At 61.3% G+C, this 122,480-nt stretch overlaps 2 protein-coding genes across 3 annotated transcripts; one reads left to right on the plus strand and one right to left on the minus strand.

Moving 5' to 3' along the window:
* Positions 1 to 35,407: 35,407 nt before the first annotated feature.
* On the plus strand, positions 35,408 to 59,161 carry TOLLIP (toll interacting protein). 2 transcript variants are annotated; one of them, XM_012769550.3, is made up of 6 exons: positions 35,408 to 35,617; positions 46,659 to 46,808; positions 47,691 to 47,873; positions 48,922 to 49,077; positions 50,134 to 50,224; positions 56,397 to 59,161. In XM_012769550.3, exons 1-6 carry the CDS (start codon positions 35,585 to 35,587, stop codon positions 56,609 to 56,611), a joined length of 828 nt encoding a protein of 275 aa, XP_012625004.1. In that variant the 5' UTR covers positions 35,408 to 35,584; the 3' UTR covers positions 56,612 to 59,161. The 2 variants fall into 2 exon arrangements, with proteins under 2 accessions (XP_012625004.1, XP_012625003.1); XM_012769549.3 differs by lacking the exon at positions 35,408 to 35,617 and adding an exon at positions 35,780 to 35,942.
* Positions 59,162 to 64,686: 5,525 nt separating this feature from the next.
* On the minus strand, positions 64,687 to 100,373 carry MUC5B (mucin 5B, oligomeric mucus/gel-forming). The gene is made up of 48 exons (XM_076001348.1): positions 100,022 to 100,373; positions 99,585 to 99,653; positions 98,912 to 99,173; positions 98,666 to 98,780; positions 98,444 to 98,534; positions 98,233 to 98,339; positions 97,514 to 97,715; positions 97,056 to 97,184; positions 96,615 to 96,732; positions 96,401 to 96,539; positions 96,046 to 96,156; positions 95,769 to 95,838; positions 95,376 to 95,513; positions 94,987 to 95,151; positions 94,648 to 94,742; positions 93,723 to 93,849; positions 93,228 to 93,483; positions 92,889 to 92,944; positions 92,553 to 92,653; positions 92,145 to 92,296; positions 91,717 to 91,855; positions 91,523 to 91,633; positions 90,669 to 90,848; positions 90,066 to 90,305; positions 87,931 to 88,087; positions 87,444 to 87,572; positions 87,132 to 87,276; positions 87,000 to 87,043; positions 86,720 to 86,917; positions 72,457 to 84,981; positions 72,048 to 72,229; positions 71,672 to 71,843; positions 70,494 to 70,753; positions 70,080 to 70,266; positions 69,730 to 69,955; positions 69,447 to 69,625; positions 69,311 to 69,380; positions 68,932 to 69,032; positions 68,583 to 68,614; positions 68,153 to 68,333; positions 67,755 to 67,862; positions 67,629 to 67,666; positions 67,218 to 67,334; positions 66,863 to 66,949; positions 66,624 to 66,746; positions 66,261 to 66,306; positions 65,967 to 66,075; positions 64,687 to 65,363 (listed from the first exon to the last, which is right to left on the minus strand). The coding sequence occupies exons 1-48, from the start codon at positions 100,371 to 100,373 to the stop codon at positions 65,162 to 65,164; spliced, it is 19,143 nt and encodes a 6,380-aa protein (XP_075857463.1). The 3' UTR covers positions 64,687 to 65,161.
* Positions 100,374 to 122,480: the final 22,107 nt, after the last annotated feature.

Consider the following 122,480-nt stretch of genomic DNA (forward strand, 5'->3'; position numbering starts at 1 on the left):
CCGCCGAGCCGAGCCGAGCCGAGCCGAGCCGCGCCGAGCCCGAGCGAGCGCAGCCGGCCGCAGCGGCGGCGCCAAGTGGTGCCCGCAGCGGCCAATCAGCGGCGCGGGCCAATCAGCGCGGCCCGCGTGCGCCGCCCCGCCCGCCGTGGGCGCTGCGGGAAACGCCGCTCGGAGCGGCGGCGCGGACCCGGCACCTCCCGCCCGCGGCCCGCCACGCCCGGCCCCGCCCGGCCGCCCCGCTCCGCCGCCGCGCGGCCCGCCCTCGAGGCGCGTCCCGGGACCCCGCAGGCAGCCGCCGTGGGGAGGGGTGCAGCGGCTGCCGCCCGGGTTTCCCCTGCAGGCCGCGACCCCGGTTTCAGGAGGAGTTTCCCGCGCTCGCAGGGTGGGGGAACCGCACGCAGGGTGGGGGTGCTGCACGCAGGGTGGGGGTGCAGGGGAGCTGCACGCAGGGTGGGGGTGCTGCGCACAGGGTGAGGGGGTGCTGCACGCAGGGTGGGGGTGCAGGGGAGCCGCACGCAGGGTGGAAGTGCTGCGTGCAGGGCAGCCGCACGCAGGGTGGGGGGGTGCGGGGGTGCGGGGGTGCTGCACCCAGGGTGGAGGTGCTGCATGCAGCGTGGGGGAGCGGGGGTGCCTGTGCAGGAGGGAGAGTTGCAGGCAGGGTGGAGGTGTGGGGGTGCCGCAGACAGGGTGAAGGTGCGGGGGTGCCCGCGCTGGAGGGCGAGCTGCACGCAGGGTGGGGGCGCGGGGTGCCGCACGCAGGGTGTGGATGCTGCACGGGGACCGTGTCCGAGCCGTGACCTTGCGGCTCCCAAGGCTGTGCCCCGGACGCGGTCCTCCGCCTCCGCGCCGTTGCCACAGGAGAGAGGGAGGCATTTCCTGGGTGTGCAAGGGTGACCTGCACAGAGAGGTCAAGGAATTCACACAGGGTCACCCAGCAGCCACTGCGCACTCCCCCAGGCCCTTGCTGCAGACCCTTGTCCCTGAGTTTGCACAGTTGGCTGGGTGTGCACCCGGCACCCAAGGTCCGGAAAAGCATCTGGAAGGTCTAAAGACATCAGGCTGGTCACACAGGCAGCCAGACACGCAGGGACCCTCTTGTTTTCAGGGAACACTCATGTTTCCTTAAGCGGATGCCGCAGGAGGTGGAGGGAGGGGATAGGGAGGGCTGGGCAGAACCCTGCAGACTGGGAGTCCTGACCCACGTGGCCACAGGGAGTTCTGTTCGCCAGTGTGGTGTCCGGTCCACGGCAAGTTCCTGGGTGTTCAAGTGCCACCTGTGGGCTCTCTGCAGGGTGCTCCCACTGTCCAGGGCCAGCCTCACCCCTGGCCCTGCCGTACCCTGGGAAGAGGCTGTGAACTTGGAACTGTGGGTGCTCTTCCAGCCAGGGAGGGGGCCAGCCCTCAAGCAACTGTCCCCCGCACTGCCCTGGCATGTCCTTGCCTTGCTCAGTTCTAGGCCCTCAGAGGACAGGCAGTGCCAGCCAGGGCCTGCGGTGGGGGGGGGGCTGGTGGCAGGAGGCAGGCACCCGCAGAGGGTCGGCCCCGAGGCTCCAGCTGGCGTGAGTGGGGCCAGTGGTCATTTCTATCTGACTTTAAAGAACATTTGGGGCCGGGCGCAGTGGCTCACGCCTGTAATCCTAACACTCCGGGAGGCCAAGGTGGGTGGATCACTCAAGGTCAGGAGTTTGAGACCAGCCTGAGCAAGAGCGAGACCCCGTCTCTACTATAAATAGAAAGAAATTAGCCAAATAACTAAGACTAGAAAAAATTAGCTGGGCGCTGGGGTGTGTGCCTGTAGTCCCAGCTGCTCAGGAGGCTGAGGCAGGAGGATCGCTTGAGCCCAGGAGTTGGAGGTTGCTGTGAGCGAGGCTGATGCCGCGGCACTCTAGCCCAGGCAACAGAGTGAGACTCTGTCTCAAAGAAAAGAAAATTGTCACTGCCAGCCTCGCCCTGGGGCCAGCTCCCTGGCTGAACCACCTCTCCAGTGTTTGCTGCCGGAATTCTCCAACTCAACACATCTCCCCTGCCCCGTCCTCTTGCAGCCCATTGTGGGAGGCCAGGCCTGGTGTGGGGCTGCCCGAGGGCTGTACTGGGTGGGGGGCTCCCAAGCTTTCCGTCCCTCTTGGTCAGTAGCAACACAGGGACAAGAAGACCTGTTCCCCCAGTTAGAAAAGGGGCCTGCTGGGGCCCAGAGACCTTGCTGGTGGATTCTACCAAGAACTTAGGGGGGAAAAGACACCCACAGGACACCAGCACTTTCAGAACACCAAGGGGAGGCCACTTCCCAACTGTGTGTGTGAAACCGTCACAACCCTGGTACTGAATCCAGACAAGGACATGGCAAGGAGAGAGAAAGTCCACTGTCTCTCGTGCTCGGAGACACAAAAAGCCCTAACAAAATATCAGCAAATGGGTTCCCATAACATAGGAAAAGAATTCATGCCCTGAGGCTTATTCGGTAGACTCAAAGTTGGGTTGGCTTAACGTTTCGAAATCAAACAAAAACCACACACTTATTTGGATAGATTCGGAAAAAGCAGTAGACAAAATGTAACACCCATCCCTGATAAATACTCTAAGTAAAACCAGGAATGGAGGGGAGGGGAGCTCTCTCCAGCTGGGGAAGGGAACCGGAAGTTTTTTCTTTTTTTTGAGACAGATTCTCACTATGTTTCCCGGGCTAGAGTGCCGTGGCGTCAGCCTAGCTCACAGCAACCTCCAACTCCTGGGCTCAAGCGATCCTCCTGCCTCAGCCTCCCGAGTAGCTGGGACCACAGGCACGTGCCACCGTGCCTGGCTAATTTTTTCTCTATATTTTTAGTTGTCCAGCTCATTTCTTTCTATTTATAGTAGAGACGGGGTCTCCCTCTTGCCCAGGCTGGTTTCAAACTCCTGACCTTGAGTGATCCACCTGCCTTGGCCTCCCAGAGTGCTGGGATGACAGATGTGAGCCACCGCGCCCGGCCCAGAAGCTTTTAGTTAGGGCAGGAATGAAGCGAGATTGTCCGGTTGTCACTTCCGTCCAGCCTTGTGCTGGAGGGTGCAGCCAGTGTAACGGGGCGGGAGCAAAAGTTCCGCCAACCAGAAGGGAAAATGTTAAGTGATCTTGATTTAAACATGACATTCTTGTCTGCTGTAAATCCTAAGCGACAAGACGCTACTAAACTAACAAGCGAGTTTGCCAACACCACAAGATACAAAGCCAAAGTCAATTCCGTTTCTGTGTACTAACGATGAACGGTTAGAAAATAGAAATTGTAGGAACAATACCATGGACACATAGAATCAAAAAGCGTGAAATAACTACCGTGTTTCCCCGAAAATAAGACAGGGTCTTATATTTATTTTTCCTCAAGAAGACACCCTAGGGCTTGTTTTCAGGGGATGCGTTGTTTTATTTAAGTAGGGTTCAACGATCTACATTTATTCAAATAGAGTTAAGTCGTCTTCTTCTGGAACATCATCATCACTCTCCAAACCCCGAATTCCATCCTGAATTTCTTGCGACTCTATTTCCTTTAGAACCATCCCTCAGGCCCCAGTCTCTCATGTTGAGCAATAGAGCAATAGGCAGATGAGAAGGGCTGCTCGTGTTCTTGACCACTCAGTGACGAAATTCATGGGTTGTGCAGATGCGCTGCGTAGCCACGCCCATCACTAGGGCTTATTTTCGGGGTGGGGCTTCTATTGCGGAAATGCTTAGAAATCCTGCTAGGGGGCTTATTTTATAGGTAGGTCTTATTTTGGGGGAAACACGGTAGGAGTAAATTTAACAACATTTGCATGAGACTTGTTCACAGAAAACTGAAAAATCCCACTGAGGGACTCAGGACGGCCCAAGTGGATGGAGAGTCCTGGCCTGTTCGTGGGCTCCAAGACTCTGTGTCAGGATGTCGGTCCTCTCTAGATGGAGGGACAGAGTGGGTGCAGTTTCAGTCAGAACCACAACTGGCTTAAATAAAAATAAAAATCTTTTTTAGAAATTGACAAGATGATTCTAAAATGTATAAAGAAATACGAAGGACCTAGAAAAGCCCACACGATTATAAAGAGAAAGAACAAAATCAGGAGACACGCTGCCTGACTTCAAGTCTTATTACAAATCCACAGCAGTCAAGACACTGTGCTGTTGGCTTAAAGGTAAACATTAGGACCGGGCGCGGTGGGTCACGCCTGTAATGCCAGCTCTCTGGGAGGCCGAGGCGGGAGGATCGCTCGAGGTCAGGAGTTCGAAACCAGCCTGAGCAAGAGCGAGGCCCCGTCTCTACTAAAAGTAAAAAGAAATTAATTGGCCAACTAAAAATATATAGAAAAAATTAGCCAGGCATGGTGTCGCGTGCCTGTAGTCCCAGCTACTCGGGAGGCTGAGGCAGGAGGATCGCTTGAGCCCAGGAGTTTGAGCTGTGAGCTAGGCTGACACCATGGCACTCTAGCCCAGGCAACACAGTGAGACTGTCTAAAAAAAAAAAAAAACCAACTCTCACCGCTCAATAACAAGAAGATAACGCAACAAAAAATTAGGCAAAACCCTTCAAACAGGAAGATACTTGGCTGGCAAATAAGCACATAAAAAAAATGTTCGACATGATTAGTAACAAGATGCTACCACAGTCTCATTGGAACTATGGAAATTTCTAGACTGACACCTCCACATGCTGGGAGAGCTTGCAGCGCCCGGAACACTTGTGCATTGCAGACAAGAATGCAAACGGCACGGCCACTTGGGGAGCCAGTGAGTTTCTCGTACAGGAAAACACACACTTAACCAATCAACCCAACAATAAATACCATGCATAGGTATGTTCCCAAGAAATGAAAACTTACGTGCACACAAAACTTGTACACAAACGTTCATAGCAGCTTTATGTGAAATAGCCGAAAATCGGGACCAACCCGGTTGCCCTTTGCCAGTGGCTGAACAGACACGCCTTGGTACATCCACACGTGGAAAACCACTCGTGCCGAGGGGAAGCGTCCGGCCTGCTGTATGACTGCATTTACGTGACCTTGCGGAAGGGGCGAGGCTGCAGCCCCAGAAGGCAGGTGCAGGCCGCCAGGTGCGGGGGCGAGGTTGGCAAAGGAAACCTTCAGGGGGCAGAAATGCTCTATGCCGCGTGGTGGGCGTCCAACCCTGTCATTCTTCTCCTCAAATCAGCACACGTGAAACTGTAACGAGCCCCACGCCGCTTGGCCAGTGGCTCAGGCAGGGAGAGGAAGCCACGTTCCCTATCGGTTTCCCATGTCTGTGAGCGTCCCGGCGTGGCACCCACCTCCGGTCCACGCCAGCCCGTGGTGGGAGCTGGTGGCCGTGGATACAGGGGGTGGGGGTCTCTCTGATGCCGTGGCCTCGGCCCCGGCCCCACTCTGCCTTTGGGTCCCAGGGCACGGTAGGGCCCTGGTGTCCCCGCCTCTTCCTCCCCCCATCCCGTTCTCTGACCTTGGCCGCATGTTCCAAGGGGTTGTGGTTCCAGAGCAGGTTGTGCGTCAGTGGCCCCAGACCCCAGAGGCAGGGGCAGGCATGGGGTCTCCCCCAGGGTCCCCCGAGTGGTCCCGGCCAGGCTGGCGGGAAGCAGAGAGGTGAGTTCCTGCTCTCCCCAGCCTGGGGCTCCCGGGGCCCCTCCCAGGGCAGGGGTGGGAGCCAGGACTCCACAGAGCCAGAGCCAGGCAGAGCCCTGTGAGCCGCAGCACCGCTCTGGCAGGGAGGGGCCCTCGTGGGTCTGGGGGCCGGCAGCCGCCACTCCAAGATGCAGAGTCAGAGGATCATGCTGGAGGTGGGAGAAAGCAAGTGGCTGCTGGCCCTGGTGGGGCCTTGTGGGGAGCCGCCTTGGGGGGGGGGGCAGGATGGGGGCCCAGGAATCCCCCTAGAGCAGCTGGCAGGGCCCAGAGGCACAGGGCCGGGTTCCCCCACCCAGTCCCTCTTCCCCTCCCCCAGTGGGGGTGTTTTGGCAACACCCTGTTTTCCGTTCCCGGTCTCCGTGGTGGGGTCCACCGGCTGCAGCCAGCTGAAGAAAGCAGGGTGACAGGTGAGGATGGAGTTAGCATCCTTGCCTCGAAGAAAGGAAACCAGGACCCGCCGGCCTAGTGCCGGGAAGCCGACAGCTGCAGGTCGGTCCTGCCTGGCCCCGGCTCTCTGATGAGTCGGGGACCCGGGTCCAAAACCTCCAGGTCCCGGTCGGGAAGGAGTGAAGTCCACACGCAGGGTCTGCACCCCACACAACGGCCCCTAGACAGGCTCTGCTTCCCTTCTTCCACCAGCGGGCCCCCTGGTGTCCTGGGGGCTCTTGACGCCCACGTGTCTGAGCCCGGGGTCCACCAGGCACCAGATCACGTGTCTCTCCCTGTGCCAGGTCGCTGGTCCCCCCAGTGCCCTGAACAACCCGAACCTCGCCACCCCCTCGGGTGGCCGGGATCGAACACCGTCTTCCTCTGCTCTTTGGAGCGAGGGGAGACACCTTCCCGCGGGCGTGGGCAGGCGCGTGGAGACGCCGTGTGGGCGTCTCGCTTCAGTCGGAACCACAAGGGGACCCGGTTCCGTGGTGGGTGCGGCCACAGAGGGAAGAGAGCCACGCGCTGCTTCTGCCTCCATGAGCTCGCTGAGATCTCTCGAGTCGGTCATGTGGCTTTTGGAAAATCCCACTGACACGGTGTATGGCATTAATCGGTGTTTGGGGTCAAAGTCAGCCTTGCCCTCGGGGTAAATCCCAGGAACGGGTCATGGTGTAGGGTCCTTTCTGACGTCGCTGGATTCCATCTGCTGGTGTTTGGTTGAGTTTCGTGTCTCTGCTCACAGGGGACGCGGAATGGCCTGCCCCTTTCTCATCCTGTGATGTCCTGGCCCGGTTTGGGGTCTGGGTGGTGTCCGGAGCTGTCCCTCCCTTGGGTGTCTTGCACGCGTGTGAAGACACATGCGTGATCCGTTCTTCCGTGCTCAGTGGGACTCCGTGAAGCACCTGGGCCAGGGTTCGTCCTTGTAGGAAGTTTTTTTTTTAATTTTTTGAGACAGAGTCTCACTCTGTTTCCCGGGCTAGAGTGCCGTGGCGTCAGCCTAGCTCACAGCAACCTCAAACTCCTGGGCTCAAGCGATCCTCCTGCCTCGGCCTCCCGAGTAGCTGGAACCACAGGCGTGCACCACCGTGCCAGGCTAATTGTTTCTCTGTATATTTTTTAGTTGTCCCGATAATTTATTGCTATTTTTAGTGCCGTGATGTCAGCCTAGCTCGCAGCAACCTCCAACTCCTGGGCTCAAGGGATCCTCCTGCCTCAGCCTCCCAAGTAGCTGGGACTACAGGCACTCGCCACCATGCCCGACTAATTTTTTCTAGTTTTAGTTGTTTGGCTAATTTCTATTTATAGTAGAGATGGGGTCCCCCTCTTGCTCAGGCTGGTCTTGAACTCCTGAGCTCAAGCAATCCTCTTGCCTTGGCCTCCCAAAGTGCTAGGATTACAGGTGTGAGCCATCGAGCCTGGCCTATTATTATTATTTTCAGAGATAGAGTCTCACTCTGTCGCCCAGCCTGGAGAGCAGTGGTGCCATCACAGCTCACTGCAGCCTCCAACTTCCAGGCTCAGGTGACCCTCCCACCTCGGCCTCCCAAATTTTGGGGATTACAGGCGTGAGCCACTGCGCCCATCTTAGCCATTTTTAGAGTCACAGTTCAGTGGTATTAGGGACATTCACGTGGTTGTGCAGCAATCACCACCACCTATCTCCGGAATGTTCTCATCCTCCCAAATGGCAGCTGTGTCCCCATTCCCTCCCCAAGCTCCTGTCACCCCCATTCTCCTTTCTGTCTCTGTAGATTTGACCACTCTCGGGGCCTTGAATCGCACAGTATTTTTCCTTTTTTGGCTGGCTTATTTCACTGAGTATAATGTCCTTAGGGATCATTCATGTTGTAGCCTGTATCAGGATTTCCTTCCTTTTTAAGCCTGAATAATATTCCATGTGACGGTTAGACCACGTCTTGTTTATCCCTCATTTGCTAGTGTCCATACTGCAAAGGCCCCGGCAGCCAGTGGTGGGGCTTCTCTTTGCTTCCAGAGTCAGCTGGAGAATTGCCCCGAGGTGGTGCAGGCCCTGGGATCTCGGGGGAAGCTCCCGGCCAGGCCAGGCCAGGCCAGGCCAGGCCAGGAGAGCAGGTCTCAGGACCTTGGTCTCAGTGCCCTGGTGTTCCTGAGCTTCCAGATCTTAGGCTCTAAATTTCTCAAAGTTTGTGTAAGCATAAAAATTCCCTGAGATGGATCTCTTTCTACCCAAAATACCTAGAGTGACTTCAGTGTTCCTGATCAACCAACCCCTGGAAACTTCCCTGGTACCAGTGATGCTTCTGAGAAAGCAGACCCTCGATGATCGGAATCTGGGTTAGTTATCAGACAGATAAGGTTGAGTCCCTTGTCACCAGCAACCTTATGAGCAGTGAAAAGTAGGATGCAGATGGTCCGTGAATAGAGTTACTGATAAAATTATCACCTGTAATTGTCTGGGATGAAATGCCTATTGAAACTATGGTTTTTAGAAACCAAGGGGCTCTTGCAACAGAACATTAGGCCATGAATGATGAACATGAAGATGTGGCATGGGATGGCTGCTTCTGACCACCCTGGGGGAGCTGACAAAGAAAATTACAAGATGTGGCCTTAAGTGCTCAGCAGCTCAAGGCATGGCCAGAGAACCAGAGCCTTTCTATGGTTCCATGGCTGTCCTGAAAAAACATTTCTGCCTGCACCCTCAACTTCCTCAACCACAATCTGAGCCACTCACGCTGGCCCCACCTCAGGGCCCTGGGGTGGCCGAACCCTTCTCACTAAGAAGGAAACACGAGTGTGGGGACAGCAAGGCTGAGCCTCGGGGTGAGGTGGGGCCTCTCGAGACAGCCTGGCTCCAGAGGACCCACTGAGCCACGCCCAGGCGCCAGAGAAACCGTGGGATGTGACACACACCAGGGTGAGCCACCAATTACCAAATTAGCGGTAATCTGCTACACAGCAATAGAGTACTGATATGTGGAGTAAGAGTTTACTAGAGCAGGAAGACATGATCCCATGTCCAGGCGAGGCGGAAGTGGAGGCCAGGACGGGAGGGCGGCAGCGTCAAAAGAAGCTCAGGGCAAGTGGCGGGAGGACCCAGCACAGGGCCATGCTGGGAGGGGTGGCTGAGGGCTGGGGTGGGCGTCTGCAGGGGCTGCTGCCTCTTCGCAGCTCTGACTCTGGGTGTTCTGACAATGGCCTGGAGCCGCCAAGCATAACCAGGTCGGCAATGGGGATGTGGGGACAGCTGGAAGGAGCCAGCACCTCTGTGTCTGTCTCTTGCTGCCTGTGCCCACCATGGCTTGAGGACACAGTGATTTACATGCCCCAGAGAGTGGACAATGAGGACCCAAGGAGATATCTGTACAGCAATGTCCACAGCAGCCCACACGCCCCCCACCAACGGATGACGGGCAAACGAAACATGGTCCCTCTGTGCCACGGAATATCACTCACCCTTACAAAGGAGTGAAATCCTGACTCAGGTTGCAACGTGGAGGGACCTCGAGGACATTGTGCTCAGTGAAACAAGCCGGACACAGAAGGACAGACACCTCGATTCCACTCACACGTGTGCCCACCAAGTCCCCTAGCAGAGTCAAACCCACAGAGGTGGGGAGGGGACGGGGGCCCCAGGGCTGGGCGGGGGGACAGGGAGTTAGTGTTTCATGGGGACAGAGCTTCAGTCTGCGAAGAGGAGGAATTTCTGCAGCTGGGCGGTGGTGATGGTCGTACACTGCTTAATCCCGCCAAACTGCGCACTTAAAAACGATTAGATGGTAAATTCTATGTTGTGTTTATTTTACGGCACTAGAAAAATAACACAGTGGCTGTCTGTTTTCATTCACCTCCCGAATCTCCGGCCAGTTCCTCCTCTAGCCAACTACGCCAGGAAATAGGGGTTCTGGGGGCGGCAGGGGTTCCGGCCTGAGACAGCCCGGATCAGCACCGGGAGCTGGACTTTGCCCCAGGAGCGGGAGCTGGCCGGGTTCATCTCCAGCTGGGGCTGCCTCTGGTGCCTGGCTGTTCGGAGAGCTGGCGTGGCTTGGGCTGGGAGTCGGCTCTGGCCCTGCCTCCCTCTCCCCACCTGCCAGACTTTGGGCCAGTCGCACGACGTCGTTCCTGTCTCTCACCTGTAGATGAAGGTGAGGACAGGTCACCTCACAAGGTTCCCGAGAGAATGAAAGGAGCTACTACCTGCAAAGTGCTTCAGAAACACCTGTTACTACTAAAGGACATATAACTGCCAGTGCTTATTAACACCCCCAAATCCGTGGGATGCAGCTTACACAGTATTGGGGGAAATGTTAAGCTGGGAATGTCTGTGTTGGAGAAGAGGGAAGATCTCAAGTCGGTACTTAGTACTTTAGCACTCAGCCTAAAGTACTAAAGTACTAAGCACGAGTACTAAGCCAGACCAGCAAGAACAAGCTGCACTCAAAGCAAGCACAGGGAGAGAAACAGTAACGGCCAGCGTGGAAGCCAATGAACCACAGAACAGAAAATAAATAGAAAAATCGGTGGACCTGAAAGCTGGCGGCTCTGTGAAAAGATTAAGGAAACAACCACCTTTGGCTGCAGGTGGAGAACAAGAGAAGGCACCATTGCCCCGAAGTGTCTCCCCCAGGGGAGGTTCAGGAAGCCGAAGTCGAGGGTCTGACCCAAGGGACACACAGACCACAGAGAAAGCCGGGGCTGCTTTTCCGAAGGGGAACCTGGAAGTTCCAGCATTTAAAGGCAACAGTTAAAAAAAAAAAAAAAAAAGTTGGGGCGGGGAGTGAGACAATGGCTACGTCCTGGAAAACCCACGTTTTACCTGGGACGAGGTGGATGTTAGCAGAGAAATGGCAGCGAAGGAAGAGTTGGCGGCGCAGGTGTCCAGAGCGGGCGGAGGGACGTCTGGCCCTGTCGTCCGGGGTCTGCACCTGGGCAGAGGAGCTCCTGCTTCCTTGCCAGCGTGGAGTGCGGTGGGCCGAGGTGTGGGAGCCGTAGGCCCAAAGGGATGCACTGCGTTTCCTCCTTAGCGGGAAGCCGGGGAGGCACTTCCCTGTGCACACCTGCGGGCCCGTCCTCCACAGGTGCGGGCCAGCACCTGCCTTTCTGTGCGAAGACTTGCGGGGGGGGGTCCTGAGATTTTTTATTTTTTTTTTTTGAGACAGAGTCTCACTCTGTTGCCCAGGCTAGAGTGAGTGCCGTGGCATCAGCCTAGCTCACAGCAACCTCAAACTCCTGGGCTCAGGTGATCCTCCTGCCTCAGCCTCCCGAGTAGCTGGGACTACAGGCATGTGCCACCATGCCCGGCTAACTTTTTCTATAGATATTTTTAGTTAATCCAGCTAATTTCTTTCAATTTTTTAGTAGAGTCAGGGTCTAGCTCTTACTCAGGCTGGAGAGATTTTTTTTTTTTCCCCAGAAGAAATGACTAAAATCAAGAATGTAAGAAAGGTCATCACTACCAAACTTACAGAAATTAAGAGGATTATCAGGGATACCACGGACAACTTCACGCCCAGGATTAGACAATTTTGATGAAGCAGAAAGACTCTTAGAAAGGCACAAATCCCTAAAACTGACTGAAGAAGACATAAAAAAAAAATCTGAGTAGACGTGCAACAAGTAACAAAGCTGGGTCAGTGATTAAAAAATCTCCCATGAAGAAGGCCGGGTACAGTGGCTCACCCCTATAATCCCAGCACTCTGGGAGGCCGAGGCGGGAGGATCCCTCAAGGTCAGGAGTTCTAAACCAGCTCTAGCAAGAGTGAGACCCTCTCTACTAAAAATAGAAAGAAATTAATTGGCCAACTAAAAATATATATAGAAAAAATTAGCCGGGCATGGTGGCGCATGCCTATAGCCCCAGCTACTCAGGAGGCTGAGGCAGGAGGATCGCTTGAGCCCAGGAGTTTGAGGTTGCTGTGAGCTAGGCTGACGCCATGGCACTCACTCTAGCCTGGGCAACAGAGTGAGACTCTGTCTCAAAAAAAAAAAAAAAAAAATCTCCGGCAGAGAAAAGCCCAGGCCTGATGGCTTTCCCAGGTGGATTCTAGAAGCAATGCCGCTTCCTACACGCCTGTGGGAGGCAGAGGAGGAAGTAACTGCCCAACTCACCCTTGGAGGCCTATACCGCCCTGCACAAAGTAGCTCCTGACAGTCCGCTGTTCCCACCACCCAGAACTTGCAGTCTCTGATCTGCACCCCGAGGTTCCCACGGGAAAGTGCGCGTGGGCCGTCCTGCGCCCCCTTTCCCACGTGCCGTGCCGGGAGCACCCCGTAATCACGGCTGTGTTTGCCGTCCCCGTTTGGGGGGGTGCCCCCAGGGGTCCCCACAGACCAGCATCGCCTCTTCTGTGCTCTTTCCCATGGCCCCTTGCCCCCTCCCGCCTGTGGCTCTCGGAATTTTTCGGAGACGGCCGGGCTGCAGCGCACAGCCGCGCACGGGCGCGTCCCGACCTCAGGTTCTCCTTCAGGGCGAGGCGGGGCCAGAAGTGACCATGAGCATTTGGGGGGGGTCGTATTAGTTCCGTCTGCGATGACAAAATACCCTGATGAGCGGCTTAGCCAGCAGAGGGAGCTGGGTGTCTGAGACCCGGTGGCCAGCACGTGGGGTTTGGTGAAGGTGCTTTTCTCCGGCGTGGCGCAGACACGGGCTTCCCGAGGAGTCCTCACACGGCTGGAGGGAGAGGCCACGTGTCTCTCCTTACACAGCCAATAATCCCAGCGTGGCCCAGCCTCACGACCCAACCCACCCTAATTACCTCCCAAAGGCCAAGCCTCCCAACGCCACCACGTGGGAGTTCTGGGGGGACACAAACATCTGGTCCACAACCGCAGCTTAGTCAGGTCGGACCAAGCTTCCCTCGGGAGAGGTTGCACCGGACATGCGTTACCCACAGCGGTGAGAGCACTGTGCTCCCACCCCCCACAGAGCACGTCACCACATTTGCTATCTTTTTGAGACACGGTCTCACTATGTTGCCCAGGCTGGAGTGCAGTGGCATCAGCCTAGCTCACAGCAACCTCAAACTCCTGGGCTTAAGTGATCCTCCTGCCTCAGCCTCCCGAGTAGCTGGGACTACAGGTGCACGCCACCATGCTTGGATAATTTTTTCTATTTTTAGTAGAGACGGGGTCTCGCTCTTGCTCAGGCCGGTCTCCAACTCCTGGCCTCAAGCGATCCTCCCGCCTCGGCCTCCCAGAGTGCTGGGAATTACAGGCGTGAGCCACCCCGCCCGGCCCGTGGTCACACTTTTTACCCGTTACTAATTTGATCAGTGAGAAGTGGGATCTGGGTGTTATTTCAATTTGCATTTCTCCAGCTATAAGTAGGCTTAAATTATTTTTATATGTTCTAGGGCCATTTTTACATCGTGTGTGTGTGAGTTGTCTTTTGTTTTAAGAGCGAAGTCTTCCCATATTGTCCCGGCTGCCTCAGCCCAGGAGAGACCGGGACCACCAGCACCACCACGCCTGCCTCTCCCTGTTTTTCTAGAGATTTCCTGTCTCTTTAGCCCTCGATGTCTAAGAGCTCTTTGCATGTTAAGTGTATCAGTCCTTGTCTCTGGCATATTTTATAAATATTTTCTTCTAGCCAGCTGTTCTTTTGACTTTGTTTATGGTTTTATTTTTTACTTTGAAATTTTAAAATATTATATAGTCACATTTATCATTCATTTCTTTTATTGCCTCTGGATTCTGACTCCTAGTTAGAAAACCTCTCTCTGTGCTGCGTTTAAGAAGGTTCACTGTTTCTTTCTGCAACTGTAAGCTTTTTTGTTTTTGTTTTTGTTTTGAGACAGAGTCTCACTTTGTCGCCCAGGCTAGAGTGAGTGCTGTGGCAGCAGCCTAGCTCACAGCAACCTCAAACTCCTGCGCTCAAGTGATCCTCCTGCCTCAGCCTCCCGAGTAGCCCGGACTACAGGCATGCGCCACCATGCCCGGCTAATTTTTTCTATATATATTAGTTGGGCAATTAATTTCTTTCTATTTATAGTAGAGACGAGTCTCACTCTTGCTCAGGCTGGTCTCGAACTCCTGACCTCGAGCAATCCGCCTGCCTCAGCCTCCCAGAGTGCTAGGATTACAGGCGTGAACCACCGTGCCCGGCCTGTAAGGCTTTAATGTTTGCATTCAGGCCCCTCCTCTGCTTGGAGTTTGGTCTCAGGTACACTGAGGGACATGGATCTAAAGGTCTCTCCAGGTGGCCACAGGATCATCCCAACACCCCACCTTTGTCCCCACGACTCTAGAACTGCCTTTGGCATGGACCAGTTTCCCCACAGCTTCGCCTGCCGGGTGTCTACCCCTACACGCACCAGCGCCGAGCAGTTTGGGGTTAAGGAGGATTTTGGGGGGCTTCCATGTCTCCCAGGTCCAGTCCCTGCTCAAAGTTCCTTCCAGCACATTCCCAGCTCTTCTTACACTGAGCTTTTCCGTAAGAATTTCACGCTCCGCCCCCGGACTCCGTGGATCAGCGCGCGGGGTCCCGGCTGGGACGCACTGGATTGGCCAGCTGCTCAGGAAGCTGGGAATGCCCGCTGCGCTGGGTCTACCCGTGTGCCCTTCAGCGCGTTTTGAGGTTGTCCCCAGACAGGTTTCGGCGGACGTTTCTCAAAGCCGTGCGCTCTGACATCTTCTGGGGGGCTGAGGCCAATCCTGCAAGTTCTGGCGTGCGTAAAAAAGATTTTTTTTTTTTCCACCGGAAAGCGTGAGGCTGGGCTTCGGATGGTAGCAGGGCGCACGGACCCTCCTCTCCACAGGGTCCCTGGGTGGCTTTTTGCGAGACGCCTGCGAAGGGGTAGCCGCTGCCCAGCCGCGCCCACGGGAGGCACCGCCAGCTCCGCCGTGCGCGCAGGAAGGGCCACTGCGCCACAGCGGTGCCGGGCGGCGTGACCGCAGGACAAGCCGCTGCAAAACCGCCGACTTCAGAGGGGTCAAAGGGCGAACGACACACACCCAGGAACTTGCAGACACTGCACCCCCCGCCCCCAGAGCAGGCGGCCTGAGCAAGGCACCAGCGTTGCTCGAAACGTCACAGAACACAGGAGACAGTCATGGAATCGTCTCAATACAGCAGGACAAACGTGACAAAATCCAACATTCGTTCATGATTTAAAAAAAAAAAATTAAAAAAAGCCAGTGAACCGTGAACACGGGGAAGCCCTCAGTCTGCAGCGTGGGTGAGTCAGAGGCTGCCGCGCTGGGCCCTCGTGGGGCTGCCGGAAGGGGGATGGTGCGCCCACGTGGTGTGATCTGCAACCGGCCACCCGACCCACGACCTCGGACCGTGGTGACCCCCCCCCTTGGAGATGGGAGCTCTGCGGATGTGATCGCACTCAGTCCCCAGGGTGGACCCCGATCCAGCACAGCCCGCGGGCGGGCGTGCCAGGAGGTTTGGACGAGACGTGCGTGGAGGGAAGGCGCGGCCGGCCGCTTGCTCGCTGGGGACAGAGGCCTCTCGAGGAGCCGCCAGCGCCGCCCCTGCAAACCAGTCCGCGGGGCCAGCTGTCGCCTGGGGAGGGGCCGCGACGTCCTGGGGGCTGATGGATGCGCCACAGCGCTAATGTGCTCCGTGCCCTGCACCGCACGTTTGAAAATGGTTAAAACCGGCCAGGCGCGGGGCCTCACGCCTGTCATCCTAGCACTCTGGGAGACCAAGGCGGGAGGATCGCTCGAGGTCAGGAGTTTGAAACCAGCCTGAGCAAGAGCGAGACCCTGTCTCTACTAAAAATAGAAAGAAAGAAATTAATTGGCTAGCTAAAAATGTATAGAAAAAATTAGCGGGGCACGGTGGTGCATGCCTGTAGTCCCAGCTACTCGGGAGGCTGAGGCAGGAGGATCGCTTGAGCTCAGGAGTTTGAGGTTGCTGTGAGCTAGGCTGACTCCATGGCACTCTAGCCCGGGCAACAGAGTGAGACTCTGCCTAAAAAAAAAAAAAAAAAAAAAAAACAGAAACAGAAAAAACGGTTAAAACAGTAAATATTTTCACTGCGCATTTTATACCACAATAAAGAATTCCCATCTGGGCTGGGCGGGGTGGCTCATGCCTGTAATCCAAGCACTCTGGGAGGCCGAGGCTGGCGGATTGCTCGAGGTCAGGAGTTCAAAACCAGCCTGAGCAAGAGCCAGACCCCGTCTCTACTATAAATAGAAAGAAATTAATTGGCCAACTAATATATCTATAGAAAAAATTAGCCAGGCGTGGTGGCGCATGCCTGTAGTCCCAGCTACTCAGGAGGCTGAGGTAGGAGGATCGCCTGAGCCCAGGAGTTTGAGGCTGCTGTGAGCTAGGCTGACGCCACGTGCCCGGGCAACAGAGTGAGACTCTGTCTCAAAAAAAAAAAATTATAACTCCCATCTGAAAACCAGGTGTTTCCACGTCCTCCGCGCAGCCCTGGAGACAGGGTTTGGGAACCGCCACTCACGACCGCGCGCGGCACACAGACGCCCCCACACTCGAACCCAGAGAGAGGCGCGGGAGGACATGGCGGTGAGAACCATGGCATTTTTGGAGACTCTAACGATGAGCACTAAAAACGGAGACGTGAAATGGAGACACTAAAAATGTGCTGTATTTATGGACCAAGACACCGAATGCGCGAGGGTGTCAGTTCTCCCCAATGTGCAGCCCACGTGCGCGAGCGGCGTCAGCGCCCGGCCTCCCCGGGGTGCGCGAGCGGACTGGGGGGCGACAGGCCCGGGAGGAGCCCTGGCGAGGCTGTGGGGCTCCCGGCCGCGGGGCCTCCCCCACCCCGGCCCGGCGTCCCGCCCGCGTGCAGGGCTTCCCGGCCTCCCACGTGCGCGCGGACACGGGCCTCGCTCCTCGCCCGGCGAGCTGCGGTTTCCGCCCGGCGGGACTCTGCGCCCGCGTTTTATTTAGGCAAGTGTAAAAACGGCGCTGTCTGCCTCCATGTGGGCTCGGAACGCGCGATCCCGAGCACGGGGAGCCGCCGCCGCCGGCTCGCGGGGGAGGGCCGTGGAGCGCGGACGGCGCCTGCGCACTCGGACGCTGTCCGGGCTGGCGGTGACGTCGCCGCTGCGAAAGGGATCTCGTGGGACGTCTGTGTTCCCGCGCGATGTCGTCCCGGGGTTTCTTCTGTTCCGCTCTTTTTTCTTGGGTGTGTGTGTGTGTGTCTGTGTGTGACTGTGCATGGCCGTGTGAGTGTGTATTTCTAGGTGCGTGTCAGGGTGTGTGTGTCTGTGTGTGTATTTCTAGGTACATGTCAGCTGTGTGTGTGTGTGACTGTGCATGGCTGTGTGAGTGTGCGTGTCAGGGTGTGTGTCTGTGTGTGTATTTCTAGGTGCATGTCAGCTGTGTGTGTGTGTGTGTGTGACTATTTCTAGGTGCGTGTTGGGGGTGTGTGTCTATGTGTGTGTGACTGTGCATGGCTGTGTGAGTGTGCGTGTCAGGGTGTGTGTCTGTGTGTGTATTTCTAGGTGCATGTCAGCTGTGTGTGTGTGTGTGTGACTATTTCTAGGTGCGTGTTGGGGGTGTGTGTCTATGTGTGTGTGACTGTGCATGGCTGTGTGAGTGTGCGTGTCAGGGTGTGTGTCTGTGTGTGTATTTCCAGGTACTTGTCAGCTGTGTGTGTGTGTGTGTGTGTGACTATTTCTAGGTGCGTGTTGGGGGTGTGTGTCCATGTGTGTGTGACTGTGCATGGCTGTGTGAGTGTGCATGTCAGGGTGTGTGTCTGTGTGTGTATTTCCAGGTACTTGTCAGCTGTGTGTGTGTGTGTGTGTGTGTGTGTGTGTGTGTGACTATTTCTAGGTGCGTGTTGGGGGTGTGTGTCCATGTGTGTGTGACTGTGCATGGCTGTGTGTGTGTGTTTCTAGGTGCGTGTGTGGAGGTGTATCTTTGTGTGTGTGTGTGTGTGTTTGTGCATGGCTGTATTTCTAGGTGCTTGTCAGGGGTGTGTGTCTGTGTGTGTGCATGACTGTGTGTGTATTTCTAGGTGCGTGTGGGGTGTGTGTGTCTGTGTTTGTGCATGGCTGTGTGAGTGTGTATTTCTAGGTGCGTGTCAGGGTGTGTGTGTCTCTGTGTGTGTATTTCTAGGTACATGTCAGCTGTGTGTGTGTGTGTGTGTGTGTGACTATTTCTAGGTGCGTGTTGGGGGTGTGTGTCCGTGTGTGTGTGACTGTGCATGGCTGTGTGTGTGTGTTTCTAGGTGCGTGTGGGGGGGTGTATCTTTGTGGGTGTGTTTGTGCATGGCTGTGTGTATTTCTAGGTGCTTGTCAGGGGTGTGTGTCTGTGTGTGTGTCTGTATGGCTGTGTGTGTATTTCTAGGTGCATGTGTGTGTTTGTGCATGACTGTGTGTGTATGTATTTCTAGGTGCATGTGGGGTGTGTGTGTATTTCCAGGTGCATGTGGCGGAGTGTATCTTTGTGTGTGTGTGTGTTTGTGTATGGCTGTGTGTGTGTATTTCTAGGTGTGTGTCAGGGGGTGTGTGTGTTTGTGCATGGCTGTGTGTATTTCTAGGTGCTTGTGTGTGTGTGTGTCTGTGTGTGTTTGTGCATGGCTGTGTGTGTATTTCTAGGTGCATGTGGGTGTGTGTGTGTCTGTGTGTGTGCGTGGCTGTGTGTGTATTTCTAGGTGCTTGTGGGGGGTGTGTGTGTGTCTGTGTTTGTGCATGGCTGTATTTCTAGGTGCTTGTGGTGTGTGTGTGTGTCTGTGTTTGTGCACAGCTGTGTGTGTCCGTGTGTGGGCTGCTTGGCGGCTCAGGCACACCCGCTCTGGTCCCGGGCGTGGGCCGTGCTCCAGCTGCTGCTGTCCCAGCAAGTGTGTGCCGCGGGGATGGCTGGGCCTGCCCCATCCCATCTCCCGGGTGGTGGTGGTGGGTGGACGGGCTGGGCCACGTCTTCCTGGTCACGGCTCAGTCTGTTTTCCACCTCTCCCGGGTCCCGTTAGGAGGTCAGCGCCTCCAGGGCAGGGTCCTTGTCTGTCCCCGGCTGTCCCCAAATATATTGGCATGAAGCAGTGAAAGCATGAATCCGTTTTGTCCCATATTACCTAGAAAATGATCAGTTCCATCAAGATTTTTGAGTTTATTGGTACAAATGTGTAAACGTGTCTTTAACTTTTTAAAACGCCTTTGGTGTCCTTATTCCCTTTCCTCTTTCCTACAGCTGTTGGCGATTTTGTCTTCTCTACTTATTTATTTTCTACTTACCTTGATCAAATTCGATCTTCTCAAAGCTCAGCTTGGGCTTCACTGAGCAAGCTCACTTTTTAATTTTCTCTTTTTAGTTTTCATTTTGCTTTTTCCTCCACTTTGCTCTTCCTTATTCTTGCCTAATTGTTCTGTTTTTAATCTTGTTTTATAATAAAAGCCTTTCCATTGCCCTCAGAGCTCCCTTTGGCTACTTCGTGGGGCTACATTTCCAAACAGCTGTGATCCAAGTTTTCATTTCTAGTAATGAAATGAATGAAATAGCCAGAGAGTCACTTAGACAGGTATGTTTTTTTAATGTCAAGGGTACCGTCTCCCCCAATTGAGCGGCTGCACGTGACCCCTCCCCAACACCCACCTCTGTGCAAACACGAGGTGGGCACGGAGGGGGAGCAGGCTCCCAGCCAGCTCTTGGGGACGGAGGGCGCTGGCCACTGTCCCCTCCACGGGGCTGGACCCCACGCCGGGCGATGACCCACCTCCCACACGGGCCTGCCCCTGCCTAGACCCGACCCGCAGGAGGGACGCGCCTTCCTCTGGGCGTGGCCAGGTGCTCACTGCACACGTGGTGAGGGTCACAATCGTGACCCCCACCCCCCGGGGCCCTTCCTTCCCTCCGTCTGTGCACACACGAATTCCACCTCTCGGCCTCTGGGTCCGCTGAGGGCCGGCTGTGCCCGTGGGGTTTCCCTGGAGGATTTTCACAGACACAGAATTCCAGGTTGGTGTCTTTTTTCCCCCTCAACACTTTATTTTTTAAATTTATTTCATCATATTATGGAGGTACAAATATTGTTAGGGTTACAAATATTGCCCCTGCCCCCCCTCCCTCCCCCCACTGTGTCCAATCCCCTGGTGGTGTGCATCACACACAGGTTATGGAAGCATACACCCCTTTCCTCCTCCCCCCCTCCCGCCTGCCCACCACCCGGTAAAAAGTTTTGTTTTGATTTTTTTTTTTTGACATTTTGGTTATATTGTATATCTTTGCCTCTCCCTAAGAAGGGTTAGAGTTATGCCCTTCCCTTCCAAAATACTCACCACCTCCCTAAGATTGGGTCCCCCCACCTCCTGAATCCCTGGTGAGCATTGCCACCATTTGAAAACCATTGTTTTAATCAGTCAGCACCAATTTGATGGTGAGTAGATGTATTACTTATTTGAGACAGAGTCTTGCTTTTGTTGCCCAGGCTACAGTGAGTGCCGTGGCGTCAGCCTAGCTCACAGCAACCTCAAACTCCTGGGCTCAAGCGATCCTGCTGCCTCAATCCTCAATCCTCATTGCTCAAGCAATCCTCCTGTAGTCCCCCTAAGTAGCTGGGACTACAGGCATGCGCCACCATGCCCAGCTAGTTTTTTCTATATATATATATTAGTTGGCCAATTAATTTCTTTGTATTTATAGTAGAGACGGGGTCTCGTTCTTGCTCACACTGGTCTCGAACTCCTGACCTCGAGCAGTCTGCCCGCCTCGGCTTCCCAGAGTGCTAGGATTACAGGCGTGAGCCACCGCGCCCGGCCTCCCTCAACACTTTAAATGTTTTACCCTCTTCCTCCTTGCCTGGCTTCTGAGGATAAGCCAGGAGTGATTGTTACCTTAGCTCCTCTGTAGGAAAAGCATTTCATTCCTCTGGCTTCTTCCAAGATTTTCCCCCTTATCTTTGATTTCCTGCAGTCTGAACATGACATGCCTAGGTTTAGTCTTGCAGCTGTTCTTTTTGCCGGGAGGGGGATTTACCCCACTGGTGTTCCCTGATTTTCCTGAGTCTGTGGTTTGGTGTCTGGCGTTGGTTTGGGGAAGTTCTCAGGCGTGGTTGCTCCTGTTCCTGTCTCTCTTTCTTCTCCTTCTGGTACACCTATCACAGATGTCCACATCTCTGTAGTTGTTCCACAGTTCTCAGATGTTCTGGTCTGTTCTTTTTTTTTTTTTTTTTTGAGACAGAGTCTCGCTTTGTTGTCCAGGCTAGAGGGAGTGCCGTGGCGTCAGCCTAGCTCACAGCAACCTCAAACTCCTGGGCTCAAGCAATCCTGCTGCCTCAGCCTCCCGAGTACCTGGGACTACAGGCATGCACCACCATGCCCAGCTAATTTTTTCTATATGTTACAGGATTTTTACCTCTAGCATTTCTTTGGGGTTCTTTCTTTGAATCTCCCTGCCCACACTTTCCACCTGTTCTTGCATGCCGTCTACTTTTCCCATTAGTGCTCTTAGCATATTAATCCTAGTTGTTTTAGATTAGTGGTCCGACAATGCCAACATTCCTACCATATCTGGGTTTGGTTCTTTTTTTTTAAATTTCTTATTAATTAATTTTTTTCAGCATATTATGGGGGTACAAATGTTAAGGTTACATATATTGCCCTTGCCCCCCTCCCCCCTCGAGTCAGAATTTCAAGCGTGTCCATCCCCCAATTGGTGCGCATCACACTGATTATATATGTATATACCGATCCCGCCCCACCTGCCCGACACCCGATAGATGTTATATCTATATGTCCACTTAGGTGTTGATCCGTTAATACCCATTTGCTGGTGAGTACACGTGGTGCTTGTTTTTTCCATTCTTGGGACACGTCACTTAGTAGAATGGGTTCCAGCTCTATCCAGGAAAATACAAGAGGTGCTAGATCACCCATTGTTTCTTAGAGCTGAGTAGTACTCCATGGTATACAAGTACCACATTTTATTAATCCACTCATGTGTTGATGGGCACTTGGGTTGTTTCCACAGCTTTGCAATTGTGAATTGTGCGGCTTGGGTTGGGTTCTGGTGTTTGCTCATCCGTCTCTTCAAGTGATGCTTTTTGGCTTCTAGTACGCCTTGTACTTTTTGGTTGTGGGTGGACAATGTGGTGGGTAGAAGGAACTGTGGCAAACAGGCCTTCAGTGACATGGTGGTGACTTGTGGGGGAGGGGAGCCCGCCACAGCCCCGAGGTTGGGTCTTGGCACCTCTGTGCCTCCCGTCTGTGAGCTTCACCGCACTTCTGAGCTGTGTACTTTTTCTTTCTCCTTTTTTTTTTTTTGAGAAAGAGTCTTGCTCCTTTGCCCCGGCTAGAGTACCGTGGCGTCAGCCTAGCTCACAGCTACCTCAAACTCCTGGGCTCCAGTGATCCTCCTGCCTCAGCCTCCCAAACAGCTGGGACTACAGGCGCGCACCACCACGCCCGGCTAATTTTTCTCTATATTTTTAGTTGACCGACTAATTTCTTTCTATTTTTAGTAGAGACGGGGTCTTGCTCTTGCTGAGGCTGGTTTCTAACTTCTGACTTTGAGCCATCTGCCCGCGGGTCTCGAACTCCTGACCTCGAGCCGTCCTCCCGTGTCGGCCTCCCATAGTGCTAGGATTACAGGCGTGAGCCACTGCGCCCTGCCTCATGATACAATCCTTAATAATTCTTCCGTAGAGGGGGATGACCAGGCTGAGGGTGAAGCTGTGGTCCGCAGAGCGGCAGTGGTCGTACTGGCCACCGGGGTGGGGGTACGTTTGCCCACTCGGACGGTATTCACACGTGTCTGCAGAATGGTCGTGTTTGTGCGTCGATGCGTGAGGGCCGCAGAGTGGCCTTGTAGGGTGTGAATGTTCGGGGAACTTGCTTGTGTTTAGCAGACAGGAAGGAGCGCCAGGCCAGCGCCCAGCAGCGCGTAAGCCTGGCGAGTGTGGCCTTCCCACGCCTTTCTCCGACGGAGAGTCGGAAAGCCTTTGCGGAGACTTTGCGGGGATTTCTTGTCCGCATCCACATCGGGGCAGAGGTGCCCAAGGAGCTCGGCAGAGAAAAAGGAGAACGGGAAATGGGCAGCGGGGTAGGGAGCTGTGACTGCCGACCCCTGCCTCGTCCCGACACAGAAATGGAGAATTCAGCAGGTGTATTCTCTGCCTGTGTTCACTGTCGCCCCGGCAGAGCGTGTTGGAGCCAATGCCTCGGTTCTCGTTGCGGGCGGTGAGATGTCTTAGTTGACATAAACTTGTGAAACACAGGAGTGGGCCGGGCGCGGTGGCTCACGCCTGTCATCTTAGCACTCTGGGGGGCCGAGGCGGGCGGATTGCTCAAGGTCAGGAGTTCGAAACCTGCCTGAGTAAGAGCGAGACCCCCATCTCTACTAAAAATAGAAAGAAATTAATTGATCAACTAGAAATATATAGAAAAAATTAGCCGGGCACGGTGGTGCGTGCCTGTAATCCTAGCTACTCGGGAGGCTGAGGTAGGAGGATCACTGGAGCCCAGGAGTCTGAGGTTGCTGTGAGCAAGGCTGATGCCACGGCACTCTAGTCTGGGCAACAGAGTGAAACTCTGTCTAAAAAAAAAAAAAAAAGAAAAGAAAAGAAAAAGAAACACAGGAGTGGATGGCACCTTGTGTTCTCTGTGCCAGGACAACAAGGCTTTTTGACCAGAACAAAGACAGTATAAGTAAAAGACACTAGAAAGGGACTAAGAAGGTCATTCCATTCTGATAAAGGGATCAATTCAGCAAAGGACGTGGCAATTCGTAGCAGGTGTGCCAAACACGGCAGCACCCAGACACACGGAGCACGCGTTAGATCTAACAGGAGGGGCCGGGCATGGTGGCCCGTGCCTGTAGTCTCAGCACTCTGGAGGCTGAGGCAGGAGGATTGCTTGAGCTCAGGAGTTCGAGACCAGCCTAAGCAAAAGCGAGACCCCCATCTCTACTTAAAACAGAAAATATTAGCCACACAACTAAAAATGAAACAAACAATCAGCCAGGCATGGTGGCGCATGCCTGTAGTCCCAGCTACTCGGGAGGCTGAGGCGGGAGGATCGCTTGAGCCCAGGAGTCTGAGGTTGCTGTGAACTAGGCTTACACCACGGCACTCTAGCCCAGGCAACAGAGCAAGACGCTGTCTCAAAAAAAAAAAAAAAAAAAAAAACAAGATCTAAAGGGAGGGACAGACTCCAACGCAGTCACATTTGAGGACACCCCATTCATAGCATTAGACGGACCATCTGGAGAGAAAATTAACCAAGTAACATTGGATTTTAACTCATCCATAGAGCAAATGGACCTAACAGACATTTCCAGAACATTTCATTCAACAGCTACAGAACACGCACTCCTTCTTGTCAGCCCATTCTCAGGGACAGAGGCCATGTCAGGACACAAAACAAGTCTCAGTAAATTTGTAAAAATCAAGATCCTATCAAGCATCTTCTCAGACCAAATGGAATAAAACTGGAAACCAAACGAGAGGGAGGAACTTTGGAAACCGTACAAATACAAGGAAATTAAACAATGTGATCCTTAACAGCCACTGGGCCAAGGAAGACATTAAAAGGGAAATTAATAAATGCATTAAAACAAATGGAAATTGAAACGCAACATACCAAAACCTAAGGCGTTTAGCAGAAGCAGTGCTGAGAGGGAATTTTATAGCAATGAATGCCTACACCAAAAAACGGAAAGATTTCAAACAAACCATCTAACAGTGCACCTCAAGAAACTAGAAAAGCAACAACAAGCCAAACCTCGATTTAGTAGAAGGAAGGAAATAATAAAGATCATGGCAGAACTAAATGAAATAGAGACAAAAAGTACAAAGAATAAAAGACACAAAAAGGTTTTTGAAAAAATAAGCATAACTGATAAATCGTTTGCTGGACTAGCCAAGAAAAAAGAGAGAGCACTGAAAGGAACAGCATCAGAAATGAGAAAGGAGACAATTACACCTGACACCACCGAACAAAAGACCACGTGAGGCCGGCAGGAAAATCTGCACACTGACAGTGAAACCTAGGGGAAGAGGCACCTTGCTGGACACGTACAACCCGCCAAGACTGAACCGGAAGAAAATGAAAACTTGAACAGAACAGCAACAGGTCATGAGCTTGAATCCGTAATAAAAAGACTCCTCGTGAAGAAAAGTCCGGGGCCAGATGGCTTCACTGCCAAACTCTACCGAATTTTCAAAGAAGAACTAACACCAATTCTCTCAAACTATTCCAAAAGAAATGAAGAGGAGGCCGGGTGTGGCGGCTCACGCCTGTAATCCTAGCACTCTGGGAGGCGGAGGCGGGAGGATCGCTCAAGGTCAGGAGTTCGAAACCAGCCTGAGCAAGAGCGAGACCCCCTGTCTCTACTAAAAATGGAAAGAAATTAATTGATCAACTAAAAATATATAGAAAAACTTAGCCGGGCACGGTGGTGCATGCCTGTAGGCCAGCTACTCGGGAGGCTGAGGCAGGAGGATCGCTTGAGCCCGGGAGTTTGAGGTTGCTGTGAGCGAGGCTGACGCCACAGCACTCTAGCCTGGACAACAGAGTGAGACTCTGTCTCAAAAAAAAAAAGGAAAGGAAGAAAGAAAGAAATGAAGAGGAGTATGAAATTCTTCCTGACTCGTTCTATGAGGCCAGCATCAACCGGATACGAAAACCAGGCAAAGATGCAACAACAACAAAAACAAAACGGCAGGCCAATGCCCCTGCTGAACACAGATGCAAAACTCCCCAACAAAAATACTGGCAATGCATATGCAACAGCACAAGGCAAAGGGAATGCGCCGTGATCCTGATCGAGTGGGACGCACCCCAGGATGCAGCGCTGGTGCCGTGTACACGGGTCCATCAATGTCTTGCGTCACATCGACAGAACGCAGGACGAAATCACGCGATCCTCTCGATAGATGCAGAAAAAGCATCCGATAAAAGTCGACGTCACTTCATGATAAAAGCTCTGAACAAACTGGGCATAGAGGGAACACCCCTCCACATAGTAAAGGCCGTGGACGACAAGCCCACAGCTCACATCGTCCTGAACGGGGAAACGCCGGAAGCCTTTCCTCTAAGACCCGAACCAAGACGAGGATGCCCTCTCTCACCGCTCCTGTTCAGCAGAGCCCTGCAAGTCCTGGCCACAGCCATCAGGCAAGAGAAAGAAATAAAAGGCACCCAAACTGGAAATGAAGGAGTCAAACCGTCCCTGATTGAAGATGATATGGTGTGACACCCAGACAAACCTAAAGGCTCCACCAAAAAAAACCCACAAAACAAACTCTTATCTGATAAATAAATTTGGTAAAATTCCAGGATGCGAGATCAATATACAAAAATCAGTTTGTTTCTAAACACCAATAATGGAACAGCTGAGAAAGGAATCAAGAAGACAATTCCATTTAGAATAGCCACACACACAAAAAAAATTAAAATGTCTAGGAATAAATGTAACCAAGGAGGTGAAAGATCTCTACAAGGAAAACTACAAAACGCAGATGAAAGAAATTGAAGAGGACGCAAACAAATCGAAAGACATCATGGATTGGAAGAATTAACATTGTTAAAATGACCGTAAATGCCCACAGCAATCTATAGATTCAATGCAATATCTATCAAAATACCACTATCATTTTTCACAGAAATAGAAAAACAATCCTAAAATTTTTTTTTTTTTTTTTTTTTTTTTTTTTGAGACAGAGTCTCGCTTTGTTGCCCAGGCTAGAGTGAGTGCCGTGGCGTCAGCCTAGCTCACAGCAACCTCAAACTCCTGGGCTCAAGTGATCCTTCTGCCTCAGCCTCCCGGGTAGCTGGGACTACAGGCATGCACCACCATGCCCGGCTAATTTTTTTATATATATATCAGTTGGCCAATTAATTTCTTTCTATTTATAGTAGAGACGGGGTCTCGCTCTTGCTCAGGCTGGTTTTGAACTCCTGACCTTGAGCAATCCGCCCGCCTCGGCCTCCCAAGAGCTAGGATTACAGGCGTGAGCCACAGCGCCCGGCCAATCCTAAAATTTGTATGGAACAAAGAAAGAGCCCGAATAGCCAAAGCAATGCCATGCAAAAAGAACAAATGTGGAGGCATCACACTACCTGACTTCAAACTATATTATTTTTATATATATATATATATATATATATATATATATATATATATATATAAAATAAAGGGCACAGTCACCAAAACAGTGTGGCATTGGTATAAAAAGAAACACACAGAACAATGGGACAGAATAGAGAACCGAGAAATAAATCCACACACACACACACACACACACACACACACAGTCAACTGATTTTCGATAAAAGTGCCAAGAATACACAGTGGGGAAAGGACACCCTCTTCAATAAATGGTGCTAGGCCGGGCGCGGTGGCTCACACCTGTAATCCTAGCACTTTGGGAGGCCGAGGCAGGCCGATTGCTCAAGGTCAGGAGTTCGAAACCAGCCTGAGCGAGACCCCGTCTCTACCAAAAATAGAAAGAAATTAATTGACCAACTAAAAATATATACACAAAAAATTAGCCGGGCATGGGGGTGCATGCCTGTAGTCCCAGCTACTCGGGAGGCTGAGGCAGAAGGATCGCTGAGCCCCGGAGATTGAGGTTGCTGTGAGCCAGGCTGACGCCACAGCACTCACTCTAGCCTGGGCAACAAAGTGAGACTCTGTCTCAAAAAAAAAAAAAAAAAAATGGTGCTGAGGAAATTAGATATCCATATGCAGAGGAATGAAACTAGAGAGACAGGGCATCTCTCACCATATACAAAAGTCAAATCAAGATAGATTAAAGACTTAACTGTAAGACCCCAAACTATAAAACTACTAGAAGAAAACCTAGGGAAAAAACTCAGGACATTGGTCTAGGCAAACTGTGCCCTTATAATATATATTTAATGGCTAAGACTTCAAAAGCACAGACAACAAAAACAAAAATAGACAAATCATTACATTAAACTGAAAAGCTTCTGCACAGTGAAGGAAACAGTCAACAGAGTGAAGAGACAACCTGTTGGATGGGACGAAATGTTTGCAAGCTACTCCTCTGACAAGGGACTAATATCCAGAATATGCAAGGAACTCAAACAACTCAACAGTAGAAATACAAATAATCCCATTAAAAAGTTGGCAAAGGACGTGAACAGACATTTCTCAAAAGAAGACACACAGGCCGGGCGCGGTGGCTCACGCCTGTAATCCTAGCACTCTGGGAGGCCGAGGCGGGCGGATTGCTGGAGGTCAGGAGTTCGAAACCAGCCTGAGCAAGAGCAAGACCCCGTCTCTACTATAAATAGAAAGATTAATTGGCCAACTAATATATATAGAAAAAATCAGCCGGGCATGGTGGCACATGCCTGTAGTCCCAGCTACTCGGGAGGCTGAGGCAGGAGGATTGCTTGAGCCCAGGAGTCTGAGGTTGCTGTGAGCTAGGCTGACGCCACGGCACTCACTCTAGCCTGGGCAACAGAGCGAGACTCTGTCTCAAAAATAAATAAATAAATAAATAAAATAAAAAAGAAGACACACAAATGGCCACCGGGCACATGAAAAAAATGCTCAGGATCACTAATGATCAGAGAAATGCAAATCAAAACCACAATGAGATTATCGTTTTACACACAACCCCCCACCCCCTTAGAGTGGCTGTTAGCAAAAAGACAAAAGATAACAGATGCCCGTGAGGGTGTGGAGGAAAAGGAACACTTACACACTGTTGGTGGGAATGTAAATTAGCACAGCCCTTACGGAAAACAGCATGGAGACTCCTCAAGAATTTGAAAGCGGATCTACAAATTGCTACTATCCAGCAGTCCCACCCCTGGGTATTTCTCCAAAGGAAAAGAAGTCAGAATGTCAAAGGGAAACCGCACGGCCCTGTTTACTGCAGCACATCCACAATGGCAAAGACACGGAATCCACCTGAGTGTCCACCAGTGGGCAAATGGATGAGGAGCATGTGGTGGACACACACAATGGAATACTATTCAGCCATGAAAAAAGAACAAAGTCCTGTCATCTGCAGCAACATGGATGGAATCAGGGGTCCATTATGGTAAATGAAATAAGCCAGGCACAGAAAGACAAATGTTGCATTTCTCGCTCTGGTGTGGGAGCTAAAAAAGTTGATCTAACGGTGGTGGAGAGCAGAATGGTGGTTACCAGAGGCTGGGAAGGGTGTGCGATTGGGGTGGAGGGTGACGAGAGGTTGGTTAACTGCCATAAACATATAGTAAGAGAGAAGGACTAGGTTCCAGTGTTTGGGGTGGCTACAGTGAGCAGGCAGGAGAGGACCTGAGTTATTCCTGGCACGTAGACATGATGGACACTCAAGATGATGGACACCCCAGATATCCTGACCTGGTCATTACAAGGCTGTGCATGTAACAAAATGTCACAGGTACCCCTAACTGTGTAGAATACTATGTACCGCGTTTCCCCGAAAATAAGCCCTAACCGTAAAATAAGCCCTAGCAGGATTTCTAAGCATTGGCGCCCATAGAAGCCCTACCCCGAAAATAAGACCTAGTGACAGGCGTGGCTACGCAGGGCATCTGCACAACCCATGCATTTTGTCGCGGAGCGGGAAAGAAGACGAGCAGCCCTTCTCATCTGCCCCTTGAGAGCTTTATGGCTCGACATGAGAGATCGGGGCCGATGGTTCTAAAGGAAACAAAGTCGCAAGAAATTCAGGATGAATTTGGGGTTTGGAGAGTTATAATGATGTTCCAGAAGAAGACAATTTAACTCTATTTGACTAAATGTAGATTGTTGTACTGTACTTAAAAAAAAAAATAACACATCCGCTGAAAATAAGCCCTAGGGTGTCTTCTTGAGGAAAAATAACTGTAAGACCCTGCCTTATTTTTGGGGAAACAGGGTATCGATAAACAATGAAAACAGACAGTGGATGCTGAGGGGCAAAGCGTGAACTGTTTTTTTGTTTTTTCCCATTTGCTCCCCTGTGCCCACATCCGCCCTGCAGCTGTGCCCGATTGCAAAATCACGCCCCATTTTCCCTCCTCTAAAGAGTGGGTCCATTTCCTCACCCCTTGAACCTGGGCTGGCCAGGGACCTGCTCTGGCCACGTGACATTAGCAGATGAGACAGGAGGGGACATCTGAATACACGTCGGGGCTCGACCTCCTGCTGCTTCTGGAACCCTGGTGGCATCTCGAGAGACTCGGGGCGTGGTTACCACGTCAGGGGACACACGTGGCCCGCTGATCTCACAGCCACAGGCCAGGGCCAGGCACGCAAGTGAGGCTCTCCGGGACCTGCCAGACTCCAGTTAATCTACCAGACTGACTGAAGACTTATGTGCGAGGCTATCGGACATGAACCCGGCCCAAACCAGACCAGAACTGCCCAGAACTGTGATCACGTAAATGCTTGTTGTTGCAAGGCACCAAATTTCGGGGCGGCCAGCCACGCAGAAGAGAGGACTGAGGCACCACCACCTTTCCAGGCTGGGGCGCCAGGGGAGGGTTGGGGGGAGGCTGCCTCCTGCAGACCACGCCGCCTGGGCTCCTTCTCCGTGTCCCTCACCGGGATCGGCTGATACAAGGCACTGGCAGGTGATCGGAGGTGGCACAGGAGACCAGGACGTTCCGGTGTCTCTTTCCCTGGCTTGCCAGGTCTCCAGTTGGGCAGTGGTCGTGCTCCTGGCTAAGGCTCTTGCCAGACATCCGCCTCTCACTGGGCTGCCTCGTGATGCCCTCAGGCTGGGAGGTGGACGTGCCTGCTGTGTCCGTCCTTGGACGCTTCGCCAGGCCGGCTGTCCCGTTAGTGCTGCCGTCCCCTTGCAGATAACCATTTGTGAAGACATCCATAGCGGCCGGGCGCGGTGGCTCACGCCTGTGATCCTAGCACTCTGAGAGGCCAAGGCGGGCGGATCGCTCAAAGTCAGGAGTTCAAAACCAGCCTGAGCAAGAAGCGAGACCCCGTCTCTACTATAAATAGAGAGAAATTAATTGGCCAACTAAAAACATATAGAAAAAACTAGCCGGGTGTGGTGGTACATGCCTGTAGTCCCAGCTACTCGGGAGGCTGAGGCAGGAGGATCACTTGAGCCTAGGAGTGTGAGGTTGCTGTGAGCTAGGCTGACGCCACAGCACTCTAGTCCGGGCAACAGAGTGAGACTCGGTCTCAAAAAAAGAAAAAAAAAAGACATCTGTAGTAACAGTGACATTTAACATGTCACACCCTGGGTGATACAACTCTCAATTGAATTTTGAGTCCCCTTGTGAAATCCCCATTTCTAGTCCTTTCTCTGTAGAGTCTTTTGGGTGTTTCCATGCAGGTAATTTGATAAATTACATCATTTAAACGGTTTCTTCCTTTGTCTAGTGTTTTGATATTTCTTCTTGTAAATTTGTAAAGCCTAAATTTAGACTAACCCTGTTGTACACGTAGAAAATGTTTTAGTTTCATCATTAACTTTTCGTTGAGATAAGACCTACATACACCCAAAACAGCAGATCCTGAGTCAACAGTCAAGCGTGTTTTTTTGAAGCTTACGCATTAGTGTAACCACCCCTCCATCCAGACCTACGATCTTCCTGCAGGCCCAGAGTTCCCTCCTGGTCCCCTAGTCCATCTGCCCTCCCTCCAACACACAGATGACCGCCGTTCTGATCTGTGTCACTATATATTTTTTTGGAGACAGAGTCTCACTGTGTTGTCCAGGCTAGAGTGAGTGCCGTGGCGTCAGCCTAGCCCAGGGCACCGGCACCGCACTCGCCGCGCGTGGACAGACACGGTGCCGGGGACTGAGCTGGAGGAGAGACTGGAACCCAGACCCCAAGACGTGGTCTTGGAGACCCCGGGAAGAAAGCGTCTCCAGCGGGAGTGGCCGTCAGTTCTGGGGCAGTGGATGGGGATGAGGATAGAGAACGGATGGGGATGAGGATAGAGAACGACCCGAGAACCCACCTCGCCAGCTTCTCCACGGAATGGGGGTGGGGGACAGGTGCCGGAATGGGGGTGGGGGACAGGTGCCGGGGTGGGGAGGGGAGGAGTCGGGGTGGAGCTGGCGGGGAGGCACTGGAAGGGAGGAGAAGGAAGAGGGGGAGGGGGGAGGGACGGGGGAGGGGAGGGACAGGGAGAGGGGGAGGGAGGGAGAGCAGGTAAGGAGGGGAGGAGAGGAGGAGGGGAGGGGAAGGAGGAGAGGGGGAGGTGGGAGGGACAGGGGAGGGAGGTAAGGAGGGGAGGAGAGGAGGAGGGGAGGGGAAGGAGGAGAGGGGGAGGTGGGAGGGACAAGGGAGGGGAGGTAAGGAGGGGAGGAGAAGAAGAGGGGAGGGGAAGGAGGAGAGGGGGAGGTGGGAGGGGAGGTAAGGAGGGGAGGCGAGGAGGAGGGGAGGGGAAGGAGGAGAGGGGGAGGTGGGAGGGAGGGAGAGGAGGTAAGGAGGGGAGGAGAAGAGGAGGGGAAGGGGAAGGAGGAGAGGGGAGGTGGGAGGGACAGGGGAGGAGAGGTAAGGAGGGGAGGAGAAGAGGAGGGGAGGGGAAGGAGGAGAGGGGAGGTGGGAGGGACAGGGGAGGGGAGGTAAGGAGGGGAGGAGAAGAGGAGGGGAGGGGAAGGAGGAGAGGGGAGGTGGGAGGGACAGGGGAGGGGAGGTAAGGAGGGGAGGAGAAGAGGAGGGGAGGGGAAGGAGGAGAGGGGAGGTGGGAGGGACAGGGGAGGGGAGGTAAGGAGGGGAGGAGAAGAGGAGGGGAGGGGAAGGAGGAGAGGGGAGGTGGGAGGGACAGGGGAGGGGAGGTAAGGAGGGGAGGAGAAGAGGAGGGGAGGGGAAGGAGGAGAGGGGAGGTGGGAGGGACAGGGGAGGGGAGGTAAGGAGGGGAGGAGAAGAGGAGGGGAGGGGAAGGAGGAGAGGGGAGGTGGGAGGGACAGGGGAGGGGAGGTAAGGAGGGGAGGAGAAGAGGAGGGGAGGAGAAGAGGAGGGGAGGGGAAGGAGGAGAGGGGAGGTGGGAGGGACAGGGGAGGAGAGGTAAGGAGGGGAGGAGAAGAGGAGGGGAGGGGAAGGAGGAGAGGGGAGGTGGGAGGGACAGGGGAGGAGAGGTAAGGAAGGGAGGAGAAGAGGAGGGGAGGGGAAGGAGGAGAGGGGAGGTGGGAGGGACAGGGGAGGGGAGGTAAGGAGGGGAGGAGAAGAGGAGGGGAGGGGAAGGAGGAGAGGGGAGGTGGGAGGGACAGGGAGGGGAGGTAAGGAGGGGAGGAGAAGAGGAGGGGAGGGGAAGGAGGAGAGGGGAGGTGGGAGGGACAGGGGAGGGGAGGTAAGGAGGGGAGGAGAAGAGGAGGGGAGGAGAAGAGGAGGGGAGGGGAAGGAGGAGAGGGGAGGTGGGAGGGACAGGGGAGGAGAGGTAAGGAGGGGAGGAGAAGAGGAGGGGAGGGGAAGGAGGAGAGGGGAGGTGGGAGGGACAGGGGAGGAGAGGTAAGGAAGGGAGGAGAAGAGGAGGGGAGGGGAAGGAGGAGAGGGGAGGTGGGAGGGACAGGGGAGGGGAGGTAAGGAGGGGAGGAGAAGAGGAGGGGAGGGGAAGGAGGAGAGGGGAGGTGGGAGGGACAGGGAGGGGAGGTAAGGAGGGGAGGAGAAGAGGAGGGGAGGGGAAGGAGGAGAGGGGAGGTGGGAGGGACAGGGGAGGAGAGGTAAGGAGGGGAGGAGAAGAGGAGGGGAGGGGAAGGAGGAGAGGGGAGGTGGGAGGGACAGGGGAGGGGAGGTAAGGAGGGGAGGAGAAGAGGAGGGGAGGAGAAGAGGAGGGGAGGGGAAGGAGGAGAGGGGGAGGTGGGAGGGACAGGGGAGGGGAGGTAAGGAGGGGAGGAGAAGAGGAGGGGAGGGGAAGGAGGAGAGGGGAGGTGGGAGGGACAGGGGAGGGGAGGTAAGGAGGGGAGGAGAAGAGGAGGGGAGGGGAAGGAGGAGAGGGGAGGTGGGAGGGACAGGGAGGGGAGGTAAGGAGGGGAGGAGAAGAGGAGGGGAGGGGAAGGAGGAGAGGGGAGGTGGGAGGGACAGGGGAGGAGAGGTAAGGAGGGGAGGAGAAGAGGAGGGGAGGGGAAGGAGGAGAGGGGAGGTGGGAGGGACAGGGGAGGGGAGGTAAGGAGGGGAGGAGAAGAGGAGGGGAGGAGAAGAGGAGGGGAGGGGAAGGAGGAGAGGGGAGGTGGGAGGGACAGGGGAGGAGAGGTAAGGAGGGGAGGAGAAGAGGAGGGGAGGGGAAGGAGGAGAGGGGAGGTGGGAGGGACAGGGGAGGGGAGGTAAGGAGGGGAGGAGAAGAGGAGGGGAGGAGAAGAGGAGGGGAGGGGAAGGAGGAGAGGGGAGGTGGGAGGGACAGGGGAGGAGAGGTAAGGAGGGGAGGAGAAGAGGAGGGGAGGGGAAGGAGGAGAGGGGAGGTGGGAGGGACAGGGGAGGGGAGGTAAGGAGGGGAGGAGAAGAGGAGGGGAGGGGAAGGAGGAGAGGGGAGGTGGGAGGGACAGGGGAGGAGAGGTAAGGAAGGGAGGAGAAGAGGAGGGGAGGGGAAGGAGGAGAGGGGAGGTGGGAGGGACAGGGGAGGAGAGGTAAGGAGGGGAGGAGAAGAGGAGGGGAGGGGAAGGAGGAGAGGGGAGGTGGGAGGGACAGGGGAGGAGAGGTAAGGAGGGGAGGAGAAGAGGAGGGGAGGGGAAGGAGGAGAGGGGAGGTGGGAGGGACAGGGGAGGGGAGGTAAGGAGGGGAGGAGAAGAGGAGGGGAGGAGAAGAGGAGGGGAGGGGAAGGAGGAGAGGGAGAGGTGGGAGGGACAGGGGAGGGGAGGTAAGGAGGGGAGGAGAGGAGGAGGAGAGGGGAGGTGGGAGGGACAGGGGAGGGGAGGTAAGGAGGGGAGGAGAAGAGGAGGGGAGGGGAAGGAGGAGAGGGGGAGGTGGGAGGGACAGGGGAGGGGAGGTAAGGAGGGGAGGAGAAGAGGAGGGGAGGGGAAGGAGGAGAGGGGAGGTGGGAGGGACAGGGGAGGGGAGGTAAGGAGGGGAGGAGAAGAGGAGGGGAGGGGAAGGAGGAGAGGGGAGGTGGGAGGGACAGGGGAGGGGAGGTAAGGAGGGGAGGAGAAGAGGAGGGGAGGGGAAGGAGGAGAGGGGAGGTGGGAGGGACAGGGGAGGGGAGGTAAGGAGGGGAGGAGAGGAGGAGGGAGGGGCGGGCAGGCTACTCGCAGCCCGACCCCGTCCAGCCCGCACGGTTCGCCCCTGCACCCTGACTGCTATGTAACAAAGTGAACAAAGACGCGCTCCCGCCGAAGGATTCACGGTAGACAAAGGGCCTGACTCGCACCTCCGCGCCTCGGAACCGAGCCCAGGGCCCAGTCCGGACCGTCCCCACAGCGCAGGCGCAGGGTGGCTGAGCCTGGGCATGCGCAGACGCACACGGCGGGAGCCATTTCGCGGGGCCGCCGGGCTCCAGCAGAGAGCGACTGCGCAGGCGCCCTCTCGGGGGCGGGGCCCTGCTCGAGCCAGCAGCACGCGTGCGCGAGGGAACCGGAAGGGGCGGTGCCGGGCGTGGCGCCTGCGCAGTGGGCGGAGTCGGGGGCGGAGCGCGGTGGCCGTCAGCTGACTGTGGCGGCGGCGGCCTCGCGGTGACGACCGTTGGCGTCGCAGGCTCCCGCGGGGCGTGAGGGCTCGTCTGGCCTCTCTCGGGTCGGCGGGGCGCGGGGGCGGCCGCAGCACCATGGCGACCACTGTCAGCACTCAGCGCGGTCCGGTGAGCCCTCCGGGCGAGGTCGGGCGGGGGCGGCGACCTGTGGCGGCGACGGCGGCGGCAGGCGGGGCCTTGGGCCGGCTCCTTCCCGCGGCCGCGGCGGCTAGCGCTGGGGTGGCGGGCCTGGCGGACGTGAGCGGCGCTGGGCCAGGCTCGGGCTCCCTCCCGCCTCGGGGCAGAGCGGGGGGGAGGCCGTCCTGAGAGACAGGGCCCAGGCCCCGGGTGGGCCCCCAGATGGAGGAGCGCACACCTTAAAGACCCCTGGATGGAGGAGGCCCCCTGCGTCCTGGGTGGGCCCCCAGGTGGAGGCGGATCCTCTGGGCCCCGGGTGAGTCCTCCAGGTGGCGGAGGATCCCCTGCGCCCCGGGTGGGCCCCCTGGATGGAAGGGGGGTCTCCTGCGCCCCGAGTGGGCCCCCAGGTACAGGAGGATCCCTTGCGCCCTGGGTGGGCCCGCTGGATGGAAGGGGGGTCTCCTGCGCCCCGAGTGGGCCCCCAGGTGCAGGAGGATCCCCTTCGGCCCGGGTGAGTCCGCCAGGTGGAGGAGGGTCCTCTGGGCCCTGGTGAGTCCGCCAAGTGGAGGAGGATCCCCTGATGGAGGGGGCCCCACATCCTAGTCCATCCCATATAAGGAGGCAGTTCCCTCTTTCTCACACAGAGCCAGGGCAATAATGATCAGCTTTTGAGCCCAGCTGTGTCCCCGGTTAGTGGCCACTGTTCAGAGCCTCAGTTTCTTCATTTGCAAATGAGAGGATAGCAGCCAAGAACTTGAAAGAGTCCTACCATCTTCGAGTTTCTCCTTCTGAGTGTTGCCTCTCACACTTCTGTAGCGTCACTGTGCAGGAGAGCTGGTGTAGACTGACTCTGGACCGGCTCCTGGCCTCAGTGGCCTACTTGCTCGCTGAGACTGGGCTGGGGCAGATTGTCACTGTAGTGAAGTGGTTCACGATGTTATCAACAGCGGTTCACAACGAGCCGTAGGTGACATGATACTGCTGTGTCCCTTTAGTCGGGAAGTCCATTCCTGAACATGGTTGAAGTACTATGGTTACAAGGGCTTTCCTCACCCTTAAAACCGCATATTGACAAGTCTTGGTGGTGTTTTTCCTGATGAGAGGAGAATTCTTGGCATAAAACGATTTTTCTGAGATTAAAATGCACCCCATGTTTTGTTAGAAGCCCCGTTGTGCACAGATAGTTTTTCTGAGGCTCACCAGACTCATGTCTGGTCACACCGAAGTGTGGAGACTTGGCCGCTTCGTGCTGGTGGTTGCGGCTCCACCTTTAGTCCAGCAGCATGAACTACAGCAGCTGGATAGTGTCAGCACTTTCTCTCTTCCACCCAACTGGCTGACCGAGATTAGATGCAGGGGATCCCACAGGCTCCCATCTTTGTCCCCTTCTGGAGAGCAGTGGCACAGCGGCCAGGCAGATGGCCTCTTCCTCCTCATGTGATCTGGGAGGTGTCCTTCACCTCCTGGGAACCCACCCTCATCTGGAACCTGACCAGGCTGTGGGACTGAGTTTGAATTCCTGTGATGTCGAGCACAAGCTGAGCAGACAGTACCAGTTAGGTCTTCCTGTCACTGAGCGAAACGGTCACCCGACACCATGACAACGTGCAGTTTACACTGCCATGGGTGATTGGGCATGTCAGATAATGTTCAAGCATGTAGGGTCTGTGGTGTAGTGTACTGACATTTGTCAGACTTTCCATGTGGCGTTTCGTGGGCTGTGTTCTGGGTATAACTTAGCCGGACGTTACGGCATGTGTGGACAAGTGTTTTAGGGGAGCCCCGTGGACCTGTAAACAAGCAGCCACACTGGCTCTGGATCAGGGCTGTCAGGGGCTCCAAGAAGGTGTTGTCAGTGACCAGGGCCCAAGTACCTTTTGGAGTACCTGTGACTTTTTCAGCCAGCATTACTGACCACGATATTTAGGGCTAGTTCCTATAGCCCTATATAGGCTAGTTGCTATAGCCCTGTGTAGGCTAGTTCCTGCCATCAGGATCTTGTAGGATAGCAGAGGAAGCAGGACAGCACAGGTACACCATGTGGTGACAGTCGCCATCAGATCTGTGGTCTTAACCCAGTGTTAGGTGCTGAGACAGTTTGTCATGGGTGGCGTGACCTGGGCTGGACGCAGGGTGAGGGAGTAATACCTAACCTGAACCTGAAGGAGGAACAGAGGTGGGGGAGGCAGGGAAGGGGACATGTTGAAAGCAGAAGCAGGCAGGGTCCGAAGATGGAGGGGAGAGGAGGGAGGTTGGGTGCCCTGGGCTGCATGCAGAGGGCTGGACTTGGCCCTGGTGGCGATCTGGTCCGCACACCCTGCCTGCAATGTGTTGCCTGGCGCACGCCCTGTACAGTACCCTCCTTCCCTGGCCTGCTTCCCCGTGGATCAGCTTGTACTCGGAGAGACTGCTGGCCAGGTACTGGAGTGGAGTGCAACTGTCACTTTCTCAGAGTGTGCTGACATGATGCTTGTTTTGTCACTCCTTTTCTGTGGCCTCGTGGAGCCGTGGTGGTACAGGATCAACAGGGTGCTGGGCTTTCAAGCCCCAAGCAGCCGTGACATGGCCAGTGCTGACAGAGGTGCTGTTGGGTAAGCGCTAGGCCTGGCAGGCAGTGCCGCTGAGTGTCCGCCCCTGGCAGGGCTGAGCTGGCCCAGGGTCCTGGGTCTGGACTGGGGCTTGGGGCAGCTGTGACTGTGGGCTGGCCGTTGCCTCCCACTAGTGCTGAGGGTGACAACAAGTCTGTGGGCTGTGAAGGAGCAGAGGGCCCTCTCACGGGGGCCTGGGAGTGGGGTGTGGAGAGGGCAGGGTAAAACCAGCTGGATTGTTCTGAAAGAAATTTTCGATTTTTCCCTCCAGAGCTGATGTGATTCTCACTTTCAGGAGATGCAGTGTTTGTATCTTCAGGATAGCGTTTTTCCTAGAATAGCCATGAAGGGATGCCACAACCCTATGCTGTGTTTGTATCACTTTTGAAAAATGCCAGTATTTGGCATTACTCTTTCTACCCATTCCACCATACCCGGTCCCTACATGGAGTAATGTGTGGGCCCTGCCTTCCATGTGAGAGCTCGGGGGCCTTTCAGGAGACTGCCTGAAACCACAGTGGTGCCTGCCAGCCGGGAGGCACAGCCCGGGACAGGGACAGGGGCAGGGCAGCATTTTCGGCAGTCCTCCCTCGTGGGTGTGTCGATGCCAGGTGAGTTCAGGCTGATCCTGACTCCTTGTCCTGCTGATGCAGATGCCAGTGACCAGCAGGTCCCGGTGGAGGCAGCCTGGCCCTGCCTGTTCATGGCTTCTCCCTTGGGGGCCGTTCTGCCCTGCTAGTCACCCTTCACTTCCTTGATAGTTGTGGCTGAATCAGTGGCTTCATGAGGGGTGGCAGAGGGCAGCTTTTGAATTTAATCATTTGTTCCGCATTTAACCGGGACTGTCCGTAGAGACAAGCTTTCCCACCAGCTGGTGCTGCCTGGTTGTGCAGAGATGCCCCAAGGAAGGAAGGGCAGGCGAGATGCTTGATCTTCCCTCTAACTTCCCGTCATCAGAGGACGGAACCGGTTTTCTTTTTAGGTTTGTGTTGGCCTTCGGTTTTTCAAGTATCATGAAGAACCTACGATTTCCATATATCCTCTGTGTCTCCTTCCTCTGCTCACTCACGTAGACTGGCCCTCAGGTGGGTGGACTTCGGTGGGCGCACTTGGCCTGGGTCCTGAGTGCAAGGCGTGGTGCTGCCGGCTGGTCACTACTCCTTTATGCTGGGTCCCTGGGAACGTTTGCTCTGGATTCTTTCGGCCAGGTCAGTAGTGAGCACAAGTTTAGAATCGCTGCCTCTTCCTGTGCATCAGAACTTTGTCACTGTGTGGGGACCCAGCGGTGTTCTGGAAAGAATGAAAGCCATTCCCCTTTGTTCTGACACTAGTGTGGCGGCTTTAGCTTTCTTTTAAAGAACACCTGCCTAATTTTTTTTTCCATTCTTTATCTTTACATTTTTCTAAATGTTTATATTTAAGATAGGTGTGTCATCTACAGCATGTAGCTGGACTCTTAAAAAGTGAAACCTACAGGTCTGGGCCTTTCGATGGGAACATACTACATAGTTTCTAGTTACAGACTTCTGCACGTCTGCACATACATATGTGCTTATTTTTTAACCATTGCTTTTGTGCTTTTATTTGTCCTACTTGTTTCTTTTTCTCTGTTTGCCTTATTTCTGACTTACTAAAGATAATGTTTTAGAATTCAATTGTTTATTCTCTACTGACTTGGAAAATATGTAGTGTATTTCTGTTCTCTTAGGAGTTGCCGCAGACGTTTTAATACGCAGACTTAGCAGGTTCCGTCCGAAGTGAATCGTATTTGCTGTCCCCTGACCGATACAGAGCCCTCAGCCGCACCCCGGGTCGCCCCTGCCGGCTGAGGTGCCGTGTGTTGTGTGCGGCTCCTGCTGTGCAGCCACCGGAGAGTGACCTTGTTCAGCCGCAGCGTGTGTGGATTCACGCACGTTTGCTGCTCTGTTCTTACTGCGTCTGGCGTTTCAGACCTTCCGCTGGGATCCTTGTTTTTGCCTCCGGGTCATCTTTTAGGGTGGAAAACTCATTTTCTTTGGTGAAAAACCTAGTTTTTGCTTGTAACTGGCTTCCCTCCCTTTCCTGAAAGGCACTTTTACGATGCGTGGCACCCTTGGCCCGGTTGCTTTTCCGCCCTGCACAGACGCTCCTTTCTCCTCTTCTGTGCTTCCTGCCCCGTCTCCTCGCTGGGTCCTCAGCGCTGCTTCTGGCCTGTCTGCCAGGCTGCGGCTTTTCGTCACCTTCCCCTGAACTCTTCGTTGAGATTTTAGTGGTGATTTTAACGGTGGTGATGGCTCTCCAACTGGGGCCGATTGCCTATCCTCCCTGGCCCCAGTGTCACCCCTTAGCGAGCCCTTCGGGGCTGTGTGTGGGCGAGTTGGTGCTGCGCAGTGCGTGATGTGTGGGAAGTGCCGTGAACTGGAGCGCTGCTGGTCCTTCCCATTCCTCGGGAGACTCGGCTGCTGCTCCTGGCTGGTCCCGCCTGGAAGTTCTGCTCGTGCCGTTTGCATCTCTGTTCTTGGTGTCAGCACCAGTCGTGTGCTGGAGTTGGGGTGCAGGGCGGTTGTGTGGTTGCTGAGGACCACAGGAGGGGCCACTGTGCCAGCCGTAGGTGGAAGACCCCCAGGGCTGGGAACCGGGAGACTGTGGAGGAGGTTTGAGGGGGCTGGTAGTGGCTGCTGTCCTGTTTAGAAAGCCCCACAGTGAGCTCCCAGCCCCCGAGAACTGCCCCAGCAGTGGGCACAGGAGGCAGCAAACCCTCCCTTATGGCTCAGTCTCCGCTTGGCTCCGACAGGGTGTGCTGCTGCCCTCGGCCGGCTTCTCCTCCCCTCTTCTGTCCATGCTCAGTCCCTCCGGGGTCTCACTTGTGTCCCCCCCACCAACGACAGTGGCTCTGTCTCCTCCCGCCTCTTTCCTGAAGTCCAGACACACACGGCCAGCAGCTCCTTGATGTCTCCCTCGGAGTGGGCTGAATGCTGCAGGTGGGCAGGTCCTCCTCCCCACCCACCTGTCTCCCATCCCCTGTGGCAGCAGCTCCTTCCTTCACGTAGCTCAGGCCAGGAGCCTTGAGACGACCTTGTCTCTGTGTCCGCCAGGCAGAGCATGTCCAGGGTCGCAGTCTCCTGTGGCCCCTGCTCAGCCACGTCACTGCCACCTTCGCTGGTTGGGTCTCTCGTTGTATGGGCTGGCCTTCGCTTACACCTGCAGTCAGGTGCCCAGCCCCCCTGCCCTCACCTGCCTGGCTCCTGACCTCCCATCACTCCTGGTCTCTGGTCCTCCATCCCCTTGACCTCCTGTTCCCCTCCCTCACTCCTCCGTTCCAGCCATGCCACCTCCCTGCTATCCCGTGACCCACCAGACAGGCTCCCGGTTGGGCCTGCTGTGCAAGCATTTCCCAACCCTGAGTCACTCTCCCAGGGCCTGCGGGGCTGACACCTTGTCACTCAGGTCCTGCCCAGGTGGCACTTCTTACTCAGGCCGCCGCTGCCCTGGGCAGAGTACAGCGCTGCCACTGCCTGACTGCCACTGCCTGACGTGGCCTCACAGGTGTATATAGCACTTACTGCCTTTGACACGTGGTTTGATTTACTGATATGTCTGCGTGTCTTCTCATTAAATGTGAGTGCCATAAGAGCAGCGATTTCCCCCAGCTCTTGCTGTGGAAGTCTCCAGCACACAGTGGCATTGGCAGGCGACGTCTGCGTGTCTTCTCTCATTAAATTCGAGTGCGACAAGAGCAGCGATTTCCCCCAGCTCTTGCTGTGGAAGTCTCTGGCACACAGTGGCATTGGCAGGCATCTGCAGGCACCTGGGCTTTGACGCCAGCACCTTGCTAGGCCTGCCTTGTCACACCCTGTCCGTCTCTGGTACTCTGCCCCCCCTGGGCCTGTTGCTTGGCTGGTTTTTGTTTTGTTTGAATGAGGATAGGGTTCTGTCTTCACTCCTGGTGCTTGGGATGTGAGGCTGTGTGCCGTGGAATTCCTGGTGGGGGACTGCATTTAAAGTCTCTTGTTCTTTGGTCAACTTTTATATTCTAAACTTTGGGGACTGTGCTCTGTCATTTTATCTTTCAGCTCTCTTCAACACACACGCGTTAATTTTAGCACTGTGGCCTTCCAGTCTTCCTCACACAAAGTTCTCGTGTATACGTAGAGACCTAGGCAGGGTTGGGGGGTCACCCAGCATCGTGGTCTGGAGGTGCCTGTCGTGTCTGCGTTGCCAAGAGGGAGGGCGGGTGACTGAAGGGGAGAGAGAGCTGAGCTTCCCAAAGCCCCATGGCAGGAAGGTAAGTAGAGGCCGGCTCCTGAGGGGAACGGGGTACCGGGCGACTGTCCACACTGGTGGGGGAGCGAGAGGGCCAGGCACTCTGGGCCCGGGTGGCGGGATGGCTCTGGACCTGCCGAGTGCACACCTGTGCGATCTGCTTGTTCGCTCAGGGGTTGTTTATGGAACGCGTCGTGGGCCTGGAGGCCGTGGTGGAGCTCGAGGGCAGGCGCCTGATGGAGGTGGGTTTCGGGTGGTGGGGGCTGCAGGGTCAGAGACGGGTCCAGCCTCCTGGTGCTGCTGCTGTGAGGGGAGAAGGTGACAGCCAGCAGCTGATGGCCGAGGAGCTCCAGGACGTGATTTTGTGGTTGCTTTTTGCTGCTAACTGGGGAGATGTTACTCTTGGGTAAGCATGAGCGACCCCGCGCACTGAGGAAGAGGGCGGTCGCTGCTGCCTGGTCCTCGAGGAGGTGAGGGGTCTGGGTGGCAGGGCAGAGCTTTCCGCTGGAAACTCACTACTGGCAGGAATATGCACAGCGGGCGCTTAAACGGCGTTCAGCTTGGGAGTGACCACACGCAGTACATGAATAGGGAAGAATAATTAAGACTCTATTTCTGTGCCAAAACTAAAATTTGGACTTGAAGGGAAATTATTTTAAATAGAAGTGAATTTTGCAAATCTCTTCTTTCATGATGGAAAAGGTCACTGTGCTGGGGCAGGACTGGCCCCAGCTAGGAGGGTGGGTGTCGGTTGGAGCTTTCATTGTGATCGTCTCTGGGAGCCCTACGTGGAGTGGAAGAACCAGTGATTCTAGTAAATACTAAGTTACATTTTCGAACTGTGTCTAAATAGACTAATATTTATAAAAGCAGCTTTTGTGTTAAGAGAAGTTAAAACCCAGAGAGCTGCATGTCTTTTTTTCCCTAATGTATTTCATGTATGTGGTAAAAAAAATTGTTTTTTAAAATAACTGTCAGAATGTAAAAGTATAAATAAATTAAAACTAAAGCTTCCCTGCCTCCCTCCCCCTGAGGTCCATTCTTGGAAATTCTTCCAGAATTTTTGTACACAAACCTCCTTTCGGTTTTACACAGTGGGTGGCGCCTCACCTCCCTCTGCCTCCAGCACTGGGGTCCCCGTGGGTGAGGCACAGGAGAGCCTTGCTGCTCCCCGCGGCTGCGCGGCTCCGGAGGGCCCGCGCCGGGCCGGCAGAGCAGAGTCTGGCCAGCAGCCAGCACCCCACACTTGCAGGCCGTCGGGTCTTCACGCAGGCGTTGAACGTTATCTGTTGCTGTCGAACTCAGTGTGTCCATGTTACACAGTTAAGTAAATCATATTAAAAACAGGACCTGTTATGTATCAATATTAAGCATTTTTATTTCTATATTCCCAAGGCTTTGAATCAGGATAAAACACATATTTTCAAGTGACCCTTCAAACGTTTTCTCTAAATAACACAACAAAAATGAATTTTAGGACTATCTCTGAATTTTAAAAATACATTAAAAAGTGCGTGTTTATTGGTGGCTGCAGGCTCATCCCTGAAATGACGCGGTTCACTGTGGCTCCTGGACTCCCGTAGCTTTGACACGCTCACTCGCTTTGCTGGTGGTGGTGCCGAGAAGGCCTGGAAGGCTCCGCTGAGAGTGCGGCGGGGCCGCAGCAGCCCCAGAGAACTACTGCAGCTTCTCTCTCCTGTCTCTGTCTCTAGGTTAAATTGAAATTTCTTCTAATACATTTTGAATTCTGTAATAATTTTATGTTTCATAGAGGAGTTTCCAAGATGGCACAGAGTCCCTGTGTGTCCCTCAGCCGTTTCCCCGTTGGCGTTCCCGTCACCACGAGTGGCTCCCACCTGGACTCTGACCCGGGCACCGGCCGTGGACTCCGGGTTTCAGTTGGGTTTCTCGCTCTCCGTCCCGTCCCAGGCCCTCCCGGCCTGTCTCGCCACCTCCTCTTTGAGACGTCTCCTCCACCTGGGGCTCCCTGTTTTGGGCCCGTGACCGTCTGAGGAGCACCAGTCGGGGATTTTGTCGAATGTCCCTCAGCGGGAGTGTGGGTTTTGGGGAAGAAGACCCCCGGGGTGAGGTGTCCTCCACGTGGTCCCGTCTCGGGCGGGGTGTCCGTGGGACTCGCTCCGTGGTGTTGGCGTTGGTCCCTGGCTGCGCTGGTGTCCGCCTGCCCTCTCCACAGCAAGCCCACTCTCCTCCCCCGTCACATTCCGCTCGCACTCTTAATTTATGTTGTTAAAACCCGTCGTGTTTGAAATTTTTGGGTTAAATCCTTGTTTAAGAATAACACTAGATCATTTGACCTCCGATATAGTTTAATTTTCTCCCATGAAAAACCGATCCCACTGTCTAGAGTGAAAACCTGGGTAGATGTGGCGGCAGGGGGCCAGCTCTAGATGTCGCTCCCGAGGATGGACTGGAAGGACCCCTGACCCCGTCAATGACCCCGACGGCCCACACCCTGTTCCTGGCCGCTTCCCTCTTCTGCTGGCAGAGGGGACATGGGGACACGTGCTTGCCCGTCTGTCTGCAGGGTGTGGTTCTGTCCCTGCCATGTCCCTAGAGCTGCTGTGGGGTATGAGCAGGCAGCTGTTTCTCAGATATATGCTTCAGAGTTTCGCTGGGAACGCTAATCCCAAGAACTTGTCACCCGAGTCTGTTTCTGCAGGACACTCCGTTGTGGTGAGCAGGCAGAGCTCGTGATACCCGGAGGGGCCGTGCCAGGCCCTGCGGGATGGGGGGTAGTGTTGCTCTGGGGCCAGTGTCCCGGCAAGAGTTCTGGGCTGTGAACCCTGGGGAGGTGGGGGAAGGGTCTTTGCCCTGGTGTTTCCGTGCGCTGACAGGAACAGGTGCTTGGTGTCTGTGCCATGGGGCCCTCGGGGCTATTCCAGGGCTTGGTGGAAACCTGCGCAACACGCCTCTGGAGGGGCTGGCCCAGGAGAGGCGGCCTGAGCCTCCACCTGGCAACCGCGGTCCTCACAGGGGCCTGCTGCTTCCCAGCAGGAACTGTTCATCAGGTCCTCCTGGCCCAGCCGGTGCCGGAGGCGTGAGGTGCAGGGGTGAGCTGCCGAACCCACCTGGGACGCTCCGCCGACTGGGCAGAGATGGGGTCACGCATGGGGAAGGGCGACCTTTTAGGACAGGATAGGACAGGACGGTGGGAACAGCACGCTGGCTGCTCAGGCGGGTGCGGAGGTGGTGTGTCCCACGAGAGTCCCTGGCCTTGGCGTCTGAGAGCATGTGGAGCTGCCCAGGCCTCTTCCTTCGGTCCCGTTGCTTCTGGAGCTCCAATGGGGTCGGGTGTTCTCCAGGCCCTAGACCCTTCCAAGGACCTTTAAAATGAAAGGTGACCAGAGCACAATGGGTACGGAGCTCAACAAATTGCAGAACATTCTGGAACCCTGCCTGGCACCGTGCCATTGGGAGCCCACATCCCAGGCAGGTGCAGGGTCTGATCTGTGCAGCAGGCAGTCAGGGTGCTGCAGGAGCCTGGGCGTCCCCAGGGCTCCCTGCCACGGCTTTCAGCAAGTGCACTGTCCCAGACGTGTGTGTGACACGCTCTGGTTTCCATCGGGTCTCTGAGGGGCCTGTCTCCCCCGCCCGCAGCCCGGCCCTCTCTCACCAGGGCTGGTGCACTGGCGCACGGGGCGGGGGCACCTGCAGAACGCAGACTGGGGAGGTCTTTCAAGGGTTTCGTTTTAGATCTATTTACTTGTTTTCTTTTAGGGAATTTCTGAATTTGAACTGTTTGATGTAGAAATGTTTGAGGTATATTGGCAGAGGGTTTTCCAATTAATGTTAGGTTCAAGGTTCAGATTTCATCTTGTTCAGTTGTTTGACCACGTGACTTGCTGTCTGCTGGCCCCAGTTGTGGCAGCGCAGGAGAGAAGGGTCAGGGACGCTGGCCATGGAGCGCGTGAGACCTTTGAAAAGGGCCAGGTCGCTACCTGACAGGCCGCCTTTGGGATGAGAACCTGTCTTTAGTTGGATCCCCCGGGGGCTCTGGCCCGCGCACAGTGAGGACTCGCACCTGCGCTGCGCAGCCTGGGCTGGCCCCACGGCCTCGGGGCCCTCACATCACGGAGGGAGAAACAGGCTGAGACGTCCACCGCAGCTGGGTCAGGAAGCGGTTGGAGCGGGCCGGGCTCTCCCGCTCTGCACCCTGCTGACGCCGCCTTCCCCGCCCGCAGGTGTACATCGGGGAGCTGCCGCAGGACTTCCTGCGCATCACGCCCACGCAGCAGCAGCAGCAGATCCAGCTGGACGCGCAGGCCGCCCAGCAGCTGCAGTACGGAGGGGCGGTGGGCGCCGTGGGCCGCCTCAACGTCACCGTGGTGCAGGTGGGTGTCCCTCCCTCCTTCCTGCCAGGGCGGCGGGGGTATGGGAGGATTTCGGCGTTTAGGCCTCATTTCCTACGTGGACAAACGGAACTTTTTCTGAGTCCAGCTTTTCTTGAAATGTGTCTGATGTTGAAAAATGATATGTGTGAAAAATATTGATCACTCCAGGCTCTGACAAGAATAATTAAAATCACGATAGTGACTTGGGGGCCTCCCGGCCACCTCCTGCAGGGGCCTGGTAACCGCAGGCCGAGTGCCAGGGCTGGCCGGGCCTTGGTGATGGCGTTGGCACTGCCCACCCTCTGGCCGCTCCCGTTCTCTCGTGAGCCTGAGAGCCCGCCGTGGCAGCCAGCCTGCACCCTGCACACACCCACCTGGCCTTCTGCGGTGATGGGAAACGTCCGTCTCCTGACCTGGGGCCTCGGCCTGTGGTCTCCTCTCCTCTCTGAGTGGAGCCGCTTCCCTCAGCTGCTGGGCCACATGTGGTGCCCCGTCCACCTCTCCTGCCTTCTGCCTCCGATGGGGTGCCAAGGGGGCCTGTCCTCCACCTTCCCCCCATCTTTGCCCACATGCCCAGGTTTGATGGCCCTGCAGCCCTGCGGGTATGAACACCGTGTGCACTGGCTCTGGCCTGAGCCAGCCACTCAGCTCTACCCCAGATTCCCAGGTGCAGACTCCCTGGGCACCCAGCGGGCCCGTCAGACTCCTTTTGCCGCAATGGAGCTCTCGTGTCCGCCCCAAAATCCCCTGCTCAGCAGTGGCAGTTCCACCTTCTGGAAACCAAAGCCCTTGAGCGGCTTGAGGACACCGTAGCCCAGGCGGGCGCTCGTGTTCCTTTCTGGGGGTTAGTGCCTCCTGTTCCTGACGTTGGCTTCCTTTCAGGCGAAGTTGGCCAAGAATTACGGCATGACCCGCATGGACCCCTACTGCCGACTGCGCCTGGGCTACGCGGTGTACGAGACGCCCACGGCCCACAACGGTGCCAAGAACCCTCGCTGGAATAAGGTCATCCACTGCACTGTGCCTCCGGGCGTGGACTCCTTCTACCTCGAGATCTTCGATGAGGTGAGGGACGCCCACTGCCGCAGAGGCCACCCGTGGGGTCGGAATAGGTCCCTGCAGTCTGTGTAGGCTGCCAGCCACCTGTGAGGTGGCCCCCACCTGGCACTCTAGTGGGCAGGAGACAGGGTCCTGCTTTCCCCTGAGGGATTTGGAAAGGATAGCGCCCAGCTCCTTCCGCAGCCTCGCATGTGGGATGCCACCAGGATGACACACAGGACCCTCTGGGGACAGAGTATGGACCTGTGTCCCACCAGCAGCACCACCAGGTGGTCACTGCTCGCCAGAGCCTGAGTCCCAAGTGTGTGCGGCTGCATTGCTGGCCGTGAGTGTTCTTGGTGGCCGAGTCTCAGTAGCCACTGGTAGTGTCCCCTGAGCGTCCTGAGCCGCGTTGGTGGCTGTGCGCTGCAGCGTTCAGGGGGCTCCTGAGGAAGAGCTGGAAGTGCAGATGGACGCAGCGAGCCTCTTGTGCAGCTGGTCAGCACCTCGTGCCTGGAGCACTGCCCGAGAGCCGGAGGGGGCGTGGGGCAGCCGGGCCAGCAGGTGGCACGGCCTGTGCCCCTGCCCTGCCCTTCTGGTTCCTCCCCTCGGTCCTCAAGGATCAGGAGTGTGGGGAGCGTGGGGTTGGTGTGGGCAGCAGGGCAGGTCCTCCTGCTTTCCGTCTGTGCCCACCCTGCTTTGGGGCTGGCATAGGGGGCGGCCAGAGGATTAGGGGTCGGGCCCCAGGGTGAAGAAGGAGCAGCTGGTGTCCTTGAACCACGACTGGACGAGGACAACAGCGGGGGCTCTGTCCTCAGGGCCAGCCCTGCCCATCCTGGTGGTCGGAAGGCAGGGAAGCCCCTTCACCATTCACTACCACCATCGATGCCCTCACTAGCTCAGCCCTGGAGGTGTCTGGGGGTCTCGTTAATGGGGAACTGGTGGGGGGGCCATTCTGGGACGAGCGGGAGACTGAGGGGTCCTGGATGGAGGGGTGGTGGGAAGGCAGAGCTCCTGCTTCGGGGACGGGGCGTGGGTTGGGACGTAGCAGACACCTTCCCTATTGTCTCTGCAGCGCGCCTTCTCCATGGACGACCGCATCGCCTGGACCCACGTCACCATCCCCGAGTCCCTGAAGCAGGAGGGCGCGGTGGAGGACAAGTGGTACTGCCTGAGCGGGAGGCAGGGCGACGACAAGGAGGGCATGATCAACCTCGTCATGTCGTACTCGGTGAGCCTCGGCCTCGGGCGGGTGGTTGGGACGCTGGTCATGTCCCTGAGACGGCCGCCCTTTGAGGCGGTCCCACTTCAGGTATACTTGGCTGCCCCCCCTCCCCCCCGCCGCCCTTGGGTGGGGCTGTGTCGCCTGCCAGGGCCAAGATGCAGGTGGCCACCGCGTGCCTGCTATTCTGGGCTCTGTGCCAGGCGGGCCCCTCCCCACAGGGCCGCTACTGGCCTCACAGTGGCCCAGCGTCTCCTCGGGGACACATGAGGGCTGCTGCCTTCTGGCCTGTAAATCGGAGGCCGTGCCGTGCCGGGCAGGGGCAGCTTCTATGAGTCTGTCCTTGGGCCCCTACAGCTCCCGGGGGATCAGGGAGCAGGTTAGGGGAACTGGTACCACGTCCTTTGTATCACCTAGGAGTTTTTTTAAAAATTAGTGTTATTTTAATTTTTTACTGTAAAACATTTCAAGCAAATACGGCAGTCGAGAGGTGTATGAGCGGCCTGTGTGTGCCGGCGGCCCGTCCAGTGGCAGCTCCCGCGTGCAGGCTGCTGCCTCCGGCTCCCTGTGCAGTGGGGCAAGGTCTCGTGCTGCGCTGGCCTGGAGCGCGGCCGCGTGATTGGCGATGCCGTGATGTTCTAGAACATATCCCGGATGTGAGTGCAATCCCTCAAGAATGCCGTTACGCACCTTTAATAGACTCTTTTATATGATTACAAAACATTGTTACACTCAAGCAGCGCACTTGCAGTTAACCTTTTTTGGACTGAGGTCTGAGATTGTTGTGAGTGACGCAAGTGCTGACGTGTCTCACCAGGCAGACCCTGAGGACTGCACTCGGAGGCGCTTCCTCACTCCATGTGCGCTTGGTCATGCCCGGGCTCTGGCAGCACCTTCCAGCCCAGGTCCCCGAGCTCAGGGCGGGTGGGCGCCGAGGCGAGCGGCCGGGCGTCTGTGCAGGGGCTCTGCGCTCCCAGGCCCCATGTCCGGCTCACGGCTGGGATGGCAGTGGTGCAGCTGGGTGACAAGGCTTTGACGTGTGGCGTGTTCTTCCATGTGTTTCAGTTGCTGCCGGCCACCATGGTGATGCCGCCCCAGCCGGTGGTGCTGATGCCGACCGTGTACCAGCAGGGTGTCGGCTACGTGCCCATCGCAGGTGGGTCCCGCCCCTGCAGGGGCAGGGTCGGGAGGAGGGGAGGGACTCAGCCGCAGCGCAGGCGTTCGGTGCAGCTTAGCACCGAGTGCATACCCTGACATTTCAGAAAGGTCTTTGTAAAAGCAGGGGAGGCTGGTGTGACGTTTGAATGTTTTATACGTGTGTGGAAAGCAGAGTCTGTTTTCTTGGACTGTTGGCACACGCAACGTGAGCTGAGATTTTCCGAGCTGTAGAAATGTGATTTCTGGGCATCGATCGTGGAGCCCAAGCTCTGCGCTGGAAGGCCCTGTTCCCGTCAGGCGGAGCAGACTGCTGCTCACGTCGGTTGTGCGTGTGTGTCTGCCTGTCTGAGCTGGCAGTCTGTGCTCACAGCCCAGCGGGAGTGGCTTTTCACGTGGTTGCATTTTCAGACCCCACGTCAGCTCCGGGCTGACCCGCACTGTGGCCATGGCAGCAGCAGGCACTTCCCTGGCCCTACCACTAATAGCCATAGCAGCCACAGCGGTGGGCCACATGTTGACCAGCAGGCCCCTGGGAGAAGAGACACTTGGGGTGAGCCTGTGGTCACCCGGGTCTCTGCCTGAGACAGTCTCTGCGTGGGTGTGGGGAGCCGGAGTGGGCCAGGCGCAGCAGGGGGCACTCTGTCCAAGGCGGTGGGGGCCGGAGTCTCTGCCAGGGTGCGGGGAGCCAGAGTGGGACAGGTGCAGCAGGGGGCCCTCTGTCCGAGGCAGTGGGGGCCAGAGTCTCTGCCTGGGTGCGGGGAGCCAGAGTGGGACAGGCGCAGCAGGGGGCCCTCTGTCCGAGGCAGTAGGGGCTGGAGGCCAGGCTGTGGCAGTGGCTGGGTCACGGGCTGGGCGTTGGAGACGTGTGTGTGGTGAAGCCCCAGCTGCTCGAGCTCTGGGGTGGCTGTGGGGTAGGGCAGGACGGGTCAGCCAAGCAGCATGGATGCTGGAGTCTGGCCCAGACGAGTGGAGAGGCCTCATCAACACCCTGTCACACCAGTGTCCAGTGGGGACGTGGGGGCCACCTCTGGAGTCGGAACCTCACCCTAGACCCACTGTGACGGGCCTGGAACCCAGCCCAGGCGGAGGGAGGAGACGGGCTTGGCGAGCTCTGTGCTGTCCGCCTGTGAGGATGCACCTGGGGACCAGCAGCCTCCACTCTTCAGGGGACAGTGCGGACTCGCGAGCGTCTGCTGTTGCGCGGTGGCCTCTGTGGAGTCTGGAGTCCGTTAGCAGCCAGGGTCCGGCAGAGACCGGCACGTGTACCCACAGTTGGGGACAGACCAGCTGATAGAAAGTGACTCAGGATGACCCAGAGCGTTAAAGTGGCTATACCGTGTTCGAAGAGTCAAAGGAGGCATCTGACCAAACGCAAAGAAAGCGTTTCCATTGCAGCAGAGAAGTTTAAACAATGAAAGAACCAAGGGCCCTTGCTGAGCTGTGACGTGCGGTGACCGGGGTTGTGCCGTCTCCCCGGAGCTGCCCTGCGGTGCTGGGGTCCTTCCCGCGGAGGCCCTCTGAGGTCAGCCGCAGCAGCGCTGCTCGGACGGGCTCGTGACATCAGGCAGCCCCCAGCCCCTGAGGCCCGATCCAGGTGGAGCTGCCGCAGCGCCGCGCCCCGAGGGCTCTGGGGGGCTCTGCCTCGTCTTGGCAGTGCTGGGCCGGGCCATCCTGCCAGGTGGCCGCAGGGCTCCAGCTCTGACCTCTGACACGGCTGCCTGCGTCCCACACCTTCTCTCCTGTGTGCGTGAGGGTCCTCTTAGGACACGGTCAGCGGACGGGGGCCCACCTTGCTTTGTCTCGGCCTCACTCTGCCTTGGTTCCATCTGCAGAGAATGCGTTTGCAAGTGAGGTCTCAGGTGGGCGCTGGGTTAGGAAGTGGCACCTTCTCCGGACACGGCTCCATCCACCACAGGCACCTGTACCGGGTGGAAAGTCAGCTTTCAAATCAGATGGAAAATACACGGACCTGTTTAATCTTTTTCTCCTCTTTCTCTTTCACTCTCTCTATAAGTACCTGTTTATTTTAGGAAAGGCTGGACGAGACTTCGAAATGCCCTTTTGATGTCCATTTTTAAGTTTTGAAACAGTCTCATAGAAAAGCTGCATAGGAGATAAAAATGTTTTGCTGGGACCTTTGGGAATTCTTGCTCACCGGGCGCCCCCTGCGCCCCATCCTGGAGCACATGTCCCCCCTCCCTGCGAGCCAGATCACCCTGCCCGGGACGGCCGTCCAAATCCGCACGATGTTGGCGCAGTGGCACCGTCAGCTGCGCAGACCCGTCTGGGTGTTGCTGGGTGGCAGCCGCCAGGTCCCTGTTGTCCTCTGTGGCCGTGTCCCCTCCGCCTGGAGCAGGCCCCGCCTCGCTCGGGAGCACTCGGGCTGGGGATCCGGCAGGGCTCTGCTGTCCACCCCAGTCCGGAGGTGTCCCTTGTCCATGCCCACAGCAGGCTCCGTCCCGCTGCTCTGCGGGGAAGCGCTGCTTTTCTTGCCCCTCGCAACAACCGATTGGCGTCTGGTGCAGGAGACACTTCAGGACCCCGCAGGTATCCTGCTTCCTTCCAGACCCCCTGGCAGTGCGGGCTCTCGGCTTCCTGTTTTATCCCACAGGTTGTCATCTGTTCTGATGTTTGTTTATCACTCAATTACCAAGGTTCGGCCAGAGGGAGCCCCTCTGGCACCGCGGGAGCCCGGGCTCACCTGTGGTCTCCTGGCTCAACCCTGGAACTAGCCGTTTCTTGCAGGAAACAGGGCCCCGGCACTAGAGAATTGCTTCATTATCTGAGCAGTGTTTGTCGTGAGTGTTAGCAAAGCACCCACTTCACTGAACGATGGCCTCGTTTCCCCTCTGACACAATTCCCGAGTGTGTGCAGTGGCAGCGCCGCCCTCCCGGAAGCATCCCGCAGACGCGCCAGGGAGGGTGTGGTCGGCAGGGACCGTGTGGAGACTGGCCAATGCGGCTTTTCCCGTCAGGGAGGTCGGAGGCGGTGAGAGCGGTGGACTTGAACTAGGGATTTTTTCTCTCAAAAGCTGAATCTCAAAGTGCAGGTTTCCTGAAGCATTTTGTTCCTCACCTGCCTTCTTGAAAATACAGTGCTCTAACTTTCCCTGAGTCACCTCATGCTGTGTTTCAAGCTGTGGAGCCCTGAGCTTGCGCTTCCTCCGCTGCTCTGCTGCACGGCGCGGTGGGCTGTGCGGGGTGCGTGCGTGGGAACGGGCTGTTGGCGAGTGCGGGTGGCGTCCTGCAGGAGGAGGGTAGGGTGAGCCGCCGGGCACGGCCGGGGTGGCACAGGGACTCAGGGCTCACCACGTGCTTGGTGGACGCGGTCCCCACGGGACACACGCTGAAGGCCGAGGGCCGCGAGCTGGCTGTGCCCTCAGAGAACCGTCCTCTGCTGAGTCAGAGACAGAGTCCCCCGCCAGGGTGACTGGCGAGTGCGCCAGCGCGTCTCCCAGCTTCCCCTCTGCTTCTCCCAGAAGTGGGGAGAGATGAAACGTGGCCGCACGAGGGAATGAGGTCAGGACAGAAAACACCAGCACATGTCAAAGCTGCCAAGCCATGAACCGTGGCTTGGAGAGAGAGGGTGAGTTAGGGCTGTTTAAAATGAAGGATCATCTTGATGGCTGAAGTCATTAGGTTTTAGCAGATTTCACATGATTAGTTGATGGGCATCATAAGGTTATAGCAGGGTTTTTAACCTTAGAGAAACATCTGAGCACGAAGCGTCTGAAGAGCGTGTGACTCCATGAGGCTGTGGCTCTGCGCTGGGAACTGCAGCGGGAAAGGGAGAGGCCAGCTTGGCGAAGGTCAGGTGCCGCTGGCTTCCAAGCGCTGTCCAAGGGGCCGGCTGTCCCTGGGCTGAGGAGGGACGCCTGGGCTGCAGCCACCGCCAGGCCGGGGTTGCTTTGGTTGCCCCCAGCGTGGCTGTCCTGGAGGAGGCTGTGAGCCTCGGGGGGGAGCAGCGCTGTGCCTGTGGGTCACATGGAAGAGCCACGCGTCCCGCCTGTGCGTGCTGGGTGAGGGAGGGAGCAGCGAGTCTGCCCTGGGGGAGCCTCGGCAGCCCCTCTGGGCCTCGAGGACGTCTGAGGCTGAGCTGGCACCTGCGTGTCAGTGGCCGGAACAGCACAAGGCAGTGGAAGGCGCGGCGACGGAAGGGCCTGGCCACTTGCCATCCATCCTGGGGGAAGAGTCGCCCCATCCGGTTTTCCTGACCCTGTGAATTGCTGCTCTGCGTCCTGTCTGCAGTGTGAGAGCTGACGGAAGGCGTGGGTTCCCACGGCTCACGGCCTGGCCGCGGGGACACCGGCGTGCTTGTGCTCGCTGGTGTGCGGTTGCCGCCGTGGCTGAGCTTCAGCGTCTCCCTCGGGCCGTGCGCCCCCCCCCCCCCCCCCCCCCCGTCCCTTGGCCGTGGTCTCTGTGCGCGGCCCCTCAGTTCTGTGGAGCTGGCCCGGCGGCAGCGCCGACATCCTAGCAGATGGAAAGCAAAGCCGCACTCTCGGACGCGCTGCCCTCGTGTGGTCGGGACAGAGAGGACTGCGGAGCACGTCCGCGTGGCGGCATAGCCAGCGCCCCGGAGTGTCTGTCCCCCACCAGCTGTGGCCCGCGTGGCGGCCGGTCCCCTGCTGACCCGGGTGCTATGCCTGCTCTGCGTGCCGTGGCCTTCGCGCACGGGCGCTCTGTGGATGGCAGGTTACGCACTTTGGTTTCCCGGGCGACGTACTGTCTGAGCGTCGAGAACCCGAGTGTGACAATGTGTGCCCACCACGGTCCCCATGGCGTGAGCGTCCTCGAGCTGTCTCCTGCCACAGGAGGGGACGTGGCTTTTCTGTGTGCAACACGTCTGCCCTGTAAGTGCGTGTGCCAGGCAGGGCCAGGGCTGCCACGGGGGTCTGGGCTCTGCTCTGCCCAGTCCCTGGGGACTTTGGGGTCCACCAAGGCTCTGGAGCTCCTTGTCCTGTGTTCCCGAAAGCGTCCCCAGCCAGCCCCAGCCCGCCACACTCATAGCTGTCTCAGGATGGCGGGGACAACACACGTGTCAGGTGTGACGGAAAGTGCTTTGCCTGGGAGGGGTTGGGGACGGTGCCCCATCCGGGCTGCGTGGTGTGAGCAGGATGTGCTGGGGCTCGCGTGAGCCCTGCTCCTCGCTCCCACTGCGCTCCTGCAGCCAAGCTCAGCCCGTTCCAGCGCCTCTTAGGGCCTTGTTGCCAATTCGATTTAGGCCAGTGTTAAAGATAGAGTTCTGCCTTCACAGCCTTTCAGATTTAGAAACAAAAAACAATTATGTCCTAAAATTATCACTCCAGCTCTCCTGGGGGCCTGTTGGGAAGAGCGTGCTTTTGAAGGTGAGAGCCTGAATGACTTGTCAGGCTTCTGTGACTTGTTGGCGTCAAGGCAGGACTCTGTGATGTGTGAGTCCTCAGCCTGGCCGCCACCTCCTTCGCTCAGGCCTGTCTCGGGCAGCGGTGCCAGGAGGGAGATTCTTCCTTGCTGCCCCTGTGCTGCCCTGAGTCACTGTCCTGGTCTGCTCTCCGCGCCTCACGGCGAGGCCGGGAGCCACCCCTGCCACCGCCTGCCTCGAGTTTTTGTGAGCATTTCCCCAGGTGGTTTTGTTGAGACGTGTGTTGTGTTCATCGTGGACGTGGGTGCAGCTTCACGGAGGTGTTTTGTGCCAGCCGGGGCCTGTCTTTCCCACCAGTGACGGTTACGTGACACATTGCCAGTCTGCGGTGCGTGCTTTGGTGTCTGCCGAAGGAAGAGCAGGTGTTGGGGGCAAGCACAGTGTGTGGCTCTTGCTCAGGCGGACGGTGGCTTCAGTCAGTGACGTCTCGGGCCAGCCCACGGGGTCTTGGATCCAGACGGCTGGGCACCTGGGTTCACCCTGGCCTGACCCAGTGACTGTATTGTCACAAAACAGGCGCGAGTGAGAGTTGAGTGAAGTGCATTTTCATGTGCGCTGGAGCATGCATCCCCGCCCGCCCCGTTCTCTCCGCGAGAGCCTGGGCTGGGTTCAGGTCACCAGTTTCACGGTGTCTCGCAGGTTCCGTGTCTCGGGGGAGCTAAGGTGGCGTCTCCTGCGAGGCTGCCAGTAGCAGGCGCTGCCTGTTTCCGTTAGCACCGCGCTGTGGTGAGACTCTGCGTTTTCACCAGACTCGATCTTCTGCTTCCAGGAATGCCCGCCGTGTGCAGCCCTGGCATGGTGCCCGTGGCGGTGCCGCCGCCAGCCGTGAGCGCCCAGCCGCGCTGCAGCGAGGAGGACCTGAAAGCCATCCAGGACATGTTCCCCAACATGGACAGGGATGTGATCCGGTCCGTGCTGGAGGCCCAGCGGGGGAACAGGGACGCCGCCATCAACTCGCTGCTGCAGATGGGCGAGGAGTCCTAGACCTGCCGCCGCCTGCCACCTGCTGCCAAAGGCGCTCTGGACTTGCCAACCCAGGGGTTCCCCAGGGAACACCGTCCCCACAAGATCCCAGTGAAAGACCCCGTAGCCCCCTGGACCTCTGTGTCACCCGTCCACCCTGCCTGGGATGCTGTGGGTTCGGCCCTGGAGGGCGGGTGTCTCCCCTGCTCTGGTGTTGGAGGCGGGGCGGGGCTGTGGCGCTTGGCGCAACTTCCTTTCCTGTCGCTTGGGGGCGGAGTCTCCCCTTCTCCCGCTGTTCAGGGAAACGTTCTTGTTGTAGGAAGTGGCTGGCCCCCCAGGGTGTGGAGCTTGCTGCCCCCTTCCCACCCCATCCACAGCATTTAGTTATTCGGCTTAGTTGAGGTAGACCTGTTATTTGAGGCACACAGATCCATCCACACTGACTCGGAATTATTTTTAGAGCTGCCAAGATGACACTCACGTCCTTCCTGGGCGCTGTTTACCTGGGCCCCGCCCGCATCTGGTCCGGGCGACCTGGGCCAGGGCAGCCTCCTGCCAGCAGCCGCAGGACCCGCCTCTCCCGGCTTGCCTCGCCCGTGTGCCGCCCTGGGAACTCGGGACGCGCACAGGCCAGACGGCCCCGAGGCCGGGCGTGCTCACCCGCCTGTCTCCCCTGCCCTGCTCCTGCCGCCCCGGGGTGTCCTCCCTCTTCCGCAGAGCCGAGGTTCGGGTGGCAGGTCGCCGACGCGCCTGCTGCGTGTCTGCCAAAGGGCCTGGCTCTGCCGCTGACGGCCGCACAGGCGCCTGGCGTCGTGGGTCCGTCCGGGAGAGGAGTGGAATCTGGCGAATGTCAGCACGCTGAGACCTTTCAGGGCCTGCAGGTGCCCTGCCTGCCCCTGACCACCCGTCACCACGCGTGGCATCTTGGGTTGCAGGACAGTGGGTGACACCTGGCTGTGAAAATCAGAAATCTGAGAAATTTATCAAAAGTGATGAATGCACTTTAAATAATACTCACACCATTGAACCCGTGTGCATTGTTCATGTCTGCGATGTCGCTGGTTCGCATTAACCTGCAGCTGCTGGTGTTTCTCTCCCGTGTCTGCTCCAGCCAGTGGGCGTCAGCCTGCTGCTCAGACGGAAGGCGGACGCTGGCCCTCGGGGTTCTGCAGAGGACGTAGGATGAGGAAGTTGGTACTCGAGGGTCCGTCTTTTCCCCCCAAATTAGAGGTTTTTAGTGTCAGCTAGAAAATACTGCTTTTGTGCCTCCTGTTGGGGGTGCTTTTTGTCAAATGCGTTGTTGATAAATATTTATTTTTGTAAGCCTGCGGGAGGTTCTGGGGTCTGGTGGCACCAGGTGCCATTTGTGCTTCAGTGGCGGGGCCGCCAGGGCTCTGCTCTCGTGGCGAGGGAGGGTGGCTGCGCCGGTCGGCAGACCTGGGCCCTCGCCTGGACAGAGCCGACCACTGGAGCCGCCTGCCTCAGCCTGGGGCTCATGCCCGTGGGCGGCTGCCTCGCAGGCAGGTTGAACGTGTCGGGAGGACTGTGACTTTCTAGGTTATTTATTCAGTGACATCGACAGGCCCGGCACGGATGGAACTGGAGCCCGCTCGGGGGCGTTGGTGCCGGTTCCCAGGCCTGGCCGCCACACCAGTTTCTGCCTTAATGTTGCTGGGAGGCCTCCAGGCTGGCTTGCCTCGCCTCGCCTGCGCCTCCCGAAAGGACGCTCTGGCTCCGGCGCAGCAGCTCGGGGACCCCAGGGTGGGGGTGCCGGGGCGGCGCTGGCTATAGGGAGAGCGATGGTTTCAAGGTGACCCCGTGCTTACTGCCACCTCTTGTTTTTCTCTTTCATGAACGTTTTATTTTTTTAACAGAGCAAAGAAAGATCACGTTTATAAGGCCTTTGGTTAGGTGAAATTCCTCTTTCCTTCATTTTGTGCCGTTTTCCTGTTTCGAGGTTCATTACCTGAAGTAGCTTGTTCAGGACCGAGGGAAAGGGCTGTCCCTCCCCACGCCGTCCTGTCTCCGCCCGGCCCGCGTCTGCACGCTCCAGGGAGGCTCGTCAGCTCGAAAGTGGAGGCCGAGGCTGGGCTGGGGCCTGAGCGTAGACAGGTGTCGGGGGCCTCTCCCGCTCCCGCTCCCGGGTTTGAGGACGCAGGTGGCCAGTGGAAGCAGCAGGGCCGGGCCAGCTCTGCGCCTGGGGCCTGGCTGCGTTTCTTCCGCTTGAGCCAGGCCGGTTGGCGGGAGCCAGCCCAGCGTGCACCTGTGGGCTGAGGGAGTCCTGGCGAGAGTCCCGTCCGTCCGGGCTGCGGTGGTGATGGGAGAGCAGAGGGTGGGGCAGGTCACGCCTTGTCATGGCACCTGGAGGCACCGCCCCTCCCCCACAGACACCGCAGGTGGCAGGCGTTGGCGGGAACCATCCTCAGAGCTTTGTGTTTCTGGTTATTTTATTGGGGTCCAGTGTCCAGATTTTTTCCTTGATTGTAAAATATATTTTTACTTTTTAGGTTTCTAACTTAATAAATGATGCATATAAAAATAGAGAAATAAAGTCTGTTAAAGGGAAGTTCACTATGTGTGTCCTGAGTGTTTTTGACCTAGCTCCTGTGCGCAGGGGTCAGGACCGGTCGGCTGCAGTTCCGTGGCGACAGGCCCGTCAGAGGGCTGGGGAAGGTGGGGTCTAGCGGCAGAGGCAGAGCGCTAAGCTGGAGTATTTATGCCACGCGTGAGAATCGCTTGTTTTCTAGTTTAGATTGCGGCAGGGCCGCGCGGGTCTGGGCGTGGTGGGCGGCTCCTCGGCCCCAGCCCTCTGCGGTTCCCTGCTGGGAACTGGGGGTGAGTGAGAGTGTGGCCCCACGTTCCTTGTTCCATGAGGTCTGGCGGGAGCTGTGATGTCCCCTGGTGACCACGCTGGCCCTCGAGCCCTTGCTCCGCCCCAGGCCTGGATGCGGCGTTGGCAGACGCGGGACGTTTTCTCTCTGTGGCCGCAACGAGTACTCACGTAAGAACCGCTGCGGGGCCGCGGCCTCCACCGTGCCCTGCCCCCCCGCCTGGCACTGGGCGCGGCTGCGCCGTGTCTGCTCTTGCAGCTCCCCGAGTGGTGGTTCCGCCAGTGAGTCCACCGCACGGTGACCTTCCGGCCTCAAGCTCTGTGAGTCTGAATATTTTTTGCCCTGAACAGCCGGTAGAAGTCAAGCCTGTCAGTACTAGATGCAAGGCCAAGGAACAAGGGACACTTCTGGAAAACTAGGACAAGACACCAGAGATGCTGGGAGGAACATGGACACCCATCCCTAAACGCAGAGCCGGGCTCGTGGGAAGAGAGGGGGGTGTCCCCAGGTGGTTGGGGTGAAGGGAATGCATGCGCCACACGTCCTCGGGTGGGGCCCAGGGCTGTCCCAGGACGTGGCTCGGTGGCCGCTCGTGGGCAGCTCTGCAGGGATTGCCGGGTGAGCAGAGAGAGCCGAGTCCCGGTGTCCGTCTGCTGCTGGCAGGTGGGCCTGGCACTGCCGGGGATGGGGCCTGCGCCCAAGAGTGGGACCCTCCAGTTGGGGTGCTGGGCACGACCCCCACCGGCAGTGCAATGAGAAGGCGCCGCGCCCATGCTCCTCACGCTCCCTGTGGCCCAGGAGTCCTCAAGGGGAGGGAGCGGCGAGTCGTCCAGAGCAGCCCTGGAGGGAATGCGTGGTTGACGCGGGCCTCGGACAGAAGCCACCCAGCGTGCTCCTGGTGACAGATGTTTGTGCAGGCCGGGGCAGCCGGGCAGCGCCGCCCACGCTGCAGGGTCAAGGGGAGCAGGACGTCTCTGCAAACAGTGCAGCGGGCGCTCGCCTGCTTGGACGGCAAGGTTAAGCAAGAGAAAGCGCAGCGCGGGCGTTTGACGCCCCGTGCCAAGGGGGGCCCAGCGGGAGGGTGGAGCTCCCGTGGTGGAGCTGCCGTCCTTGGAATCGGAGTCTCAGTGGCCCGTGGACAGGTGGGATGAGACGAAGGCGCAGCTGCCGGGGACCAAGGACACACCAGGCGGGTTCCAGAGGACGGGCGAGGGAGGCAGAGGACGGGGCTGAGACATCCACAGTTGGCGCAGTGCTGCGCCCCCAGGTCCAGGAATGGTAGCGACCTCGGGAACGTGAAGCTGAGTGAACTGCGTAAAACCAGCAGTATTTAACGTGGAGTGAAGTGATCTTAAAATTGGGACCGAAGTGAGGCGGACGCTGGGTCAGTGTCGGGAGACAAACCTCCGTCTTAGCTGCAGCCGCAGGTTAGGCTTGAGGGGCAGCCGCGGGCACGGCGGGACCCCGGGAGGAGGGTCTGCAGTCGGGCGGGACGGCTTGCGCAGTGCAGCCTGCTTGGGGGCCAGACGGGGCTGGGTCCTGGGTCCTGGGCCCTGTCGCCATGTGCCCTCTGGTTGTGGGTGCCGGGGTCTTGGAACCCGCCCAGGAGGCCTCTGGCGTCCATACTGGGCCAGTCACGGCCCCAGAAGCAGACCCCGACGCCAGGCCCCTGCTGCTGAGTCATGGGGGACTCTTGTGGGCTCAGGACTGTGCCGTGCGCCCTCCCTGCGTGCCCTGCTGTCTGTGGTGGTTTTCTGTCCACGCTGGGGCCACGTCGGGGAAACAGCCGGCTCCGCTTCCCTCCCAGCTAGTGCTATGCCTGGCGCCCTGCACAGGGGACGGTGGCCCACGGCGGGCTGGGGGCACACGAGGGGAGGGGGCATCAGGGCCCCAAGGGCAGGACATGAGGCCGCAGAGACAGCAGCCTCGGCTGGACCCCAGGGCTCGCCACCCGCGTGTCCACCAGCGCCACCCTGGCCACGCTCAGCCACGGAGGCACACGGGAAAGGCGAGGTCGCGCCCACTTGCATATCCGGGGCTGGTGCAAATGTGGGATGCATGGCGGGGCCAGGCCGAGCGCCCGCCGGAGTCGGCCACACGGAGTCGCCGCGAACACCGCCGCCAGCACTGGGCGGGGGACAGGACGGTGCTTCCTGGGACGCTCCGCGATGGGGGCGGGAGGGCCCGGCCAAGGCAGCCGCTGTGCCTGCAGCAGGCCTGTCGCCACGGCCCTCGGTGCCTCTCGAGTCATCAGCTCCGGCTTCCTCCTGGCTTTGGGCCCGGTCTGGGTCCAGCCTTCCGGCGGGGGCAGCGGGCCAGGCCCAGGGTCCAGGAGGACAGGACCAGACCCTGTGTCCGGGTGGGCGTTTCAGGAGCCAAGACTGAGAGGCGCTCGTCTGGCCGGGAGTCCAGGTCGCGCCATCCTCTGCTGGCCGAGCCTGCGCCCTCTCTATGGGGCCGCAGGGCTGGCCAGCGCGGGCAGAGCCCCGAGGCCTCTCCCGGGGGCTGGGGGTGCGGACACTCACGGGGGCAGGCGCGGAGGCCGGGCGCGGCCCTCCAGAGGAGCCTCGGCGCGTGCGGAGCTGTGATGCCTCTGCGGCCTCAGGTCTCTTGGGAGGGCGCCCTTCCCTCCCACTGAACACAGCGGAATGCCGGATGGCACACGTGTAAGAGTTGTCCCCGAACTCTTCCGAAAGATGACGAAGAAAAGCGGAGTGTGGGGAGGGGACGGCAGCGGCCCGAGCCCCCGTCCATGAGGCCGTGTGGGGGCGGGGCGGGGTGCGTGGCCAGGCACAGGGTCTCGGTAGAGGTCACGCTGGTGCAGAGGCCGCGCCGATGGCCGGCAGGGACAGGTGGACTTTGCGTGGTGCGGGCAAAGCCTCCAGCCCCACAAGACACGGTGCAGCCCCATCCCGACCTCGTACCGCGTCCAGAACCCAGTTCTGGCGGACGCAGAGTGCAAAGGCGCAGGCAAAACCGCAGAGCTTAGGGAAACGGTGCGGAAGACAGGACTCCCCATCCGGGCCCGGAAGGGTTTTCTCAAATTAGACCAGAAGCGCTAGCTGCGGGACTGCCCACGCACCCCGTGGCCCCCGGATTCCCGCGAGGCACGTTTCTCACGTGGACACGGACACGATGTGCCGGGCGCTGGCTTCCCCACTGGCGGCTGTGTTTGCTCTGCAGCGAGTGGCTCACACGGGTCTGGGCAGGGACAGCCTGGTGTGTGGACAGTGCCCTTGTCACCACTCTTCTCTGGAGCGTCAGCTTGGCAGGTGTGGACCTGTGTCCGGAGCCCTGTCCCTGGGCTGCGCCTTGGTCCCCGTGCCCAGCGCCCTCTTCCTCTGTCCGCCTTGTCTTTCCGGCAGCTTCACAACGCTCCTGCCTCCTCCTGAGCGCCCGGGGCCTGGGTCTCTTCTCTCTCGAGTCTCGCCCCTGCCGAGGTCGGTCGGGGGCCGGTGCCATGGTTCTGAGGACACCGCCTGCTGCCACGCTCTTCCTCCCGCTGGCGCTTTGGGAAGATGCTGAGGTTTTAGGAGCCGCCTCCGAGTCCTCAAATCCTGAACGCCTGCAGTTGCGCCCGCCGACGGGGGCACGCTGGCTCTCCTGAGCTGGCGGCGTTTCCGCAGGGAAGATCTTGGGCCCCAGCAGCGCCTCCTCTGCCGCTGGCGCCTCCCAAATATCTTCCGCTCCGGAATCTGTCTGCTTGACAGACTCGCTTTCTTGTTTCCTGTTGTTGCTATTTTGGTTTCTTCTTTGCTTGTCCTGGTTTTGTTTCTGTGGGGGAGACAGGCCCACTTCCCCCTGGAAGCCAGAGATCCCTTTTGAAAAACACTTAAAGGCCGGGTGCGGTGGCTCACGCCTGTCATTCTAGCTCTCTGGGAGGCAGAGGCGGGCGGATCATTTGAGCTCAGGAGTTCGAGACCAGCCTGAGCAGGAGCGAGACCCCATCTCTACTAAAAACAGAAAGAAATTAGCCGGACAACTAAAAATCGATATAGAGAAAATTAGCCGGGCATGATAGTGCACGCCTGTAGTCCCAGCTACTCGGGAGGCTGAGGCAGGAGGATCACTTGAGCCCAGGAGTTTGAGGTTGCTGTGAGCTAGGCTGACGCCACAGCACTCTATCCAGAGCAACAGAGTGAGAGTCTGTCTCACAAAAAACCCAAAAAACATTTAAAGTAACATTGTTTTGTTTTTATTCTTTGTGTTTGTTTTTATAGCTGCCCTGTCTGGGGACTCGCGTCCCACTGCCTGGGTCTTGGCCCATCTTTGCTCCTGGCTAATTTGACTCTTTTCCTCCCTTTGTGCCTTAGTTTCCCCCTCTGTAAAGTGGGAGGAATAACAGCACACATTGCACGGAAGCCCTGCGTGTGTGGTGATGGGTGTAAGGAGACGTCACTGGCTCGCATGTGGATGGGAAAGGGGCCTGGCCACAGCCACACAGTGTCAGCTTACAGGACATGACCGCCAGTGGCAGCTGCCTGCAACCTGGTCAGCGCCCAGTCCTGGGGTGGCCTCCCCCCCAGACCTCGGCCAGGCTGGTGGGCATGGCTGGAGCACTGGTGGTGGCCAGAGACAGCCCAGGCCCTCCTCGCCTGGCCCGCGGGGGGGGGGGCACAGTGGAACTCAGGCCACCGAGCCCCCACCAGAGGTGTCCTGGGTCAGTGTGGGTGTCGCCTTTGCCCCCCTGGGGTGCAGGCTGCCCCACCCCCCCATGCCCACCTGCCATGCAGCCGGCCCAAAGCCAGGGACAGTCGTACCCGCCCCTGCGGCTCCACCAAGCCCCTGCTGCGCTCGGTGTTCTCTGCTGTGGGCAGAGCAGCTCCCAGATCCAAGTTCCTCTGTGACAAGCGCCCGGAAGAAAACCCACCAGGGAAGGTGTGACAGGACAGGGTGCGCAGGCCGCCCCTCAGGGCCCCGCCCACGTGTGCTGCCCCTGCTGCCTGTCCCCGGGCTGCCCCCGTGGCCCACCAGCTCCTCGGTCCCCCGCACAATCCATGTCCACGTGACGGCCGGGGTGACCTTGGGGTCCTAGGCTGAGCCTGGTCTCTGGCCGCTGCACCCCCAGCCGGAGACCGGCCCTGGGTGCCCAGGGGCTGTGGATGCTGAGCGCTCCCTGCCCCCATGCCGTCCCTCCCCGTGGCCGTGTGGCCCCTCGCTGCCTGCTGGGCCCAGTGCCATCCTGGGGTTTCGCCACGGCCTGTGGGCCCACAGAGGGGTGGGCAGGAAGGACGCCAGGACAGGAGACGTGCACGATGCTCAGAGTTTATTAGCAAAACCGGGGCTGGGTGAACAGGGGTGATTGGGGCGCTGAGCCCGCCCTGACCCGGCCACGTGACCTCAGCCCCGGGACCCCCGCCGCAGGCGTGGGCAGGCGGCCCCCTGGCCTGGCGCAGCTCCCTGGTGGGGCCCGGCCTTGCCCAGACTGGCCTGTCTGCTCTCTGGCTGCTGCAGGGGCCGGCTGGCCTCGGTGCGTGGGCCGGGCAGGGGCGGGGCCTGTGGGCAGGGCAGGTGGCAGAGACGGGCCACAGGGTCTGTGAGGGCAGGGCCCGTGCAGGGGCCTCCTCACGGGGGGCCCCACTGACCATCACCCCCGGAGTGCCCGTCCCCTCGACGGGGCAGCAGAAGGTGACAGAGGTGGAGGGAGCCACGGTGGGGTGGGCTCCGTGGAACAGGCCACCTGAGGTTTTCCTGGTCAGTGATGCATGTCCTGGCTCCAGGTGGAGGGGCATGGGGGCCCCTAGACTGGGAGGACAGGGGCATCTGTGGGCGCCGTGGGCAAGGGGACACAGGATGGCTCACAGCCACACTCGTCCACGTGGGTGTAGGTGTGCACGATGGCCGTGCCGTCAGGACACCGCATGGACACGGTCTCCGCGTGGACCCGGCTCTCCTGGCAGCAGGTGCACTGGTGCTCCATGGCCTGGGCCTCCGCTGAGTACCTGCACAGGTGGGGCTGCCCTCAGGACTGGCCACCGTGGCCCTGGCCGCCCCTAGGTCTGGGGTAGTTGCCCAGCTGTCCACAAGAGGCCTTACAGTCGCTCTTGGAGCAAGCAGGGCTTTCCCCTCCTGGAAGGATGGGGCAGTTCTCTGGGCATCAGAATCACTTTGAGCCCTGTTCTGTCTTCTGTGGCCTGCCGTGGCTCTTCCCCGAACCAGCTCCTCCCTTTTGCTGACCTCTGGAGACCCTCCCCTGGGACCCCGAGCCCGGCCTCACCCTTCCTCCTGCCTCCCCGGCCAAGGGCTGCCAGCCTCCTGGCCACGCCTGCTCACAGCTGGTCACAGCCCAGGGCTGTGGGCGTCCATGGAAGGCTCTGATTCTGCCCACCCTCCCCAGGTGGACGCTGCCCCTCAGGCCCCCGGACACGAGCCCACAGGCAAGGAGCTCTGTGGGGCGGGGGCAGGGGGCACTTCCTGCCTCCTGTAGCAGGTGTGGGTCCTCCTGGCCCAGCGCAGGGTGCAGACAGGCCCTGTGAGCGCTGTGTGGCTGGGGTGGCCACCCACGTGGGCACATACTCTGGGGGCAGGGCCAGGAGCCCACTCACTTGGACGCTCCGGGGCAGGAGCCCTCGCAGAAGGTGATGTTGACCACCCCCTCGGTCTCACAGTCCCCATGCCGCAGGACGGTGGTGTTGACGTGGACCTGACACGAGTCTGGGAGGAGAAGAGGCAGTGCAGAGCCCGGCCTTCCACGTGGGACCAGCCCTGCCATCACCCCCGGGCTCGGTGTGGGGTCTCAGTGCCCCTGGGCTCCCCACGGGAGAAGTCTGGGCAGGAATCCCCGGGGTGGGGCCCGGATGGCAGTGGCAGGTTGGCGTGGGAAGGTGGCCTCCACTTACCCACTTCCTCACAGGAGTAGCAGCAGCCAGTTTTCCTCAGGGTTCCCTGCAGGGCCAAGGACACGGGGCGGGGCCTCTCAGGTGGGGCCTCCTGGGTGGTTGGGTCCTCCCAGAATGGGGTGGGGCCTCACAGGTAGGTGGGGCCTATGGATGGGGGGGCGCCTCCCTGAGGTGGGGGCTAAGGTGGGGCGGGGCCTCCTTGGGTGGGGCTTCCCTGGGCAGGGCCTTCTGGGGTGGGGTGGGGGCTCACAGGTAGGTGGGCCTCTCTGGGTAGGCGGGGCCTCACAGGGAGGTGGGGCCCCTGGGTGGGTGGGGCTTCCCTGGGCAGGGCCTCCGAGTGGGGCGGGGCCTCCGGGCACACACCCTGCAGCTGATCACGTCAGGGCAGGGCGAGGGCTGCGGGATCAGCACGTGTTGTCCGTTCTCGACTTCACAGCGGTACTCGGTGCAGTTGTCCACCTGGCTGTTGACCCAGGTCCCGTTGGGCTGAAATGCAAGGCGGAGGGCGGAGGCAGGGTGGGGATTACCTCGTGTGCTGAGCCGGCTGGGGGTGAGGGTCTCCCAGGAAGGGGCTGAGATGCCCCCACACGCCCTCCTGTTACCTGGACCAGCTGGCCGTCGGGCGTGAGGCAGGCGTGCTGCTCGCACTCCCCGCAGCACTGTCCGGCCACGCTCACGTACTCGAAGCCCTGCAGGACAGGAGGGTGGTCAGCCCCTACAGCCTGGCCTGGCCCCCGTGCACACCCCAGCAGCCCAGTGGCCCTGAGCTGTGTCCCTGCGCTGTTGTCCCCACTCGGCCTCACCCCTGCTTCCAGCATCTCCTCTCTGCCTCCTCCGCCTTCCTGGCCCCTGGCCCCGCCGTTCCCTCTGCTTTGCACTCCCTGCCTCTGGGGGGAGCAAGACCCCAGCCCAGGCTGAGCAGAGAACTCCCCGAGCCCAGCCGCAGGGCGAGCGCACCTGGGGGCAGGTGGTGTTGCAGGTATCCTCCTCACACTGCACGGTCGGGTCCTGGGGGTCCGCAGAGAGGCAGGTGCAGGTGTGGCAGGGGACGACCCCTGGGAAGGTTGTGCCGACCTGCAGTGGGCGGGAGGGTGGCACCGAGGGCACGGGGGACACCAGGGCCGGGACCCCTCCCTGCGGCAGGCGGGGCCCACGGGCCAGTCTCCCGGGCAGGGGCGGGACCCGGCGGGTGTGTTCTGCACACGCTCTCGCTGGGCGGCCCTGGAGCTGACCTCTTGGAGGAAGGTGCCCCCAGAGCCCCTCTGCCGCCCCGCCCCCTGGCGGGAACGTCGTGGTCAGGATGGGGGCCCAGAGGGACGTGAGGCCCCTCACAGATGATCAGGCCCACCCCCAGACGCGCGTCCTTACCCCATAGTGGGTGCCATTGTAGGTGCACAGCTTAGGTGCTGAGAAGAAAGAGGGCTGCGCTCAGGTGGCGGCGGGGAGGAAACCCTCGCCCGCCCCGCCCCTCCCTTCTCCGCCAGCCCCACTCACTGCAGACGAAGGTGGGGCAGCACTGGCCCTCCTCCTGGGTGCGGGTGGGCACCTGCCCAGGCCCACAGGTGGGCGGGCTCGGGGGCGGGCAGGTGGTGGTGTTGCAGACTGCGGGACAGGTGGGTGCCGTCAGGGCGCTTCCTGCCTCCCGTGGACAGCGCCTCCCACGTTGCAGCCAAACAGGTGTTTTCTCCTCGGGGCTGCCCACGCCATGGCCCTTCCTGCCTCCCCCAGCCCCCTCCGTCCCTGGGCTGTACCTGGGCAGGCCAGAGGTCACAGCCTCCTCTCCAGGTGGCAAAGTGGGGCAGCTCGAGCTGCGGTGCCCTGCCGTCAGCTGCGGCCCAGCGGGACGCCCCTCTGCACCCCCCGGCCCCCCAGTGCTGCGCCCGGGGTCTTACCGCACACCGTCTCGGGGCAGCAGGGCTCGTCGGCCCGAGGCCTGGTCACGGCGACCACGCCGGCCCCGTCACAGGTCGGGGGCTGGGCCTGGGGCTCGCAGCGCTTCGGCTCGCACTGCACGGACACCGAGCCCTCGTCGCACACGCAGTCCTGGCACTGGCTCACCCACCGCTCGCCGGGCTGGAACAGACCGGGTCAGGGTCCCCAGGGGCTCAGGACGCGGTCGGCCCCGGGCATGCTGGGACCCCGCCAGGTGCCGTCTCCGGAGGGGCGCAGAGTGACGGGGCAGGGAGCCCACGCCTGCCGCGGGACACGTCCACATTGCCCGCCACACCCGCCACGCCGCAGCTGCCGGCACAGCTGCCCACAGATGGGCGCGCTCCCTCCCTGCCTCCCGAGGGGTGGGGCTGGTGGGGCGGAGCCACTCACCAGTTTGGGAAGCCCGTCAGGTCCCACGCAGGCTGGAGGGAAAGGAGCAAAGGTCACTGAGGGTGCTGGGTCCGGGCGGCGGGCAGAGGCCACTTGCCGCCATGGTGTGCGCTCAGCCTGGCTGCTGCTGTCCCCGGGCCAGGCCTGTCTCCCCAGGGAGGAGGCCCCAGAGGGCTGGCGGGCGTGTGGGGCGTGTGGCTGGGGTTCGGGTCAGGTCGCCAGGAGCCCCGCTCTGCGGTGCGTGGGGGCCCCGACCTGGCAGGTGGCGTGGACCCCCCCTGGGGCCTTACTAACCCAGGCCCTCCTCCCAGCCCACGGCGACACGTCCGGGCAGGGGGGCGGAGCTTACCGCAGGTGTGCACACAGATGTCCTTGAGCGTGTTGAAGAGGATCTGGCCGTCGGGGCAGAAGCAGCCCTCCGCCAGCCCCCCACTCACTGGGCTCTGGCTCCTGCACAGCCAGAAGGGCAGTCCTGGGGCCCTGCGCTGTGGGGGGCCCCCTCGCACCCTTGTCCCTGTGAGCCCCGTGACGGGCAGGGGACCGATGGACAGAGGGAGGATCGGGGTCCAGGGTCGGGGTGGGGTATGGGTGCCCACCGGCTTGTCTGTAAGGCCAGCAGAGTGACGGGGGTGCTTCCAGGGAGCCCTGGGGTCGGGGGGTATCTAGAGATCGGGGCCCAGAGACCAGACGTCCTCTGCTCTCCTCCACTCCCCCACGCCCCCGCTTACCTGGAGTCGCAGGACTCAGGCTGCACGGGGCCGCAGGGCTTGTACACCTGGGCTGGCGGGCAGGGGAGGTCTGTGGGCACAAAGAGGGGTCAGACAGGCCGAGGTGACTGGAGCCCCTGGGCCGTCCCTGACTCACCGCACAGCCCGCCAGTGGCGTTGCGCCAGTCGCTGCACACGCCGTGGGCGCGGCACAGTGCCGCGTAGGCCTCCAGGCTCTGGCAGGGCACCCCGGGGTGGCTGGAGCGGCAGCCGTCGCTGATGCAGGCGTTGACGAACGGGCCGGGCGGGACGAGGCCGTGGCACTCGGCAAAGACCCTGTGGACGGGAGGTCAGGGCCAGGAGCACCGCGCCCCAGCCAGCCAGGCCTGGGCCCGGGCAGGGCGTGCCCCAGGGCCTGCCGCCCCACAGGAAATACTCACGGGCTCAGCAGGAGCTCGCAGAGGGGCTCTGGGGGGCACTGGGTCGGCGTGGGCCTGTGGGGTGTTGGGGACATGGGGCTGGCGGTCGGGGGGGCGCCTGTCGGGGCCCAGCAGCCGTCTGGGCTGTCGTCGGGGACCAGCCAGGACTTGGCCATGTCCTTGCAGGTGGGGGCTATGGTGCCATCCGGCCGGCGGCAGTCGTCCTTCTGGTTGTTGGTGCAGGTGCCTGGGCAGGACGGGCACCGCTGGGCTGGGCGCTGAGCAGCCTCCCGAGGCCCCGCCCTTCCCCTGTGGCCGCTCGGGACCCAGGCCCGGGGGGGGGGCCCTGCGGGCCGGGCCGCACCACTCACCACACTGGCCCTCCGTGTTGTTGCCGAAGAGGCTGTAGGACAGCCGGACCTGGAAGCTGTGCCCGTCAAAGGTGATGCTCGCGCCGATGGCGGGAATGTCGACGCCCATGGTGCCGGCGCCGGTCAGGGACACGCTCACGCCACGCTTGGTGAAGCCCCTGGTCACCCGCACGCGGCCGAAGAGGATCTGGGGGCACACGGGGGCCTGTGACCGGGGGCAGGGCCCAGCACCCCTCACCCCGAAGCTGGGCTCTCCCTTGGGCCCGGGGCCTGCAGCGGCTGTGCCTGGGCCCCGTGGGCGTGCCCTGCCCCTCGGGGCTGCCGCGGGCAGAGCGGGGCCAGAGCGTCCGCAGCCGCCCTTTCCCGCCCGCCAGGTGGGGACCAGGCCTCGGCCCGACCGCCGGCCCGGCTCACCAGGCTCTCCTCCTTCCCGCGGACGGTGGTGGTGGTGAGGACGATGTCCATGGACTCGTAGTGGATGCTGAGGGCGCGGGGGCAGCCAGCGGCAGAGGCGGGGGCTGAGGGCCCACAGTAGTGGCTGTACAGGAGGACGGTGAGGTTCCCGTGGCGCGGGTGGATCTCTCTCACCAGGACGTAGGTGCAGTTGTCCAGGAAGGAGTAGGAGGTGCCGTCGAAGGTCAGGTAGTGGGAGTCGCCCCACCCGCTGCAGGAGCCTGGGGACAGGACACAGGAGGCTGGAGGGCCCTGCGGCCACCGCCTGAGCCCTCCACTTCCGTGGTCGCCCAGCGTCACCACCGTGACTGTCACCTCGGGAGCCACTCAAGCCTCTTCTATAAAAGGGTTACCACGCGTTGAATGGTGCCCCAATATCCACGTCCACCCGAGAACCGTGAATGTGCCCTTGTTGGGAGGAAGGTCTCTGCAGGTGTGGTGGAGTGAAGGATCTGGACACGAGATCATCCCAGACCACCCGGGGGGGGGGGGCCCAGATCCCGCGACGGGGGCCTTGTGAGTGACCGGAGAGACACAGACACGGGGAGAAGCCACGTGGGGCAGAGGCCGAGGTTGGGGTGATGCAGCCACAAGCCGGGGTGGGGGTCTCTGCAGCCCCCAGAGCTGGGAGGGGGGGGGTCCCCCCGAGCTCTGCAGGGAGCACGGGCCTGCCCGCTCCACCTCCAGGCTCAGGCTCGGGGCTAGGGGACTCCGTGTCCGCTGTCTGGAGCCGCCTGGTGTGTGGCTGTGTGTGGCGGCAGCCCCGGGACACGGACATGGCAGGGTAGTCAGAGCCCCACCTCCTCTTAGCAGTGCGTCCTGCTCCGTAATGGGGGCCGTCGTTAGGACCCCAGGAAACGGCACTTCCCGCGACCATCCTGCACGTCCCCTGGCCTAAGAACCCACGGCTGGTCCGCGGCCTGGCGCAGATGCGCTCGGCAGGCCGGCCTCGGGCTCCCCTCCAGCCCGGGCACTCTCGGCAGCCTGCACGTCAGCAGGACCCCAGTGGGCCCCCATGGCTGGCCTGGCTTCTGAAGTGACAAGCTGCAGATCTCCCAAACACCCAGCCACACCCCCTCTGCCAGCCTGGCCACCACCACGTGTGTCCCGCGTGGGGGTCACACCCGGCATGTGCTCACACTCGCACTCGTAGTGGAAGTCGCAGGGCTGGCTCTGGTTCCACACTTTGAGGGGCTGCTGCCCGTTGACACAGGTGACGTTGGCTACCGGCTTGGGTGGGAGCAGGACGATGTGGTTGTCACCCTCGCACCTGGCCACCATGCAGTTCTCCAGGGTCCAGGACTCATTCACCTGGGCAGGGAACACACATGGTGCTCCTTTGGGCTGACTTCGGGGACCCTCCCCAGCCACCCCCCACCCTAACTGCCTGTAGCCTCAGGTACCCCATGGCCATAAGAACCTGCCTGCAGAGGGTCACTGAGGCAGGCCCAAGGACCTAAGCTGGGCTGTGCCCCTCTCAGACTAAGGGTGGTACAGGGGGAAAGTGGGGCCCACCTGTCGGGGAGGGATGGCGTTATCACAGCCAGGGGGTGGAGAGGTGGGAGGCAGGGGAGTAGAGGGTGCCGGTGGTGGGGAGGTGGGACAGTGCCCCTGGAAACGTTGGATGTCACAGTGCTCAGTGCAGACGGCGTAGAACTCGCAGCCAGCTCTGTCAGTCTTATTGTAGATGACGTCCCCTGGCAAAGAGAGAACCATACGAGATGTAGCCACATCCAGGGACCATCCAGTCGAACCCTGGGGACAGCACAGGCAGAGCTGGGGGCGGAGGGAGCAGGTGTCGCAGGTGGGCCCCGGGACAGGGCGGAGACTGATTGCGGCTGTGGGGGAGAGCCATAAGCTCCAAGGCAGACCCAGCTGCCGTGGAATCTGCCGTGGAAAGGACCACGGGGACCCACAGACTCACCAGGGGAGAACAGCTGTCCGAATGCCTGGCAGAAGCAGGGCGTCTGGGAGAAGGAGGAGCTGGGGGAGCTGGTGGGCCTGAGGGTGGTGATGACCGAAGTGGACCTGGTGGACGTGCTGGAAGCTGGCAGGCTGCTCGGGGAAACCACCGCGGTGTGAGTGGTCCAGGGGGCAGAGGAGGGGGTTGCCGTGGAGCCGGTAGCCGTGGGTGTGCTGGCGCAGTGGCTGTAGTCATCACAGCACAGCAGGCGCATGTGGAAGTTGTCACAGTATTTCACGGGCCCGAGCTGGTCGCGGTTCCTGCACACCAGCCCAAAACGCACGTCGCAGTACACCACCTGCCCCACCGCCTCCAAGGGCTTGTCCGGCTTCTTCTCGGAGCGGCACTGGATGTCCTGGGGGTGCTCACAGAAGGTGTGGCCAGCTGCGCGGATGACCGCATAGGTCTCAAAGTCCCCGCCATCGGGGCCAGGGATGGGGTAGTCCTCATCGAACCAGTCTGTCCAGGCGCACCGAGGCGCACAGCCCTTGCTGGGAGTGGGACGGCTGGAGGGGAGGGTGGTGCCAGTGGTGCGCCCGGAGCTGGAGGTCAGCAGGGGGGCCGTGTGTGGGGTGCTGGTCAAGGGTGGCCTGGTGGACGTAGTCAGGGTCCCAGAGGTGGGCTTCCCTGTGGTGTGGAAGGGGCTGGTGGTGGAGGCCGGCAGGTTTGAGGGGCTGGGGACAGAGAAGTTCAGGTTCCTCTGGGTGGTGGAGATGACCCTTTGGGTGATTGGAGGGGAGGTGGTGGCTGTGGTTGAGGGTCTTGTCACCGAAGATGACCTGGTAGCCAATGAGGTAGTAGAGGGGGAGGTGGTACCCAGGGAAGTGGTGGCTGTGGAAGTTGTGCCCATGAAGGTTGTGCCTGGGGAGGTGGTGGCTGAGGAGGTGGTGGCCGGGGAGGTGGTTCCTGTGGAAGTAGTGCCTGAGGAGGTAGTAGCTGTGGAGGTGGTGGCCAGGGAGGTGGTGGCTGTGGAGATTGTGCCCCTGGAGGTGGTGGCCGGGGAGGTGGTGGCTGTGGAAGTGGAACCTGTGAAGGTTGTGCCCCTGGAGTTGGTGGCCGGGGAGGTGGTGGCTGTGGAAGTGGTGGCTATGGAGGTGGAACCCGTGGAGGTTGTGCCCCTGGAGGTGGTGGCCGGGGAGGTGGTGGCTGTGGAAGTGGAACCTGTGAAGGTTGTGCCCCTGGAGTTGGTGGCCGGGGAGGTGGTGGCTGTGGAAGTGGTGGCTATGGAGGTGGAACCTGTGAAGGTTGTGCCCCTGGAGGTGGTGGACGGGGAGGTGGTGGCTGTGGAAGTGGTGGCTATGGAGGTGGAACCCGTGGAGGTTGTGCCCCTGGAGGTGGTGGCCGGGGAGGTGGTGGCTGTGGAGGTGGAACCTGTGAAGGTTGTGCCCCTGGAGTTGGTGGCCGGGGAGGTGGTGGCTGTGGAAGTGGTGGCTATAGAGGTGGAACCTGTGAAGGTTGTGCCCCTGGAGGTGGTGGACGGGGAGGTGGTGGCTGTGGAAGTGGTGGCTATGGAGGTGGAACCCGTGGAGGTTGTGCCCCTGGAGGTGGTGGCCGGGGAGGTGGTGGCTGTGGAGGTGGAACCTGTGAAGGTTGTGCCCCTGGAGTTGGTGGCCGGGGAGGTGGTGGCTGTGGAAGTGGTGGCTATGGAGGTGGAACCTGTGAAGGTTGTGCCCCTGGAGGTGGTGGACGGGGAGGTGGTCGCTGAGAAGGTGGTTCCTGTGGAGCTGGTGACTGAGAAAGTTGTGGCTGTAGAGGTGGTGCCCATGGAGGTGATGGATGGAGAGGTGGTTCCCATAGAGGTGGTGGCTGGGGAAGTAGTAGCTATGGAGGTGGAACCTATGGAGGTTGTGCCAATGGAGGTGGTTCCTGTGGAGGTTGTGCCCATGGAGGTAGTGGCTGTGGAGGTGGTGGCTGTGGAGGTGGCAGAGGATGTGGTCACCGTGGAGGTGATGGCGGAGGAGGTGCTGGCAGAGGAGCTGGTAGCTGGGGAGGTGGTGGCTGTGGAGGTGGTGGCTGGGGAGCTGGTGGCTGTGAAGGTGGTTCCTGTGGCGGTAGTCCCTGAGGGGGTGGTGGCTGTGGATATTGTGCCAATGGAGGTGATGGCTAGAGAGGTGGTTCCGGCAGAGGTTGTGCCCCTGGAGGTGGTTTCTGTGGAGGTTGTACCTGGGGAAATGGTGACTATGGAGGTGGAACCTGTGGAGGTTGTGCCAGTGGAGGTGGTGGCTGGGGAGGTGATGGCTATGGAGGTGATGCCTGAGGAGGTGCTGGCGGAGGAGCTGGTAGCCGGGGAGGTGGTGGCCAGGGAGGTTTTTCCTGTGGAAGTGGTGGCTGTAGAGGTGGAACTCGTGGAGATTGTGCCCTTGGAGGTAGTGGCTGGGGAGGTGGTGGCTGAGGAGGTGGTTTCTGTGGAGGTAGTGACTGAGAAGGTGGTAGCTGTGTAGGTAGTGGCTGGAAAGGTGGTGGCTGTGGCAGTGGTAGATGACATCGCTGTAGAGATGATGCCTGAGGAGGTGCTGGCAGAGGAGCTGGTAGCTGGAGAGGTGGTGGCTGTGGAGGTGATGGCTGCGGATGTTGTGCCAATGGAGGTGGTGGCCAGAGAGGTGGTTCCGGTAGAGATTGTGCCTGGGGAGGTGGTTTCTGTGGAGGTTGTACCTGTGGAAGTGGTGGCTACGGAAGTGGAACCTGTGGAGGTTGTGCCAGTGGAGGTGGTGGCTGGGGAGGTGGTGGCTGTGGAGGTGGCAGATGACATGATTGCTGTGGAGGTGATGCCTGAAGAGGTGCTTGAAGAAGAGCTGGTGGCCAGCGAGGTGGTGGCTGTGGAAGTGGTGACTATGGAGGTGGCTCCCGTGGAGGTTGTGCCATTGGAGGTGGTGGCTGGGGAGGTGGTTCTCATTTTGGTTGTGCTGGTGGAAGTGGTGGCTATGGAGGTGGAACCTATGGAGGTTGTGCCCACTGAGTTGCTGGCTAGGGAGGTGGTTCCTGAGGAGGTTGTGCCTGGAGAGGTAGTGGCCAGGGAGGTGGTGGCTGGGGAGGCGGTAGCTGTTGAGGTGGCAGATGAAGTGATCACCGTGGAGGTGATGCCTGAGGAGGTGCTGGGGGAAGAGCTGGTAGCTGGGGAGTTGGAGGTTGAGGAGGTTGTGCCAATGGAAGTGGTGGCTATGGAGGTGGAACCCGTGGAGGTTGTGCCCCTGGAGGTGGTAGCTTGGGAGGTGGTGGCTGGAGAGGTGGTTCCTGTGGAGGTGGTTCCTAGGGAGGTTGTTCCCATGGAGGTAGTGTCTGGGGAGGTGGTGGCTGTGGAGGTTATGCCTGAGTAGGTGGTGGCCGAGGAGGTGGCAACTGAGGAGGTGGTTCTTATGGATGTAGTGACTGAGAAGGTTGTGGCTGTGGAGGAGGTGGCTGCAGAAGTGGTGGCTGTGGACGTGTTGACCGTGGGGGAGGTGGCTGTGGAGGTTGTGCCTGTGGATATAGTGGCTGGGGAGTTGGTGGCTGAGGAGGTGGTTCCTATGGAGGTAGTGACTGAGAAGGATGTGGCTGTGGAGGTGGTGGCCAGGGAAGTGGTGGCTGTGGAGGTCTTGATCCTGGGGATGTTGGCTGTGGAGGTGGTGCCTGTTGAAATGGTGGCTATGGAGGTGGAACCTGTGGAGATTGTGCCCCTGGAGGTGGTGGCTGAGGAAGTGGTTCCCCTGGAAGTAGTGCCTGAGGAGGTGGTAGCTGTGGAGGTGGTGGCCGGGGAGGTGGTGGCAGAGGACTTGGTGGTCATGGAAGTGACCCCTGAGGAGGTGCTGGTGAAGGAGCTGGTGGCTAGGGAGGTGGTGGCCAAGGAGGTGGCGACTGGGGAAGTGGTGGCCGGGGAGTTGGTTCCTGTGGAGATGGTGCTTGAGGAAGTGGTGGCTGGTGCGGTGGTGACTGTGGAGGTGGCAGAGGATCTGGTTGCTGTGGAGGTGATGCCCGAGGAGGTGCTGGCAGAAGAGGTGGTAGCTGGGGAGGTGGTGGCTGAGGAAGTGGTTCCCGTGGAAGTAGTACTTGAGAAGGAGGTGACTGGAGAGGTGGTGGCCAGGAAGGTGGTGGCTGGGGAAGTGGTGGCAGAGGAGGTGGTGGCTGTGGAGGTGGCAGAGGACGTGGTTGCTGTGGAGGTGATGCCTGAGGAGGTGGTGGCTGGAGAGGTGGTGGCTGAGGAGGTGGTGGCCAGGGAGGTGGTGCCTGTCTGTGTGGTGGAGACTTTTATACTTTTGGTGATTGCAGAGGAGGTGGTGGGCAGGGAGGTGATTCCTGTGGAGATGGTGCCAGAGGAGGTGGTGGCTAAGGAGGTGGTGACTGGGGAAGTGGTGGCCGGGAAGTTGGTTCTTGTGGAGATGGTGCCTGAGGAGGTGTTGGCTGGGGAGGTGGCGGCAGAGGATGTGGTGGTTGTGGAGGTGATGCCTGAGGAGGTGCTGGTGAAGGAGGTGGTGGCTGGAGAGTTGGTGGCTGAGGAGGTGGTGGCTGGTGAGGTGGTGGCTGTGGAGGTGGCAGAGGATGTGATTGCCATGGAGGTGATGCCTGAGGAGCTGCTGGCGGAAGAGCTGGTAGCTGGGGAGGTGGTGGCTGAGGAAGTGGTGACTGGGGAGGTGGTGGCTGAGGAGGTGGTTCCTGTGGAAGTGGTGGCTATGGAGGTGGTTCCTGAGTAGGTGGTGGCTACAGAGGTGGCTGAGGAGGTGGTGGCTGAGGAGGTGGTTCCCTTGGAAGTAGTGCCTGAGGAAGTGGTAGCTGTGGAGGTGGTGGCCAGGGAGGTAGTGGTTGGGGAGGTGGTGGCAGAGGACGTGGTGATTGTGGAGGTGATGCCTGAGGAGGTGCTGGTGAATGAGCTGGTGGCCAGGGAGGTGGTTACTGGGGAAATGGTGGCCGAGGAGGTGGTGCCTGTGGAAATGGTAGCTATGGAGGTGGAACCTGTGGAGATTGTACCCCTGGAGGTGGTGGCTGAGGAAGTGGTTCCCCTGGAAGTAGTGCCTGAGGAGGTGGTAGCTGTGGAGGTAGTGGCCAGGGAGATGGTGGCTGGGGAGGTGGTGGCTTTGGAGGTAGCAGAGGATGTGGTGATTGTGGAGGTGATGCCTGAGGAGGTGCTGGTGAAGGAGCTGGTGGCAGGGGAGGTGGTGGCTGAGGAGGTGGTTCCTGTGGAGGTGGAGCCAGGGGAGGTGGTGGCTGTGGAGGTTGCGCCCGTGGAAGTGGTGGTCATGGAGGTGGTGCCTGAGTAGGTGGTGGCCACAGAGGAGGTAGCCAAGGAGGTGGGGGCTGAGGAGGTGGTTCCTGTTGAGGTTGTGCCCCTGGAGGTGGTGCCTGTGGAAGTGGTGGTTATGGAGGTAGAACCCGTGGAGGTTGTACCCTTGGAGGTAGTGGCTGGAGAGGTGGTGGCTGAGGAGGTGCTGGTGGAGGAGCTGGTGGCTGGAGAGGTGGTGGCTGAGGAGGTGCTGGTGGAGGAGCTGGTGGCTGGGGAGTTGGTGGCTGAGGAGGTGGTGGCCAGGGAGGTGGTGGCCAGGGAGGTGGTGCCTGTCTGTGTGGTGGAGACTTTTACACTTTTGGTGATTGCAGAGGAGGTGGTGGGCAAGGATGTGGTTCCTGTGGAGATGGTGCCAGAGGAGGTGGTGGATAAGGAGGTGGTGACTGGGGAAGTGGTGGCCGGGGAGTTGGTTCCTGTGGAGATGGTGCCTGAGGAGGTGGTGGCTGGGGAGGTGGCGGCAGAGGATGTGGTGGCTGTGGAGGTAATGCCTGGGGAGGTGCTGGTGGCCAGAGAGGCGGTGGCTGAGGAGGTGGTGGCTGGTGAGGAGGTAGTTGTGGAGGTGGCAAAGGATGTGGTCACTGTGGAGGTGATGCCTGAGGAGCTGCTGGCGGAAGAGCTGGTAGCTGGGGAGGTGGTGGCTAAGGAAGTGGTTCCCGTGGAAATAGTGCCTGAGGAGGTGGTGGCCGTGGAGGTGCTGGCCAGGGAGGTGGTCGCTGAGGAGGTGGTGGCCAGGGAGGTGGTGGCCGAGGAGGGGGTGACTGTGGAGGTGGTGGCTGAGAAGGTAGTTCCTGTCGATGTGGAGCCTGGGGAGGTGGTGGCTGTGGAGGTTGTGCCCGTGGAAGTTGTGGCCACAGAGGAGGTGGCCAAGGAGGTGGTGGCTGAGGAGGTGGTTCCTGTTGAGGTTGTGCCTCTGGAGGTGGTGCTTGTGGAAGTGGTGGCTATGGAGGTAGAACCCATGGAGGTTGTACCCTTGGAGGTAGTGGCTGGAGAGGTGGTGGCTGTGGAGGTGCTGGTGGAGGAGCTGGTGGCTGGGGAGTTGGTGGCTGAGGAGGTGGTGGCCAGGGAGGTGGTGCCTGTCTGGGTGGTGGAGACTTTTACACTTTTGGTGATTGCAGAGGAGGTGGTGGGCAGGGAGGTAGTTCCTGTGGAGATGGTGCCAGAGGAGGTGGTGGCTAAGGAGGTGGCAACTGGGGAAGTGGTGGCCGGGGAGTTGGTTCCTCTGGAGGTGGTGCCTGAGTAGGTGGTGGCTGTGGAGGTGACAGAGGACATGGTGGCTGTGGAGGTGATGACTGTGGGGGTGCTGGTGAAGGATCTTGTGGCCAGGGAGGTGGTGGCTGAGGAGGTGGTGACTGTGGAGGTGGAGCCTGGGGAGGTGGTGGCTGTGGAGGTGGTGCCTGTGGAAGTGGTGGCTATGGAGGTAGAACCCGTGGAGGTTGTACCCTTGGAGGTAGTAGCTGGAGAGGTGGTGGCTGAGGAGGTGCTGGTGGAGGAGCTGGTGGCTGGGGAGTTGGTGGCTGAGGAGGTGGTAGCCAGGGAGGTGGTGCCTGTCTGGGTGGTGGAGACTTTTACACTTTTGGTGATTGCAGAGGAGGTGGTGGGCAGGGAGGTGGTGGCTGAGGAGGTGGTGACTGTGGAGGTGGAGCCTGGGGAGATGGTGCCAGAGGAGGTGGTGGCTAAGGAGGTGGCTGGGGAGTTGGTTCCTGTGGAGATGGTGCCTGAGGAGGTGGCGGCTGTGGAGGTGACAGAGGACACTGTAGCTGTGGAGATGCCTGTGGAGGTACTGGTGAAGGAGCTTGTGGCCAGGGAGGTGGTGGCCAAGGAGGTGGAGCCTGGGAAGGTGGTGGCCACAGAGGAAGTGGTGGCTGAGGAGGTGGTGCCCATGGAAGTAGTGCCTGAAGAGGTGGTGCCTGTGGAAGTGGTGGCTATGGAGGTGGAACCTGTGGAGGTTGTGCCCCTGGAGGCAGTGGCTGGAGAGGTGGTGGCTGAGGAGGTCGTTTCAGTGGAGGTAGTGGCTGAGAAGGTTGTTGCTGTGGAGATGGTGGCTGAGGAAGTGGTGGCTGTGGACGTGTTGACCGTCGGGGTGGTGGTTGCGGAGGTTGTGCCCATGGATGTAGTGGCTGGGGAGTTGGTGGCTGAGGAGGTGGTTCCTGTGGAGGTAGTTCCTGAGGAGGTGGTAACTGGGGAGGTGGTTCCTGTGGAGGTAGTTCCTGAGGAGGTGGTAACTGGGGAGGTGGTTCCTGTGGAGGTAGTTCCTGAAGAGGTGGTAACCGGGGAGGTGGTTCCTGTGGAGATGGTGCCTGAGGAGGTGTTGGCTGGGGAGGTGGTGGCAGAGGATGTGGTGGCCATGGAGGTGATGCCTGAGGAGGTGCTGGTGAAGGAGCTGGTGGCTCGGGAGGTGGTGGCTGAGGAGCTGGTGCCTGAGGAGGTGGTGACTGAGGAGGTGGTGGCTAAGGAGGTTGTAGCTGTCGTCGAGGGCCTAGGCCCCACTGATGACCACAAGGTGCTGGGCGTGGACAGTGTGCTATGGGGTGTGGGCACGGGTGTGGAGCTGGGCAGGGCGCTGGTGGTGCTGGCACAGTGGCTGTAGTCACAGCAGCGCACTCGGATGTGGTAGTTGAGGCAGGTCTGGCCTGACTTCTGCCTGTGGTTCCTGCAGATGAGACCGTAGCGCACATCGCACCGCACCACCTGTCCCAGCAGCCCCAGGGACACACCTGGGAAGAGCACAGCCTCGCATTCGATGGCTGTGGGCTCCAGGCACAGCTGCCCGCCCGCATCCATGATGTGGTAGTAGGTCTCAATGTCGCCCCCAAAGCGGCCAGGCTGGGGCTGGTCACTGTCCAGCCAGTCAGTCCAGTGGCAGGCAGGCTGGCAGCTGGTGGGCACGGCAGTGGAGGTTGTGCTGCGGTCCCTGGGGTTAGGGGTGGGCAGGGACAGGGCCGTGGTGCTGGGGGACAGTGTGGTGGCCCAAGTGGGACTCGTCCCTAGGGAAGACGCTGTGGTGGTGGATGGGGTGCTCAGGCAGTGGCTATAGTTGCAGCAGAACACACGGATGAGGTAGTTGAGGCACAGCTTGAACTGTCCCACCTGGTCGCGGTTCCTGCACACCAGCCCGAAACGCACGTCGCAGTACACCACCTGCCCCACCGCCTCCAAGGGCTTGTCCGGCTCTTTCTCGGAGCGGCACTCGATGTCCTGGGGGTGCTCACAGAAGGTGTGGCCAGCTGCTCGGATGACCGCATAGGTCTCAAAGTCCCCGCCATCGGGGCCAGGGATGGGGGAGTCTACATCGTACCACTCTGTCCAGGCGCACTGAGGCACACAGCCCTTGCTGGGAGTGGGACGGCTGGAGGGGAGGGTGGTCCCAACGGTGTGCCCGGAGCTGGAGGTCAGCAGGGGAGCCGTGTGTGGGGTGCTGGTCAAGGGTGGCCTGGTGGACGTAGTCAGGGTCCCAGAGGTCAGCTGCCCCGTGGTGTGGAAGGGGCTGGTGGTGGAGACCAACGGGGCAGAGGGACTGGGGACGGAGAAGGTAAAGCTCCTCTTGGTGGTGGAGACGTTGACTGTTTTGGTGATCCAAGGGAAGGTGGTGGCTGTAGTGGAGGGTCCTGTCACCAAAGATGACGTGGTAGCCAATGAGGTGGTGGACGGGGAGGTGGTACCCAGGGAGGTGGTGGCCGTGGACGTTGTGCCCATGGAAATGGTGGCTATGGAGATGGAACCTGTGGAGGTTGTGCCCATGGAAGTGGTGGCCGGGGAGATAGATCCTGTGGAGGTTGTGCCTGTCGAGGTGGTGGCTGGGGAGGTGGTGGCTGTGGAGGTGGCAGAGGATGTGGTCGCCATGGAGGTGATGCCTGAGGAGGTGCTGGCGGAAGAGCTGGTGGCTGGTGAGGTGGTGGCTGGTGAGGAGGTGGCAGAGGATGTGGTCACCGTGGAGGTGATGCCTGAGGAGGTGCTGGTGGAAGAGCTGGTAGCTGGTGAGGAGGTGGCTGTGGAGGTGGCAGAGGATGTGGTCGCCGTGGAGGTGATGCCTGAGGAGGTGCTGGCGGAAGAGCTGGTAGCCGGGGAGGTGGTGGCTGTGGAGGTGGCAGAGGATGTGGTCACCATGGAGGTGATGCCTGAGGAGGTGCTGGCGGAAGAGCTGGTGGCTGGGGAGTTGGTGGCTGGTGAGGAGGTGGCAGAGGATGTGGTCACCGTGGAGGTGATGCCTGAGGAGGTGCTGGTGGAAGAGCTGGTAGCTGGTGAGGTGGTGGCTGTGGAGGTGGCAGAGGATGTGGTCACCGTGGAGGTGATGCCTGAGGAGGTGCTGGCGGAAGAGCTGGTAGCCGGGGAGGTGGTGGCTGTGGAGGTGGCAGAGGATGTGGTCGCCGTGGAGGTGATGCCTGAGGAGGTGCTGGCGGAAGAGCTGGTAGCCGGGGAGGTGGTGGCTGTGGAGGTGGCAGAGGATGTGGTCGCCGTGGAGGTGATGCCTGAGGAGGTGCTGGCGGAAGAGCTGGTAGCTGGGGAGTTGGTGGCTGGTGAGGACGTGGCAGAGGATGTGGTCACCGTGGAGGTGATGCCTGAGGAGGTGCTGGCAGAAGAGCTGGTGGCTGAGGAGGTAGTGGCTGGTGAGGAGGTGGCTGTGGAGGTGGCAGAGGATGTGGTCGCCGTGGAGGTGACGCCTGAGGAGGTGCTGGCGGAAGAGCTGGTAGCCAGGGAGGTGGGGGCAGAGGAGGGGGTTGCCGTGGAGCCGGTAGCTGTGGGTGTGCTGGCGCAGTGGCTGTAGTCATCACAGCACAGCAGGCGCATGTGGAAGTTGTCACAGTATTTCACGGGCCCGAGCTGGTCGCGGTTCCTGCACACCAGCCCAAAACGCACGTCGCAGTACACCACCTGCCCCACCACCTCCAAGGGCTTGTCCGGCTTCTTCTCGGAGCGGCACTGGATGTCCTGGGGGTGCTCACAGAAGGTGTGGCCAGCTGCTCGGATGACCGCATAGGTCTCAAAGTCCCCGCCATCGGGGCCAGGGATGGGGTAGTCCTCATCGAACCAGTCTGTCCAGGCGCACCGAGGCGCACAGCCCTTGCTGGGAGTGGGACGGCTGGAGGGGAGGGTGGTGCCAGTGGTGCGCCCGGAGCTGGAGGTCAGCAGGGGGGCCGTGTGTGGGGTGCTGGTCAAGGGTGGCCTGGTGGACGTAGTCAGGGTCCCAGAGGTGGGCTTCCCTGTGGTGTGGAAGGGGCTGGTGGTGGAGGCCGGCAGGGTTGAGGGGCTGGGGACAGAGAAGTTCAGGTTCCTCTGGGTGGTGGAGATGACCCTTTGGGTGATTGGAGGGGAGGTGGTGGCTGTGGTTGAGGGTCTTGTCACCGAAGATGACCTGGTAGCCAGTGAAGTGGTGGATGGGGAGGTGGTGCCCAGGGAGATGGTGGCAGAAAGGGAGGTGGTTCCTTTGGCAGTGGTGCCCGTGGAGGTGGTGGCCGTGGAGGTGGTGGCCAGCGAGGTGGTGCCCGTGGAGGTGGTGGCTGGAATGGTGGTGCCCATGGAGGAGGTGGCTGGAATGGTGGTGGCCATGGAGGTGGTGGCTGGGGTGGAGGGGCCTGTGGGGACGGCTGTGCTGGGACAGTGACGGTAGTCGTCACAGCAGAGCACACGCAAATTGTAGTTGAAGCACATGTTGAACCTGCCCACCTGGTCCTTGTTCCTGCAGATCAATCCCGTCTCCAGGCTGCAGATCAGCACCTGCCCGATCTGGTCGATGCTCACCTCGGGGTAGTTCTCCGCCCGGCACTCTATCTTTACCGGTGCGTCGCACAGCTTGCCCCCTGCAGCCCTGATGTTTTCTAAGGTCTCTATGTCCCCGCCTGCAACCCCTGAGATTGGGTAGTCCACGTCAAACCATTCTGTCCACTCACACCTGGGTTGGCAGCCGGTCGTGCCCTGGCTGGTGGCGGTCCCGGCTGAGGTGCTGGGTGGTGTCTCTGGCCTCAGGGTGCTGGTCTCAGTGTAGGAGGTGGGTGGCTGGCTGGGACGTGTGGTCAGCCCCAGGCCAGTGGTCACGGGCTCTTTGGTGCTGGCCGTGCCCGTCAGGTGAGCCGTCGAGGTCTGTGTGGTTGGGGCTGGTGTGGGTGACTGCGAGGGGCCCCGTCGGCCCGTGGCCCCTGTGCTCCCCGCCTGGGTTGGGCGACTTGGAAGGATGGACGTGGCCCCCCCTGGGCTGGTGGGTCGCGTGGAGCCTGGAGGAGCCGTGTAGATGGGGGATGTCGGTCCTTTCGAGAGGACGGTCACGGCCGTGGTGCTGGCTGGGGGGGTCCAGGTCACCCCTGGGCTACTCCTGGGCTGCGGCTTTGAGGACCAGGCCCGGGAGACTGTGGTGGCCGTCCCCGGCGTCGTGGCCGGTGGCAGGGCGGAGGTGTGTCCCCTGCAGTGCTCGGAGCTGCAGCACAGCACTCGGATTTTGTAGTTGTAGCACATCTTGAATATGCCGTCCTGCTCGTGGTTCCAGCACACCAGGCCGAAGCGCACGTTGCAGTGCACCTTCTGGCCCACCTGCTCCAGGGTCCAGTTGGGGAAGTTCTCGGCCTGGCACTGTATGTCCTGCGGCCGCTCGCAGATGTCCCATCCGGCGCCCCTGATCTTATCGTAGGATTCGATGTCCCCGCCAGCCCTCTCAGACTTGGGGTAGTCCTCATCAAACCACTGCGTCCACTGACACCGGGGCTGACAGGTGGTGGCACTTGGGCCCGGGGAGCTGGCCGAGGGGGTGACCGTCACGGTGGGCGGGCTGGGCCTGGTCTGGGAGGTGAGGGCCGCCGTCGACGGGGAGCCGGGCACCGTTTGTGGGGTGGTCCCCTCGGTTGCCCTGGTCTGGGTGGAGGGGGGCTCCGTGGTGGTGCCGAGGGACGGCCGAGGGCTGGTGCCGGGGGCCGGGGAGGGGCCGCAGGGCACGTAGTCGCAGCACAGAACCCGCAGCTCGTAGTTGAGGCAGAGCGGGGGGCTCTGCTCGCGGTTGGCACACGTCAGGCCCCGCGTGCGGTCGCAGACCACCTTCTGGCCCAGCTCCCGCAGGGGCGTGTGGGGCAGCCCCTCCGCCCGGCACTCGATGTCGGCCGGCGCGCTGCACACCTGGTACCCCTTCTGCCACAGGCGTTCCAGCGTTTCAAAGTCTCCGCCCTCCTCGCCCGGCTCAGGACGGCCGCTGTCGTACCAGGCGGACCAGCGGCAGACCTCGCGGACACACACGGTGGAGAGGCTGGGCACCGGGCCTGGAGGGCGGAGAGGGGACCCGGCTCAGCCGCCATTGCTCCTCGCTCTGCAGGGAGGCGGCGCCCAAGGACCCTTTCCCCGGGCCGCAGCGTCTCAGATTTCGAGGGGGTGGCTGGGGTGGGCTGTGCTGAGGGATGGGACTGGGTCCAGGGAGGTGTCATTGTGGGGGGGGGCGGGGGCAGGGCAGCCCTGTCAGTCACCGCGCCTCCCAGGGAGCTCCTGGAGACACGCTGGCAGGGTGTGGGGGTTGTGGGCAGGGTGTGGGGGTTGTGGACGGGGTGTGGGGGTTGTGGACGGGGTGTGGGGGTTGTGGACGGGGTGGGGGGGTTGTGGGCGGGGTGTGGGGGTTGTGGGCAGGGTGTGGGGGTTGTGGGCGGGGTGGGGGTTGTGGACGGGGTGGGGGGGTTGTGGGCGGGGTGTGGGGGTTGTGGGCGGGGTGTGGGGGTTGTGGGCGGGGTGTGGGGGTTGTGGGCGGGGTGTGGGGGTTGTGGGCGGGGTGTGGGGGTTGTGGGCGGGGTGTGGGGGTTGTGGGCGGGGTGTGGGGGTTGTGGGCGGGGTGTGGGGGTTGTGGGCGGGGTGTGGGGGTTGTGGGCGGGGTGTGGGGGTTGTGGGCGGGGTGTGGGGTTGTGGGCGGGCGGGGTGTGGGGTTGTGGGCGGGCGGGGTGTGGGGTTGTGGGCGGGCGGGGTGTGGGGGTTGTGGGCGGGGTGTGGGGGTTGTGGGCGGGGTGTGGGGGTTGTGGGCGGGGTGTGGGGGTTGTGGGCGGGGTGTGGGGGTTGTGGGCGGGGTGTGGGGGTTGTGGGCGGGGTGTGGGGGTTGTGGGCGGGGTGTGGGGGTTGTGGGCGGGGTGTGGGGGTTGTGGGCGGGGTGTGGGGGTTGTGGGCGGGGTGTGGGGGTTGTGGGCGGGGTGTGGGGGTTGTGGGCGGGGTGTGGGGGTTGTGGGCGGGGTGTGGGGGTTGTGGGCGGGGTGTGGGGGTTGTGGGCGGGGTGTGGGGGTTGTGGACGGGGTGTGGGGGTTGTGGGCGGGGTGTGGGGGTTGTGGGCGGGGTGTGGGGGTTGTGGGCGGGGTGTGGGGGTTGTGGGCGGGGTGTGGGGGTTGTGGGCGGGGTGTGGGGGTTGTGGGCGGGGTGTGGGGGTTGTGGGCGGGGTGTGGGGGTTGTGGGCGGGGTGTGGGGGTTGTGGGCGGGGTGTGGGGGTTGTGGACGGGGTGTGGGGGTTGTGGGCGGGGTGTGGGGGTTGTGGGCGGGCGGGGTGTGGGGGTTGTGGGCGGGGTGTGGGGGTTGTGGGCGGGCGGGGTGTGGGGGTTGTGGGCGGGGTGTGGGGGTTGTGGGCGGGGTGTGGGGGTTGTGGACGGGGTGTGGGGGTTGTGGGCGGGCGGGGTGTGGGGGTTGTGGGCGGGCGGGGTGTGGGGGTTGTGGGCGGGGTGTGGGGGTTGTGGGCGGGGTGTGGGGGTTGTGGGCGGGGTGTGGGGGTTGTGGACGGGGTGTGGGGGTTGTGGGCGGGGTGTGGGGGTTGTGGGCGGGGTGTGGGGGTTGTGGACGGGGTGTGGGGGTTGTGGGCGGGGTGTGGGGGTTGTGGACGGGGTGTGGGGGTTGTGGACCGCCAGCCCGAGCCGGGGAGGCGGGCGGGTCTGGGCCGGGGGCGTCCCTGGCATCTGGCCGTCCCGCACCGGGTGCCCTGCGGGTCTCTCCTGGTCACCCAGGTGTGGCTGGGCCTCGGGAAAGCCAGGCGGGGCTTACCCGTGGTGGGGAGGGGCGTGGGGACGGTGGTGAAGGTGAACGGCGCTGAGGACGGGGTTCCGGGACACTCCACGGCCCTTCGGACGATCGTGCCGTTGTCTCCACAGATGGCGCTCAGGCAGCCGCCGAGCCCGTCCGTCGTGTTGTAGATGACGTCGTGGTAGCCGTAGGTCCTGCCCTCGTAGGTGCACGTGCAGGCTGGGGCGCAGCAGGCGTCGGTCACGGAGCTCCCCAGCCCCCAGCCCCGCCGGGCCCGCCCAGCCCGCCCGCCCCGGCTTACCCGCAAGGCTGTGAGCGCACTGGACGCCGGCGGCGGTGCAGTTGCTGGGAGGAGGGGAGAGCGGAGCTGAGCGCCTGGTGGGCAGCCACCCCCGCCCCTCCCCGGCACCCCCCACGCCCCCACCCCACGCACCAGCTCTGGCAGTTCTCTGACACGGGGACCCTCCAGCCGATGTCGTAGTATCTCCCGTCCTCGTCGTAGCAGCCACACTGGGCCACACACCTCATCTGGTCCTCGCTGAAGAAGGGCTTGCTGGGCGGGCACTCTGGGTAGCAGCCTGGGCGCGGCGGGAGAAGGCGAACGGTGTAGGCTCGGCCAGCCTGGTGCTGCCAGTGGGCGGGGTCCTGCCCTCGGGGCTCGCTGTGTGCCGGTCCTGGCCCCCCGCCGCCATGCACACTGCAGGGGCCCAGGGAGCCTCCCCCCCCAAGGAAGCCCAGCCCTCACCTTCCAGGCTGGGCAGGTCCACCAGGCAGCGCCCGCTGGGGTTCCGGCAGGTGCGCAGGCAGGGGGCCCCGCAGGGCTGGTAGTGCCACTCACACTCCCCGTGTGGGTTGTAGTAGTCGCAGAACAGCGCTGGGCAGAGGGGCAGAGCTTCAGGGGGGGCCTGCTGGCCCTCCCCGGGGTGTGCACGGGCAGCCCCGCCATACCGGGGCGAGTGCCCAGGGCAGTGCCAGGCTGGTCCCAGATGTCAGGGCCTGTGGGGCCGGCCGGTGCCCTGCCCTTGGAACTGCTGTCCCTGAGGAGCCCTCCCGGGGGAGCACCCTGTCTGGGGTTTCCGCACAAATGCAGATTTGTGCATGTGAACGTGCATACGTGCGTGCAAACCCACATGTGTTTGGTGTCTGCGTGTGCACGTGTGTGGGGCGGGCCCTGGGAGAGGCTGCTCTGCCTGCCCCGCCCCCTTCAGCACCACGGACAGAGCCCCACTCACGGCAGACGTCCGGGGTCCTCCATGACACGCAGAGCCCGGCGTCCCGGCAGGCCTGGGCGTAGGCGGCCACGGCCGTGCAGAAGCACTCGCAGTCGCCCCCCGAGTCGCAGGCGCACGCGTCGCTCACGCAGGCCTCGTAGTACTTGGTGGAGTCGACCTGGGGGCAGGGCCGAAGTGCGGCTCAGAGAGGATACGTCGTGCCCCCCACCAGCGTCAGCTGGCTTGCGTGAGTCCCTGGGGCCACTTGTATTTCAAATCCCCACCCCAGGGAGCGGACGGCCCTGACTTCTGGGGCTGTGAGTGCCTCCAGCGTGTCCCAAAGGGAGCTGCCCCAGCACCACCTCTCCTACCCACCTGTGCCCCAGCCCACCTGTGCCCCAGCCCACCTATACCCCTGCCCATATGTGCCCCAGCTTACCTGTGCCCCAGCCCACCTGTGACCCTGCTCACCTGTACCCCTGCTCACCTGTGCTCCAGCCCACCTGTGCCCCAGCCCATCTGTGCCCCTCCTCACCTGTACCCCTGCCCACCTGTGCCCCAGCCCACCTGTACCCCTGCCCACCTGTGCCCCAGCCCATCTGTGCCCCTGCTCACCTGTACCCCTGCCCACCTGTGCTCCAGCCCACCTGTGCCCCAGCCCATCTGTACCCCTGCCCAGCTGTACCCCAGCCCACCTGTGCCCCTGCCCACCTGTGCCCCTGCCTATCTGTACCTCAGCTTACCTGTGCCCCAGCTCACCTGTGTCCCACCCCACCTGTACCCCAGCCCACCTATGCCCCAGCACCACCTCTCCTGGTCACTTGTGCTCTCCCCACCTTCCCATTTTCCCATCTGCCCACCTACCTATGTGCCCACCTCTGCACCTTCACTTGAATTCTTTTATCACGTGAATCTGGTCATGTGTGCTGCAGATTTCACACCCACTTGGGGCATCACACCTGGCCTCCCCGTCCTGTCACCCCTACCCTTGGCCCTGGTCATTCTACTCTAGCCGTGCTGGCTTCCTGCCCACTGGGCCTTGCCTGTTGCTGAGCCGTCTCTGCAACTGCTACTCCCCATGACCCCATGGTGACTCCCCACTCAGGGCCTCCCACACCTGTCCTGCATGTCCCCACCCTGCTGCCTCCCTCCTGAGGGTACGCTCTGGGGGAGCAGGTACCCTCAGTCACTGGGCTGAGCATAGCACTCAGAACATGCCGGACTTCCAGGCACACAGGGAACATGCCCAGAGGAAGGCACAGGTGACTTTGTACGTGGACCGTGTTGTTGCCCCTGTCCTGATAACTAGGGGCTGTTTCCTTAGGCAAAGAGGGTGAGCCCCAAACTCAGTCCTCCCGGGCAGCAGACCCTGGAGTGGACCAAGGTCTCACTCTTCCTTCCTTCCTTTCTGAGACAAGCTCTCGCCCTGCCATCCAGGCTGGAGTGCAGCCGTGGGATCACAGCTCCCTGAAGTCTCAACTCCTGACCTCAAGTGATCCTCCTGCCTTGGCCTCCCACAGTGCTGGGATCACAGGCGTGAGCCACTGTGCCCAGCCCCAGGTTCTCATTTTTGCCACCACAGCGCACCGTGGATCTGTGGTCAGCCGTGGCAGGCCACAGAGGACCGTTTGAGCTCGGGAGCAGGGCAGCCAGAGGGACGTTGGCTGCCCACGCAAGGGAGCAGCGTGACTGGCAGTGAGAGGGATTCAGGGGTTCTCAGCACAAGCCCAGGCGTGGCAGCCGCTGTGTGTGCACACGTGACCCGCCCTCTTCTCCTAGCTGTTGAGGCCCCGAGTTACAAAGCTGCGACCCCAAGTGGGCGCTCGAGCATTTGTTATAACAGGAAACTGCTTTTTGGAAGAGTCTCTACTGAGGCCAATTGCTGAGCCCTCCCCAGCCGGACTGTGACACTCCTGCTCCTGCCGGGGACCCTGGGCGGATCCAGGTGTCCTGGGAGAGGGTGGCCAGGGCTGCCCTGGGGACAGCTCTGTGCCGGGGACAAGGAACACAGGTGCCAGGCCGGTGGCAGGCCCAGACCCGAGACCCAAAAACCCCGGCCTGGTGCCGTGTGCCCGGAGTCGAGACCATCCCCAGGGACCTGCCGTGCGCCCACCGGCTGGATGCGGCTCCCGCCCGCCCTGCCCGTCAAGCCCCACCTGAGAGCGGCAGGCAGCGAAGGTGGGGCCGTTGATGATGCTGCACTGCTTCTGCGCCCAGGACTTGCGGTACGGGTTGGCGGCGCAGGGGTCCTTGGGTGCCAGGGCGTCCGGGCAGCTCGGGGAGAACTTCCAGCTGTTCCCGAACTCCAGGGCGTTCCCCGCCAGGGACTGGCTCCGCGTGGTGAAGTCGTTGACGGCGTTGTCGTCGAAGTTCCCGCACAGCCCGCAGACCCTGCCCTGCGGGCGCAGAGACACAGGAAGCCCTGGCAGCTGGGGCGCGGGCTCCGTGGGGGCGGCACAGACCCCAGCCCGGGGTGTGCAGGGCCCTCATGGGACAGGGGTGACGCGGGTCCTGGAGACAGGCACGCGGGTGACACCTGCTCCCCGAAGAGCCCGCTCTGCCCACTTTGGAGTCCAGACAGCGGGGACTAGGGTGCACCTGGTGGCTGCTCTGGTCTCAGCACACCCCATGGGACCTGACCCCGGCGTGGCCTCACCCCAGCCTAGGCTTTGCAAGTGGAGACAGCTCCCGGCCGCCTTGCCGGCCGCCACGCTCGGTGCCAGCGGGGCCAGACCTGGGAGGGCCCGGCCGGCGCTCACCTTGTAATCCTGGCGCAGCCGGACGAACACGCTAGTCTTCCGGTCCCAGGACACGGCCATCCCGCCGCGGGTCTCAATGACCAGGAAGTTGCCCATGTAGCGGGTCTTGTAGGGCGGGTCCCCACCCGGCCCTCGCTCTACCACGGTGAAGCTGCCCTCTCGGAGGATCAGCTCGTAGCTCTGGGGGGACACATGGGAGGGGCCTGAGGCCCAGGGCGCCCTGCCCAGGGCAGGAAGTGCTGGGAGTGGGGGCCCCACCTCTGCCCCTACACTGGGCACTGCACCCCACGCACCCCCACTCGCCACCCCTCCCACCCTCCTAGGGGAAAGACCCCCAGCCAATAGCTCTGCTCTCTGGCCTGTGAACTCCAACCTCCTTCTGCGGGCAGTGAGTGTCCCCAGGTGTGGTGGGGTGAAGGGGCCCCCAGAAAGGTCTGTCCACCTTCTAACCCCAGAACCTGTGACGGTGCCCTAATTGGGTCTCTGCAGATGTGGTTAAGTGAAGGATCTGGAAACGAGATCATCCCTGACCACCCGGGCGGGCCCCAAACCCATGACAGGGTCTCCATGAGTGACCGGAGAGACACAGACCCACGGGGAGAAGCCACGTGGGGCAGAGGCTGAGGTTGGGGTGATGCGGCCACAAGCCGGAGGGGCACCTGCAGCCCCCAGAGCTGGGAGAGGTGGGGGTCCTCCCGGAGCTCTGCAGGGAGCACGGGCCTGCCCGCTCCGCCTCCAGGCTCGGGCTCGGGGCTGGGGGACTCCGTGTCCGCTCTCTGGAGCCACAAGGTCTGTGGCCGTGTGTGGCGGCAGCTGAAGGCCGCCATGCAGACCCTCCTGGCAGGTGCCCTCACCTCCACGAAGAGCTTGATGGCCTTGGAGCAGGTGACGCCAGTGGTCCCACAGGGGACGTTCTCGGTGACAATGCGGAAGGTCCCGTTGGTGGCATTGCCCCCACAGTAGTCCTGGGACAGGAAGAGATGAGGCCTTGGTCACGGCCCAGCATGTCCGGCCTGCGGAACAGGCGGGAGCCCTGCAGGCCACGTACCTGGGCCAGGGTGTACTCGCAGCTGCCTCCGAAGCTGTAGCGCTCGCCGTCAAAGGTGATGAAGTGGCCATCCCCATAGGCCACACAGGTGCCCAGGCAGGGCTGGTGGCTGCACTCCCACCTGCGGTTCCTGCAGGTGCTGCTCAGGGCAGGGGCGGGGCCTGCTCAGGGGGCTGCCCTCCTAGAGCCCATCCCCCCAGCCCAGCGGTCCCACCCTGCACACCACACAGCCTTGCCTCGGGCCCACGTCTACGGCAGTGCCAGGGAAAGGACTGCCCCCCTCCTGCCCCTTCCTCCTCGGGAGGGCCCCCAGGTGCCTTCCAGAGAATGGACTCCTGCTCCCCCCCCCAAGGGCCCCCGCTGTGCTCTCATCAGCTCTGGCGCTGACCAGGTCTGCCCCGCCTGCCGCGGTGGGACCTGGGACTCACCAGGTGTTGCAGTCGACCCTGATGGTGTCCCCGGGCCGGTAGGAGGCCTCGTTGTGCACGCAGGGGCAGTCCTCCTCAGCGACGCAGCCCCCGGCCCCGTCTGACACCAGCCCTGGGGGGCAGACGCAGCCGGACACGCAGTGTGTGCTGAACTGCGGGGCAGGTGGCGCAGGTCAGGGCCAGACACTCCGACGAGACGCGTGCGCACCGTCCCCAGGCCAGTCCTCGGATGCGCACGCGCAGAGGCTCCCCGGGCGGCACCGTGGGAGGGGCAGAGTCTGGGGTCAGCAAGCCACAGCCGCCCACCACCCGCCCACACCAGGGCCGCCCAGACCCCAGCTCCCTTCGCAGCCCCCACTCCCTGCAGCTCGGAGGGCGGGAGGCGTCCGCTGTGCCCAGGAGACTCACGCAGTCCACGTCCAGCGAGTGGCAGCTGCGGAGGCACTCGGCCCCCGGGGCGCCCGCGGAGGTGTTGCGGCAGTCCAGGTACACCATGGGCGCCACGCAGCCTGGGGCAGAGCTCGGCGTGAGGTTCCCGCGGAAGGGCAGCCCCTGCCCCCGTGGCTGCCGACCCCACGCATCCCTGACCGCGTCCTGATCACGGCGCCCATGCTGCTGCGGACGCCTCCCTGGCAGTGCTGCCCAGGACTACCCGTCCCCCCCGCACCCGGCCACTCCGCCAGGCAGACGCCTGCGGCCCCTCCCCCCTGGAGCCTCGCGGCAGGGCGGGCGCGGCGGCGCTACCTGCGCTTCTCGGCAGTGCGGCGCCCAGGCAGCTCAGCTTCCCATTCGCACACGAGCTACGAGAGACGGACAGCCAGCCTGGACCCGCGGCCGCACCGAAGCCCGCCGGCTCCGCGCGCCTCGCGCCTGCGTCAGCCCGTGGAGGTGCCGGGTGAATGCCCACGGGTGGGCGAGAGGCCGCCGGAACCTCGGGGGTTGGGACCTGGCCCTCCGCTGCGAGGGGCCGCTTCCAGGGGCGGGAGCGGGGCGCCCCTGACGGGCACGCGCGCCCCTAGCTCTCGGCCAGGAGCCTCCGAGCAGCCTCCCCGCCTCCTTTCCCCGCCTCTCTTCCCTGCTCACCACACGGCGCCGTTGTCGTGCACCACCTCTCCGGGGGCCACCGCAGTGCCGCGGAGGTAGCAGGGGCACTCGCGCGCAGGCACGCACGCACCCGCGTCATCCAGGAAGGTGCCCTCGGCGCAGGTGCAGCCGTCCACAGGCACGAAGGAGACGCTGCAGGTGACGTCAACCTCGCTCAGGGCCCGGCAGGTGGGCGGGCAGGTGTCCACCACGTAGGCGTAGCTCTGGGACTTGGGGCAGCTGCTCATGTACTTGGCTGTGGGCGGCGGGGGCGGGGACATTGCGGTCAGCGGCAGGGACTGGAGCGGCCCAGGCTCACCGTGTCCTAGACTGGGTGTCCCCGTCCTGGTGTGCGATCGTGAGGGTGCAAGGTTCTCAACAGGCGCTTGGCTGGGAACCACGTGACGTCGGTTGTCCCCGGGCCCCAGGACCCCGAACCGCCCCCCCCCCCGGGGGCTGGATGGTGGCGTAGGGGCGGCACCGCTGCGCACTCACCGCAGACGCCGTCCCTCCAGCCGCGGAGCAGCACGCCCTTGGCGGCGCAGGCGCGCACGTAGGAGGACAGGGCGGCGCACAGGCAGTCCTCGCTCCTCTCGCAGTTGCACGTGTCGAACATGCAGTTCTGGGGGCGGGGCGCGGGCGTCAGGGCCGGGAACCCCCTGAGGAGGAGCCCCAGAGGCAGGAGAAGGGCAGCATCGGGGTGGGGGGTCTGGTGGCGCCTCCCAGAGCTTTGAGTAGGGTCAGGGCCACCAGAGGCTGCTGTGGCCACAGCGGGCAACCGCGCCAGAGCCCGGAGCAGGGCGCGGCACCGAGTGGGTGAGAGGCTGGGGCTAGCGCTGAGGCGTGAGCCCAGCGAGGCTGCACAGGACGAGGCTGCACGTCGGAGACGCGGGGTGGGGAGGGGCCCAGCCAGGGATGCGGGGGTGGGCCTGGGTCTATCCCTGGAGACACGTTCCTGGGGCGGGAGCCGTGTACACCGCAGAGCTTTGGGCTCCAGGAAAGTGGCCGGTGAGCCCCCTGCAGTGGGCCGAATTTCATCCCCCAAAACCCATGCTGAGGGGGCGGGCCTTAGCAGCCCGTTTGGGGCCTGTTTGGAAAGAGGGTCCTCGTGGATGTAGCCAAGTTAGGACGTGGCCCTGAGGGTGGGCCCTGACCTGGCGCCTGGTGTCTGGAAAAAGGGTGTGGGTGCAGCCGGGAGGGGCAAGGTGGACCTGCCAGGGCCCTTGGGTGCCAGCCCTGCCCACACCTTGCGCCTCCAGGCTCAAGAGGATCTCGCCTCTGGCTTCCAGCCAACAGCTTATTCCACTTTGCCGTGGGGACAGGTGGCCTTCAGAAAGGGGCCCTGCCAGGGCTCCTCCCCAGCTCTGTCCCCGGGGTCTCCCAACCCGAGCCTGGGGCCACAGCCATCGTGGGCACTCACCGAGTGGAAGGGCTCCGGGTTGACGACGGAGTGGCAGGGGGAGAGGGCGCCAGCGGGGTCGGTCAGCCGCGAGCACCAGTGGCGCGCATAGTTCTCTGGGGGGCGGGGGCAGCGCGTGACCATGTGGCTCCCCCCGCGCCCCTCAGCCCAGGGGAATAGTGAATTGGTACCTGAGCCCCACCCCGCCATGCCCCGTCTGCCCGCACCCCTGCCTCCTCACCCCTTCCTGCCTCCATAGGGCTCCCCAAGCCTCCCCCTAGGGGTCCCCACGGCCCAGGGGACAGGAAGGGCAGGCCGGGTGGGACTTGAGCCTGGGGTGGCGCCGGGCTAGGGGGTTACCGTTCTCCACGCTCAGGGAGCAGGGGTCCTCGAAGCTGTTCCTGACATTGGGACAGGCAGCCTGGGTCTTCCAGGTGTTGGCGAAGGCCGCGCCCGTCCCCTCCACCACCCCGCTGAGGGCTGTGAAGTCGTCCGCCTGGTTCTGGTTGAAGTTCCCGCAGAGGCCTGGGGGCGGGGCAGGGCACGGGGGGCGGGGCGTCAGTGGGCCCCGCCCAGCGTGCATCTCCCTGGGGGTCTTGCTTCCAGAGTGGACTGCAGGTAGCCGGGCGGCAGCCCACTCTGTCCTGCCCGCACTTCCCGGCCACTGGTCCTGGCGCTGGCACCCTCCCCCGTCCCCTCTGCTGCTGGCCTCTGCCCACCCCCACCGGAGCCCCCACTGGGCGCCTCACCGCATGTCTGGCCGCGGTATGCGGGGTCCAGCCGGACGAACACCTGCATGAGCGGGACCAGCTGCACCTGCAGCTGCAGGCCGGCGCCCGCCTGCGCCACGAGGAAGAAGCTCGATGGTCGGAAGATGGTGATGCTGGCTGGTGGAGGGAGGGGGGCGTCAGGGCGGGGCGGGGCTGGCCGGATGGGAGGGGCGGGGCTAAGGGGCAGACGCAGGGTCCCCCCTGCAGCCCGCAGGGAGCCTTGTCACCCCCACTCTGCAGCTGAGACGCCAACCGTGGGCTGTTCCGGAACTGCCCGAGGCCAGGGTCCGAGGGAGGCACTGCCAGGCTCTGGGGGCCGAGCCCGCCCTGGAGACGCCGGCGCTGGCCCAGCTGCCCGGGGCAGCCGCGTACCTGCCGACACGGGCAGCTGCGTGTAGATGGAGTTCATGAACACTCCGCCGTCCGCCTGGATCCGGATGACCTGATGGGGGGGGCAGGGTCAGCGGCGGCCGGAACCCCCCCCTGCCCTGACTCAGACGGGGTCACCCGGAGTCACCCGCGGGGGACAGAGCCTGAGTGGGTTCTAGAACCGCCGCTCGGGTCCTGCCTTGTGGGGTTTGCGCAGGCGCCGAGGCCTCGGTCTCCCGGCTCTCACACCTCTGCCCCGCCCCGCCCGGGGGCCCCTCACCGTGTCCCCGCCGTCCAGGTGCAGCGTCACCGCGCGCAGGCAGTTCTCATTGTCGGTCAGGCCGCACTGCCGCAGCTCGGCCAGCACGGTGAAGGTGTTGTCCGCGCACGTCTGAGGGGCAGACCCGGTGAGGGCGTGGGGCGCGGCTCTGGGGGGAGTGGCCTCCGGCACCTCTGGTCACACCCCCACCCCACCCCCCTGCAGCCTGTCCCAAGGCCTGGGACCCCTCGGCCTCGAGCAGCTGGTGAGTGTGAGCCTAGGGCTTCTCTTGCGCGTGAGGGCGTGTCCCTCGCGAGGGGGCGTGTCAGGGGCGGGGCACCTGTGCGGGGGGGGGCATGCGGGGGGGGGGGCGCACCTTGGACAGCACGTAGCTGCAGTCGCCGTGCAGGTCGTAGAGCTTCTCGTCGTAGGTGGAGATGTGGGCACCGCCCTGCACGGAGCAGGTGCCGGGGCACGGCAGGGACTGGCACTGCCACAGCCCCCCGGAGCAGGAGCTGGGGCGGGAGCAGAGGGCAGTCAGGGAGCTGGGCCACCCGGCGCGCCCCACCCGCGGGGACTGCGCGGCCTACCAGGAGCTGCAGCTGGTGGTGAAGGAGCCCCCCGGGGCGTAGGTGCGGCCGCCGTGGGTGCAGGGGCACTGCTCCAGGGGCAGGCAGCCCGAGTGCGTGACGTCGTCCAGCACGGTGCCTGGGGGAGGGGGTGAGCGCAAGTGGGGAAATTGAGGCACAGGAGGTACCCCGAGGAGACCCAGCCTGGGGGACAAGCTGCCTCCTGTAAAGTGGGCCCCAAACCAGGCCACTGCCTCTGCCCTGAGACCCTCTGCTGTGGGGAGACCCCCCCCATGCCCCTGTGCCTTGGTTTCCCCTCCTGGGCCCCAGGACTCCTGACAGCTGGTCCCCCTGCCTCTGCTGATCGGTGGCCAGTGTCCCCCTGCCTGGGCTGCGGGGACCCCCGGGTGTAGCTGTGCGTCTGGGCCGCCAGCTGGGGCCGTGGTGCTGGGAGGTGGCACCTGCCTGGGGGGCAGAAGCAGCCGTCCACGCAGTGGTCCTCGCAGAGCTGCGAGCGCTGGGGGTTGGAGCAGGTGTCCACGCAGGGCGAGCCGCACTCCTCGTGCTCCATGTTGAGGGGGCAGGTCCGGGCTGCGGTGGCGGGAGGCAGGGCTGGGTCCAGGGGTGGCCAGACCCCAGCCCTGCTCCCCATGGCCCAGGGCAGGGCCCCGTGCTGGCCAGCTGGAGCCGGCTGCACCCCACCCTCCACCTGCCACCAGGGCCTCCCGACACTGGGCCGGGCCCAGGAGCAGCCCGGACGCCCCGGTCTTGGGTGGCCCCAGCCCCTGGCTGTCTGGGAGAGGTGAGGCGCAAGGCGAGGGGACGGGGCCGTGTCTCCTGCCCGTCCACCCTCTGGCCCCTCAGGTGCAGCCCCTGCCCTGTCTCCCCAGCACGGCCCTGGCCCTGGCCGGTGCACTCACGGCAGAGGTCGGGGCCCCTCCAGTTCTGCGGGTGGCCCCCTGCGTGGGCACACTGGCGGGAGTACTCGGCGAAGGTGGCGCACGGGCAGGTGGGGCAGCGGCACAGGTCGTGGGCGCAGGCAGCCAGGTACGCAGAGGCGTCCACCAGCGCGTTGCACTCCGCGAAGGCTGGCCCCAGCAGGGTGCGGCGGCAGACGCCCTCCTGGTGGTACAGCAGGGGAGCCGCCATGTGCGTGTGGACGGACCCCTTCCTGCCCACAAGCTCCTCCCACCCCTGCAGCCCCTGTCTGCCCCGCCCGCTTCTCCCCAACACGGTGCACCTGGGGCCGGCCGTGGGCGCGGCTGCCTTAGCTCTGGGTGCACCTCGACCCTGGGCTGTGCCAGCCCAGGCTGCCAGGACCCGCCTGACCAGAGTGAGCCCCGGATAGGTGCAGACCCGTCCCAGGGGGCGGATCAGAGAAGGGGCATGGCAGGTGGCCCCGCGGGCTCAGTGGTGCCCCCTGGCGAACGTCCTCCCTGCCCAGGGCCCCGCCGCTCTGGGGATCCCAGGTCTTCCAGGCCACGTCCGCAGGTGGGTCCTCCCCGCCCAGCCCACGGGGGAGGTTTCCGATCCTGGGCTCCCACCCTCGGCCTGGCCCGGGCCCTGTCTTGTCCGGGCCCCCAGGACGTGCTCTGACCTCAGCCCGACCGTGCCCGTGTCTGGGGACAGGGGCACTCACCTCATCTGTGCAGTTGCTGGCCGGCTCGGGCTGGGCGTCCGGGCACTGCTCCGTGGGCCCGTCCAGCTTCTGCAGGTTCCCGAACTGCAGGGGGCTCAGCCTGGCGTCTGGAGAGAGAAGCGCCCGCGTGGCTGGCACCGTGTGAGCTCTGGGGTGTGGAGGCCGAGGGGACCCCGACACCCTCCGGCCTCGGGGGGACGGGCACACTCACTGTGGGCGTAGAACTCGTTGAAGGCTGGGAGGCCGTTGAAGTCCCCGCACAGGCCACAGGTCTGGTTCGCGTACTTGGGGTCCAGCTCCAGCTGGGGGCAGGAGAGGGGCAGCTGCAGCCTCGGAGCCTCTGCCCTCCAGGACCTGCGGCCCCTGCCGGCCCCCAACCACCCGGGCCCCCTCCGGACAGGCGGGAGAGTCTGGGGACCGGGGCCCCCCTCACCAGGACGCTGTCTTCTCCGTCCCACAGCAAGGTCAGGACCAGCCGGACGCCCACCTTGACGTACTCGCTGCTGCGCTCCACCAGGAGCCCGGCGCGGCTGTAGGGCAGCTCCTCCCTGGGCGGGAAGTCCTGGTTCTCCCCGGGCCGGGCCATCGGGCAGGGCCCAGAGCCCCCCTGCCACCTCCGGCCCGACCCCAGCCCGGCCCCGGCGTGGGGACGAGTGGGCCCTGCAGGCCCCGTGCTCACCGCTGCCCGTCCACGAGGACGGAGCCGTTGGACATCTCCAGCACCAGCCCCGGCGCCTTGAGCACGATGTGGGTGACGGTGGGCTTGGAGCCTGCCAGGCCTCGGCGCAGCTGGACGTTGAAGTCCTCGTAGGCGGCGCCGCAGTGCGCGGAGAACACGTAGTTGCAGAGGCCGGGGAAGCGGAAGACGGCGCCGTCGAAGGTCTTGTAGTGGAAGTCACCCCAGGCGCTGCAGACCCGGCCGTTGTGCGCCGGGTTCAGGGCTGCGGGGAGGGCGTGAAGGGGCCCCCGCCGACGTCCACGCCTGCCCCACGCCCAGCCCGCCCCACGCCCAGCCACCCGCCAGGCCAGGGCGCCCTGTTCTTGGCACGAGGAAGCCAGCAGCGACCGGCCACTGCACCTGCCTGGCTGCACCTGCCTGACTGCTCCTGCCGGCTGCACCTGCCGGCTGCACCTGCTGGCTGCACCTGTGTGGCTGCACCTGCCGGCTGCACCTGCCTGGCTGCGCGATGCCCCCGAGACCCGGGACCCCCGCCCCTGCCCTGCACTGGTGCTCGGCCCCCAGAACTGCCCGTGGAGAAGGCTCACTGCCCCCCAGCTGGCCCCCCATGGTGCCAGCTTCACCCCACTTCGGGCCCCCACCCCTCCCGGTGGGCAGGGCCGGTGTCACTCACAGCTGCTGGGGAGGACGGTGACGGGGGTGACGAAGCTCATGTGCCAGGCCGGTGAGGATGTGGGGCGGGCTGTGGGCAAGGTCCAGGTCACTGGGGACGCCTGCCCTGGCCCCACCCTCGCCGGCCACCCCGGGGCGACGGGGAGCCCAGGACTAAGGAGCTGGCCTGGGGCTGGGCCGTCCTGTCCCTGCTTGTCACCCTGGACCCTCCTGCCCTGGGGCTTTCCATCTGCGTGTGCACACGTGTGTGCATGCGTGTGAGCCTCTCTACTGTGCTCCTTCATCTCATTTAGACACCCTGTCCCCTTGACCCCCCACTCCGCCCCACGGGGACCTGGGGCTCTGAGTGGCGTGTGGCCACGTGGAATCCCCCAGCCCACTCGGTGCCCGGCCCCTTCCGCCTGGGCAGGAGCCCCCGCCCGGGCCCGGGCTGCGTACCGCCTTCCGCCCTGCGACTGTCCGCGGGGGCCCCTGTGCTCCCAACGCTCGGCTCCGCAGGGGTCTGGGTCTCTGCAGGAGAAGGGGTGGGAGTCGGTGAGAAGCCATGCTCCGGCCACGCCACCCACGCGGCCTCGTTCGCGGGTCTCTGTGCCCCGAAGGGTTGGTGGGGCAGAAGCTCGCTCTGCCCGAAGGCGTGGCCCCTCCCGGGCCTGACCGGGAGCCGGGACGGGACTGGGCTGAGTGACCCCAGCTCTGGCGACCGGCCCTTCCGCCTCTGCGGACGAGGGGGGCTGGTGCCTGCTCCCCCGAGCAGGGGGAGGAAACAGAACTGGGAAAGGGCGTCGGCCATCTCGGTAGCCGCCTGCAGGAGGGGGCTCGGCCCGTCCACCCGTCCCTCGGAGAGGGACAAAGACCGGCTTTGTTGGGGAGGCATCCAGGCGTGACTGTGCAGAAACCCAAAACCAGAGCCGTCAGGCAGCCGGCCGCGGGGTGTCGGTGGTGGGTGGGTGGGTGCTGGGTGGCGGCTGAGACCCCAGGCTGAGGGCCCTGGGAAGGGCATCTGCACCCGGCCTCTCTGCCTGGCGGCCACCGCCCACTGCCCCAAAGCCCCTCCGCCCGCTGCCATTCCTCAGTCTCCGCTGGGTGCAGGGGCCTCTTTGGGCCGGCAATTCCGGCTCCATCACTTGGCCAGAGAAACGCCCACTGCCGCCTGCCCGTCACACCATGGCCGGGGCACAGCCCCGACGTGCAGCCAAGCGAGCCCCCCTAGATGCAAACTAAGACCCTCTGTGGGGCCCGGCCTCCCCCCTGCTGGCCACGGTGTGTGTCTCTCGGTGGCAGCAGCATCCTCCTGCCCGAGGGCTCGGCAGGTGAGGACCAGGTGGGGCCGACGGCCACCCGTTGCCCACCCCCAAAGAGGTTCACGGAGCCCTGGCCACGCCTGGTTTCCCCAGGTGGGGACACGGCCGTCCAGGGAGAACAGCGTCCCAAATCCGCAGCAGGGGGACCCTCCCCGCCCCAGCCCTGCCCACACCCCAGAAGGAAGCTCGGGGCAGGAGCAGGCGTGGGGCAGGGACACTTCCAGGTCTCGGCCGGCGGCCCCTGGGGCCACGGCTTTCTCTGTTGACAGTAAGTATTAGCGCTGACAGTAAGTGTTAGCACTTGCTCTTCCCGAGAGAGGCGACGGGCCAGGGAAACCGCTGGCCACGAAAGCTGCGGTGGGTGTGGCCTGCGGCTGCCCGGCGGTGGCCCCGCTGCAGACGTGTGGCCGTGGGCCCCTCGCCTGGCCCCTGTGGCCCCAGCCCTGTCACCTGAAGGCCCCCCACCCCACGGGGGCTTGCTGGGGAGATTGCTGGCGTAGGCACCTCTGCGGACCGGGCGGTCTGCATAGGCGTGTGGCTGCTTTCCAAACGGCGAGGACGCTCCAAGAGCAGGAGGAACTGGAAACAGTTTCTCTCCGGGGGGCGGAAAACTGCCCCGGGACCACAATCGGGAACGTCCAACCTGCTGTAAAACTGGCCTGGCCGCAATCCCAAATTTACGTTCCTGTTTTGTTTTAGTCTAGAAATGACTTCGCTGAGGTTAACGGGCACCTGGATAGTTTACTCTTTGTCAGCGATCTTTAAAGCTTACCTGGGTGACGCATGCCTGTTACTGTAATCTTTTGGGGGATCTTTAGAGCTTGTTTGCCTGTGGGGCATCTATAGAGCATTGATTGCTCATATGATTTAGGGTGATCCTGTGGTCTTAGAATGAATAGATACGGGCAAGGAATTACTGCCAGGACCCTGGGTCTGGAAAGCATTGAGTCCCCTGACCCCATTCTTTCTCCTCTGCTGTCTTGTTTCTTTTCTTTCTTGCTTGCTTTTTTTTTGAGGCAAAGTCTCACTCTGTTGCCCAGGCTAGAGTGTCGTGGCATCAGCCTAGCTCACAGCAACCTCCAACTCCTGGGCTCAAGCGATCCTCCTGCCTCAGCCTCCCAAGTAGCTGGGACTACAGGCATGCGCCACCATGCCCGGCTAATTTTTTCTACGTATTTTTAGTTGGCCAATTAATTTCTTTCTATTTATAGTAGAGACGGGGTCTCGCTCTTGCTCAGGCAGGTCTCAAACTCCTGACCTCGAGTGATCCTCCCTCCTTGGCCTCCCAGAGTGCTGGGATGACAGGCGTGAGCTACCGTGCCCGGCCAACTGTCTCGTTTCTTATTCCCACGCGACGCCCTGCTTTCGACCCTGAGGGCTGGGGAACCTCCCGGTAGGGGCTGCCCTGTCGGCTGTCACCCCAGGCAACGGTGGAGTGACCCAGGGCAAAGCCCTGCTCACCCTGGTACCCAGCCAGGGAAACCCCAGCATGGGAGACCCCCCCACTCCGGTCCCACCCCCAGGGGCCCGGTGAGGCCCCCCGGCCTGTGCAGGGCCTCCCTCTCTTCATCTCCCACCGGCCTCCTTGTCCGCTGACTCTCCGTCACCCCAAGCAGACGGACTTGGGCTGAGGTCGAGGGCCTCGGTGTCCCGGATGCGGTGCCCAGGCCGCCCTGCCACGGGTGGGCCGGCGGGGGGAGCCTTACCTGCCTGCCGTGCCACGAGCAGGGCCGCGAGGGCCCACGGCAGCGCCCAGCACGCGCCCCTGGTGCCCATGGCGGAGGCCGGCTCGGTGGGCGGCGAGGAGAGAGTGGCCGGGTGCCTGCTCCCCGGGGGACCTCGGGCTTATGTAGCAGGCGGCCTTGGCCCGGCGCCTGGCTCCCGGGCCACGCAGGGCACCCGTCTCTCCCCAGAGCCTCTGCGTGTGTTTGCTCTCGGGGAGGGGCCGTGGCAGGGAAGAGGCCCGGAGGAGGAAGGATTTGCAGCTCTGCACCCCAAGGCGCAGGGCGCCCCCACCCCCCGCAGCTCTGACCGTGGTCGGCGGGAAGGGGGAGGGCTATCCCCCGGGGCTGGCCCTGACCTCTCCGGCCGCAGGGACGTGGTCCTGAGCCTGCCTCACCCACCCTCAGCCTGCCAGGCTTCCAGGGGCGGCTGGCGGGGGCAGTGGGCTGGGGGAGAGGAGACCTCAGCCCGGCCCGGCGGGGGGCAGCCCTGGGGCACCTGCTCAGCTCGGGGCTGTGCTCGGCTGGCACCGGGGCGGGGGGTGGGTCTGTGTGCCTTGAGGGGTCTCGGGAGGAGGCTGCATGTCCAGGGACCCCAGCCCAGAGAGCAGAACCCCTCGAAGGCTCTGGGAGGTCTCTGGGCTCCTCTCCATTTTGAGGTCCAAGTTCCAGGGGAAACCGAGGCCTGAGTGTGCTCACTGGCGGTCAGTGCTGCTCGTCCCACACGGGCTGGGGAAAAGGAGCAGCTGCCCCTGGGGTCTGAGGGGGCCACATGTCCTCCCACCCCCCGGTGACGGCCTGTGCCCACAGCACCCTTTTCTGCCACGGCCAGCTGGGCGGGACGCTCTGTCCCAGCCCCTCTCTGCCCGATGGCCGTGTGTCTGGGATGCCGTCCTGTGTGCTCGCGGCCAGCATCCTTGACAGAAGCTGCGTTGCCTGAGAACGTCCCCGGGAAGGGCCCCGGTGCAGACTGCCAGGCGCCTGGCTTTGGCCGCCCCGTGGCTGCAGGTCTGCGAGCCCTGCTGGCCGCCAAGCCCGTCCCCCAGCCCTGTCTTCCCAGGACAGCTCCCTGGCTGGGACCCTGCGGGGTCTCCCCAGGACAGCTCCCTGGCGGGGACCCTGCGTGGTCTCCCCAGGACAGCTCCCTGGCGGGGACCCTGCGGGGTCTCCCCAGGACAGCTCCCTGGCGGGGACCCTGTGCGGCCTCCCCAGGACAGCTCCCTGGCGGGGACCCTGCCTGGTCTCCCCAGGACAGCTCCCTGGCGGGGACCCTGCCTGGTCTCCCCAGGACAGCTCCCTGGCGGGGACCCTGCCTGGTCTCCCCAGGACAGCTCCCTGGCGGGGACCCTGCGCGGCCTCCCCAGGACAGCTCCCTGGCGGGGACCCTGCGCGGCCTCCCCAGGACAGCTCCCTGGCGGGGACCCTGCGCGGCCTCCCCAGGACAGCTCCCTGGCGGGGACCCTGCCTGGTCTCCCCAGGACAGCTCCCTGGCGGGGACCCTGCGCGGTCTCCCCAGGAGAGCTCCCTGGCGGGGGACCCTGCCTGGTCTCCCCAGGACAGCTCCCTGGCGGGGACCCTGCCTGGTCTCCCCAGGACAGCTCCCTGGCGGGGACCCTGCCTGGTCTCCCCAGGACAGCTCCCTGGCGGGGACCCTGCGCAGTCTCCCCAGGACAGCTCCCTGGCAGGGACCCTGCCTGGTCTCCCCAGGAGAGCTCCCTGGCGGGGGACCCTGCGGGGTCTCCCCAGGATAGCTCCCTGGCGGGGACCCTGCGCGGTCTCCCCAGGACAGCTCCCTGGCGGGGACCCTGCCTGGTCTCCCCAGGACAGCTCCCTGGCGGGGACCCTGCCTGGTCTCCCCAGGACAGCTCCCTGGCGGGGACCCTGCGCAGTCTCCCCAGGACAGCTCCCTGGCGGGGACCCTGCCTGGTCTCCCCAGGACAGCTCCCTGGCGGGGACCCTGCGCGGTCTCCCCAGGACAGCTCCCTGGCGGGGACCCTGCGCGGTCTCCCCAGGACAGCTCCCTGGCGGGGACCCTGCGCAGTCTCCCCAGGACAGCTCCCTGGCGGGGACCCTGCCTGGTCTCCCCAGGACAGCTCCCTGGCGGGGACCCTGCGCGGCCTCCCCAGGACAGCTCCCTGGCGGGGACCCTGCGCGGCCTCCCCAGGACAGCTCCCTGGCGGGGACCCTGCGCGGCCTCCCCAGGACAGCTCCCTGGCGGGGACCCTGCGCGGCCTCCCCAGGACAGCTCCCTGGCGGGGACCCTGCGCGGCCTCCCCAGGACAGCTCCCTGGAGGAGGAGCCACCCGGGAAGGGAAGGCCCTCGCACAGGCCCCGAGCAGCTCGCCCGGGAGGACGGCTGCTGTCCCGCCAGCGGGAGCGCCGAGAGGCCAGGGCGGGATGTTGAGCCCCAGCGCGGCCGGTGGGGGTGTGAAGGCGCCGCGGGAAACCGGGAAACCGGGAAACCGCGGGGCGGGAAACTGTGTGGCGGGAAACCGCGGTGGGAAACGGTGGGGTGGGAAATCGTGCGGTGGGAAACCGCAGGGCGGCAAAATGTGTGGTGGGAATCTGCAGGTCTGGAAAATGTGCGGTGGGAATCTGCGGGGCGGGAAACTTCGGTGGGAAACTGCAGGGCTCGAAACCGCCGGGCGGGAAAATGTGCGGTGGGAAACCGCGGGGTGGGAAACTGAGCGGTGGGAAACGGCGGGGCGGGAAAATGTGCGGTGGGAAAGTGGGGCTGGAAAATGTGCGGTGGGAAACCGCGGGGTGGGAAACTGAGCGGTGGGAAACGGCGGGGCGGGAAAATGTGCGGTGGGAAACCGCGGGGTGGGAAAATATGCGGTGGGAAACCGCGGGGTGGGAAACTGAACGGTGGGAAACGGCGGGGCGGGAAAATGTGCGGTGGGAAACGGCGGGGTGGGAATCCGCGGGTCTGGAAAATGTGCGGTGGGAAACGGCGGGGTGGGAAAATGTGCGGTGGGAATCCGCGGGGCGGGAAACCGCGTCACTCCCGCCCTGGCAGCCGCGCCCGCAGACCCGCTCTCAGCGCCTTGTCCCCCTAAGCCGAGGTGTGAAGCGGCCGCAAGGCCTGGCGGGGCCCGGGCCAAGCGCGGCTGTCCCGCCTGGACGGTCACCCGGCCGTGGAAGGAAGCTGATTCCGACACGGGCCACGGCGCGGGCCTCACCCGCGGCCGGGCGAGCTGAGATTGCCGCAAAGGGCGCACCGCGTGGCGCACAGGCGTGAGGTGCCCCGTCGCCAGGCCCGTGGGGACGGAGGGTGGACGGTGGCCGCCAGGGGCAGGGAGGGGGCCGGAGTCCCGTGTGGCCAGGGCGGAGCCCCGGTGGGGAGGACGAGGAAGTTGAGGGCGGGCGGCGGCGCTGGCTGCGCAGCACCGTGAACGCGCTCAGCGCCGCTGACCCGTGCCCGCAAACACGGCTCAGGCGGTAAACCTTCCGTGCTTTGTACCACGTTAATAATTTCAAAAGGGCTTTGACACGTTTTGCCGAGCGTCACCCTCCGCGTGGCTGTGGCGGGGGCGGGGCCTCCCTCCGCGCAGGGCGGGGGCGGGCGGGGCTCAGCAGGGCTCAGACCCTGCTCTGCTCCAGCCCGCGGGGTCCAGGGCTCAGGCCGCCGCCAGCTCCTCCCGCCACGGTGTCGTTTCCGAACGGTCTCCCAGCTCTCTGGCCCAGCTGGAGGGGCGGGTGGAATGGCCGCGGAAGGGGACCTCAGGGGACGGCCGGCAGGGTGGGCCACAGCCCCTGGGGGACCCTACTCTCCGCCGCCTTCCTGCCTGCTCCAGGCACGGGTTGGGCAAACAGCCGGTGCTCAGTCGCCCCGGCACCTGTCCCCCGCCCGGATACCCCCCTCCTGTCCTCCCCACGCCTGCCCATGCGGGGGCAGCCCCGTCACCCCAGCTCAAGCGGCCCGGGTGCCTCTGTGTCTCCTCCAGGGACCCCGAGTGGCCCAGTGTCCACCAGCCGCCCCTCCCCACCTGCTGCCGGGAAAAGAGCCCCGCAGGCGGGCTCGCCGCCTGTACACCCAGCAGACAGTAGGCGCTCGGGGTGCACTGGACGGTGGGGGTGGCCGCAGCCTGGGCCCCCCCCCACTGAGCGCCCCCAGGGCAGAGGGCAGAGGGCAGGACAGGCGGGACTGGCGGCCACCGTGGCCTGCCAGGGTTGTGGCTGTTGAGACATCCCGGATGTGGCCTGGGGGCGCGGCCTGTTTGCTCAGCCTGTTTGCAGAGTCAGCTCTTCACGGCCAAAGGCGCTGACGGCAGAGCAGGAGGGAGGGGAGAGGGGAGGCAGACAGGACAGCGGTTCCTGCCCGGAAGGGGGGCAGCCACTGCCTCCTGGGGCGCGGGGAGCCTCCTGCCCCCAGTGCCGGGAACCTGCCCTGCGAGAACCTGCCCTGCGGCTTCGCCTGGGCCGTCCCTGCCTCAGGCAGGACCTGTCCCTCGTCCCTCATTCCAGCTGGGGGTGGCTGCAGAAGGGACCGCAGGTGGCCAGAGAGGGGTTGGTCCCGCCAGGAGGACCCCCCCAGGACCCTCTGACCCCTCCCAGCCCTCCCGCCACAGCGGTGCAGGTTTGAGAACAGGGTCCCTGGGTCCATGGGCCTTGGAGATTTATTGAGCGCTGGCTGTTTGCCCAGCTCCACACTGGGCAGCACGGAGCCCCTGGGAGGTCCAGGGCGTGGCCCTGGGGCGCCGCAGCCTGGCCGGGCTCTCGTGTGCTCGGAGCCCACCCTGGGCAGTCCCAGGCCGGGAAGGTGGGAGGGCCACGCACATGTGCCCCGGAGGCCCCTCCCCTCTGGGGCAGGGTCTCAGTGCCCACACGTTCCTGGTGGGCCGAGGGGTCCAGTGTGTGCCCAGAGGGCCGTGGGCAGGGAGGGTGGGCGGGCACAAAGCCGCTGTGCAGGTGACCCAGCAGGCCCCGCCCTCCCCGCACTCTCCGGGGTCTCTCAGAATCTGGACATGGGGGCCGGTGGGCCGTCCCAGCCCCAGACCCTGGCCTGTCCAGCAGCCGGCCCCGCTGGGTGGGCCGAGTCGCCCGGCAGGGGGACATCCTGCCCCCCGAGCCACCCCAGCTGTGAGGACAGCTGTGCCCACCCCCAACCCTGCGCCCAGGCTGTGAGAAGGTGGAGCCCCCACCCCAGGGCAGCCCCTGCCCCGTGCCCACGCCCGGCCACCCTCAGCGCTGCTTTCTCCTGGGCTTCCCACAGGTCCCTCTCTCTGCCTGCCTCCCGCTCCCTGCCTGCCTTCTAGCGCCTTCTGAGCAGCCAGCTGTCCCGGTGCCGCCCTGGGCGTGGGGTCTGACTAGGAAGGAGGGAGCAGGAAGGGCAGCGGCCTGGGGGTCTGGCACGTGCTGATCGGAACATTTTAGGCAGGAAAACTATGGGGCGTGGCTTTCTTTTATTGTGGTAAAAGGCATATGACACGAAATTCACCATTTTGGCCACTGCTAAGTGCACATTAGGGGCATCAAGCACTTCACGGTGTGCAGCCATGGCCACCGCCTGCCTCCAGAACCTTCCCACCCTCCCAGCTGAAGCCCTGTCCCATGGACACGAGCTCCCGTCCCCTCCCAGCCCCGCAGCCCCATCCACGCTGTCTCTGTGGGACCGAGGACCGGGGGACCTCGGCGAGTGGACTGGCCAGGGTCTGACCCGTGTCCGGCTCTCGCACTCAGCGCCGTGTCCTCGTGGTCCCACCACGCCGAGGCTGTGGCCACATCTCCTTCCTTCCTTTCCCTTCCCAGGGCCACGCCCTGGGCCTCCCGGGGGCTCCGTGCTGCCCGGTGTGGAGCTGGGCAAACAGCCAGCGCTCAATAAATGCCTCAGGCCCACGGACCCCGCCGACTTGCCTTCCGTCGGCGGACAGTTTGTGTGTCCACTCATCTCTGGTGGACACGGGCCGCCGTGAACGTGGGTGTGAGCGTCTCCCCCGGGCAGGAAGCCCCCCGGCTGGGAGTGGAGCTGCGGGACCACCCGGGAATTCCGCGTCTGGCTTCCGGACGAGCTGCCACCGTTCCCGTGCAGCGGCCCCACCGTCCCTCCCCGGCAGTGCTCCACGCTCCAGCTCCTCTGCGTCTCCACCAACGCTTGCTGTTTTGTGCCTCCTCGACAGTGGCCAGCCTCGTGGCCGGCACGTGGCATCTCTCCGTGGTCTCACGTTTCCCGAAGGTTTTGTCATGGATGCGTCTTCTTGGGAAAAACATCCGCTCATGCCCTGTGTCTGTTTTTGAGTTGGGTTGTTTTGTGTTTTTTTGTTGTTAAGTTTTAGGAGTTTTTAAAAATATATTCTAGATATGAATCCCTTATCAGATGCATGATTTGCAGATATTTTCTCCCAATCTGTGCTTTGACTCGCTTTTGATACAGAAAAGGTTTTCATTTTGATGGAGTCTTTTTTCTTTCTTTCTTTTTTTTTTTTTTGTTTTTTGAGACAGAGTCTTACTCTGTTGCCTGGGCTAGAGTGCCGTGGTGTCAGCCTAGCTCACAGCAACCTCAAGTTCCTGGGCTCAAGTGATCCTCCTGCCTCAGCCTCCCGAGTAGCTGGGACTACAGGCATGCGCCACCACGCCCAGCTAATATTTTTCTATATTTTTATAGTCGGCCAATTAATTTCTTTCTATTTTTAGTAGAGATGGCGTCTCGCTCTTGCTCAGGCTGGTCTCGAACTCCTGACCTTGAGTGATCCTCCCGCCTCGGCCTCCCAGAGTGCTAGGGTGACAGGCGTGAGCCACAGCGGCCGGCCTTGATGGAGTCTGTGTCTATTCCGTTGCCTGTGCTTCCGCTGTCCTGTACGAGAGATCGTCGCCAAATCCAACGTCAGGAAGATTTTCCCGTTTTCTTCTGAGAGTTCTAGCACTCCGGCTTCTACGTTTAGGTATTTGACCCATTCTGAGTTTTTCTTGCGATGGCTGTAAGGGAAGGGCCCAGCGGCTCTCATTTGCATTGAACATCTGGTGTCCTCAGCACTGTTTCTCGAAAAGAAGCTCCTTCCTCCGCGGAGCGGCGCTGGCACATGGGCGAGGATCGGCTGGGCGTGTGTGCTGGGCTCATTCCGGGCCCTGGGTTCTCCTCCGCGGCGTTCCGTTCCTGCAGCTTCGTTCTCAGTTTTGCAGTCAAGAAGTGTTGAGTCCTCCAGTTTTGTCCCTTTTCAAGACTGTATTGGCTACTCAGGGGTTCCTTGACGGTCTATATAAATTTTGGCATTGATTTTTCTTTTCTACAACAACATTGCTGTCGTTTTGGTAGGGATTTTGTGAAATCTTGCAGATATCTTTGGAGACTGTTGTTACCTTCTTAAGTCTCCAGACACGTGGGCACAGGAAGTCTTTCCACTTTATGTCTTTAAATTTTTTTTTTTCAGCAATGTTTTGTAGTTCTCAGTGTACAGATTCTTGCCTCCTTGGTTAAGCTTATTCCTGAGTATTTTATTCTTTTGTTGCTGTGTAAATGGGATTGTTTCTGCATTTTCTTTTCTCATTGCTCAGTGCTGGTCTACAGCAATTGCTGAATGCTTTAATCAGCCTGACAGTACTTGGGGTGGGATTTTTAGGGTTTTCTATATATAAGATAATGAAATCCATGAGCCCTGTAATGTCACTTCTTCCTTTGCAATTTGAGTGTCTTTTATTTCTTTTTTCTTGCCTTATTGCTTTGGCTGGAACTTCCAATGCTATGCCGAACATTAACGTGATCGTTGTATTGTTCCTGATCTTGGAGGAAAGGGTTTCAGTCTTTCACCGCCAAGCATAAGGTTAGCCGTGGGCTTTCATATGTGGCCGTAATTATGCTGAGCTAATTTTCTTCTATTCTTAGTTTATTTATTTATTTTTTTCTTTGAGACAGAGTCTCACTCTGTTGCCCAGGCTAGAGTGAGTGCCATGGCATCAGCCTAGCTCACAGCAACCTCAATCTCTTGGGCTTAAGCAATCCTCCTGCCTCAGCCTCCTGAGTAGCTGGGACTACAGGCATGCACCACCATGCCCGGCTCATTTTTTGTATATATATTTTTAGTCGTTCAATTAATTTCTTTCTAATTTTAGTAGAGACGGGGTCTGCTCAGGTTGGTTTCGAACTCCTGACCTCAAGCAATCCACCCACCTCGGCCTCCCAGAGTGCTAGGATTAGTTTATTGAGTCTTTTTTTTTTTTTATCATGAAAAGGTGTTGGATTATGGCAAATGCTTTTTCTGCATCAATTGAGATGATCATGGTTTTTTGTGACCTTCATTCTGTTAATGTGGGTGTTTCGCTGATTGATCTTTCATTTCTCGAGCCATCCTTGCATGCCGGGAATAAAACCCATTGATCATGGTGTATAACCCTTTTATTCTGTGGCCGACAGTTTTGCAGTGTTGTGTTGAGGATTTTTGCATCAATAGTTATGAGGGACATTGATCTTCAGTCACCTTTTCTCACACTGTCTTTGTCTGGCTTTGGCCTCAACATCGTGCTGGCTTTTTAGAATAATTGGAAGTGTTCCTTCTCCTTCAGCTTCTCCGAAGAATTTGGGAAATGCTGGTCTTAATTCTTTAAATGTTTGGTCGAATTCAGCAGTGAGGCGGCCAGTCCTGGGAGGGTTGTGGCCACCAGTCCAGTCTTCCTTAGCTGTCATTTGTCTGTTTCTTCATGAGTCAGTTCTGTTAGATCCTGTGGTTTCGGGAATTTGTATATTTCTTCTAAGCCATCAAATTTGTTGACCATGTAAGTGTTAATAGTATTTTCTTATAATCGTTTTTGTTTCTGTCAGATTGGCAGTAATGTCTGTTTCATTTCTGATTTTAGTAATCTGAATCTTCTTGCTTTTTTCTTAGCCAAATCTAGCTAAATATTCTTCCATTTTATCGATCTTTTTAAAGAACCAATTTTTAGTTTCATTGGTTTTTCCTCTGTTTTTTTAATTCTCTAATTTATTTATCTCTGCTGTGACCTTTTCTCTTTCTTCCCTGTGCTAGCTTTGTGTTTAGTTTTCTCTTCTTTTTCCAGTCCCTTGAGGTATCAGGTGAAAGTGTCGATCTGAGACATTTCTTCTTTTTTCCACCTGAGACACTTACACCCATAAACTTCCCTGTCGCTGCAGTGTCTGCTGAAGCCATTGCCCTGTAAAGTTTGGCGGTTTGTGGTTTTGTTTCCGTTCAGCTATAAGTGCGTCGAATGTTCTTGGTGATTTCCCCTTTGACCTATAGGCTGTGTGACCTTTTATTTCCATATATTTGTGAATTTTAGTTTTCCTTCTGCTATTGACTGCACCTCCATTGCTTTGTGGTTGGAAAAGATAACTTTGAATGATTTCAATCTTTTAAAATTCACTGTGACTTTGTTTATATCCTCGAGAATGTTCCATGTGCACGTGAGAAAAACGTGTCTTGTACGGTCGGTGGGCAGAGTCAGGGGGTCTGTGTGAGTTTCGGTCTAAAGTGTTGTCTACGTCCTCTGTTTCTTCCCCGATCCCGAATCTGGTGGCTCTGGCCACGATCGAGCGTGTGGCTTTGAAGTCTCGGTCGTTGTGTGGAGTCGTCTGTCTGTTTCCTAATTCTGCCAGGCTTGCTGCATATGCTCGGAGGCTTTGCTGCCTGGTGTGTATGTGTTTGCATTGTTACGTCTTCTTGTTGAATCGACTCTTTTATCAATGTGTAATGTCTCTTCTAAATGCTTTTAATATTCATTGTTCCGCCTGATAATCTAGCTGCCCAGCTCACTTTTGGTTACTGTTTGCACCAAATAGTTCCGAGACCTGGTTGTGTCTTTAGTTCCCAGGTGAGTCTCTTGCGGACAGCCTATAATTAGATCCTGGGCTTTAAAAAAATTGCTTCTGCCAGTCTCTGCATTTCCTTTTATGTTTCATTTGCTTATTTGCTTTAGAGATGGTTTCTCCCCACAGGCTGGTCTCAAACTCCTGAGCTTAAGGAAGCCTCCCACCCCAGCCTCCCGAGCAGCAGGTGACACGGTTACCCGTGTGCTCCTCCCCATGGCGAACGGAGAGCCTGAATCTTGAGCTCCCGGTAATTACGGGCGAGGACGGACTTACCGCTGTCAGTTTGCTTTTTCGCTCCCTGCTTCATCCGCCCCTGCCTTCCTTTGGGCTGAGCCGACCTGGAGGGGCAAGTCTGGACTCTGGCCCCGTCTGCGTGTGTCCTATAGACATTTCCCACGGTAGCCACGGGGACCACGCGCGACCCTCTCAAGTCATAGCAGCCGGGTTTAAACCAGTAACAGCGTCGCTCGTGCACACACTCTGTTTCACCCCCGCCTCTGTGTTGTCGCCGTCACACTTTGCATCTCCGTGCCTTGCGTGTCCAGCAGCACACGTCTGTGGTTATGTGCGCGTGTTTGTCGTTTGCGTCCGGCAGAGAACGAGGAGTGGGTGATGGCGCAAACCCACAGCAACCCGGCTCTGTGTGTCTGCCGCGAGTTCAGCCTCACAGACAGCCTTGCCCCCGCCCACGGCTCCGCGTGGCTCCGAGTGTCCTTTAGCCGCGGCCGAGGTGTCCCCTATGCCTCTCTGTGGGGCGTGTCTGGGCAGTGACCCCTCAGCTCTTGTGAATGCGGCAATGTCACAATTTTCCCCTGTTTTTTTTTTGTTGTTGTTTTGTTTTGTTTTTTGAGACAGAGTCTCGCTCTGTTGCCCAGGCTAGAGTGAGCGCTGTGGCGTCAGCCTAGCTCACAGCAACCTCAGACTCCTGGGCTCAAGCGATCCTGCTGCCTCAGCCTCCCAAGTAGCTGGGACTACAGGCATGCGCCACCGTGCCTGGCTCATTTTTTCTATATATTTTTAGTTGGCCAATTAATTTGTTTCTGTTTATAGTAGAGACGGGGTCTCGCTCTTGCTCAGGCTGGTCTCCAACTCCTGACCTTGAGCGATCCTCCCGCCTTGGCCTCCCAGAGTGCTGGGATGACAGGCGTGAGCCTCCGCGCCCGGCCTCCCTGTTTCCTTATGAGCCTCGGGATTTGCGATGTTCTGTGGAAGGTCTGGGCTCTGACTCTCACAGAGCAGTGATGTGGAAGTCAGACCGACCTTCCAGCATCTGCTGCTCTCACCTCTCGTTTTCCCTCTTTCCTGTTGCTGGCGGCTGTGCGGATCGGTTCTGAGACGTTTCTAAGCCGGTTTTGCAAAGACGGTTCCGGATCACGCGTGATCGCCGGGGGGGTCTCTTCCTCCCACGCGTGCTCAGCCCGTGTTCCACAGGATTTCCTCGGCCGCCAGGAGCTCTCCCGGCACCCACATCTTCCGGGTCTGGCCGCGGCCCCCACCGGGGCTCCCACCGCGTCTGAGCCCAGGGCACGGCTCTTACCGGTCGCGAGTGCGGCTTCCCAAAGGCCCCGTGGACGTGGCTGCTCTAGCGTGGCCTCATTTCCTGCAGAGGCTCGCACGGGCTCACCGAGGCCCCGGGTGGCACATGTGTCCACTCATCGTCTCCCGCCCGGGCGTCTGCGGAGCTGTGGCCGCTCGAAGCCCCTGCAGGCGGCGCCCACACCCGTCTCGACGAGTCCCACGCCGGGCAGGAGAGGCGAGGGTCCACGCAGGTCCCAGGAGATGCGCACGGACCCCGCAGGTGCCGTCTGCTCCCGGTCTCGGGGAGACCGGCCACTTGACGCCCCAAACCGCCCATGCACAGGGGAGGCAGAGTGAGAATTCTAAGAACTTCCCTGCCGTTCCGAGGACGGATTTCTCTCGACTGGACAGTGGCTCGATGTCTGCAAACCTGGACTGTCCGGAGCTCCGACGCCGCCGGTTCAGATACTTTCTCCTTCTTTTGTCAGTGTCGCTCCAGAGAACGGGAGCTCGGAGCTTCCGGGTCCGCCGCTCTGCTGGCTGATGTATCTTTAAAAAAAAAAAAAAAAAGAGTCGGGGGGCGCGATGGCTCACGCCTGTCATCCCAGCACTCTGGGAGGCCGAGGCAGGAGGATCGCTTGAGGTCAGGAGTTTGAAACCAGCCTGAGCAAGAGTGAGACCCCGTCTCTACCATAAATAGAAAGAAACTAATTGGCCAACTAATATATATATAGAAAAAATTAGCCGGGCGTGGTGGCGCATGCCTGTAGTCCCAGCTACTCGGGAGGCTGAGGCAGGAGGATTGCTTGAGCCCAGGAGTTTGAGGTTGCTGTGAGCTAGGCTGACACCACGGCACTCACTCTAGCCTGGGAAACAAGTGAGACTCTGTCTGAAAAAAAAAAAAAAGATTCATTCTGAAATAGGAGTCTGTGAGTCTTTACTGAAATAAATGAAAAATGAGAAACAAGTAAATGGGAAAGGAGAGAAACTCTTTCCAGGGGAGGGACGAGAGCCGGGCCGACGGGAACTAGCGCCTGGAGGGCTTGGCGGGCTCAGGGGACGTCCGCGTGGTCTCCGGGCGTCTCCTGCAGGAAGGTCGTGGGCACAGGTGGAGAAACCCGGCGGGGACACCCCAAACCCCGTGGTGGTGAAGGCTGGCAGCCCAGTGACGGTCCCTCGGACTCCGTGTGCCCTGGACATGCACACAGCTGCCCTGGGGGGGGGGGCCCACCACGGGACACGCCCTGGTGAGGCCCGCGGAGACTGCAGCAGACCAGATGTGGACGCTGCCACTGCGGCCGGCTGGTGGGCCACGCAGAGCCCACGGCCAAGGAGCACGGCGCCAGGCTGGGGACGGGCCCCAGACAGGAGGGTGGGGGGCCCTCGTGGGACTGTGTCCTGCATGGAATCCCGAGGGGGAGAAGGGAGCGGCTGGGAGGGACATGGCCGGGACAGGGCACCCGAGTCTCGCAGATGCCCACGTCCGCGGGGCGGCGGAGGGGCACACGTCTCCTAACCTCCATTGGCTCAGGAGACTTGTAGCTGCAGAGACAGGGAGAGAGAGTGACGCACGTGGAACAAGCCACGGACGCTGGTGAGTCTGGGGGAAGGTGCTCGGGTCTCTGTTCTACTCTTGCAACTCTCTTGAAAGCTCAACACCTATCAGAGTAGGAAGCTCCTGCATGCCACAGTTTGCAGGAGGAACCCGGGGGCGGCCAGGGAGGGGCCCTGCAGCGGCCCCAGGGGGACCAGGACGCAGAAGCAGAGGCGGGATAGGAGCAGGGAGGGGCGGGGAGGAAAAGGGGAGACACTGGGGAAGTGGGGGCGTGGTCTCTGGCAGAGCCTGGCAGAGCCGGCCAGAGCAGGAACAGGGGGGGGGGGCTGGGACGCGGGGGCCAAGCCCACGGCAGGTGCTGGCAGGTGAGTCTCCCGCACCCCACGCAGGGCTGGGGGCTTGGCTGGTTCTCGCGGTGGACAGGCGTGGCCCGGGCAGGCAGGCGGGAGGATGTGGGGCAGGTGTGGGCAGAGGACGCACTGGGTCCCGCCGTGTTTGCTCAGGATTAAGACAACACGGGGGTGGGAGGGGTCCGCGGTGCCCGGTCCCAGCCAGAGCGTGCCAGCACCGGCCGGCAAACAGGTCCCCCCTTCCGTCCAGGAACCCCAGCGTTGATGCGATGCCTGGGGGCCCCTCGAGCCCCACACGCTCACTGGCCACCTGCCCTGGCAGCTGGGAGCTGAGCGAGGCTCCTGGGACCAAGGCCAGCCGGGCACCCGCACCCCCAGGCTTGGGCCCCGTGGTGGCGGGAGGCCCAGTCTCCATGTGACACCTGCCCAGGCTCCGCCCGTCTGCGTGGGCCGCCGGGCCCCCACGGCTTGGACGGGCCCAGGCTCGGAAGGCCCGCATGGCCTGAGCAGACCCGGGTCGATGGGCCCCGTGTTCCTGGGGGCACCAGTCAGAGCTGCCCCAGGTCAGCGGTCAGCAACCTCTGAACTCTGGGCTGCACCCCAGCTCAGAGAAGGGGTCTGCATGGCAGGCGTCCAGGGTCAGGGCCGTCCGAAAGGCCCAGGGGACTTTGCTTGGGGGGACTGAGGGGGGAGGAGGTCAGGCCGAGGCCTCACACCCAGCTCTGCCAAGGGGGCACAGGGCTGCCTCACCCACGGCTGCCAGGCGCCCATAGAGCTCAGGGCCTGGAGGATGGGGGCCCGTCCCCCACCTGCCCCTCTGCCCAGCAGAAGTGGGTGCGGGCCCTGGGTGGAGGGGCTTCTGCCCAGCTGAGCAGCCCCGCCCCGTTTCCAAGGGAGGTGCAGGGCCCCCCACTCACGCTGGGCACCCGGCCGGGCTCCGTGGCCATGCCACACGCACTCCACGTGCAGGCCGGCGAGCAGCTGCACCGAATTCTCCGGAAACAGAGTCTGCAAAGACGACCAGCCAGCTCTGCTGCAGACACCAGCTGGAGACGTGGACGCGGCCCCGAGGACAGGGGTCCGGGCTGTCGCTGGAGAAGAGGCCAGGCCGCGTCCCAGTGCGGCTGCCGGGGGCTTCCTGAGCCTGGCCCAGGCCTCGGTCCCACTGCGGGGGATGGGCTGCGGGGGGCAAGGCCGCGGCATCCCGGCTCCGGGCACGGCAGGTCTCGCACCAGGGACTGCTTCGTGGACCCAGCGCCGAGACGGAGCCCGGGCCGCGGCTGCCCACTGGGGCGGGTGCAGCAGAGCTGCCCCGTGGGGCCCGGGAGGGGACCCACGTCCAGGGAGCAGCACTTTCTCCACCAGTTTTCAAGCTCCGCCCTTGTGGCCCCTGCGGGTCTGGGCCTGGGGGTGGTAGGCGGGGGTTGTGAGCAGAGAGAGCCCTCAGAGTGACTGGCACCGTCCCCCATCAGCAGGGCCACAGCTCGGGGGGCCAGACCTTCCCCCCTGCCTGTGTCTGGAGGGCAGAGCCTCGGTCCCGCACAGCAGCCCCTGCCACCCCTCGCACCCGAGGCCGGGGCGCCCTGGGTGGGCCCCGAGCGCTGAGGACCCCCAGACAGGGAGAAGTGGGGGACCGGGCGGGGAGGGCAGGGGAGGCAGGAGGGTGGAGTGAGGTCGTGGTGAAGGGCGCAAGTCACTGGCAGGTAAATCGAGTCACTCTGGGTGGTGGAGGAAGATGAGAGAGTGTGAGGGGTCGGCGAGCAGGTCCTCCCCTTCTGGGCCACACCTCGAACCCCCAACGCCTGCCCGCCGTGGCCTGACTGCGGACGCCCGCCCTCCTGGGCCCCGCAGCCCCGTCCCAGACACCCACGGCCCCGTCTCCGTTCCGGGCTCTGGGCTTCCTGGGCTCTGCACACTGCGCGGGACGCCGCCATCCGTCGGGGCTTTGGGGACCTCCGACGTAAATAGGTTTTCCCCGGGGCCCAGGACACAAGCGCTTCCTCACGGCCACTCTTGACGATGCATGTTCTATTCTGTTTTGTGGAACGTGGAAACTTGGCGTGGCCCAAGAGGTGGCCTTACAGGAGCCAGACGGCGACGCCATGGTGGTGACAGACACACGGGAGACCTGGACGCGCCTCCGCTGACCCAGAGCCCCGCCCGGCCCCTCCGCAAGGGACTGTCCCCGTCCCGCCGGCCCCAGCGGACTCCCGACACAGTGCCCACCGTCCCAGCCTCATCCCTGCAGCGGAGCCGCCTCATTGTCTTTATTTTGCCCCGTGGCGGCGGCGGCGGGTGGACTCTGCCCACCCCACACGAGGCAGGTTGCACGGCCGGGCTCAGGGCGAGAGTCCTCAGTGCCCGGGACCCGGCTCCAGGGCCCCACTGGGGCGCCGGGTCCGCGCTGGCTGGGCGGGGAGCCCTCCCGCCTGGCAGGGCGGTGCACGCCTGGCCCTTCCGTTCCAAAGCTGACCCGGATATTTGAGGACGTTCGTTGGTCCATGTCGATTCCACAGTTGAGTCTGCCAACTTCCTCCGAAACCCGCAGCCTCGGCCGGCCCGTGTCCCCGTCCCAGGCGTGGGCACTCTCTGCCCGGCGGTCATTCACCCGCGGCCCTGACGCGGCCGGAGCTGCGTTGCTGCATTTGTGTGATGTTTTCCGGGGTGGTCGGGGCGTGGGCGGACGGCATTGGTTCCGGCGGGTGCCAGGGCCCGTCTGTCTGCACCGGCTGGGTTTTCTGTATGGGGGGTCGTTTCTTCCGCAGTCTTCTGTCCCTGCAAGGTTTGCTGCGGGCTGAACATGCCCCGGGTCTTGGCCAAGGACCAGCCACTGTGGCCATGTTGCCATCCTGGTCGCCGGGCGCAGCTGGGGCAGGGCTGTGTGTCCAGTGCCCAGTGGGGGCTGTTGTGCCCAGGTGAGGGGTCAGCACCTGCCAGCCGCCCTCCTCCTCCCGCCGGCCGAGCTGCCCTCACCCTCGTGGGTCCCTCTGCTCCCAGGGCCGAGCTGGCTGCCTCGGGGCCACCGCGCCCCCCTCTCTGTGTCTGGGCCAGGCAGGTGCCCGAGACACCTGGCTGCTCTGGGGAGGCCGACCTGCTGCCCAGGGCCCAGGTCTGCGGCCAACGGGCTCCAAGCAGCCGCCCGTGTGACCCGGGACCGGGCTGGACTCTCAGGCCTGCCCCGGCCCTTGCCTCACACTGGGCGGCTTTCCCTGGGGGTTCATGTAGGCTGGGGCCGTGGGGTCACGTAGGCCAGGGCGTGTAGGGGTGAGACGGGGAGGCCGAGTGCAACCTGCACCCCAGGACACAGGCTGCCCGGCCTTGTCTCTGTCCATCTTGCTGCCCCTTCCGGACCCTCCCTGGTCCCCTAGTCTGGGCAGACACTGGCCCCAGTGCGGCCCCCAGTGGGGAGGGCGGACACGGCACCCCATCAGACGGGCAAGTTCTGTCCAGCCCTAAATGAGCATGTGTGGCCCTCCCTCCAACATCCCCAGCAGGCCAGGTCTGGGGGCCTCGGGACCCCTCCCCCATCAAGCCCGGCTGGCCTCCTCCCAGCAGCCCCAGGGGCGCCCGCCCAGCATCCAGGAGGAGGGGGCTGCCCACATTGGGGGCCACACCCAGCTCCATGATGGCTCTTTCCGGAAACCGGGGCTTGCACAACACAGCAGGGGGCTGCGGTGGGGGTGGGGTGGCTGCTCCCGCCAGGGACCCGCTATCCGGTTACTTCCTGCCGGGAGGCTCCTGGGACTGTGCCCTCCCCCCGCCCTCTGTGCTCACTGGGGGGTGGGGATTAGTCAGCAGCGACCGCCCACCCTGGGACACCGGATCCGCCCTGGGGGGCCGTGGCGTTGATTAGGCTCTGGCAGCAGGTGTGGGGTCAGTGGGGCCAGCCGGGTGCCTGAGCAGGAGCCCCCAGGCTGCGCTTCCCTCCTGCCCTACGGGGGTCACAGGTCCTGGCTGGGGAGCCCCCCCTGCCCCACCTGCTCACGGCAGGAGTCGGGCTTTGAGGTCAGCTCTACACCCAGCGGTGGCCCCCCGAGCCTGAGCCCACGCTTGAGTCGAGAAGCTGCCAGGCGGCCTGCCCCGGGGTGGAAACCAGAGCCGGGGGGGCGTGGGGGCCGCTGTGCCCTCTGACCTGCCAGTCTTGGGGACCAGCACAGGCCTCCACTTGCAGGACTGGCTGGACGGGTGGAAGGAGCCCAGGTCCAGCTGGCGGGTGCTCTGTGCAAACTGTGAAGTGCTGTCCACCCCTCGCCCAGGCCTGGCCGTCCTGAGCCCGAGCGTGGAGGTGCAGGGCCCAGTGGTGCTGCCACCTGGTGACGGCTGCAGGGAATGCGGCGGCACTCGCGGAAATGGGAGGCTGATGCCGCCACCCACGCTGGCCCCCAGACGCACTGCGCCTGGCCTGGCTCCGGTGACATGCAGGGCGGCAGGAGGCCAAGCAGCAGGTGGGGCTGGGAAACTGCCCACCCAGGCAGGGGACATGAGGCCAGCCTGCTACGGCCACCCTGTGGACACCCCTGGACGTCCGCCCGGTTGCTCCACACACCTGCCCTAGGGCCACGGTCCTGAGGCCGGGCAGGAACTGATGTGTCCCCAGGTGGCCGACGCTGTTCAGCAGGTTGGTGCCCGCCCCACTGGCTCCTCTGCCCTAGGGGCCACTTGCCCACCTGCCCACCCCAGGATTGGGCTCTGGAACCCCTGGGCATTCGTGTGACCACAGCTTCCCTGCCCCTCCCCGTGCCTGCCCATCCTGGCGCTCTGTCCTGCCGCTGCTGTGTGGCCGGCCCAGCGTGTCCCTGGGGGTGTCCGGGGCCTCCCCGGGGCCTCCGGGGAGGAGGGAGCCAGGCGTTAGGGATGTGGGGGTGGCGGTCACAGGGAAGACCCTCCCAGCCCCGAGGAGAGTCCCTGCGCCTGCTGCACGTCACTGGCCTCCGAGAGCCTGCAGAGTCCACGCACACGGGTCCACGCACACGGGTCCACACACACGTACACCTGCGCACCCAGCTCGTGCAGCGCCAGGACGAGCCCAGAAGCTCCGTGGGCTCCCCGCCAGGTGCAGCCCTCCTCGCCAGGCGCCCGCCCTCCCTCACCCAGTCCCCCAGGCGTCCATTCACGCGTTCATTCCCTCACCCACCTTCTCACTCGCCCATGTGCTCACTCACTCACTCACCCATGTGCTCACTCATTCACTCACTCACCCATGTGCTCACTCATTCACTCACTCACCCATGTGCTCACTCACTCACCCATGCACTCACTCATTCAGTCACTCACCCATGTGCTCACTCACTCACCCATGGGCTCACTCACTCATTCTCTCACCCATGCACTCACTCAATCTCCCATGCGCTCACTCACTCACTCACCCATGTGCTCACTCACTCACTCACCCATGCGCTCACTCACTCACTCACCCATGCGCTCACTCACTCACTCACCCATGTGCTCACTCACTCACTCACCCATGTGCTCACTCACTCACTCACCCATGTGCTCACTCACTCACCCATGTGCTCACTCACTCAACCATGTGCTCACTCACTCACTCACCGATGTGCTCACTCACTCACCCATGTGCTCACTCACTCACTCACCCATGTGCTCACTCACTCACTCACCCATGTGCTCACTCACTCACTCATGTGCTCACTCACTCACCCATGCGCTCACTCACTCACTCACCCATGCGTTCACTCACTCACTCACCCATGTGCTCACTCACTCACCCATGTGCTCACTCACTCACCCATGTGCTCACTCACTCACTCATGTGCTCACTCACTCACCCATGTGCTCACTCACTCACTCACCCATGTGCTCACTCACCCATGTGCTCACTCACTCACTCACCCATGTGCTCACTCACTCACTCATGTGCTCACTCACTCACCCATGTGCTCACTCACTCACTCACCCATGTGCTCACTCACTCACTCACCCATGTGCTCACTCACTCACCCATGTGCTCACTCACTCACTCACCCATGTGCTCACTCACTCACTCACCCATGTGCTCACTCACTCACTCACCCATGTGCTCACTCACTCACTCACCCATGTGCTCACTCATTCACCCATGTGCTCACTCACTCACTCACCCATGTGCTCACTCACTCACTCACCCATGTGCTCACTCACTCACTCACCCATGTGTACACTCACTCACCCATGTGCTCACTCACTCACTCACCCATGCGCTCACTCACTCACTCACCCATGTGCTCACTCACTCACTCGCCCATGTGTTCACTCACTCACCCATGTGCTCACTCACTCACTCACCCATGTGCTCACTCACTCACCCATGTGCTCACTCACTCACCCATGCGTTCACTCACTCACCCATATGTTCACTCACTCACTCACCCATGTGCTCACTCACTCACTCACCCATGTGCTCACTCACTCACTCACCCATGTGCTCACTCACTCACCCATGTGCTCACTCACTCAACCATGTGCTCACTCACTCACTCACCCATGTGCTCACTCACTCACCCATGTGCTCACTCACTCACTCACCCATGTGCTCACTCACTCACCCATGTGCTCACTCACTCACTCACCCATGTGCTCACTCACTCACTCATGTGCTCACTCACTCACCCATGTGCTCACTCACTCACTCACCCATGTGCTCACTCACTCACCCATGTTCTCACTCACTCACTCACCCATGTGCTCACTCACTCACT

This window comes from Microcebus murinus, chromosome 4 (assembly GCF_040939455.1).
Source record: "Microcebus murinus isolate Inina chromosome 4, M.murinus_Inina_mat1.0, whole genome shotgun sequence".
NCBI classification, from domain to species: Eukaryota; Metazoa; Chordata; class Mammalia; order Primates; family Cheirogaleidae; genus Microcebus; species Microcebus murinus.

What these genes read in the sequence shown, in the direction of transcription:
- TOLLIP (XM_012769549.3), top strand. Translation starts at nt 35,880, where the DNA reads ATGGAGGAGGCCCCCTGCGTCCTGGGTGGGCCCCCAGGTGGAGGCGGA. An exon ending in GCGGATCCTCTGGGCCCCGG is followed by an intron (nt 35,943 to 46,658) that starts GTGAGTCCTCCA and finishes CCCCGCCCGCAG; the next exon opens with GTGTACATCGGGGAGCTGCC. An exon ending in TCAACGTCACCGTGGTGCAG is followed by an intron (nt 46,809 to 47,690) that starts GTGGGTGTCCCT and finishes GCTTCCTTTCAG; the next exon opens with GCGAAGTTGGCCAAGAATTA.
- MUC5B (XM_076001348.1), bottom strand. Translation starts at nt 100,373, where the DNA reads ATGGCCGACGCCCTTTCCCAGTTCTGTTTCCTCCCCCTGCTCGGGGGA. An exon ending in TCAGAGAACTGCCAGAGCTG is followed by an intron (nt 87,044 to 87,131) that starts GTGCGTGGGGTG and finishes CCCTCCTCCCAG; the next exon opens with CAACTGCACCGCCGCCGGCG. An exon ending in CACGCCCCTCCCCACCACGG is followed by an intron (nt 84,982 to 86,719) that starts GTAAGCCCCGCC and finishes TCCGCCCTCCAG; the next exon opens with GCCCGGTGCCCAGCCTCTCC.